The sequence below is a fragment of the Lepeophtheirus salmonis genome, chromosome 5 (assembly GCF_016086655.4).
Source record: "Lepeophtheirus salmonis chromosome 5, UVic_Lsal_1.4, whole genome shotgun sequence".
Classification (NCBI taxonomy): Eukaryota; Metazoa; Arthropoda; class Copepoda; order Siphonostomatoida; family Caligidae; genus Lepeophtheirus; species Lepeophtheirus salmonis.
Genome location: NC_052135.2, coordinates 55,731,286 through 55,875,464, shown reverse-complemented (window position 1 = coordinate 55,875,464; position 144,179 = coordinate 55,731,286). Strand labels below are relative to the sequence as shown.

Sequence of the window (144,179 nt, the reverse complement as noted above, 5' to 3'; positions counted from 1 at the left end):
CATCAATCATTCAATACTTGAAAAAATAGGGTTTTACCATATTTTATAGATCTTGCATGTATGTATGTAACGATAAGATATTCTTATGCATATATTTTTATCATTCAATTCTCGTTCGAATTTATGTCTTTAAAAAAAAAAGAGAGAGGGAATATACGTAAGTATAAACATATTAGTATGTAAGTACTACCTAGAAAGGCAGTGATGGTAATCGTTAGCATTTTTTAGCTTGCCCATTTTTTCAGAGTTGGGAAACTGAATAGAATATTATAAGTATAATTTTATACCTAAAGAGTGAACTTACTTTTCAAATACATACAATTATATAAAAAACGGATTGGGCGTGTGTGTATCCTCAATACAGATAGAAAGTAAACTTGAGGATATGTTGCCGAGTTATAATTGCAAGACCTTGTTGGACATTGCTTTAATTCTTCCTTATCTCTTTTTTTATTTATTTCTCCCCTTTGGCAAAGCTGTTTGTGACTGATCTAATAAAACGATATTACAGCTGAGCTACTCCACTCCAAAATATTGTTCTAATTGTCAGGGTAGCCATGTTGATTTTCAGCTGTGTTTTTTTAACATCCCCAAAATGCCACTGATTATCACCACTGGCAATAAACGTTAGCCTTGACAAAGGGTAGAAACAAAGATGACGTAATACCTAGAGATAAAACCGCAAGAACCTTCGATTTTTACTAAGATAGGAGCTGGTCAAGAGTTACTGACGGAACAGGAGAGCTGCTTCAAATTAAATTTCTCTCTCTTGGAATAAATTGCTTTGAATTGTGAGCTCCGTCAAGGATCGAATCAAACTCGTTTAATAATTTCAACGTCCATTAAAGAAATAAATTAATTCATTCATTTTTATTGCATCGTCAGAGCCAATCAAAGTGGAAGATAATTTCTTGAGTTGGAATTGAAAAGTGAATAAAAAAATCAACTATAAAAGAACCCAACATCGTATGTTTCATTTGTGAAACATAAAAACATCAAGGGTTAAGAAGGAATTGAAAAAAAAAAAAAAAAATAGGTCTTGGATCGTGTCTCAACACAAATATATATATATATATTTATACTAAATTTGGGAAATTAAAAAATATATTCGACTATTTTTAATTTTCTATTTTAATTGGAGTAAAGTAAATAAAGATTAATATCATTTCCTTAGTAGAATCATTTAAAAAAATACTTTTCTCTTTAACTTCTCAAAGATAATTTCTGTAAGATTTATCTCCTTTAAGTTATATTCATTAATTTAATAAAAGAAATAAAGAAATGGAATTGACTCCATACATATATATTTTTAGATTGAAATTGAAAATTACAAAAAGATTTTACGCAGTATTGAATAAATATCTTTATATATAAACATACATATGTCAATATGTCATTATGTGTTTGAAAAGGAAACGAAGTATTGGTAATCAATATAAGAGAAAAAAACATAGAATATGTTTTAGCTTTTCAAAATACATATTACAGATTTTTTTTAAAGAACTCATTAGATCAATGCTTCTCCATCTTTTTTAACGATGAGAGAATTGATTAGATAACCCGGACTCAGGCTGTTTGTTTTTCGTCTTTTTTACTTATATATAAAATTAAAATTAATTTTTGCAATACACATTACTTTTCTCTTAGGCGCACTGTTAGAGAAACATTGTATCAGGCGAAAGTGTATCTACAAATATCCGAAACTTACAAATCGTTGTACAAAATATACATTCGTTACATTTTTCAGGACCATGATGATATCTTTCAAATATCAACAACAACTCCGTTGTACTTTGTTCGTCTGTAGATTTTTTTGCTTTCTGTGCCCAAAATTTGTGCTCTGAAAGTTGATTAAAAGATGTAGAATATGGGCAAATAGGTAGCTCAATAAATCCCCAGTCTGGCACATATCCTGATGTTACATCGCAAATACCAAAATTCCCAGTCTATTTAGCTGTCAGCGTTCGATCCCCTCGTCTGACTTCAAACGTCATGGCTATTACATAGTTTATTCTTTTTGATAAATAAACAAAGTAATAAGTTAAACGATATTTAGGATCCATCTCCAATAGTATAGGAATACAAGTCCTTGTTAATCCCTTGTCGTGTATACAAATATATTTATTGGGCATCTTATTTTAATATAGAAATAAAATTGTGTAGCTACGCTTTCAATAAAATATTACTAAGCAATATCATTATAAAGTGTCGAATAAAATACTATGTAGGACTTTCAAATTTAGAAATATATATACCTATATGTAATTCCTTTTAAAAATTGTAAATAAATAATATGACAATGATAATTTGGGACTACCTATAAAATAAATAGCAGTTGGTCTGACTGACTTATTTGGAAAACTACCAGATGATTTTTGGCCTTTACCTATTCCTTTTTGAAGGAAAGGTTGCGGGATAAAATAAAGGTAACGACGTGATATATGATAATATTGATGAAAAATCTACGTAATTTCCGGTTAGTACTAACCTTCAAACAGTAAGTCTAAAAATTGCATTGCATTCATATTGTTCATTTAGTAGCTACAGTGTTGCAGTGAGCTCGGTATTGCAAACGACATTCTCCGACTGCAGTGCATCCATATTTTATTAATTTTCTAATAAGGACACCAATTTTTTTAATTTTTTTTGTTTAAACAGCTTTTTATCACGATCCGTTGTTGTTTCTGGTACGGTGTGAGGAAACGCAGCACCCACTTTGAAATCAACTTGTACTTGACCAAATTTTCATTGTATACTTATGTTATGACATCTTCAAAGTACAGCTATCTTGTGCGCTAACTAAAAACTGATTTTGACCCATTGTTATTTTTGAAGAAAGGTTGATGAAGATGACATAATAAATAATAGGAGTCAACTTCAAAACAAAAATAATGGGTGGCATAGAATATGTATTTTAGGATATTTATGTTTGATGTGTCAAGGGACAAGGATTTAAATATTCTAGCAGGAAAGTTCATTTCAATTATTTTTGTTTAAATAGCGAAAATAATAATAGGCTATTAGAGACAATATATATTTCGTTGTGTCAACATAAAAAAAATCATAAACAAAAATAAAGAAAAAGAAAAAATTTTTTTTTTATTTTTTACTTAATTTGTACATACAAACTCTATATTTTATTTGATTAAAGGCTTTCAATTTAAATTTATGGAATAAGTTAAGGTATACAAGAATTTTACTTATACTTTAGAATTTTGTTCTATTTACAAGACTTATTGCCCCTTTCAAATATGTCTCTTTCTATTTTCTTTAAATTATGAAGATCAATTTAGACTACTTACAGTGGAATTTGGGACCCTCAAAAGGTTTATTAACTATTATTTGTAGGTAGAATTCGATGATAATTCGTATGTAAAGAATAAAAATGTAATCAATACTCAATTTTGATAAAATTCATTCTAGCTTGCTTCTGTATTGACAAGACACACCTCCAGACATTCATCGATTTTATTTAAATAAATACCAATAATTATTTATTTATGTACGAAGTACAAATAATGAAAGAGTGAAAGTTGTTAGAAAAAAGACCATATGTTGGTATCATGGTAGTATACCAAATGATTTATAGTAGTGTCATCTACAATGTTCCCTTGAGAACTCTTTCTTTCCGTTTTTTTTCGTTTTGTGTCTAAATGTACAATACTTCACATATGTCTAAAAACAGTTGTTTTGATGCGGGAAAACTTTTTCATTTATACATTGTGTACATTTAAAAAAAAAAAAAAAAAAATTTTAAAGTTGTTACCAGGCATAGAATTAAACGGAGAAACGAAAGGCATTCTTGTTTTCTGTTCAATTTTAGACTAATAAAAGATGGAATGGTGGAAAAAATAAACGGTGTTAGTTTTGGAGGTTATTTTCTTATTGTCTCTAAAGACAGGTTACCACATCTATCGAGCGTGTACCCGTCTAACAGTATTTATAGGTATATACAGGTTGTGTAAGCTATCTGTTCCGTGAAAAGCATTTTTTTTCCAAAAGTATATTATTTTCCAACAAGTTACATAATTAAAAAAATAAAACCGGATTCTGAAAGCTGCTGAATGTATTCTGATTTATTTCTTGAATAAAATCAAGTCATCCTTGATTGTATTCTCAATATAGCCGAAAGTGAAAGCAGGCCTTCACCACTTGGTCCCTTGGGAAATCCTGGAATTCCTTCATGATCCGACTGATAAGTGTTTTTTTTTTTTTTTTTTTTTGTGTTACTTTAGGTTCAGTTGGTTTGTTGTTTGATTGCACCACACACAAAAAATCCATGGGATTCAGATCCAGCTAGTTTGGAGGCCAACACTGGTAGCATTGATTAAAAAGTAGTTTATTTTTAGATAATAATATATACACATATATTTAGGGATGAATATTGTATGTATAATGGGTATTTTTTTTTAAATATCCGAAAAACCACAGGGTAACCCCGACATTCTGAAAAATGTTTAAGAGGAGATAAACTGCAATCAGCTGTGACAAGGGAGGAGGTAGAGACGGAAATAAACATGGACAATGGCAAGAATTATTTTGATGCCGATCCCCAATTCTACTCTGAGTCCAACAAGCACTTACAATTATAACTCAGCAACAAATATAACTCTTCGTCTCAATGAGCTCACTCAGGAATACCCACTTAGCGAAAATTGTTTCAAACTTGGTTATTGCAAACATACTTTATTATATATTTACTTTTGATTAAAGGTATATAATTAACATTATCTAGCAAATTCACGTCTGCGAACGAAATAATAGTTGTATGAAAAATGTTCCCATGCTAAATTTATTTGTGTCGACTATTTGACTATTTAAAGTAACCAATTAATATTGAGTTTAGATATGCTTTATATCCAATATATTTGATTAATAATTATTACCCATTTATTAATTTCATTTCATTTAATCATTTTATGTGGTTGGGCAAAATGTTGTTCTATAGTATAATTGGTATATAATATTATTTATTTTTTGTTATTTGTGTTATTATTTTGGGAACTATTAGGTTATGTTGAAAATTTTAATATTTTAAATGCATCATTCTTACTAAGAATGATAATTTTTATATTTTATTAACACTAAATATAAGTTAAACTTAATAGGCTTTGATAATCACGCTGGTCCAAAATAAATCTGTTTAAATGAGGCCAAAATAATAAATTGCCTTACACGAGCAAGCTGAAAGGATCTGTTCTGAAAATAGCCCTGCTGTAAAGATATATGCCAAAAAAGTACACCGGATATATATACGGATATACCGTTATGCGTATAAGTATTAGCACCCGTCATTTTTACTTAGACACAATATTATTTTAACAAAAAAGAGAAAAAAATACGATAGGAAAAATGGCAATAATAAGATATTTTTTTTGATAGTTAATGATTTAAACTTTATATGTTTTATTTTAAAGGCAATAATTTAAAAAAAATTCATAGCAAAAGTATTGGCACTTCTTTAATAAATAGTCAATTGTGTAAGCTTTATTTCTTATAACTTCAACTTATCTTTTATTATAATTTACAATTAAGTTAAAACAAGTTGTAACTGAATATTTTGCCAATCCTCATTAATACAGTACCATACTTTACTGTAGGTATCGTGTTACGAAGAAAGAAGGCCTCTCCAGATTTCCTACAAACGAAGTGGGAAGAAATGTTACCAAAAAGACTAGATTTTTGTTTAGTCTGATCACAATGATGTTGACCAGAAGGGCATATCCTTCTCCATGTACTCTTTGACAAACTTTAATCTTGATTTAAAGTGTCAAAGTTTAAACAATGGTGTATTTTTTGAACGTTTCCCATGATAGCCTTCTTTGTGAAGCTTTTAGAAATCGTTTTTCCTTTTAAAATAAAAATCCCATTCTTCTCCAATTATCTTGTTCTGGGATTAGTTTTGACTTCCTTGACCACTTTTCTTTGCAAGTGGAAATATATTTTGATGGCCGACCAATTATTTCACGATTACAAACTTCTCCATATTCTCTATATTTCTTGATTATATTGCAAACAGTTGATTTAAGAACTTCAATTTCTTCCAAATCGATTTTTATCTTCTGTCATGCCTTAAAAAATGAACAATGTTTTCTCTGACTAGAACAAAATGTTCTTTGGGGTTTTCCCCCTCCTAGACAATACTGAGGTAGTTCATCCCATCGAAAAAGATTATAAAAGATTTAAAGTACTCAGATTAAAGAAGCTCTCGACTCTCTTGATGTTTTTATTTGAGTAAAAACATATTAAAAGTGAAATACATGTATGAAGATCTGACCATGAAAATAGCCGAAACATTTGAGAGTGCCAATACTTATCCACATACTAGGATAATAATAAGCTAATAAATCTTGACAAAAGCTATCTCAAAAACATAATCTAGTATTTTTAATAAGCATTAATTATTTCAGTAATTATTAAAATATCATAGGAAAAACAAAAAAATATATATTGGGGCCAATAAATATGCGTATGACTGTATATCTGAATTTTTTGTTCTGAATTTTGATTTTGTAGAACTCAAACTATTTCTCAGTTATCTGTGAATCTCCCGTTATTAAACTTTTAAACCAGCAGTTGAATATACATATATAATAACATATTAAGCATAAACCATATATATTCGGGGTTATTCCTCTATATTTTTTTATAAGAAAGATTTAATTAATGTAATGATGATCAATAGATTCTCTTGACTTACTAATCATTACTAGTGTAATAGTATCAACTAATTAAAATATGGAATGAATTATAATAATTATAATTTTCCATATTTCTAACAATAATAGAATAAAGTTTATTTTTTTAGATTATAATTTCTCTAAATAGCTAAAGGGAGAAAATACAACAATATTGTTTCACCAAGAATTTTACTTTTCTTATGTGTCTTTAACAAATTTAACCATAAAAAGCACAAAAAAATGTCCCCACAATAATTTTAAATATTATAAATACTCAACATTGAAACAAAACATTTGGTTTTACTTAATGTGTGGTTCGTCAACACTAAAGCAAGTTATGAGGATCTTTCTAAAAATTGTGCTTGAATTAAATTTTTATTGTTCTACGAATAATTGCCAATATCTATGAACACATTATTTTTACCAAATCTTTGAGTGTGTTGAAAATTGTACTTTAACTATCCGAAATTTATTGTCACAATAAAAGAATAGAGAGATTGATCCGTTTTATATAAAGATAATATCGGGGTCACTATAATTGTTTTAAATCAAATAAAGGCTTGTAACTATAGATCACATTCGTGGGTATTTTAACTCATTCCACAAACTTGACTAAAGGATATATTTTACTCAAATATGTCTGTGAAATATTGAACTGTATGTAAATAAAAGATTGGTATAATAAATTTGGTACTACTGCTGTTTTTGCATTTTGTTAATTTTTTTTTATGTTGAAGAACCATATGTATCGTAATTAAGGGGTTTCTCCTGAGTGTCGAATTTTTTTGGGAATTTACACCTACGATCCGTTGCAGATAAAAAATAGTCCCCAGGAAATCTTACGTGGAAATCTTTCTTTATTTCTGTAACTTATTCGGTAAAAAGTTGAAGATTTATCAACAATAAAGTTTTTTAGTAACTTATACAACACTGCAAAGGATGTAAATTGACAAAAATGATGTCCAAAAAGCGCGTATAACAAGTAACAAATACAGATTATTATAACTTCACCTTCTAAAATAGAAAACATGAATTTATTTAGAATCTTCTACGAATTTATGAGTGAGACTAGCTTAAAGTACATTTTTTCTTCTAAAACTCTAAGATAAACTAACGTTTTACAGTTTTGAATATATTCAATCTAACCACGTAATTTCCAGATAATAGGAAACTTAATTAATAATATTAACTTAGTTAATGTAAAAAATGTCTTGTTTTGAATTTATTTCTTATTATTTCATCAAATTAAATTTAACTTCTTTATTCATGTCCTATATAAATTAATCATCATTAAATTTTCAAAACAAACCTAGAGTTTCATTAATTTTATAACAAAATTTTGTTCTTTATTTATATAAATGTGATTAATTTCACCGAGAATTATTATCTCGGATAGCCTCTTTTCAAGGACTATTTCTCATGATAAAATATGTGGGCCGTAATACAAAAAAGTTGGAACTGTTTTTCTTAAAATGGGGGCTGTATTAACTTTTTATTCTTTGGTGAACAGTCGTCAATTTCCATCAGTAAATCATTCTTATTAAAATTTTGAAAGTATGCGAAAAGGGTCGTCACAGTAAAATAATGAGAAATTATTTGATTCTATTTGAACTACAATATGAAAATAGTAGACAAAATTAATGATCATGGATTTGCCCTCTTTCTAACATTGGATGAAAATAATGTTCCAAAGCCTTCATTTAAATGTTTTCTTTTTATGGACAAACAATAGCATTTAATACTTTATCAGAGTACAATATAAATGCTTCATTGATAATTCTAGAATAAATTTCATGGATAAGAAAACATTCATGTAAGATAAAAGTTTAAAACGACATAGGTAATGAATTAAATATCAAGATTAAAATACTGAAAGACTCACAAATACGGAGTTTGCATGGTTTAGGACGTAAGTTTTAATCCAATTTTTATAAAATATTTAGTGATATCCAATAACGAGGTTTAAATTTTATCTTTTAACCCTTGTTGTCTGACAATGTAGCTAATATGAGACATGCTAAAAATAAAATGTCAGGCCCCCAAACACAAAAGCAAGCTAAAATGATACTTTTAAAAAATTGAGTATGGATTGCCCTAATATTATTTAATGAATTATCGTCAATTTGTGTCTTTCCATTTTTCTTTTTCATCTTTTTAATGGCACCGTCAATTGTACAACTTAAAGTTGCAAAAATTGATTGTCACCATAATATTAAAATCAATTGACTGATTCTAATTGAAAGGCCATATCAGGATGAATATAATCTCTTAGATTAAATAAAGGTCCAAAACTATAGCAAAAATTCTTGGGTATCTTAACTCATACCACAAATTTGAATAAAACATCTAAAATGTATATAGGAGTTAAAAATTAATTAGGGTTTTCTCATTTTTTCATTATTTTACTTCAAAAGTGTTTTTATGTTGACGCACCATATATTTAGTTGAACTTAATGGTAAATCAATTTATTCAAAACGCTTCATAGCTAGTTCAAGTCATATTTTTACAATAAAAATTCCAAAATCTCTAGTAGCCCGAATTGAGCCTTATGAACATTAGACCGGTTTGATTTTCAACTGTTTTCCAATATCAATTTTGGGAAGTGTGGAAAAGCTCTGATATGTAAAAATAAGCTTTGTCCCATATTATTTTTCTAGGATGTCTTTTTAGGTAGAAAATCTTGTTCAAAGTTTGAAAGGAGACAAAATCTTTTAATTTCGCCTCAAAGGATTAATACAGCATTAATACTTATTTTACATTAATTAATTATGCTCAACATTATTCACACCCATAAAAAATATTAATAAAGTTTTTTGTTAAGCTACCTTATTAAGCAAAATAGTAGTATAACATAATACATTTTTGATATCTCATGTCCAAAAATGTAAAAATTGTGTGAGTGCTAAACGCGAATCCTCAAATTTTCCATAACTTTTTTGTTGCAATGGACAATTTAAAAAAACACACACATTTTTTAAACTGTTTATAGGTTTAAAAAAAGTATATTAACATTATTTCATACAATGTTACTAAAAATGTATTTTTTTAAATCTATATTGACTAAGTAAAGAGTTTTTACCTTTTTTCATAATTTGATCAAGATAAGCCACGTAAAGATGACTACAAAGGACAGCATAACTTTGCAGAGGTCCTTTTCAAATCATAAGACATCTTTTCAGCTCTAGCCGCAATCGAAATTCCAAAAAAATGAAAATCAAACCTGTCTAGTGAACATGCCGCGGGCTCATGTATGTGTAGGACGTGTGAGAAAGCTTAAGGAAGATCAAGAGAGATAGTGAGCAAGAAGAAGATTGAGCGAGTGATTCACTGCACACTCAATACACAAAATGATTAGCAGCCAAGATATAATGAATATTTTTGACGACCTTATTTGTAAGGGAGGGTAAAATTTTGTTATCCGAGGGAAAAAGTAACTTAAATTAGGATGTCTGAGTCTTAATTTTATCAATTGTAGTTTTTACCAAATTATTATCATTTTCCCATATTTTCCACATCAATCAGACTTCTAACGATAAACAAACATACACATAAATTTATATACGATGACAACAAAGTAAATATTGAATCAAGAATATTATATGTACACCACGAAAAAAGTCTAAAGAAATGTCAACGACGTTTTAGGAAGTTCTATTCATCCTAATTTATTTTGATTGTCATTTCCATTTTGTACACCACATTACAAATAGAACCCCTTAATTTCCTTGGGAAGCCTGATAATTGGACTTGGCAGAGAGCCATAATTTTAAATCTAAGAATTGCGCCAAAATATGCAAAATATTTATGAATATGTGCAAAAAAAAAAAAAAATAGAGAATTATTTATAATTTAATATGACATTTTTCCCTTGGAATATATATTATAGTATAGAAATATGAGTAACCATACTACAAATTACTGCCATTTGTTGTAGACGTAAAAAAATTCATCACAATTTTTTCAAATGCAATATCTTATGTCATAACGACAATACAGTAATGGTCTTTATTTTTGGATTTAAAATTTGGTGCTGTTCTCATAGTATTTTTGTTCTTTGAAAAGGTCGGGAATTTTAAGCACCCTCTATCTGGTATCATAATCACAAATATTAAAGTAAAGTATATTTATTCAAATGTACACTTTCTAACTTGTATAAGAACATTGTACAAGTAGCAATTTCTTCATTTTAATATGCATCATTTAATAATAACCTTGATCGTTCTAATAACCAACCATTAACGAATACAATAATTTCATTTCGATCAATTAAAATTACAGAGTTATTATGTTTTTATGGTAGATATAACTCTGGTCATTTGAATTTAACAATTTACAATGGAATACTTATATTTTAGTAGTTTTTATTCAAATAACCAAAAGTCACATCATTCATATATTGATCATCCATCGGAGTATTCAATCATTGCATTATTTTCATCCCAAGTAATGTAAATCCTTCATTTAAGATTATTTATCTCATTTTTGGTTGCAACTTGTACAATTTGCTTTTACTAGTTGAAACTTATTCACAACATATACATACATCCCTAGGTTAATAGTAATACAAACAAGGTTAGACCATCATGTAATGGGGATTGCTAGAATTTTCAATTTTATGTATTGTACCGACTGGTGGGCAAGTGAGGGAGATTTTGACGTCATAGAGAATAAAAAGGGTACCAAATACAAATTCACAAAAGGCCAAAATTAAGAACTGGGACTACTTTGTGGGCAAAGAGAGAGAGAAGTTTGGTTTTCTTGGAGTAGGATATTATATCTTATTTACATTTTACAATATATATATTATTACTAATTGATTATTATTATTACGATAGTAATACCTATTCGTTTTTCCGAACAAGTATAAGTTATTCGCGCAAATAAACTGTCACTTGTGCAGTTGCCATTTGTGATTCTCATAACAATATAATTTACCATCATCTTCCAAAGGATCCCTCAGTGGGGAAAAAATGGGAAAGTGCTTGTCATCGAAAGGACCCGTTTGGAAAATACTCTAGAATTTGTGGGAATCATTTTGAGGAAAATGCTTAAAAAAGGGATTTAAAAGCTGAAATGCTGGGACTACTTTTAAAAAGAAAATTAAAAGAGGATACTATCCCTTCCAGACGTATCATACCTAGAGAAGGATTTGAGCAAGCTCGAAGGAAAACGAAATGAATTAAGATAGTGGACCATTTTGAAGAAGATTCTAATTAAATATATTTGGAGACATTAGACAAATCATCCCAAGCCAATGTAAAATAAACGAAAACACTTGTGTTAGGAAAGATTAAGGCATCTAATCAAGCATGTGTATCCCGGATTATACAAATTAGTAGGGCTTTTAATACCAGAAAAGGTCCCTAGAACTCGACTCACTAAGAAAGCAGATTTATACAAAAATTGAAAATCCTTCAATCGGAAAATAGATTATTAAAATCCAAATCCATATGGGAACTGTATGAATGTGGATTAATCAGTTCTATTTCAATAAATTATTTGTTTTAAGATACTTAAGTTTAATTAAATCATTACACATTTTTTTTTAAATTCATGATCCCGAGTATATGCAATTATGTTGCGCTTTATCACAATGCCCTATTCTTTAACACCGGGAGTGACGAAATAACACGATCTTTAATTAGATTGAACTCCACTCATTCTCCAAGGAGTCTTCATCTAGTATCTCCTATTTGATAAAGAATACCTATGATAATTTATAGCAATCCTAACAAATGACAGTCAATACAAATAACTTATAAGTAATTACAATATATATGGATTGAATATATTGTTCTTGGATTGAATGATATAATTGATGATGACAAGGCTGAAGAGTTAACACAGTATAGCTAATAAGCCTTCAATTTAATTTTCCTAATGGATTTGAGTGAAATCTGACAGTCTTCTTCGTTCTTCACTGTAGTCCACTATGGCAAAGTGATCCTCTATAGAAACTGAGACTTAGCTTCATTTGATTCACTACGACGTGGTAGATCCTCAATGGGGTTGAATGTCTTCTTAATAAAATGAAAAATAAACATATTATGGTTCGTTATCTTATTATGTTTTTATATTATCGGTTCGAACTTAAATATTGTATCTTGATCAGATTAGTTGATATTTTTCACAACAACAGGGGGTGTTATTCGAGCTTATGTTCCTTGACTATTCCTATATTATTATTATTTATTAAATCACTATTTTCCTTCTTTCTTCTTCTCCTAGCTATATAAGTAATCTGACCGAGATACAATAATATAATCAAAGAGCCAATGATATAAAGAGGCGGCGAATATGTTAATATGTCCTGTCTCAAAAAGTTCGTCGTGGTAAAATTACCAGGAGCAATTTTTTTGTAGAAAATTACCAGTCACGCTTACAGTCAATGATAGGCTGTGTATTCAAATTTGTGATTTAATATACTCGCGGCTTTTAGCTATGGATTGATTGCTGAAGATGAGATTTGTGCAAGAGTTAAAGGAAAAGGAGGGAGCGAAACAAAAATATTAGTTAATTAAGACCCTGGTAAACATCAGCTGTTTTTATATGATTTTGGATGGAGAAAAATTACTTATTGCTCTAAAGAGGAGAACTTTCTTTATTTAAAATAGCATTAGTCCGGAGAAAATATTGTAATTATATTTAAATTTAAATATATTTATTACATTATCCATTTTTAAATAAATTTACAATCAAGATAAACGCTAATTTTTCTTCCCGAGAGAGATATTATCACCCCCACGACATATTAATTAATAGACAAAAAGATAAAAGAGCGCACGCATTATCAAGCGGTGGTAGAAGGTCTGGCACCCAGTCCTATGTCATGGGGTCCCAGTCCTGTCTGACAGGGTCTTTGAGGACCTCAGTGTTTTGATGAAGGGCACTGCAGGTCTGACCCTTGAAATTGAAAAGGTGTAGTTAAAGAGGCTCTAGGAGGGCTGAATGTGTCAAAAAAAGATCAAATGACTAATTCAAAAGAGGCTTGCAACGGAAGAGATGTGTTTATTTCGTTGTTGTTGTCAAAATTGGCCTCTCCACACTCACCAGGCTGTTCCCATACACTTTTTTAATAGTTCTATGGACAGTATACTGCGAAACATATTGCATGAGCCCCCATGGACAACGAATTAACCTGGTATGTTTTCCTTAAATCATCTGTGTCCAGTTCAGCCTTTTGACAGAGCCCATCTTCCTCTCCAACGTTTTGGATTTTCTGACAGCTTAGACGATGGTCCTGGAGACGTCAAACGTCAAGGAGTGTGCAAATGGAAATTCGTCAATCATTTATTTTGTTTTGTAACTTATTTTTTTTGCTTTAATATATCGAAATATGAATTAATTTTAATAACTGAACCTTAATTAATACGTGTTTCGATTTCAATGGGCATCCCCCTTGTTGTGTTTTCTTTACTCTGATCCTTTGTTTAGGTAACCACAATCCTCCTTTGTAGAATTTTGATATTAAATATAATCCCACCCAAGGTTAATGGAAATACAAGGTTAGACCATCATGTAATAGGGCTTGCTAAAATTTTCAATCTGATGTATTATACCGACTGCTGGCCAAGACAGGCGGATTTTGACAAAACATGCAACCACTCATAGTCTAGGACGTCACTACTGCAAGAATTTTCAATTTAAAAAATTGTACCGACTGCTGGGATAGAAAAACAGATTTTGAGACAAAATACGTAACCACTCATTTACTATGACGTCAATATTAAAAGCGTGGTGGAAGTCAAACATCACTTGTACACGAGTTATGGAATAACCTTGTATTTCTATTAATATTGATCTTACCAACTTCTAAGCAATTCTAAACTAGTGAGTTTTATAAATTTTTGTCGATTTATCGATTGTAATACAACAAGGTGTAATGAATTCTAGAATATGCATTCATAAGGCAAATACAGAGGATTGAGACTCAGGCAGGAATAACCTATTCATAAAAATTCAAACATTTTTTTAATTCAAATTTTTTATAGTAATAGTAAACGTTCGTGGTGCGTTTATCAGAGGAATTATCCTTTTTTCAACTTTTATATACATCTAATAATACTCAAGTATGATGAAATCCCCAGAGGAGTAAAAAAAGAAGACATAGAAGAGTATGTGTAAAACTGAGGAGTAAAATTATTATAATTTTTTTTGTATTTTTTTTTCTGCATGAGATAAGTTTCTTCTAAGTTTACAAAGTTCATTTGCATTTTGTTCCTACATCTATCCATTACATTTTCTTATACTTATTTTCTTTTCTTTTTTAAATATGGTACATAGAAGTATATTCGTAAAAATAGTGGTAGGTTTCAGTCCAAACCCGTTGAGAATTTTAGTAGAGCAAATTAAGTTGGTCTTTTTCAGAAGTTTAGTCTATATAGACCGGTTTCTCAGAAAATTCGGTCTGGATCATGTCATTACTTTTATTAAATCATGCAATCTCATTTAAAAAAAAAAAAAAGACACAAAATCAGTTGGTAGTAGCCCCATAACTCTTCCCAACTATGGAGCTATTATTCAATAACAGTGGTAAATGGTTCACAGCCTAAGGAGAGCTAATTTTAATTCCAACAATCATCAGTTAAGAAACTGCTTAAGAGAAAATAATATATCTGTGACTTTTGGTATCTCCATCTGGACACCCTACACCATCAAGAAGTCGCTTAGAGTCAAGAAGAACCAAAAATTCTTCAGCAACAATATGTCTACCGTCTACCTGTTTCCATGCGGCTTTCCTCCAACCCCGACCTCAACCTCCTGGACTTTGAAGAAGTTTGGGTTGTCTTGGAGAATAATGTATGCCACCCCTCTCTCACAAATTTGGATTATCCCTCAGTTCCCATCATGACAGCCTGTTACTCCATAGAAACGGCTTTTATCGGCAAAACCTGCTAATATATTCGCCGGGTGTCATGGCTGCAATTGATTGTGAAGGAGGACATATTGTCTAAAAAGTATAGCTAAATACGGTATTTAAACATATCACAGATTGGTTTTGAGTTGTTTTTTAATTCTACCATAAAAAACACTACAAGTTTTAAGTATCCAATCAGTAGATGAATTGTTGATGGGGTCAAAATTATGAACATCAACACAACAACGTCATATCAGGTATATGTGATAAAAAAAAGGATAATTGTATAGCTAATAAATCAGGATAGGAGAGACAATCCGTCTTCAATTTAAAACTGATTAATCTTCGGTTTACGGTCGGGGATCCTGTTCTTAATTTAAAAATCGGTCTCTAAATATCAATTAAGATCGAACCGAAAAAATAGTCACAACACTAATAAAAAGGAAGAAATAATATTCCTTCCCATTTCCATGTTGTATCAGTACGGAAATATATATAAAATATAAAATTGTAAAGAATTCTCGCTATATTTAACAGTTATTCAGCTTCATTTATATAGTCCATAAATAAAGGGGCCCAAGAAGTACAACCATATACACACATTTTGTAGGATATATTGAATAACAAAATCTACGTGGTTTTTATGGATCAAAGATTTCTTTCATGGCTCATTAGATGAATAAATTGAGCATTTCATGGATTAATTTAATGTACCTACATATTATTTTAGTTATTACTTAATAGACAGTATATTAAAGAACATATATATTTTACTCACTCATATTACATATTACTTGAGGTCCTTCCATAAAAGACACCAGTTTCAAACACCGTGGGTTTCGCACAACGCAAGTATTTGTAATAATTCTGACTCCCCGTATAGTGAAGTATATTCCCCTGATATTGTGTTTATTTATTTCATCATAATAAATTATAAAAAAACTAAATATTGAGGTAAACAAGAATTTTTGTAGTTTTGATGAGTTCCTTCATAATAGGCCTATATTTTTATATACTATAAGCGTATCATTTTGCATAGGGTAAGGTGTGAGTCCCCTGTAAATATTGGATTTGATACCAAGACTTGAATCATTTTTTTATTACTTATTATAAAAAGGCTGCTGAATAAATATTGGTAAATTGACAATTTTTTAATTCAATTAAAAAACCCGATTAAGATTACATTTTAGAATAGTTATACAAATGCATTGTCTTGCATACATTATTTGAATAATTTATTATTAATATAATGTTTTATTTTTCTTACCATCATAAAAAACAAAAAAAAAATAGTAAAAAGTGGAATTTGAAAAATAATTTATCCCAATTTATGAGTTCGAGTACTAAAAAAGTCCCTGTACAACACGGATTTTGCTTGGTCCCAAAAACCATGATTAGCAGGTACTTTTTGTATGGTATCCGTTTACATAAAAGCAAGCTAGAAAAATTGAGTGTGGATAATATTTGCATTTTTTGACGAAAAATTATCATCAAATGACTCTTGTTAACCCTTTTGGATGTGTTACAAATTCCACTTAGAGTAGCCAAAATTAATATTCACAGATGGACATATTTTATTTAAAAGAAACCATGTGGGAGACAATATAAGACTCTTAAATCAAGTAATGGTTCTAAACTATGGCCAAAATTAATTAGTATCTTAACTCATCTTATAAGTTGAAATATAAAGCCAATAATTCACTCGAATATTTAAATGAAATATTTACCTGGATGTTTATGTATATGAAGTAAAATAATAAATTGGAATTTAACCTTTTTTTGTTTTTTGTTCAAAATTGTTTTTATGTTGACGGTCCACATATCATGTTATCCTTCAACACAAAAGTAAATTATAACTTTTTCCGAGGCTCAATTTTCTTACGACATAGTGGCGTTAAATTTCCCAATTAAAATACCTATTTAGTATTAGTGATGTTAAACTTTTTGAAATGATTGTCTTCACAATCAAGGAGCACTATAGTTTTTATAGTCATCGCTCTCAGCAAATAGGCAATCTTTTAATATTGTCAACATAAGATTTTCCTTTTGATTCACAAATAATATAATTTAGACAATTTTCACTCTTTTAGATATAGTAGCATTATAATGATTCAGTACCCGGAAAAAATAAAGTGCCGGTATATTAAACAGCACTACAATACATAAACTAACAATTATAATGTCATGATTTTTTTTTATAAATACTAAAACAAAAATATCACAATATGATATCTATTAGAGCAAAATAAGTCAATAAAAAAATTATGAGCCCACTCGTTTTCAACAAATTGGCTGTAAAGAGAAAACTAGTAATATTTTCAACAATTAAAACTTAAGTTATCCATTTTTTTTGTATAATTACTTAAGGATAAAAGAATGCTTGCATAAAAAATTGTAAATTGTTGAAAATGACACTGTGATTGATCATATTTGAAAGATCCTATCGGGGCAATCATAAATCAAACAAGGAAATAAGTAAATAAACAAGGACATTGTGAAAAATTACTCTGATGTCGATCTTCAATCCTACTTTGTGTTCAATAAGAGCCAGGAGCGTCCGAAAGATTATAATAATATTTTTTGAAAGAAAATTTGAAAAATAAATTTTTTTGAAAAAATTTCAAAAATCCCCAAAAAATTAATTTAAAAAAAAAATACAATTTAAAAATCCATAGTTCTTCTTAAAAATTCAATTTTTGGAAAGAAAATTCTAAATGTGAAATTTTAGGAAACAAATTTTAAAAATTAAATTTTTTGAAAACAAAAATCCCTAGCTATTCACAAAAAGTTACGTTTCTTGGAAAAAATTTATATATAAAATGTTTTTAAAAAAAAATCAAATAAATATTTTTCGGAGAAAAATTTCAAAAATTTCAAGCTATTTACAGACGATTAATTTCTTTAAAAAAAAATAAAAAATTAAATAAAATTTCAAATATTCAATTTTATAGCAAGAATAAAAATAATTGCCTAATTTGGGGTACAGCCCCTTCAGCCTCCCCTGAGGACTTACAATTATAACTCTGCAACAAATCCTCAAAGTTACTCCTTGTCTTTTATGGGCACAAAAGAATGTTAAATCAGGTTTTGAATATAATTAAATTTAGTAGAAAATTTAGTTTACTACTCTTGAGTTAAATAATAATAACAAACATTTACGTATTAGAACAATTACTCTTCAGATTTTCAATTCCAAAATTAAGGGCGAGCTAAGAAATATACCTGATTTTCATCATTATTCAAGAAGTAGTAAGTGCAAAAATAAGTTAGAATTTTATTTTTTGCTTGATATTCATTCGAGATTGATTTTATGATGATAAATGACAATTTATGAAATCAAATTTAATTATATTCAGTTACAAATAATCCATTGTCACGAATAAAAATTTCATATTTGTGGATATACAATTTATTAAACGGAATAAAAATGTTTGTATATACTCACAAAACCTTTCTTGTTCTCCAAAAAAATTCTTATTTATGTTCATAGTAAGTTATAAGAATAGTATGGAAATGACAACTTATAACTATAATATTTAGACAATTTTTTCTTTTAGAAAAATAATATTTTCTTTGAAATTAATTTTAAAAGATCATTTTCATTTAACGTTGATAACAACATAACTTAATTTTAATTAAGTCTTATAGTGGCAATTTTTCATTAATCAAAATAATTTTTTTATGTAATCTTAATATTATATAAATCCAACAACACTGAAAGGAAAATAGAAGGTGATGTAAAAAAACATGAAAATACAAAAGAATTTTCTATTTTTTAATAAAGTCAATTGAAAGTTTAAAAGCCATTATATTACCCATTTTTCTAATAATTTTAAATTTTTTATTTAGAAAGTTTAATAATGTAACAATAATCTAAAACTAGTTTAGAATATGTATTATTTATTTATAATTTAACACAATTGTATAATTAAGAACATACACAAGGTGTTACGATTAAATAAATGATTTTTTCAAAAATCTATAAATTGTCACTGAGGCCGCATTTTTCGGCAGATTTCTTTAAAAATTGGGATGAATTTTACATATGAATGTAAGAAAACTCATTTGATGTATCCACCTCCAGTCCAATTCTATTTATTTTTTGTGTTCCATGAATAAATAATTCAATATAAAATATAAAGGTTGATTATGTTACGAATATAAGGAATGTTCCGTTTTTATACTTAATTTTTTTTTACCATAGTATTTTTCAAATTAACGCGTTGTCAATAACTTTACACCTTTTAAACTGTATGTTTGAGAAGCCAAGAGAGTTTCCATCAATAATAATTAGAAAATGTGGTGTTTTAACATAAAAAAATCTTGAACAAAATGAAAATCCTTACTATATTTTTACTTGATATATACATACAGCCCAATATTTCATGAAAATATTTGATTCGAATTTACGTTTGCAAGAAAGGAAGGTCATTGGGTGTATTTTTGTAGAGAAAACAAAGTTTACAGATTAGAAAGAAAAACGGTTAAAAAAATAACCATGATCAGTTATACGTTGGATACTTATTTAATAGTATAGAGGGTTTATAAGAAGTGTTATAATCATCTGATTTATCCAAGCATGCTTCGTTCTGTTTGATAACTTGTTACCAACGAGAATCAAAATTCATAATGCCATTTCTAGTAGAAGCCCTTGTCCCTATTCACAAAAAACTCGGACAACCAATTTCCACAGTTCTTTATTGAGGCCAGAAATGTTCCCCCTGCCGTATTGGCCATATCAAGGAAATGTTAACAGTCACTTGGTTCCAGGTCCGAACTGTAGAGTGGATGCATAAGAACTTCCTATCCCAGCTCCCAGAGCTTCTGCCCCGTCATCAAAGATGTGTGCGGCCTAGCATTGTCTTGTTGTCTCCTATTCACTAATACTGGCCGCTTTTGTTCGGTAACCAGCTTCAAACGGTCGAGTTTTCCATAAAACAGGACTTAATTGAGCGAGAAAAAAAAAATCGAAAGGAATCATTACACAAAGTTTCAAAACATGTAAGCCTTTGTTTATGGTGAAACTTTAAAAAATTGATGTTCTTCCAATCTTAATGTACCGATCTGAAATCCTTCCAGAATAAGCTTTTAAATAAGTCTCTGAAAATTTAAGGAAAAGAAAGCTACCTCAAATGATTACTAGTTCATTCTTTTTTTATTAATACACTGATATGTAGTCATGGGGTCCGGATGAATTGAGAAAATCTTAAAAGGTTTATAACGAAAAAATGAGAGGGGTAGAATAAAAAAAAATATATTGGAGGGGCGGGGGACCTTGTGCATATCCAGCTTTGCCATTATACTGGTTCTGATTTTGCACCTTTAATTTACATTCCGTTAATGCACAAAGTAGCTCAAAGAAGAAATTACACTTTCTGACAAAACAGTGCACCTGCCCACATCCCCAAAAAAGGACAGGATGTCTTTACCACAAAATGTTCTAACATTTAGAGCCAGATTTTTGGCCTGCAAACAGCCCTGATCTAAATCCATTCGAATTTATCTCTGAAAGAGGGTTGAGCATGAGGCCTTTGCCAATTTTCATTCGACAGAGAATGCCCTGAAGAAGTCAATTATCCGTAAAATTACAAAGATTGATCTACACAATAATATATAAGACGTTATTATGTTAATAAACTTTTCTATGACATAAAATCCAATTTTATATCAATCTATGACAAATTTATTTCTACTTACTTATATTCTATATTTTGTTGATAAAATGATTTATAAATAAACAATTTTTTTGTGAATATTTTATAACTTTTAATATCAAACCAAAAAAGGAAATGAGTTATTTTTATTCTTTACTTAATAATATGTTTATTTAGCTACATATATTACATTGTTTTTGATATTAGTAACCCCTGTTCCCTAGAACTGTTGAATATGATTATTCATTATTATAACTATAATGAGAAACTATATTGGTTAGCGGCTAAATATGATTAATAAATCCGTTAACCCACGATTTACAACAATGTTTTTTAACTAGTATTATAATTTTGTACCAGTAAAGAGAAGTATTTAATTTGTAACTCCGAATACACTCATTTTTCCATCTCTAATATGTTAAAACAAGATTTTTAAGAATACTCTGCAATGTTTAACCAGCTAGAATAAAAGATTTCTACTTTGTGCTTACGTGCAACATCAAATATCAAGGGCGCCCAGAGGAGGTTGGATGGAGAGTCTGTAGCCCCAATCGACCAAATAAAAACTTTTCCTCTTAGCATGAAAATTTAATCGATCAAAAATTTAATTATTTCAAATTTTTTTAAAATTTTTATTTCGAAGCGTATACCCAAAATTTAAATTTCAATTTTCAAAAATAATTTTCCTTAAAATCAAAAAATTTAATTTTCCTTGACTAAATAACGGAAGACTCCTAGCCTTTATATGACATTTTTTTCCAAAAATTTATTTTTCTGTAAACAACTGTAGATTTTTGAAATTGTTTGGAAAATCTTTAATTACAGCTGTAGGTTTTTGAATCTTTTTTCCGAAAACTTTTAATTTATGAGAAAAGTGAATGTTTTTTGAAATTTTTTTCCAAAAAAAAATAAATTTTGATACTTCTCATCTTTCTAAAATAATTGTTAAAAATAACCAAGTTCCCTTTACATCTCTTAAGTAAAGTTCTCCACCAGTTGGAAAAAATGGAATCAATTGACGAATTCATTATCCCAAATATTTTGAAAAGTCACGGAGCCTTCTTTGGAATACACGACGGGAACGACAACTTGGGCATAGTAGAGACCGAGATGAAGCCCTGGATCGACATGGTGGCTAATAGCCGGCTTTATATGTGACAGCAGGATTCGGATCCCTGCCGAAAAATAGTGTCGAATGGCTCCAAAACAATTTTGAAGACTTCATCTCACTGGCATTCAAATTCGCCCAATCTTAATCTTATGGATTTTTTTGTGTGGAGGGCGATCGAACGACAAACCAACCGAACCTTTTGCAACAACTAATACGAACTTATCAGTCGGATCAAGAATGAATTCCAGATTTACTTCTTTTATAAACTGTAATTAACGCTGGAGGTGATTTTATATATTAAAAAATAATATCCATCAAGCTTTTAGAATCTGGTTTTATTTTTTTTACTCTGATAACGAGTTCCAGAGTAATTGTTTTTGAAAAAAAAAAAAAACCACAACATTTTTTGCTTGCACACCTTGTATATAATGATTTGTCTACTGATATATCCTATCTAAAAATCTGTGGATTGTGTAACATTTGCAGGAAACACATTGAACATAGATTGCAGCTGTCCAATCTTCCATTTTAGAAAATTATTGGAAAATTAGTAAGGGTTATTTATGGTTGGTGAAGCAGCAGATGGTTTTTTTTTATTTGCTTAGAGGCTTCAAGTTTATTCAACACAACCTGGTGACCTGGATCAAAGCGGACTCTATACAAGATTCCGTGAAGTGTCTGAAATGCTTTTTAACCTGCCTCATGTCAAGATTCCACGGTTATACCACACAAATAATGTATAACTGGGGTGTAATTTGTTTTATGGTTTTATTAAAACTTTAAATTTGTCAAGGCGATCTGTTGCTGGGACAGATGGGTAGATGAATCACTATAAATGTAGAAAAACTACTGGCAATTTTCTGCAATCGGGAATTTTCCGAAAGACAATTTCCCGTGGGTCAATTATATAATGAATACATACACAAAAAGTTTTTCATGGATAACTACAGGATAGGATAAGAATAAATATTTTTTTAAAATTCATTTAAAAAACCATAAATTTTACATATGTTCAATTTCCAAAATATTTATGCTTTCTTTCATAAAAGTTTCACAAATAGATATGTATATTTGTTGTAAGTGCTTCGTTAGACATCACTTTTGTCAATGCCCATCATTTGGACACCAATGATTGTTAAATACGTTATCTCAAGTGAATCTTCAATATGTATTCAACTTTTTTATTTGATGAATTGCATTAAGAAAGCTCGAAATTTAGATTTATAATGTAAAAATTTTCTGTGGATGATTCGCTTTAAAAAATGAGCGGTTGAAGCTAAAGCTCAGCATGTCATATTAAAAATAAAATAAAAGAGGACTACTTATCTTCTTTATTCATGAAAAAAAGTATGTCTGTTGTCAGCACATAATAACTGCTAAAAATGCCATGTACTCCTTCTAATATAAATTAATCAAATACGAAATTTCTCAAGTAATTTCTTGCACCTGTAAAAATCGAAAAAACTATTAAACACATCTATATGTATGAAATCACTTTGAACTGAACTGAATATAGAAAATTTATGAAATTTTTATTATATTCTTAACACATCCAATATTTGCTGTTGTTCCCATAACAATATCAAAATATGGTACAAACCTTAATTATAGTTATTACATATAACCATTTTTTTAATTTTTTTTTTTTTAAGAATATGTTATGTGATTTATAATTTTCTAGCAGTTGAGAGTGTACTTGAAATGGGAAACAAGGAAAAACATAAGAAAGAGAGATAATATTTCAATAAAATCTATAATTAAATCACCCTGAGCTCTATCAATTCACATTTGGAAAACATCATAACAATTCATTTCTATTTCACTAATTCATTCCATTGACCATATATCAAAAAAAAAAGTTCCATAACAAATGAAACAAACGAAAAAATCAATTTTTCTCTTTTTGATTTGTGTTACAATTATATATTTTGAACAATATATAAAAGTCAAAGTTGAATGAACGCCCTGTATAATTTTTTTATTTAATGAACTGTAATTAAAACTATGTATTTGACACAGCATACCTTTTTATGCTTTCTGAAGCTTATTTGAAAGTTCCAGAGTTTTTTATCAGTTAGAATCAACTTATTATTGTGGTTGCTTAAGAGTTTTTTTTTTTTTTCTTTTGTAGAAAGAGAGATCTTATTCATAGTTATTGATAATGTCCCGAGAACAAAGAAAGGCGCGGAGTCTAAAAGGAAGCGGAGAGGGTAGTGTGGTTCTTTGGCAGGTGAAGAACAAATAAATATTAAAACGCGTTTAGTTTATTTCACAACGTATGCATTAGTGATACCTTTTTCCTCTTTAATTCAATTTACCTGTTAGCATGTAAGTATCCCCCAATAAATTTGTATCTTATATAAAAGTAGAATAATATTTTTGTGAAATCATCAAGCTCATTACAAATAAAATAATATAAACATGGTCAGTCAACACAAACGAAAGCTTTAATGATTTTACTGAAGAATAAATGTGAATTATATGTGTATTTTTGGACAAATTGTCGTTAATTTATATGAACAAATTATTCTATTTAACCTTTTGGGTGTGTCACAAATTGCACTGAAAGTAGCAAAAATTGATGGTCCCAATAAAAATATGAGAAACAGATATATTTTATTGAAAAGAATATATCAAAGACAACATAAAGTCTTTTAAATAAATAAAAAATTCTTAACTATATTTAAAATTCTTGGGTATCTTAACTCATTCCAGAAATTTAATTAAAAAACCTATAAATAACTCAAATATGTCTATGAAATATTGGGTTGTTTGTATATATGAATATTAAAAAATTAATTTTTTTCTTGATTTTTATTTAAGGTCGTCTTAATAGTGACGAAAAAAAACAACTTTATGATCAATTGATTTAATGGCATTCCATTTCCTTGATTTTGTAGTCTTACTTAGACCAATTTTTAACATAGAAACTCATTTATTTACTCCAAATTATATTTTAGTACGATTGAAGATTTTTCATTACATCAAATATTAAAGTTATGTTATTTATTGATGTAATAAATACGAAAATCGAAAGAAAAAGGACAATAGAATAATTCCGTTTGACAAATAGTTTAACACTTTAAAAAAATTAACAAATTACATTGGTCTTATTAAACAATGATTCACAATAAAAATAAAATTATTGCAAAACTTTCCCAAATTATTTAATAGGTTCAAAATATTTAAATTGTCTTGTAAGGATATTTACAGGAGAGAGATTCCACTCAAAAAAAATTAAAAACTTTCTAAATTATTAACAATTATATTATATTCTCGATAAATAACATAACTAAGATGTATGCGGCAAGTTCTTAATCGTAAGGATAATTCCTAATTAAACTTCAAAGCTGTCTGATAGAAAACATTTTGTTTAATGACATCATTGTCATAGTTCACAGCCATTATCATTGACTTCACTATCAATATCCCTCAACCATCTAGGAGGAGTCAACAATCAATGTACACATATAATATTATTTAGACTTGTATATAATATGATCTTACGGAAAAAAAAAAAAAAAAAAAGGAAAAGTTAACGTGGTAATTCGGACAAATATATACATTTTTTAGGGGAGTTCAGCTTAGCTGCCCTTACATTTTATTAGACTAGCCGGGAGTCAGAAAATAAACACGTTTCCCAATCCGAATGAGCAAAAATATTAATAGGAAGTATATACTCTGAATCGAAAAAGAGCTTACATTTACAATTCAGCTGAAAAAAAACTCCGTGTTATTCTCCATCATTCAATAGAACACACACACTTGGTTACACTGAATGCATAGATGCTCTCTCTTCCAGAAAAAAAAATATATTAATAAAAGCTTTAGAAACTTAAAACTCACTCTCTTGTTGCGACTACAAAAAGTTTTACTCGTATTATAAACCATATTAATAAAACTTCAAATATGTATAGCAATGGAAAATACTTAGAATTTTATTAAACAAGTTCAATAACGTAAGGGCAAACTTATAATATGGTATCATCCAGAAGATGACGTCACTGTACATTGTATTGTATTATTAAATAAGTATTTTGTTCTTATAAATAAAAACAACCCATGGTATGTTTTTTGCTTCAATCACTTAGACACATGATAGTGCCACTTAGTGATGAACATCTTGCGCATTTTGGGGATGTTATAAAAAAGAAACCAAAAATTAACATGGTAACCCTGACAATTTTAATAACAATATGGAGAAAAACAGCTTAGCTGTCACTATGTTTTATTAGATCAGCTATAATCAGCTGTGACAAGGGATGAGGAGGAAAAGCAAAGAAAAAGGATATTGGAAAGAATTACACCCATGTCCAACAAAGACTTACAATTAATACTCTGCAACTCTCTTTTATGAGAACACATGAATGTTCAATTTGGTTTTGTATGTAATAGATAGGCATAGTTACTCCAGAGGGATTTAAAAGAAATGACAACAGCTCAGTATAAGAAAATTGACTTATCAGAATACGAACTCCAAATAAAAGAGCGATCAAAAACAATACGACTTATTTTCATGACTAGCCATAGTGCTGTTGTTTTAGTGTTAAAAAAGCTATGAATCATAAAAATATCAAGAAACTGAAATGTCTTTGTTTGAAGAAATATGAGTCTGATAGGGAAAGACAATGGGCAAATTTGGAATTAGGGGTTTATATTCTTTTAACATTAGGCTATTTATGTAAATATTATGTCCTTTTTGCTTTTCAACAGTGTAATTAGTACTTTTGTACAATATATAAGCTAAACTGCAAAAATATCCATAAAAAAAAATGTAAATTCTACGTTTCAAGTGTCATTATCGAACTAAATATCTATGAGGAATTCAGTCTTTTGTCTTTGCTTTATTGCAAAATATCATTTTATACTTCTATGCACATAAACTTATTTTATTACTATTAAAACCCCCAAAAAAGCTGTATGAGTACATTCAAGAACTTTTTCATATATTATTCATTAAAAAATTAATATACTGTTTCTTTTTACCTCATTAAAAATTTATACAATCAAAATACGCTAAGAAAAGTTTATTCAAAATTAACGTACTTTTTTAATGACATATTTTATATATTTTAAATTACATTTTTATTCTATACTCATGTTTTATAAAAAAAGGTAAGGGGCAACAAGTGAATTAATGGCCCATATATTTATATTTAGGGAAAATGTATCACAATTGAGGGCTTATTGATTTTGGCTTAATTACCCCTAGTAGTTTTGAGTAAGACTCGACAAATTTTATCATAGCATACCTACACATCTCTTAAAGTGCACAAAACATCATATCGGATAAAGTAATGAAGAAAGTGAAACAACATTAGTTATCACGCGGCTTGACATGTATACGCCAAAAATAATTGCTATTAAAAATAAATATAAATTCTTCTTAAGATCATGATTAAATGGTTTATCTTCTTTGGATGTTATGTACAATCACTTCTTTCTTGCCCTAGTCCTAAAAATGGTTTTACGATAAAAGTCTAAAATGATAAATAAAATAGTCCCTGTTGTTCTCATAAAAACAAATTCTATTGTTCCTACATACAGTTGAATCAGAGGAAACATATGGGGTTATTAAAGCTCTTTAATCAAATAGTTACAACGATAATGCTATGAATTATATCTATCTATGTCAATTTAATGAAAAGCTGAAAACATATTCAAAAACTATAAACGACCAGAAAAACTATTTACTTGAATAATTGAACCAAAAAATTTGTTTTTTTCTAACTCAATCTCAAAGATAATAGTATAATATGTTATTATGAATTAAAAATTATTATATATTAATTAGGATTTCTTTTCACAATCAGTCGAAAATCTCAACGACAATATTATGACATACAATTATGTTGTAACATGGTTTTGGCCCTTGTTAACTGGTAGTACGTTGTCTTGTATATCTTCCTATCAAGTCTGAACACATCTTTACTACAATATTATTCCATTCTTCATTGGGAATTTCAAATGAATCCTCTTTATTACAGGGATTTCTGTGATTGACAAGTGAGTTTAACTCACGCTAGATCTTCTTTATCGGATTAAAATATAATTTTTTCACTATTTATTGATGGAAAGGGTACGATATATCATGATGATGTTTTTGCATTATTATTCTGTTTCAGATATGCTGAGGTTTTTATGATTGGATTGTTTGGATTTGAGTTATATTATAATTTCCAATCGCAAAAAAAACTCTGGAAACTTTCTTGGATTGCTTAAGATTAGCTTTGAATATCGTAATGTAATATGTTGCTGTCATTATGTTTTATGTATGGACTGAGGTACTAATTCATATGGATGAAAAAATATATATAAGCTTTGATATTTCATCCATCATTTTTCACAGTTAGAAGGATATTTTATTGATTGTATTCCTCATTTTTCGTTCAAATTTATTAAAGTTGATGATTAGTACCAAAAATTAGTTTTTGTCTCATCAGGGCACAAAATGAAGTCCTAATAGGAGGGATATTAATTGGGATAATATCTGGGAAACTTCAAATGATTTAAGAGATGTTTGTTCTTGTAATAACGATTTTTTTTTTTCCACAATATAAAGCTTTAATTTCATTTGCCTTTGAAAAATAGACATTTATCTTCTCCAAATCGTCAAACATGTCATTTTTTGTAACATGGGTTAACAGTGACCTATTTAATTATAATTCAATCCGATACGGGTAAAATTTTAGCTTTTCTCTTGCTTTGGAATTGAAATTTGTGCGGTGGCTTTCAAATAGCAAAGTTGCTTATCAATATGAGAGAACATTCTTTTAAAGCTTCAAAACGTTATCCCTAACTTTAACAGTATGAGTTGGCATGGTTGAATGCTGCTATAATAGTGATATAAATATTAAAATATTTTATACATATTTCAGGAAAACACATTTCAATTTTCTAAAATATGCCTTTAATATTAATTTATTTCTAGAACCAATCCAGTAGTTCTTGGAAGGTTCTAGTAACTATTTTTATACCCAAGCAACTTAATAATATTAAATAAAGTACTCCAGACGACAGATAAGCAAAAAAATAATGAATAAATGTTCCATGTAAATGGAAACATTAATACTTATATGTAGTTGTAAATGAATAAAGAACTAACGCCTGGAATTGTTTAAAGATAAAGACAGATTAATATTATACTGTTGAGTCAAATAAAATATAGAGAATGAAATTCAGTGCAAAAATTTCAAAGACTATTAATTATTATTTCAAAAGTTCATTTTATACAATGAAAGATTATGTCAAACCCCATTAATTTCATTTTTGCATAAAATCAATAAATGTAGCACAAATAATTCAATAACTTAAAGCCATGCCCAGTTTTTTTTTGCCGCGAACACTTGGTTATTTAAGTGCATGACATATTCCCCGTCTTTTTATTTGTATTTTATTATAGGCTGGAACTTAATCTATATTAAGTCTATACTTTTGAGGTATCTCAGCTATAGATTATAAGAAAAAATTAAGATATTAAGAAAATATATAACTAATAGAATTTATAAAGACTAGGGCATTGCAGATTCAGGAGTATGAACCTATTTCACAAGTACCGATTGACTAGCGGGACTTTATTGATAGTCATTATCCTAGTTAAAGCTATAAGAAATGTAAGAAACTCCATCGATAGAAAGAAAAGAACTTTTGTTTTTCACAGTCTTAAAAATCATATCAGAGAGGTGACGTCCTCATTGCATGTGCCGCATAAAGCATTTATTTTTGTATTTTTTCCCAAAACTCAAATGTATATTGATCAGAAAAAGAGGATTCACTACGGTGCTACCAACAATATACAGCAAGACTCTTTAACGATATTAATTAATAATTGATTGAATACGCAACCAGTGAGAGAGAGAAAAAACAGTTATAAATATATGTATTGCTTGAATGTCAAACAAAGAATATATATTTGAGGACTCTATTATCTTCATTAATTATTTATTAAAATGTAGCAATAAAAACACAAGGTCAATAAACTCAAAGAGGGAATACTAGATATTATAAGAAGCATTGACTCTGTTTTTTTTCCCTTCAAAAAAATAATACTTATTGGATTTAAAAAGAATAAATTACACAATTAAAATGTATATATAATTTGTAGGTTGTGTACAAGTCACAAAATAAAATTGAATGTCTTGTTATGTCATATATAATAATAAAAACAGTCCTTCTAGTTAACAACTATTAATTGATTATATCATTTCCTTTTTATCTATTTTGTTAAACCTAGAACAATTATGGTATCCTTTTTGATGCCGGTTTTGTAAAATATTCTCTAATTTTAAAAAAAGTATACATTTTTTTTTCAAATTTTGCCTTTTCTTTTGTCGTTTTGGTATTGTTTTTTTTATCTTATGCTTTTTTCATATCATATACACATGTAGATATATACAAGGTATACAATATTATAATATGAAATTGCTAGGAGGAATTGCATTGTATTAAGATAAATAAGCATTTTAGCTTAAAATTAGTACTCCTTGCCAAGATCTATACCTAAAAACAGGTTAACATTCCGACAATCAAAAAGTCATAAAAAACAATCCCACACTAAATAGTATAAAACATAAAAATCAATCCATTGGTCTCCTTCGATGAAAGCGTTCATACCTCTGAACAATTGTTTTTAAAATAGAACTATATCTTGTTGAAGCTGACAATTTATATTTGGCAATGTCAATAGTATGGTCCGAGGAACCACCACCCAATCTTGCTATTTTCAATGCAAAATCACCCTATCATGCTCCAAATGACAAAACTATTGCTCTCAGGTTTTCTCTGAGAATGGGTTCTCCACTTATCAATCTATTGCCAAAAAGGACTTTGGCACTCAAAAGAACGATATGCATTGCTTGATTTTCTTCACTTTTTTGTCTTTGCATTGTAGGCAAGCCGAACATCATTTTTGTCTTTAAGGTATTCATGTTTTCCCCCAACAATATTTAGAGAAACAAATTCAATTAAAAAAAACACTAAAGGGCACTCGACAAACGCATGCAAAGTAGTATAAAAACTTTGGATCGTAGTAAACAATACAGTCTATGAAAATCGGGAATTGAGACATAATATTTTTGGTTTGACAACTATATGAGTAAAATGCTTTAATACACATTTTGGCATGCGCAAATCTAACTTTAGTACAAAAAAAACATTTGTGAGATACATTTCGAGGTATATATTTTTATTAATTATAATAAGGAATGATGCATTAAGATTTGATAAATATAATTATGATAAAAAATAGATATATATGCAAATACATGAATAAATATAGATCTTAAAAATATCAACAATAATTAACCTAAAACAAAAAAAGAAACGGAAGAAAATTCGGGGTCACGCAACCTAGGCTCCATCTCCTTGGATCCGATTGAAACAAAAAGAAATGGTTCTCCCTTTTTTATATAAAAATAGTGAAAGTCGAAGAAAGTGGTATTCTACTTTATGATAACATAGACTTAGTACAATTTACTCCTTCCTTTATATTTACAAAAATAATTTTTTTTTTTCAAAGGCTTTCATGTATTGTTTGCTTGTAGAAAAAAAAATTCTAAGAGAATCAACAATGTGTATTTCTCTATTTTTTGAAAAATTGTAAGCAAATATTTCCCTTGATATACACATTAAATAATATGTGTGTTGATATCTTTTTTGATTTATATATATAGAGTCTTAAGTTTTATATACTTATCTTTTCCCTCAGTTAGTGAACTGGAATATTATACAACCCGAGATTTATATTAATGCTACTTATTCCTTTGGATCTGCATTTCATCTTCAATACATTTGAGTATGCTCCTGAAACATTACACCTGACTATATGCAATTCTATTTTATCTTGATAATGTCTTGTTTAGGATTGATTCGTATATTTAGTAATTTATAATCGAGGTTTGGTGAATTTAATTAACTTTTTTGATTCAAAGTAATTCTTATGTTTTTCATGGATTCTTTTTTTTTTTCAAACTGAGGACTGACTTATACTACAGTGGTTACAAAAATAATATTGTATGTATATAGGCGCAAACTCTTCAAAACTGACGGCTACTAATTTGATTCTCAAAGTTTGCAAAAAAAGGTTACAAGTTTAAATGAAATAATTATTATAGCTCCTTAACTATGTATCATGTAATGAAATACGTTACCCAATTCACTAGCCACGTTATAAAAACGATACTCACTAAATGAGGGTTAATATTATTAAAGGTTACAATAATTTAAAACAATACAATTAATCTTTTGAATTTAATTGACAAATAGATTCATGTAGGTTGTTGAATACGAGTAATTCATCGTACTGACAGCCCGCTCAAGGGAAAAAAATTGTATCGTTGTAAATATTGACAAAAATTTACCTTGTAGTCTTTTTTCAGCCACTTGGGTTTTATAGATTAGCTTAAGAGTGAAGCAGGGTGGGCTGTTTAAGAAAAGTAGATTTGATATACCAATCTGGACGAGTATAGACAAAAAGTTCCCTTCCAATAACTAAATGGTTCACCTTTTCAAACCCTTTAGGAATGTATATGTATTTTTTTGAAAAATGTTGATATATTTTGATACCAGTGGTACATTGATTATGCATCACAAATCATGCTAACAGTATTCAAATAAATAAAACATTTAAGATCTTTACGTTTACTACTAAAATAATCTATTCGATTATGTCTTTTGATGAATTCGAATTATATTATTTCATATTATATTTGACAAAAATATAATTTTAATCGTTATCCTTCACAAAAACTTTATTTAACACTTAACCATCGATTGCAACAAATTGCATAGATAGCTTAAAAATATTTTATTTCACTAAGTTGAATAAAGATAAATTACATAGTTTAGTATCACTTCCTTTAGACGATTGTTTCGAATTGTAAGGACTTTTTATTTAATATTTGTAAAATACATTTTGAACTTTTACAACATTTTAACTTTTATAAAAATTATATTATATGTTTTTTTCCCTCGGTATGAATTTGTCATAGGATGAACTTTCCTTGCGATGAGCTTGCTTTGGAATAAACTTTCCTTGTTATAAAGTTGCTTCGGAATTAACTTGTTTTCTGGGATTAACTTGCCTGAAGATTAAATAAGGGAGTTGAACTTTCCAGGGGTAAAAAGAGTATGGTTAACTTTCCTGTAACCATACATTAGAACAAAACCTTATTTTAAAAATAGATGTTTCATCATAAAAACAAAAATATATTTCATAAACAGATCATTTTCTGAATATATATATATATATTGGGGTAAAGATGATTCTTTCACATCTAAAAAAAAAAAAAAAAAATGATGATAATCAGTAGCTCACTTTTGATGAATCATTATGAAGTATCATCTTAGTTATAAATAAACACATTACTTACAAAATACAAGTACAAATATTATATATATAAAACATTGGTGTCAAAAATGTCCTGAAAAAAGAATTTGAACAGTTTTCATTTATAAAAATTGGAAAATATGTTATTTGTTTCCTCAAAAAATGAACAAAAAATATGTTGTTTGAAAAAAAATCCTAAAATATGTAAAAATATGTCGCAAACATATGATCAACATATTTTTTCATGCTCTAGATTTAATATTCCTAAGAGAGTTCATTGTATTAAATAATAATATAAATTTCTCCAAAGTTGTAGAACCAAGAAGAAAAATAAAATAAAAATATACTTATTTTTTATATCTTTTTTGATAGAAGAAACGTTATATAATAGTTTATTCTTATACACATTCATGTTTTTTTTGACTGTTTATTGGCCCTCTAGTTATATTATCATCTCATCTCCCACATCAGTGAAAGCAATAAATCTGACCAAAAACTGCTCAATCATCAAAATAAGACTTTTTTATTTTTCTTCTTTTTTATACTTTGGAATAATGATGTACATACCCTAAAAAGTTATATAAAAGTTCTCTCAAACTAAATAAATTGTTATATCTACTAGGCCTTAACTACTGTTTACAGTTATATACTAGAACGACGATGGTGTTGCATCTTCTTATACAGGGTGATTATTTTAAATCATGCAAATTTAAGGACAATGTATATTTCAATTTATTTCCCTCAATTTATTCAGTAATTCACAAATATTTTGTTTTTAGATGTAGGGGTCCATAGTAAAGTCAATCATTTAAACTAACCACCGTCAGCTTCAACCACAGCATCCAATTTTGCCCTGGACCTGGCACAGGCCTTGATGAGGAACTCCTTGTCCATGTTGGCCACTGTCTCGAGAATATAAGTCTCCAAGGAGTAAAAAAAGTTATTTGTACGTTTATTGGAATATCTCTCCAACTTACACAACACATAGTAGTCAAATGAGTTCAGATTCAGCGAGTTGCGAGACCATATTTTCGTTGACCAAAACACAAAGGTCTTAAACATGTTCATTTTTCCAGAATACATCATGTTCTAATTACCCAATATGGACAAACTGCATCAATTTAGAATTCTAGCATGACATCAGATCTGTTAACATCAATTAAGTCCCCCCCAAATGATGAAAGCTAGCAATGGCCTTGATTAAGATTATTTTACATTTATTTTCCTATAATAATTCAATATATTACAAACACATTATATTTATACTTATTTATATGATATATTATATTATATAACTGAATAATTTAAAAGAAAGAAAACGCTCCCAATGAAGTCACAAGGAATCAATTTTACCTACTTTTAAGGCCGACAAGTGAGATTGTACTACAATCATTACTCCTAAACCGACTACTTTTGGTATAGCACTTCTCTTTGGAGACTCTTGGTGCAAAAAATAATTCCATAAAAGTTTCAAAACTATGTTGGCCAATAAAATAGAGATTTTTGAGTTTGTTCTGACTAATATATAATTAGAATACAAGGATTTACTTGCTGAAAAACATCAAAAATAAATTCTTCACATATTTGAACAAGTAAACTCCGGTGAATGCAAAAATCATTTCATTGTTTGCAATTATAGCATCATGAAAAAAAACTACGCCTCCGATACTTTATCTAAAGGTAATATTCATATGCTTCATAAAATATTTTTTTTTTTTGTCAAAGTTGTGTTGAAAGAATAAATAATACTTGAATATAAGTACAAAATAAAGTCCCAAAATAATAAAATAGTCTTCTAGTGCTACCCCAGTCTTTTTCAAACTTTTTGCTGAAGTACAATATTACGTCTTGAAGAATAATTTGCTGCATGTTGGGATTTTTATCTTCTTGGAACCTCTACTGACAAAAAGGAGAGGCAAAATTTGGAAAAATATATAGTAGCTAACTTTCTGTATTTTTCTTGTTAATTATTGAAGGCAGATTTATGACTTAGATGTCACAGTAGTGACACAATTATTTAATAATTTATACATATGGTGTACAATATACATTAAACTTTAGACCTTGATTTTTATAAATTATTATCAAAATCCCATGTATTACCATTTTTAGTTCATGGTATATAGATTCAGCTGTTTCATATCATACAAGAGTCAACTCATGAAATCAACTGATTTTATATCTTTGTTTATTTGAAAAGGGTAATCGTCATTACCAACAAAATTTGCATTTTCTTTTTTAAATCAATAGTGTTTGATTCGCTTGCAAATTGTTTGAGTTTCGTAGAGTTGAAGTTTTCTAATTATGTGACAAGCAGAATTTGTATAAGAACACGATATACTAATTTTCGAATTCGAGTTTTAGATAATTTCCACATCATTTGGCTTCTCATTTTTTTTAAATATGTTCATCAACTCTACTGTTAATAAAAGAGGTGCGTTTGGAGTTTTAAGGCAGTTTAGAGTGATACCACTTGAAATTGATTAATCATTTTTTTCTCGAGTAAAGTCAAATTTCTATCAGACAAGAAGTGATCCACCCTCATGAACAGGAATTGGGGTCGACACCAGGACTTTGAGGTATTTTATTTTGTTAGTGATATACAGAAAAAAAAATGATATTGAGGCGTTTCTGTATAAAAGAGGAAATATATAAATTTATCCGTTTTCGTCTTGGTTCTTAAAAAAAGTATAAGAATCACCAATATAAATTTTGTTTAATTTTATTTACAACCATAGGCAAACAGATTAGGTATCTAGATTTTGGCACATTTTATGGTTTAAATCCTATGAATACTTTAAATACTAAATCTTGTTGTATACAAAATATTCTGATTATTATTTTATATTGATGAAATAATTTTCAAAACATACTCTGACTAAAACTGAATGTGAGGATGAAACAGATTAAAGCATTTTTGCCTTATGGCTGAAATCCACATTTACATTAATAGTTAAATCGTAGAAGACAAGGTGAACAAAAACCTTCAACCGAAACGACATAAGTTTGGTATTAGAGCCAAAAATGTTAATCTGAATTTAAATACTTACCTAATCTATTAGATAAGTATTGATGACAGAATAATTAATCTCATCTCCTTATTTATATTACATTTCAGAACTTTTTCACACAAACTAGTTTTGTTTATTTATATTTATTTTAAAGTTAAGCTTAAAAAATCATTGAAAAGCAACTTTTTTCAGTAAATATTTTTATGTAGCTATAAACTGTAATTCTTTAGTTTATTATATAATATTTAAAAAACACTAATAAAAATGATGACGCAAATATATTACTTCATTTTACTAAACTTTTACATGATTAGACACATGATTTAGGAATTTTAATCATGATAAAACAATTAATATTCAATCCTAAAATCTTTTTATCTATTGATTTTTTTTTATTATTCTTTAACGTTGAAGTAAAGCTCTGAAACGAAAGTTTGAAATCTAGACCCGTTATTTAAAATAAAGGCTCTAAAGACCAAACTTATGTCAGTTGAAGTTTTTATAGGATTTTTTTGTTCTCTGACAAGATAACAATACTATGCATGGGTTTTAGATTTTTGTACTTTTTGGATCCCTTTTTTAGACTGTGTCAATATTACTAAGTTTAATATCGTGGTTTTTTTTTCTTTTTTAAGTTCCTTTTTCTGGATTAAGGTATATTATTTTTTTTAATAAACACATATGTGCTTTTTCTAAAGTTGCTGTCAAAAATTCTGAGTGGCATCCAATTTTTCCCAACTCTGATACTGCATGGGGTTGTCAAACGCAGGACTCAACTCAGGACAAGATCGGACGGGACATCAATTTTTTGGGATCAATGGATCTCTACTAGTGTGGCAATAATTGTGTACTTATAAATTAAATGCCCGTATTTTTGTTCTGCTACCCATTAGATATGTTCTAATACTAAAAATATATTTTTAAAGCAAAAATTGTAATATTTATGGGTAAAATACAAAATTATCATTTAAATACTAAAGAAATTGAATATTAAAACTTCCAAAATATAAAAAAATCATTAAAAGCAATGGTATATATCGTTATGCATTATTTTATTAATTAATTTATTAAATTCCAAAATTATTTTGCTGAGTAAATTTGTTTATGAAGGGAATAAAATGGGAGGATGAGACCATCATTAACCCATTACATGCGATAGCTTAATTAATTTATTATGCATATAATTATGAATATTGCAATCTACATGTAAGGGAAATTCATAGTTTAAAAAAAAAAAATATCAACTATTTATTGATACGCCGCAATACTTAAGATTCTAACTCGAATTGAGAGTGTTGTTCAAATGAAAATTATGGCCTCCACGAAAATTTGTATATCTCGTTAAGGATAAGGACTACATATTAAATTTCGATTATAAATGTCAGATTTATTTACCAAAAGCTGGAGTACCTGACATTGCTCCGAGTAATTAGGCGTCAAAAAACAGACAAAAAGACAAAACAATATTTATTTAATAATAGAAATGTGTACTTTTTTAATGAAGCGATGAACTTTAGCTACATACGCACCTTGCTAAATCTCATCTAAAGTCACATACATTATTTCATATACCTAGAACGATTTTTTGTTTTTTTATAAGGCGCGCTAAGCTTTTGCTACACACGCTCGTTGTTACAAATGAGTCTTCCACAGACTCGCAAATTTTGATTTATTAGTATAGATAATATTTTTATAAAAATATCTCCAATAGCGTCATGGTCCAAAAACTTTAAAGATTAGTGTTTTGTTTGAACAGTAGATGATTAATACCACAATAAGAAATATTTAGTTTGAAATGCTGATATTTTTAGCTGTATTGTACCTCATTGAAAGTCAACGCATTAAAGAATGAATTGGTAAGAACTAGAAACTCTCCAAAGGGAATTGAAAATATTAATTTGCTTATATAAAATCATCATTTATTTATTTATTTCATATTTCCTTTATGCCATGAAATAACAATCAGGATAAAAAGAGGGGGGGAATATTGTATAGACAATGCTGTAAAATGAGTCTGCATTTGATTTTATCATATAGTGAAAAAACAAAAGATTTTATATTAATTTATATACAGACTTATAAATGTCTTTATCAAGCAGCTTTCTCCTATTTGGGAAAGTAATAAGAACTTTGATAAAAAAATAAAAAGGGTTGCAACGTTTTCTGAGAGAAAATCCTACTTATTTTATTTTACAATCAATGATATGCAAATTTACTGATTGCGTACGCAAAAATGCTCATTCAATTGTTTCATATTCTCTAACCAAAAAATTAGTAATAGGCTTAGAGCGGCGTAGGTCAGCAGAAAACAACAAACTCTGGATAAATCATTTTCTTGAACTCAATGTGCGTAGGTTCGATCCACGGTCACTTTTAGACCAAGAAATAAATACATTATTTTTAAGGAAGTCAAAAATAATTCCAAAGTCAGATGGAGTAAATGTAAAAGTTAAGGTTGTAAATTTTAAGCATGAAAGTATTTATAAAAATAAGAAATCGGAAATTAACATGGTAACAATGAAAATTTGAAAAGTGTTACAGAGGAGAACACTAAACACTTCACTATGGTTTATTAAATTAGCAATAATCAGCTGTTGAGAGTAATGATATAAACACAGATTCAACTCCGAATCAAGCAACGAAATATACTGGAATTATTGTGTCTTCAATCTTCAGTTCTATTTTGAGTCCCAGGAGCACTTTAATTCTTAAACAAATACTCACCCGAAATTCACAAGATCACTCACTCTTGGTTGCACTCTATACTTCCTCAAATTAAATTATAAAAATGACAGCTTTTCATAATTAAAAAAAAAACAATGTTTCAGTTGCCAACAACAACAACAGCAATACGCCAACGTATAAATCCATAAGATTTTAGCCCTAGTAACCCTATAATGTTTACTTAACACATCGGTCAATAAGTCTCGGGTCTAACTACCAGATGGTGCTACTAACAAACTAACAAATATTTTTTGGAAGTAAAAACATTCAATAGATTACTATCAAAATTTCATGAGGTTTGCTTTATTATTAATCGAGTTACAATCGTTTATGTGATGCTACTTTGGTGATTCTTAAAAACGATGGATTCAAAACAATTTTGTTTTTTGAGGTATGTGGTGAGGCAAATAAGGTAGTTATTCTGGAAAGCATTGAAAAAACCAAAAAATCATCGTGGGCAATCGCAAAGTGTGGTTGCGATTGATAGCTGATTCTCTGAAGTTATCAAGAAGTAGTATTCACACCATCATACACGAACATTTGGGTATGAAAAAGCTATTTTCCAAATGGGTGGCGCATTTGCTCACACCAGAGCAAAAGCAACAACCAGAAAATGATTTAAGAGCTGTTTGGAGATATTCACGCAAGGAAGGAGTTTTAGTGTAGGTACATCACAATAGATGAAACATGGATTCACTACTTCACTCCAGAATAAAAAAGGCAGTCTGCAGAATGGTGTGCAGATGGCCTCTGTATTTTGGGATTCGAATGGAATTTTATTCATTGACTACTTGGAACATGGAAGAAGAATCTACAATGACTATTATATTGGTTTATTGGATCGTTTGAAGACCAAATTACCCAGAAAATGCCTTATTTGAACAAGAAAAGGGTTATCCTTCACTAAGACAATGTACCGTGTCACAAGTCAATAAAAACAGCCACGAAATTGGTCAAATTGTGTTCTGAATTGCTACCACACTCACTGTATTCCCCAGATCTGGCCCCCAACGACTACTGCTCTTCGCAGAACTCAAAAGATGCTCCATGGAAAGAGATTTGGCTCAGGTGAGGAAGTGATTGTCGAAACTGAAGCATATTTTGAAGGTCTCGATAAATCGAAAAGCTAGATAAACGTTGGAATGGTTGTATCGTTCTAAAAGGAGATTATATTGATGTTTAAAAAATATTTTGTCAAAAAAAAATTGTTTTCCTATCTAGCCCCAGGACTTATTGACCAATGTGACATACTTAATTTGTGTAACTCCGTCCAACCAATTAAAATGAACATTTAAAAAAGGTAAAATATCCCTTTTGATAGCAAAATATCAGCAGAGATTTAAGACGTCTTCAAATCTAAACATCCAGATGAAATAATGGTCCTCAATGTTTTTATACTTATATGTAGTTATATTTTAAGAAAATGCTCCTTTCAAGCAAAGGGAGAAAATTAGGACTGATGCTTACAAGAAGGGGCTGAGTTATAGTAGAGCATTGTCAAGTTCTGGCCAAGGACTTCAGTCAACCTTTATAATCACAAAAAAAAAAACTACTAGGGTTATTTTTGATGGATCGCCATTGAGAAAAAAAAAAAGTGCTATACCTCATACACATGTCGAATACTTAAAGGCCGTCATTAACAAGGAATTGATAAAATTTTGTCCAGATGCTCTGATGCTCTCATTAAGGCTTCTGCGAGGTTGAGTCACAGAGTCGAGAAAGTGATCAAGAGTTATAGAGGATAGAGTGGAATATGTATTTTTTTAAATATGCATCAATTTCATTGCCATATTGGTCACAAATTTTTTAGCCCAGCGTCAAAGGACTATTTACTTTTTTAGTCAAGCTAATAAAATCTTACACTCCATTCCATGGCTAGATAAAAAGCCTACCCAATATCTAAAAATGCCCTAAATAAAACATGTGACAATTTATTTGATTACAGGCTACTAAGGATTTTGAAATATTGCAGGCCTAGTTTAGCATTTACGATTTATCAGCCCTGATAATTTTGCAAGTGTACCATTTATCCATCAATCCGCTGAATTTTGGTTATGGAATATAGCATTATTTATTTGAATTTTGGATTTTACTTATTTCAAAATAAATTACACAACAACACATTTTCAAATGAAAACAAATAAAGACGTCATATATAAAAGTAATATCACGTAGAAAAACAATAAGGAACATAAGACTTTGCTTTTAAATATTAGATACATTGAATCTATAAAAATCTAGGGCGAAACAGAGTAGTTATCTATAATATATTTTCAATGTATAACTAAGCTTCCTAGAACAAGATTTTTCATGGATTTTAGAGAAATAAAAAAATTCAATCTAAAGTAGTGATGTTCCATTTACTTGTATAATAATGATACTGAGATATTAACAAATTTAACTCTTTTTTGTTTAACAGTTCAAATTTATCTGTTTTCAACTTACAAAAAATACCTCTTATACTTATACATTTTTCTAACTTGAAATCTTAGACTTTTCTTTAATATATCTCAACATTAGAAAAAGTAAAAAAATAATTATGTTTTATCATTTCATTTTTGCTGAAAATTACTTGGGTACAATGATTTTCTTACAGTTTCTTTTCACCTGGTTATTATAAATAATAATTGATTGTATTAATAGTTTTTTTTAAATCATATGAATATGTAAGAAACCCCAAAGGAAGATGGATATATTCTTGTTGAGTCCAAATATGATCATTTTGGACAGAGAGTAAGAGTACTCTCATTGTAAAATAAGTAGACTTTGAGCAACAAAGATTTTTGAATTGCGATACGTATGTACATGAATGGTACCCAAAGTAACTTATAACAAGATCCTTGATGAGGTAGAATTGTAAGATCCGGAGTTTGAAGAGGATCTATCTACTTGTGAATAAATAGTAAAATTGAATTGTAGGATAGGAAAAATAATCATAAAAATGACTTTTGGGCCTTGCCATCCGAAGGTCATCCTTGCAACATTTGGTATATTCCTGACCCCAAATATTGAAGGAATCAATTTGAACATGACGAATTTCAAAGATTTTACTAGTTATGGCGAAAATTGAAAATCCTTTTGTCTTTTGAACGCAGAGTGTAGTAAGCTTATTTTTAGGCTACATTGCCGTTGAAAAACCTCTGGACAAACTCAATTATATCAATTTTGCATCTCCAAAAACGACTGTAAAACAAGTTCCTTCATGTACAAAATGGAAAAAAAATACATTTGTGAAGCCAAAACTAAGATTGAAATATATTGTCCAACATGTTCAAACATTAATTTTACAAGGGGACGGGCCTTGGATGACAAATTTTAAAATCAAACATGATTTTATACTAACTTTATTAGGTTCTGAGAACGGTTTTTTATCGTCGGGATTGGAAAACGAGAACATTCTGTACTTTGGAAGAAACTTTTATATTGGCCAAAAAGCGCAGGAAGACGATTTACCTATAATTGTGAGGGTGGAGGAGGTTTTGGCAAAGATGAGAGGAAGGGAAGGTGTGGGAGCAGAGGAGAGGCAGCAATTGAAAGGAAGGGGATAATGGAAAGAATCATCAAAGATGAGGATCTTGTTGCCAAATTAAAGTATAATAAGCTCCTACCCTATCAGATATCGAAAAAACTAAATAAGCTGGATATCAATATTTAAAATAAATCGACAACATCTTTTAATATATTCCTACCAAGAGCTGTAGCGAGGGCTGAGAGATTTTTAAAGTTTCAAAGATTTTACGATAAAAAAAAGGCATGTCCATTATTTAGATTGCACTGCACAGGACTGGAAGTGAAAGACGGAAATGAAAACATTTTAAATATTTTTCCATCTTTAAAAAGTATTAAAGACATAGTAGGTAGAAACTTACAAGCTCATATAAACTGCAAAACACTTTTATGCAATAATTTTATTGGAAAAACCAAGGAGGAAAGGCTGTGCTCTTGAAATGTAGTGAAATCGACACGCACTTCTTATTTATACGTCGCATCTTTCCACTCTAGAAAACGATTATTTTTGAACTAGGTGAAGTATTTGCAAAAGTTCTTAAACTTTTGCAAATGCCTGTATCACAAAAATATTTTCTATGTGCTTATGTAATATACTTAAACAATTTCTAGTTGGAAAAAATGATCCTTAGAGTAAAATGTGTATTCATAGTATGACATAATCTTATGCTAAATTTTGAATAAGAGCTTTTTATTAGTGACTTATTTATTGAAAAGTATAACAAAATGGCCTTACTCTACCTGTTTTATGTCATTCACTATTATTCCTTATAAATATTTAATTAATTATAACCTAATTTAATGACCATTCGCATTAAAAAGAATGATTAACTATTCAATAACTATTAACTTGATTTATCCCTTATTGGGAATAGTCTTAATGTTTTTCATCACACTAGAAAATGTGAGGAATACTACTTTAACATAAGAGAAAGCTAGAATTACTTTTTACAAAATTGAGTATAGATTACATTTGTACCCTTCCACGTATTATTGTTAATTCATACCAACAAATTATTCTTATTGACCCTTTTGGTATACTGCAAATAACACTTAAATTCAGCAAATTGCTCGTCACAATAAAGAAATGACATATTTTTTTCGTTCAAAATTGTTATTATTTATAATTGTTTATTCGCTTTATGGAAGAGACTCCCCCTAACACTTTTCAAGTATTTGCTTAGTTTGAACGGTATTTTTTCCCCACCAAAAAAAAAAGCAATGTCTTTACTTCAATTCTCCCGGTAAGGACTGTGGACATAATTTCAAAACAGGTATCATGCATTTGCATTATCTGGTCTTCCCTATTTCTTTGATTTGAATATTGATCTTTTTCATTGTAGTGGCTACGTTCCCCAGTACTCGTTTCCCTACATTTTTTTTTGAATGCCCAAAAAGCAGGAAAAGGTGACCCCAGAAACTATAGCTGTTTGCTTTGCTCTAGTTAGAGCTAAAGCATACATAGCTAGCTGCCTCACTTTTGGGTGTCCAATAAGCTTTTATTCTCTTAGGAAAATTTTCATTGCATCTACAGCAAAATAACGGGGTATGAGGATAGAGAATGGAATTACGTTGCAGACATTCTTCGATTTTTCCCTCAATGGTCATGTAAGTTCTACTCAGCCCTTAAACGTTTAGTAAGAAGATACCTGATGATGAGGAAAACAACATCGAAGACATATTTGTTTTTTGTTTGTCTGTTTTAATTGAATCATTTTCATATTTTATGTACTCATAATTTGTAGTGGTAGACATTAGTACACTTTTATATAAGTATGTAATAAACTTAAATTGTTAATATTGAAGGGTGGGCTTTGATCTAAGAGGTTAATTTTAAGCTATAACGTTTATTTATTATTAATTTTATCATAATCCCTCTTGACTCAATTTTTATTAATTTAATTTTTTTTATACTGTTGTATTAAATTTTAATAAAGGCCCAATTTAAAAAAAAAGTTAAAACATGAAACTATTTATGATCCATTGTTATGGAAATAAAAAAGTAGCGTCAAACTTAGTACAATCACTCAAAAACTAAATAACAGATTGTCAGAAAATTTTGACAGCTGTCTTATGAATGTTAGTACTAAATGAAAATGAAATGGATTTAAAAAAAATGGTTCATCTCAAGATTAATAGGAATATAATGTTATACCATAATTATTTTCCTACAATTGTTTGACTTCCACAACAATTATTAATAGTGACGTATAAGAGTATAAATGTTACCCAGAGTAGCTATAATACTTCTGCTGGTATACTCTATGACGTCATATATTTATGTCTTGCACAGCAGTAGTCGGTACGGTACATCAAATTATAAATTCTAGCTAGACCGATTACATGATGGCATAACCTTGTACTTCTATTAATCTACAAATTTAAATACTAAGTATATTTGTAATTGACTAAAATATTTACAATATGAAATATGGGTCTATAAGTATTTATAAAATAAAATGAATAAATTTAGATAAAGATCAATGAAACTTTGTAAAATAGTAGAACACAAAAGCAAGGTAAGATTATTATTTCTCCAAATTGAGTTTGAATTACATATATTTGTATTATTGGACATATTAGGGTTAATTTCTAATAAAAAATTATACTTATTAACCTATTAAAAGTGCTGCAAATTGTTCTTCAAGTTGCCAAAATTTATCTTAGCATACAAGATTAGTAAATGGATCAATTTTATTTTAAAGAGACATAATGTGGTGAAATTAAGTCTTTTAAATCAAAAGCTATAACTCATATAACAACTTTGAATAGAAAGCCCATAACTGAATCAAATATGTTTATGATATATTAGTCTGTACCTATATATAAAGTAAAAAAACCAAATTGGGATAACTTATTTGCTTAGTTTGATCAAGATTGTGGTAATTTTGCCGCATCACGTATATAGTAAGGCTTAAAACAAAGTCTTTATTTTGCAATTTGATGAACCTTGTTTTATATTTTTTATATGGTATAAAAGTGGAACATATATCTTCTTTAATTGAATATTACATTAGAAAGCATGGGGAAAATCTATAAGGTTCTGACGTTGATAAGGAGAAATTTATTTGTTTGTGTTTGTTATAGAATGATACATATACTCTGGATTCATCACTGTGATCTCCTTTACCGACTTCTCCTGATTTTTTTATTCATCAGGTACATATTTCCAAAGCTGTAAATCTCTATGCAATAAATGAAAGTTTAATTTTTTGTAATTATTACAGATTAATGCCGGAAGCTTACTACAAGGGAGCACCTGACGTCCAATGTCTTTACATGACACCAAAACATGGATTTCAACCACAAATTGAGCCACCATCCATCGAGTTTGTATCTCCAAAAGGATTAAATAAAACAACAGACTCTGAATCCCTTCCCCATATTGATGTAGTACTCAAAAGTTCCACAGGGATGTTTAAAGGATTCTTCATACGAGCGGAGGCATATGGGGTTACCAAAGGTGAAAGAAAAGGTATATACGAGTCAAATCCCTTTTGCACCTACACAGGTATTCTAAAAGTATCTTTATGGGATAGGAATTGGCAAATGGTGGGTAAATGACACAGGAGTACAGTACCTTCACTGCTTCGGAGCAATTCAAAGCTCAATAACTCATACAGGAAATGTTTTTGCACTTAATGAAGTCCGTGCCACATGGAGTCCTCCTCTTGACTATGAAGGCACCATTGTTTTCCGTGCAACAGTTGTACAAGACTTTAAAACCTATTGGAAAGACATTTCATCAGATCTCGTCACTTTTATTAGGATCCCTTCTTCTCCACAGCATAAACTACGAAGCCCGAGGAAAAATATGGAAGAAAATGATGCGCACACTCAACTAAGAGAAACATCAACGACAACTTTAAAATCAACTCCTTCGCTCTCAACACAAAATCAAACAGCCCGTCAAAAGTTGAAAATAAGCGGATACCCGTTCTCTTGGTTGGGTGAAGGAGACTCTGGGTCCCGCTCCACAGATCCAATTGACTTTCTTCTATTTTCATATCTATGTAGTTTCATTATTTTTATTATTATAAGCAATTTATACTAATGATAAATATTTAAGCCAAAAATTATCTTCTGACGACTTTCATTCGGTTTTTATTTCATTATGTGCCCTTATTTGGTTCTCTTACTCTTAATTTTTTTATTTTCTCTCCTATTCTTTTTACTGTTACAGCTCTCTATCTCTCTCTCTCTCTCTTGCATCCTATGGGTGTACATCATCATCATTTGTGCCTAAAGAAGAAGAAGGCCACATTGGTGCGCTCACATCTGAGGAGTTGTATGTATGGTGGAGAAGAGACCTTCTCTCCCCGGCAGGATTTTTGATCCTTCCTTCCTCTCTTCTTCTCTCCCCATATTTCCTCTTTTTCTCGTCATATCTTATTTTCTTACATAGATATTCTCTGCAGTGAGTGTTAGTTTCACATTAATTGATCATCCTTCTCAATCAGCTGTTCCAGCCAATAAATATATACATATATACTTTTATGTATATGTAGAATAGAAACCCTGTGTTTGGATGTGACACCTCAACAATACCTCAAGCCAAAAAAATAATTGGTATACAGAAACACAAAAAAATACAAAAAATCAAATCATCCCTTCTTCATTTCCCTTCCTTTGGTGCTTTTCCCGGGTGTTTCTTCTTCTACTTCTTCTCCCCCTCCCCACAACTACTACTTGTCCTTGAAACTCCATCACTGCCACTTCATTAGTAATTATATTTTTGGAGTGCTTTTTACACCTCCTCCTCAACCCTTTTATAATTGTAGTATTGTGTCCTATTATGCCTCAGAAAAGAACATCTTCAAAGTCTAAGGAGAATTGCATGTTCCATATATGTCGATGGTATTAAATGGCATTCATCCCTCCCCCCCAAAAAAAATTTAACTTTAATGGAACTCTGAGTTTGTGCGAGGAAGGTAAGAGCCTTTATTATTTCATTTTGTAATAGTTGTAAGTTTTTAATGATGAAGTTTTCCACATTTTTTCTCTTTTATGTCTATTTCTTTATTAAGTTTTGCTTCTTCACTCATATATTATGTACATAGTTATTGTACATACAAAGTTAAGTGTTTTTATGTACAACGTGTATATGGTGCAGGACAAAAAATTGGCGGGTCAAGCATTGAAATATATAACATATTAGAAATATTTTCGCAAAGTTGATTATTTATTATATACATTTGTATTTTTCAACAAATTATCGTCAATTTCTAAGAACAAAATGTAATTTTTTCCTCTGTATTTATTCAGAAAAGTTGCATATTTTATATATATAAAAAAAAACTCTTTAGTTTAAAATTACTTTCCAAGAAAAAAGGACAACAAAGTACTGCAATGCACTCAAACAAACGTCTTATAAATAATGACAAATTTAATAACTACCAACAAGTTTATGAAAGTTGAAAAAACAACAATAAAATAACTGAATAAAAACAACAAAGGACATGTTCGATGTAAAAATTAGGAATATTTTAAAATTGTGAATAATCTTATACGGAACCATCAAATAAATTACTGAGGGTGAATGATTAAATTTAATAAGATATCTTCCAAAATTTCAAGGTTACATTGTTATCAAGGAATTTAAATCCAAAAAACATCAAAACAAGCAGCGAAGCAATGGTAATCCCTCTTAATTACCCCCACTTTTATAGGTCTCAACTGCGTCAGTTTCTCTGCTAGACCCTTACAATTTCAAATAGAGTATTATATTGCTTTAATCTTTTCTACTCAATAATCTATAAAACAGTTCAATTTTTCCACTTTTCAGTAAATGCCTTCACATTGAAAAAAATGAACTGTCTCAGTATTTGCAGAGCCTGACAATTTCTAAAAACATACATCACAGTGTAAATAGTTTGCAACTGCCTTTACAAAGAGAATTGGAAAAAATACATGCCCCAATGATTTAAAATTATGATGTGAGCTATGTCATCTGCTATGCTACTACAAATTGTAGTAATTAACCCTTTAGAGGGACCTCAAATTGCACTTAAAGTAGTCAAAATCCATAATCACAATAAAAGAAAGATTCATAGAGGGATTTAATTGGAAAAGTCATATAGGATCTAATATAAGTCCCTTACTTAAAGTAACTATAGCTAAAATCTTAGCTTATCCCACAAATTTGAGTAAAAAAGCCTATAATGGACACAAGACGTCTATGAAATAGTGGGCTGTATACGTATGTATATATATATGAGGAGCAAAAAAATATATTTATCCTTTTGAATGTTTTTAAGCTTACTTAATGCAATAAAAGAAATTTCGAAACCACTACTGTATAATAGTTTTCCTTAAAAAAAAAATAATAAAAAAATTTTATTTTCATGTTATGTATTTATTTTATATAAAACTATTATAAAATGTTACAATTAAAAAGTCTCCGAAGAAGAAGTGAAATAAATTTTTGTATACTGAAAAAATTGTGTTTTTTTCTCCTATGTCCAACTAGGAAAAGTGCTAATTGTCTTAATCTAAAACTAATTTTCTTCAATAAAAGAACCTTAATTATTGATTCCAAACAGACAGTGATCCTATTTGTAGCCGGATATGAGATCCACTCCTTCGTAATAGCTGTCCAAAAAAGAGTCGAGGTATCAGTTATAAAACGATTATTTTGCAATATCTTTGGAGGCATTCGGTTGTCAAAAAGAACTTAATCCTTATTTGTTTGTCATTTTTGGGTATGGCATTTTTGAATAAAATTTCATTAAACAAATACAAAAAGAAACTATATTAACAAGGATTTTTTTAATTTGCATAATTCAACCTCTTAAATCTTAAAATATGAGTTTAAACACACTTTTTGCATCCCTCATTTTTAATCGTATATATAGTATATATGTATATGGATAGATAGAAAAAGAAAAGGACAATTATTTGTTTTGCCTTCTTTGGTTATAGTAGGTAAAAGTTACATTTATAATATATATGACATAAAAGGATGTTTGCATTATGAAGTTCCATGTGATTCAGTTCAATGCTAGAATGTATTAGCAATTAAGTAGATGAATAATATATATACTCAGATCAAAGAACACATATAGAGTATATATTACTTAGATGGTTGATACTTTGTCCAAGACCGATTTCACGCCCGTCCGGTTTAAACCATAGACAAAGTAATATACTACAAAGAAGCAACAAAACATGCAAATGATTAAGTGAAAGTGTTAGCTGACAAAATGGGTATAAATTATCGCCATGCTGGTTTGTTTTTATTACATTAATCATCTGCAATTCCAATTAGTTGAGATATAGAATACAAATCTAGTTGAGTATGACGGTGTAATAAAAAGTAAATATATATACTTATTTATTTTAGGTGAAGTTGAAAACATAATACACCTTTATAATCAGAGATCAAATAATATACAGTAATCCATTGACATAGGAGTTTCATTTGTTCCTGAATTAAAGTTCATAAGACAAAGCAATTTATCCCACAAGAAATTACTAAAAAATATTAAATTTGAAATATTTCGTGGGTTTCAACGCCAAATATTGATCTGCTAGTATCCTGAATTCGTATTAGTAGCACCTGTATCTCTGAACATAACTGTATCGTTATATCTACTATTTGATGTAGCCTACGTTTATTGCTGTAGACAGAAGATTTAAATACCTTTATAATTAGTGATTCAGTTAGCTATCTATATACCCATTATATTGAGAAATCATTTAATAATTCAGATAGGCACTATTATTGGAACTAGGACAAAGCGTTGATATTTAAAATATTATAAGAAAATACGTCGAACGTAAAAATGTAAAACTAAAATTTAAAAAATAGTTTTGGAACAAAATAATTTTTTTTGGGAAATTGAAAAAAAAAAAAGGCTACAGTCCCATCAGACCGGTCCTACTAAATTTTGCCCGTCTTAAGACTGGTCTTTTATTATACAAACAACATTTGAAGCGGCATAGTTACAAACTATATCATTTCAACTGTTGAAGTTTTATCACAACCTCTTTAATGAGGCAGGATTCACCTGAAGTTTAAAGAATGAGGTATGTGGTTAAACGAATAATACTCAAGGAAATTAATTTCTAGGAATCATTTATTATTTTCTTAGTTTTTATTTACCGTATTACATACTTATTGGTTCGGAAGACCATGGAATGGTAAAAAAGATCAAACTTTTAAAAAGAATGAAAGGGGGAGGGAGACCAATTAGGCAATCAGTTGTAGGACCAATTCAACATTCATCGCTGACCATGTCCAACTTTTAACTAAACGTTTTAATGAATTCCCTCATTCAATTACACAAGGATAGTAAATGAAATCAAGATTATATTGCCTGATCCTACGGAAAAATGTATTTTTCAGACATACGAAGTGAATCATAGCCAAGTTCAGAACATAAATGGACGCCAAAGACAAACGTGACGGATCCAAAATACTTTCTGGACAACAAACTTAATCAAAGCTATTGATACCACGGTCGACAACGACAGAAGGCTGACAAAATGGGGTTTGCCTTTGTACCTTTTGTGTAATACACCTAAAAAGGCATTTAAATTTAATTTTGAGGAAAGTTTTCAATATTTTGTACATTCCACATTTTGTCTGAACACTCATTCATTATGAATGAGTTGTATCAGAGTTCATATTTTTGACTATGTATGTAGAAAAAAAAAGTCTGCAGTCATAATTTCTCGCCATTTTAAGACTTGTTGTTAATATATAATTTATATTCATTTCGCATTTATAGCTTACATTCATACTTACATTAAGTCTTTTAAAGTCTATACGGCAGGGCTTTACACTCATTTTGTAATACATTTTTTTTCAACTGTTAATATATTTTATATTTGTAAATAAAATATTTCAAAGAGTGTTTTGGCCATTGATCGATTCTTACTTTTTTACTACTATCGAATTTATTTGATATAATATAGGGCTTCAGATAAAGTATTAAAAGTTTCAACATGACATTTATTTAATGCTTTTTTTTTCTTCTATTATAGCGCAGTGATTAATTGATTTAATTTTGTTTTATTCATGATAATTAATGCTTGTGATTAAGCTTTGTTTCAAAAAGACGAAAAAAATCATTTGCTCAGGTCCCTTTTTTATTATTGATTTATTCTTTACTTGTTCGTTATTCATTTTATCTATAAAAGACCCGTTATAGGTTTTCAATAATTCGTAAAAATATTGAAAAAAATATCATTTTCCCCGTTATGAAATATGTTAAAGGCTTTTTAATATATTATACAAAACTGAGGAGCTATGATTATTAAAACAATCTAATACCAAGAAAGATTCTTTATTCTTCAACACCACGTATCATTTTTATATATAGAATTAGTAATGGGGTTGAGATTAATACTGCCAAACATTGAACATTAAAAAAGTTCTAGGAATAATTGTAATGAATATCTCAAGGGAAATTATATTTGTGTATTTTTTACGGACTTGTACGTACGTTTAAAGTTTTAAGAAGCTTATAGTTGGAATTTGAAAATAGTTGTTTCATCAAGACTTAATATTTTTTACTTCGTCAACCTTTCTTTAAAAAATAGTAAAAAACCAGAATGCTCACTCGGTAGAGAGCATACCTACACTTTCAATCATTAATTATCCCTAAAAAGTAGCATTCATGTCTGGTGTATGTTTATTTGTCAAATGTTTGCAAGGTTGAACATTTTTTGACATTACAGTGGTACTTTTTTTATTTAACATTGACCTCTCAAAATTTAATGGTGTATTACAGTTAACATATATAACCTACATACAATGTTGTGCCAAAATTCTTGCCTCACTTTTTTCATAATCTTGTTTACAAATTAACAAACCGAGGCTAAAAATGTTCCACTATGGAGGTAAAAAAGTCATGAAATCGGTTGGTATTAGTTAGCTAATTATTCCCAACTCCTGGACTATCTTTATGCAATAATAACAGTTCATAACTGTTCATTGCTTAACAACAGTCAATTTGAGCGGAATTAATCAACTTCCCTAATACTAAATGAATAGTGTGTCGAAAATTCGATAGTTGACAAAAACAATCTTTGTTACTTAGATAGCACGTTTGAAATTATTGGAATTTCAAAGAGATTAAAAGTTTCAATACGTTGTTTTATTTACAAATGTATTTACTTTAAAATCAAGTGGAACTATATTTTTGATAATTCAAGTATTTTATAATTGAGGAAACACTGGGTTTTATGATTTATATAACCTCCGACGACCTTGGTCATTATGCCATAGATGTAAATTAGCTGAATACACTTTTTTGCGGCTTAAATATTAGGTGGCACATATACATACTTACAGAGTGTTCAATCTATCTATCTATGCCTATAATTTGCCGTGCTCTCTTTGAAAAAAAAAAACGTTGACGCTTAGGTTATTGATTTTTTATTGTTAGATAGATTGTTAAAACCTGCTCAAGTTCGAAAAAATGGAACCAATTGTCGAATTTGTTGTCCAAAATATGTTGAAAAGGCTCAGAGCTCTCAAGGACTGCCTTGGCTAGAAGTCCTACATCAGGGGAAGGTATCTTCTTTCTTACGACGAACATGAAGGAAATTAAGTTGCAAGGACCCAAAAAACTCCACCAAATTTGTACATCAAATACAAGCATCATAAATCTATTCAATGATGACAATGATACCTTGGACGCTGCCTACAAGCCAAAGGTTGCCATTTGGCTGGCATAATACGGAGTGATGAAGTCTACGTTCGCGTACAAGATAATGTTGTTTGGCTTGATCACCTAAGACAGGAATACCATTCCGGTTTACATTTTTGACAATGGTCTAAAGTTGAGCTCCTCAGTGTATTTGGAGCTTCTAAAGAATATTTTGATGCCATTACTGGAAGCCACATACCCTCCAGATACAAGATTCATGTGGATTAAAGACTCCGCGCCTTGTCATGTTGCCAAAACAGTCATGCACTACTTCAACCACGAGTTCCATATCGTTATCAAAGCTGATGAGTGGTATTCCAAATGCCTTGATCTTAGCATCTGTTATTTCTATTTGTAGTCAGAGCTGAGAAGGAAGGTAAACGAGCATACCCATGGCTCCATGAGATCCATGAACCTCTCTGTGTAGAGAAATATGTCCCCCTTCAATAAGAAAGATGTAATAAAGACCTGCTCTGCCTTTATTTTCCATTAACAGTAATCAATGCCGAAGGTGATCGTATTCATTGATGCAACAGCTAATTGTTTCAATTTAATATATAATATATTTTGTGTTACATATGCCATTTACTATTATCTAAATTTACTTGGAAATATTGTCGGAATAATTCTGCCCACCCTTCTATATTCTAAATATCAACCAGCAAGTTATGTAAGATTTGGTTACTGGTTAGACTCCAATTAATTTGAAAATATCTTTCCTTGACTTTGTTTTACTTCATGGATATTTAACTAAACTGAATGTACGTAAAGTATAGACATAACAAAGGATATTACGGTGAAGGAAACTATAATATACCAATTGATACACTGCCATAAAAACTTCCTTCTCACCTAAAAAGACATCGGTGCCCTAAAGAATTGAAATATAGATAATTTATTATGTAACATATACATTAAAAATGAAAATTATTTTAAACATAGATGTCTCAATACATAAACAAACATATATTTGATTAACAGATAATTTCTTCCAAAAATAAAAAGTTATCCACGTTAAAAGTTTGTTTGTTTTCAAACGTGAAAAAAGAATGATATTCACTAACTGACAAAATACTTTAAATTTTCTTTTGACAAACGATTATAAAATATGAAATATAGATTGATATCCAACCTATGAAAAAAAGAAAAATAGTATCCTTTACATTAAGAACAAGTACGTTAACCAATATTTAATTTATGGGATACTTGTATTCCCTGAGTGCGAAGAGATTAAACCTTTGTTATTCTTTGGACAATTTTATACACCACTATCTTGTTCAAAGGAAATCATCCACTCAAACCCACTTTGCAAAACTTATTTTTAAATCCCTGAATGTATTTTATTTCCTTTATTTTTTGAGTGGACAATAAAAATAAAAACAAACATAAATCTTTTCAAATTCATTTATTTATGTTAGTACGAATAAAAAATATAAATTGTGGCCATAAATTGTACTCTCAGATAAGGAACTGCATTCTGATTCAGATTTATTAAAATAAACGGATGGGGGAGATAGAATATTGTAAATTACAAAGCTATAAAAATATGCATGTGTTTTACAGAATATCCATATCGAACTTTTAATTGGTTTTTATATAAGTATATAAAATAAAAATAAGTATAATTGAATTTAAAATCTGCACAAAGTGTAAGATAAAATTTTTGAGTTGTAAAAAATGTGACCTAAAACAAGTACGATAATTTTTCTAGTTGACAATCTAAAGATCATAATTATTTCCTTTTTGAGGAGGGAACATCAAAGTATACATAATTTTTTTATACTATTGTTAAATGAAAGAGAATAAAACTGACAGTTTGTTATAGAAGTTATAAGTCCTTGTTAGACTCGGGGTAGAATTGAAGATAGACATGGGAATAATTACTATTCACTGGACAAAGAGTGTGATTTGTGTATTTTTTTTAGATTTTATTTTTTTAAGTAATTCCCCTGAACTGCTTACAGCTAATGAAAAGTATCGACAACTAAGCTTCTCTCCGTCTGATCATTCTTCAAGTCGTTATCACGTTAATTTTCGATTTCTTTAGTTTAAATCCTCCCGAATCAAATTTTTACAATTCCACAGAGTGTGAACGCAAAATTGCAGTAGGATTTAATTACCATTTCATCCTACTTATTTTTAATTATGATGCGTCATTACGCAACCAAATGACAGCTAAAACAAACAAAAATGTTTTTATGCCATATCCGTAAGTGCAATCACATTTCTTGTAATTAAATCATGCAACTGCAAGCTTTGGGCCGCCACTCTAAAGGAATATGTAGAATATTTTTAGTGAAAGGCCCATATCACATATAATGAGTTTTCAACTCGGATCATTGACATATATTTTCTCAAATTTTGATGTTACGCTTTTGTCAGTTGAGTTTTCAAGAAGATAAAAAAGCTCAATCAAGACCAAGTCTCCTTCCAGATAGATTTTTCAAGTGTATTACATATAATATATTTGTGTAAAAGTATATTCTTTTGCACTGACTTTGAAGTTTTTGACAAATATTAAGTTTGATGAGTCACTCACATATAAAATAACAATTAGTTCGAACCTATTACCAACATGTTTGTATCGTTTCACTCTACCATAGAGTGTGTTTGCTCAAATCAACATTCGTGCAACATGTAATGTTTTCTTAGAAGGGCTGTGAATTTAACTTACATACTTAGTTATTGATATATTATATACATATACGTATGTTACCAATATAAAACAATATCTAGGTAATTCTTTTTCATATTGACAAATATTTATTTCATTTTGAATTTTTCAACAACTATTTCTTGCGGATATTTAGGATTTCTATGAATCTTTTCTTACGTACCATCTGGATTTGATTGTAATTCAAATCTACATATACTATATACACTAAAAAGCAATAAAAAAATCATTTTTATCTCAACACATTTCAGCCATTATTTTTATGATTCTTACAAAGATTGGTCAATTTTCAGGCGCTTTAGTAGTGATTTAAATAAGCCACCCAGCTCTAACAATACAAGGACAAAGAAACTGTTAATTGTTCCAAAATACTTCTTCCATCTTTTAATGAGAATGAGTAAGAATTATTAAAGAAAATTGACAAATGATGTCAAATCTTTCACATAATGGAACTTCTATTTGAACCCTTAGATCAAAACTAAAATACCTACAGAGAAGCTAGCTAGTATCAATCAACGCCATTAATATTAATTGTTTACGTTACGATGTTATTATTTGCTTTCAGTAGGGACATTACAGAGCCGGGGGGCCCTTGAAAGGCTTGGGCGTCCGCAGATTTTTTTTTTTGGGGGGGCTTCATTTTTTTCTTAAAAGTTTAGTCAAAATTTTTGAAACCCGGCCTGTATTTATCCAAATTATATTTTTAAGAAAAGAAATATCCTTTAACAAATTTCGATTCCTTATTTTTCTATTTTAAAGGTTTCACCTTTTAAGCGATAATTTTGTTTGATAAGCCCACAAAAAAAAAAAAATATTTAGGGGGCTACGGCCAATAGGCTGCAAACACTTCTGCCTTACTATTAAATATTATTACTCAAATTATAACTTCTAAAACAAGCCAGTATTTTGAAGTGTATTTTCCAACCCATCCTTTTGAGTTTACCATACTCAATGTTGCATAGAAATATATGCACGTTGCATAACTTTTATGCTCTATTTCTTTTAGTTGGTAAATAGTTTCAAAATGATTTATGGTCGGTATATACATATATACTCTAATGCAAGAAAACCGTTCTAAAGAATCTAGGACATCATCAAATTAGCAAATTATATGGTCATTTTATCTTCTCTAGATTTATTAATAGTATGAATGTTGGAGTCAGCTAAGTCGACCATTTCTGAAAATTACTTGAACTTGCTCATATTATAGTAAAGTTCTTTTATAAATTTACCTTTTTAGTTGTTTAGCAAAACTTTAAGGATCTTTAAGCAGGATAATAATTTGCCATTATTTTTAATCAGGCTTGATTAAATTAACAAATGGGCTGAAAAGTTTTGGGCTTAACAAAGAAAACACAGGCTGTTTTTTCCGTTCAAAAGTGGATTTTATGAAATTTTTATTATTTTTTTATTTTGGATCACTTTATGGTGTGGAGTCCCCATAACACTTTTCAAGCCATTAGTGAGCGTATATGGTATTTTTTCCCATCAAGAAGGAGAGTAAAATTAAAATACAAAATTGTTTTTTGATCCATAGTTTTAAAAATATCAAAAGTAGTGTCACACTTAGCACAATAACTCACATACTAAAGAACAAATAACCATGAAATTTTTAGAGCTGTCTTTTGAAGGTTGCTACTATCTGAAAATGAGTTGAAAATAGCACCTTCTATGTGTAAAGCTTTGTAATTTTCCACCTTTGTGTGGTTTCTTATAGAGGGTATGCACAACTTCAACCTCTCAAAATATTTTTCACTTTGAGTGACAAAAAAATAAAAATAAACTATTTTTTGGTGCATAGAAAAAATCAAAAAGGGGGGAAAACTACTAAACAATTAGCTGATATGTCTTATTTCTTAAGAAAGTACATCTGAAGTCAAAGACTTAAATAAGTAATTTAATTTAGTTTCCTATTAAAAGCAGAGTTATACTTAAAGTTTAATAATTAATAATTTCTGCTCTTTTTCACTCTGAGATCAGGAGGGATATACTCATAGATGCAAATAATATGATAATGATGCTACCTGAATAAAGGATTTACTTTTACTAAACGTTTATCAATATTATTTTTTTTCCTAAAGTGAGAAAAATATGTATGAACTAATCTTTTTTTGGTGTGAACAACAATAAAAAAGACTAAGGATTTGTTGCAAAGTTATAATTGTAAGTCCTTGCGGGACTCGCAAGTAGAATTGATGAACGATATCCTTATAATTCCTACTTATATCATTGCCGGATATGGAGTGAAATTTAGATTTATTTCCTTTCTCAGTAATATGTCTTATTAACTGTATGCATATTAAATTAGTGATGGAAACTGAAGTTAATTTTTTTTACCATAAATTAATTAATTGCTCGAATGATATACTAAAAATCTAATATGCATTGAATCATCTGAAAATTAAAATTGTCATCAAAACATAATTAGTATTTATTTATTGAGATGCTTCTTACAATTCGTTGATTTTAACTTATACGGTGAAAAATCTTCACTTCACACATCATACAAATAAATATACGTCGTGTACATGTGGACATTTTGCATTATTTGTAGCTTATATAAGCTGTTTGTACAAGTTCTTACAAAAAAAGCATTTGAAGAATTTACAAAAACATGTGGTGAAGATAATGGAAAAATGGAATATTCAATGTATGGTCGATATATTGATGTTGTAATTATAAACAATAACTGAAATCTAAAACATATAAATAACTGAGACTTCAGTAGCGGGCAAATGATGATATTCGGGGTCAAGGGGATCCTAAGCTTAGCATTAATGTCAATTGTCCTTAATTTGTGTTGGTAATCAAAGAAGTCAACTTGATCAGTTCTTCAAAAGAAGACGTGCTCTAAAAAATATGAATCAAGCATATATATCCTCTATACTTCCAAACATTGGTGAAGATTGATGTATCTGGACGTCACTGGCGAATATGTATGAGGATATATACATATTGGGTGGATTTTAAGTTTGATTTAGGCCAACCAAATTTTGGGACCGATGCATCTCTACTGAGAAGTTAAACCACATGGAATTTAGAAAAATCCTCTAAGCGGATAACAAATTAAGCAGGGAAACACTAATTTTGTACAAATGAATTCAAGCCAAAAGAGGAACTTATCTTTGAGCAAAGAATACAAAACAGATCTCAGTCTCTCTTTCAGTCATCTGAATTCTGAAATATCTGGTACTATATTATTTCGGAGCTATTACCGTTCAGAGTCACTTTCTACCTTTAAAATAATCCCCTTATTAAAAGTAGGATTAATAAAACTTATGTAAAAGTATTTATATTGATTCTCTATCTTTTTATGAACTCCATATATTTCCAGTTTTATGTTGAAAAATGATAAAAAACAACACTCTTCTTTAGAAACTTATAATTTATTCCTAATACATAGAAATGAAAAATATTATAGCTTATTTTATAGAAAAATATTCAATGTATAGCTTATTTTATAAAAAAATATTCAATGTATAGCTTATTTTATAGAAAAATATTCAATGTATAGTTTAAAAAAGACTTATATTAAATATATGTTTCTCCAAAAAATATAGCTCCATTTTGTAATTTTTAATTGATCCCATTTTGAAATATTAAAATTCTCTACTCATCGTGAATTTTGAGTATTTGCAAGTATAACCCCATAAAAAATGGCACCGCTACAAAATGGAACAAAAATCCTTGGAGATTCATATTTGTCAATAGATCTTTTTTAAATAATACATTGAATATTTTTCTATAATACTAGTAATTATATTACTCATCATTATGTTTTATAAATATTGAGTTTAGAACAAGATGAGTAATTAATAAAAACACTTTTACATAAGTTTTATATATCCTACTTTTAATTTGGGGATTGGTTTAAGGGTAAAAAAAGACTGAATCGGATTAATATCATACCAAATATTTCAGAGTTCAGATGACAGAGACAAAAACTGAGATCAGTTTTGGGGTTTCAGATCATAGATATATTCAATTATTGTCCACAATTCATTCGTTCAAATTTCTACCTCTCCCCTGTGTTTTATATGTATGTCGTGCATTGTTTTCTTTGTCTCCCATTTTGTAAATTATACTACATATATGATATAAGAGACTAAACAATATGCTATCTGTTTCTTTGTAAAGGAAGAATAGTTTGCTACTAATGCATTTTTATATCTTCTAACGAGTATATGTTGCTCTCTAAATAGTGATGCATTAAACATGTCCTGCTAATATGTAAAAATAAAAGGAAAATGAACGTGGTAATTCTGAAAATTGGAAAATGTTTGGGAGAAGATTAGCTTAGTCATCGTGACATTTTATTTGATAACAAGCAAGCAGTTCTGAGTGGAAGGAAATAAACATAAATCCGGCTTCGTACATATCAAAGTCAAATAGGTTGGAATCACTCATAAGGGGGTCCTCAAGGCTACTCTGAGTCCAACATGGACTTATACTTACTACTCCTAAGCAATCCCTCATTGTTAACTCTGTCTGTATAATCAAACGCAAAAGTTATTACTTTATGCTTAGATATTCTGTCTCACAAATTTGAATACAAAAATTATTATTGAGACCAATATGTCTTGAGCCCTATATTCAGAGATTTAAATAACAAGAAACGCTTGTTTATTTAAAAAAAATAATAATATAAATTTTGTAATCTTGACAATTATAAGAATGTTGAAATAAGAAAGCAGATTCATATTTTATAAATAAAACACTTAAAATATAATAGAAGGCAAGAAATTTTAGATGAGACAAATTATATATTTTTTTCAACATTTTTATGTAAAATGGCTGCCTAGAAATATTTATCATTTGCGGGTATTTTGTTTTGTTTCAGCCAATAGTTCTATTATAAAAACAATGTTAAAAAAAAGTTATTAATCGTGACCGATTGGCTCAAAGTGTCACTGGTGGGCAATCTTGGTCAAATTTCTTTATAGAAAGTATTGTTTCTACTTTTAGGTACGTTATATTTATGAAGTGTTTCATCAATTTTTTTTTAAATGTTCAGATAGATTATTAAATAGGTTTTGTATCAAATATGATACTTATGGCGTAATAATAATAGACAATTATAAGTGTTTCAAAGGTGAACTAATAAATCAAGCTTAATTAAATTGTATAAGAGTGACAAATTTGTTGAACTAAATTATCCTTGAAATGTTATTTTGTGCACAAAAAAATTAAATGTCAAGATTACAACTTATTTCAATCAGTTTTGGTAATAAAATACAAGGTATAGTATACAAAGTGGTGATATAAACTCTAACGTCAATACATGGTCTGTAGATATTTCGTTACAGAAACAATTTATGGAATATTCGAGAGGAGAGCAGCTTAGCTGTCATGACGTTTTATTAGAGCAGCTGCAATCAGTCGCAAGAGGAAGGAAATAGATACACATCCCACTCTTCATTTAGCAAGGATAAAGGCCGGAATGACTGCAATAACGATCCTGAATTATGATTTTATGAACATAGACTTGTACATACAACTCGTCAATGTCACTCTCCCGTATTCATGAATACATGCACTTTATATTAGTCGGACGCAAAATGCCAAAAGTAGTACAACCTTTGATAAAAGACGTGAAGAAAGATATATAAGTTCCTTTCCCAAAAATTAAAGAATATTGATAATAGCTTTGGAAATAATAAACTTTCTTCGGATTGCAGCTACAAAAACTCTCACTAATGCTTAAGATCATATTTTTTACAGCTATAATATAAATGTATACTCCTCCTTGTCTTTTCTTTTTAATATGGCGCGCTGAGCTTTAGCTACACACGCTCGTTTATACATTGTTACTGATATTGTTTCGGTCTTTATTTAAGACTAAAGACTACTTTCTCGTACTGTTCAGACTCAGTCTGGTCCAGTACTAAAAATTTATAAATTTTTGTCCTTTAAAACATCGTTCAACTTTATTTTATTTGGACTAGACTGGACCAATTAAATAAGAAGTGCCACAACAATATTTGTAATTACCTATATTTTAAATCCAGTAGTAACGCAGTTTTTAAAATATTGAGTGCACATCAAAACATGATTCATCTCCAAGGGGAGGTCTCCAAAATATGAAAATTTCAAAAGCATTTTCATTTCTCTATATTTTTATTTTGGACCTTATATATGGCAAACATTTCAAACAAAAGTTGGTAATTCAACCATTTTCAACACTTTTTATTAAATCCCCCTCCCTCCATTCAGAAATATGGCTTCAATACGGGGGACGAAATAAAGTACAACTGGCCTTGATAAAGTCAGAAGACAAGTTGTTCCACTCCTTCAAGATTGCAGCCTTCAGGGTATCTACATTTGGGTGAGAAGTCTTGTTCATCTTGCCCTCCAATACACACCAAACAGCAAAGTCCATGTGATTCATGTCAGATGAGGACGAATTCCCAAAATCTTACAGGGATAAGGCAGCCATATTCTTCTTGCAAAAATGCAGCACGTTATTGGACGTGTGTACAGGGGTATTGCCTTGGGTAAAAGCATAGTTGTCCCTGGGGGACGTGCTCTTCAAAGAACGTCTGTGTGATCTTCTTGTTGGCCTTGAAGAAGTAGTGCCATCGGATGCCAAAAACACTCAGGACTATTACCTGAGCTGGATATTTGGACCTGTAGGTTCCCTCGACATGAGCTCTTGATTCTGCCAAGAAGCAACTTCTTTGAGACAGCGTCCACTGTTAAGATCTTCTTGTCAAAAACAAAATAAACATCGAAAAGTAGCTTTTTGTCAACGTTTTTGAATGGCGCCAAGTAGAAAATTGTCAGACTTATAGAACTGAGGCTATACGGCCTTGAAGGGAATTCTAATTTTACAGCTTCACCCTGTAGATCAATAATATAAAAAGGAAGGAAAACTGTTCAACTTTTAGTAATAATTGTTGCACATCTTTTGTCTTGGTTAAAACGTAATCTATAGCTGTTCAAAAGAGAGTATAAAGTACAGATACTTTTAAATAAATAACCTTGTTTTTAGAATAAAACCAAACCTAAATCATGCCTAAATCACATCAAAGTAGGAAAACATAATGAATTTTTCAATAGCCTTTTTTTTATGTCTGTATCAAAATATATGTGTATATTTTGTTCCTTGGATTTCCCTTTTTATTTTATAAACATACAACGAAGCCTTTCTCTCATAAAATTAAGAAGAAAAGGAGATACTTTAGTCTTAAATGTAAGTATGGGTAAGGCAATATCATTATATTTTTGTTAAAGGAGAGAAGATATTTTTTTAGTGATAAGACTACATAGATATGAGATCGAATTATCCACACATCCATAAATTAGTATTAATTTTATTGAAATTGTAGTGTGTAATACTAAATTATTTCCTGTTGAAGTTTCAAATTTAAAATGTACAGATTTTAATGAACCACTCGTTAAAACGGTCTCAAATTAGTCTAGGACTTTTAGACCAAACCCCAATACAAATAATTATGCATATATATTTATATCAGAGTGGGTCTAATATTTTGCCATGATTTGAGCCAAATATAAAATGATAGTAATAAATTGATGTGTTCCGGATTCTCATAAGTTAATAGGGCCATTCTGTCGGCTTTTAATTTGAGGCTAGAAATCAAAGAATTAACTTTGACACAATTCCAAAATTTACGGAATATTTTAAGGAGCATAGTAGTTTCCAAATAGGTTTTGGAGGAGTCATCGCTATTTCTATCATGTTTCAAAGCTTCTATAGTAAAATCATCAAAGAACTTCAATGATAAACTAACTGACTTTAGTTTTTCCAATAGGTTGAGGAAATAAGACATGGTGAGAGAGTTGATATGCATATTTGATTTCTAGGCTATTCCATTTCTAATACATTTTGGCATCATAGTGATAATGAGCCTCCAAGTGTTCATCAGTGTTTTGAAATGATGGAATAAATCAATGTTTGCTATTTACATGGTTATTGTAGAAATTTTTGAAAATATGAACGGAATCAAATCATAAGAATATCTTTTCTTTCGAGATGGAGAAGGGATTTTCATTAAACAGTGGGGTAAAAAAATTTCTTAATGAAACCGAATGTCCATCAGTCAGGTTGGCGACTCGTCTAAATCCGATGTAAGTAACAAGCTTGAGAACTTTGAAGAACTATTTCTTCATGACTTTTGAATCAATTCTCGATAGACAAACCATTGCAATCGTTATACCTGACTAGGACACTTTTAACTATAAAACAAAAGATTATTTTGGTCGATCCTTTATCCTCATATCAGTAGAGCTTTCCGCCCGAGAATATAAGTCTTTGAGTAGAATACACTTCGTCTATGACGATAGAGACATTTCTGTCCTTAGAATCGACCAAAGCTATTTTACAATCCAAATAATCAAATGTTGAGTTATATATTTCTACTTTCATTGATAAAATACTGGGGAGTCTTTTGATTGTGTTTTTCTTAAGGTAAAACGTTTAAGCCAGACAAAATTATTTGTCGATAAAAAGTCGGAATTGTTGTTTAGCATAAAGTTAAAGAGTTATGATATCCTCTAAAATAAAAAATTGTTCCGTTTCTTCCTTGACTACAAAAATAGGATAAAATATTGGTATCATTTGAAACCAGAGCGATTTTTTCTTCAGGACAAACATTAATAACTTTTTGGGGTTATTTCGACAGTTTCCCAATTTTCAAGAAAAAATACATTTCTTCATTGATTCTCAAATTAAATGAGATTCTGGGATTGTTATCAGTTATCCCTATTTTTACAAATTTTCTTGCACGTCTGTTGGCTTACAAGAACGGTCATATTTTTTGCACAAATCCTTAATACTTTTAACTTTGTCACTCTCAACGGACCTTTTTATTAGATCGTCAAGTTTGATTTATTTGTCTCTTAAACTAAAGTTTAAAATGGGTTTGTATTTAATTTAAAGCAAAAGAACCAAATATCTTACCTTTACTCCGAGGATGAATTCATGGTAAGACTTGGATTATACGGCACTTTCGAATAATAGGAAGGAAGATCCGGATATAAAGTTGGTACAGCTTCACTTTTTAATTTTTATCCGCACCATTTTGGATTTTTTTTGTTTCTATATATATTGGTGTCACATATTTCTTCTATAAAACATGAATTGACAAAATGCTTGATGCATATTCTTGAATGTTGGTTGAGTTTTTAGTATTTTCTTGGAATATGGTTCAAACATTTGGTTGCAAGGTTAGTATCTTGAAAAAGAAAGAGAATAAAAGGACACAAAGGACACATTTTGATCCTCAGTTTCAAGTTCTTGAGCAAGTGATCCTCGCATAACTTTGGTGCTTGAATTGCAAACAGGACAGTAGGAATACATTTTTGCAAGATCTAAAAAGCATAAATTGATGATAATGACTAATATATATCATGAATAATACATTTAGGGTATTGTAGTTGGTATTATTACAAAAAGTGACTAATAGGTCTTTCCCCCCCCATCCGCTGAGGAATTACTGAAAACCTCCAGCATCCTACTCCCCCTTCACTATGGGCACACTGAACGCCGTTAATCCGACCCTGGAGCTAGGAGTTCAACAATTGTCTGATGCAGAAAGAACTTGACATAATAATTAAAATCTTACCTCTCCCATCAAATATAATCGAATTACCTCCAGTGAAAAACTTCAGGATACTTTTAATAACAAAATAAAAAGGAAAAACAACATGGATCTATAAAGGTAGTAAACAAAAACAGTATGTTCTATATCGAGCTATAATTACTCCCTTGATAGAATGAACAACGTTACTCATCCTCACAAAATAAATCAAGTTTATGAAAAAAATTAAACATTTTAAATATGTATTTGGGAACTTCATGAAGCCCATTCCCTTGAGGTCACATTTTGCAAAAATTAAATTTATACACATATCAAACTTTTCCCAACCCCCTGTTTTCAAAATTGAAAAAGTTTACCAAATCCTGTACAAGAATATTGTAAAAGTTGAAATTTCTTTTTTTTTACCCTTCTAATGTTTTGTTTTTTTGACTTGAAATAAATTTTGAAAGTGAATAACTTTACATAAAGGATAAAAATAATATTTTTTGATAAAAAAATATGAAATCTTATATCCAAGGGATTTTGTTTTTGAAGGGCCATAAAAACTTTTAACAATTACAAGAAGATAGAAATATATGCACCTAAATTGTCGAATTAAACAAGAAAATATTTAATAAATTTAAAACGCTATTGTACAAAAAGTGTAGGCCCTTGACTCAATTGTTCATAATATTGAAGCTATTAATTACATATTTTGCTCATACAACATCATACAAATAACTACTCACAATTACGAGCAGATTTGTATCAAATGTAGAACAAGTTGCGGTTTGATGCATTTAAATTAATTATTAAAATAAATAGTTACTTTTTAAGTATGTTTCATATTTGCAGAAAAAACGTTTAAGGGGCTTAACATTTTATTTAACTATGGGACCAAATATTTTGATAATCAACTATCGTTAATCTTATCATTTCATATTTATCTATTAACTACGTAATTTCGAGTGGGCATTTGAAAACTATAACGTAAAGATTTATTGTCATTTAGTAATTTTCATTAAAAAAAAATCAAAATTTTCTTATTTCATATATCAACCATCAATAAAAATCCAATCATTGTATTAACTTTCTCATAAAAGTATGAAAAGCTTAATTTATAATGTTTCATCTTTTTTTGGGCTGGAACTTGTACAATCTACTTGTACAAGTTTCTACAGAGTCACATCCGTAGTATGTAATTGTCTATATGCTAAATACGTCAAAAGTAGAGCCTGCTTTGTACTAAAAATTATTTATATTGGTATTGACGTAAATCTGGTGTAGTTTTTATCTGAGCTGGGTTTTTTTTTTTTTTTTGGAATTAGTAATCTGAAGAAGGATTTTTTTTTCCTAGCTGTTGTCATTATTTTATACTCCTTAGTAATATTTATACTACATTTTAATTGTATTCAAAAGATTGGGCATTCGTGTGTGCTCATAAAATATGGATTTACACTGAGGAGTTATAATTATAAATCCTTGTTGGACTCAGAGTAGATTTGAGGATCCACATTGGAGTAATTCTTACCAATGCCCTAGTTCTTTTTCTTTTCCCCCTCTTCCCTTGTTACAGCTTATTGTAGCTAATCTCCTTGAGTATTTTCTTCACTAGTTATATGTAAACTCCAAACACTTATCTCTGTAGCAAGCTTCAACAATGTTTACCCTTCACCAAAAGTAGCTCAAAAATAGTAGAGATGAGCTATAATAAATCCTATTATCCATATAAGTAGTTATACATAGGTATCGGTAGAATCGGCAGTATTTTAGCTGATTCCAATACTACAAAAATGGCTGATTCTTGCTGATTCCAATATATCTTTACACCCCTAATTTTTCCATTATTATTTGGGTAAGATGTAGGATAATTCCTTCATTAATAGATATGTATTAGGTCGATTTTATGATGGGGCAATAGGGAATAATATAATTATTCCCTATTACCTATGAAGATTTTCCTATTGCACGTATTGTTTTTGTGGATTTTTTCGAGTATTACTTTATAGATCTACGTTGCCTCTTTGCCTGATACTTCATAAAGCCTAAAGTATCAATTAAAAATGATACATGCAATAGGGAAGGGGCCATAGGGCAATGAGGCATATTTCTACTTTGTCTGACCTAATTTGTAGGTATATTCAAAAATGAGAAGGGAAGGAAAACAGTAATAAAAAGCAAACTCAAATTCTCATCTGCCTCATATATTATGTTAATAATTATTTTATTTCATGTTTCCTTCTCAAGTGTTTTTAAACTTATTACAAAAAAATTATCAACCCTTATAATGAACAACTATATATTTACACAAAAAATGTGTTAAAGATAATTTGTCAATTAGTCATTTTCATCAAAAAAGAAAAAAAAATTCTCTAATATATCATCATCTATGAAAATCCAATCATTGTATTATTTTTATTATATATAGGAAAAAAATCTTTGATTAATATCCTTTATTTCATATTGGATTTTAATGTTTACAATCAAATTGTACAAGTTTCTATAAAGTACAAAATCACAACATTTTCTACGTCATTGTTTATTTGGAAAAAACGTCAAATGTAGAGGTTACTTTGAGCTAAAAATTAGTGATATTGCATAATTGGGGGTTAATACGAGAAATGTTACTGACTAACAGATTTAAATGGAATTTAGTATGTGTTGTAACTGGTAGTTGTCCTAGCTATAATTGGAAAAGTCTAACTCCCAAGTTCTGAGGTCTTTAAGATAAATAAATTAGCATTTTGATAATTTTTTGAAAAGTGAAATACCGGGTGGAAACTTGAAACTTACACACATGTACTATATTGATTTAAGAGGCTCTATGTGAGAAATTTAAGACTATCTATAATTGTATAGGTAGCCATGCATCTCAAACCCCTGCTGTTTTTTTTTTATTTTTTTTTTAATCGGACAAGAAATATCATTCAAATCTTAGGGCATCAACTCTTCTTCGGGCGGATAGAACTTCAACAGAGTTGTCCTTGTTAGCTCGTAAGACCATCCAAAAGGTTTAGAAGAGGCTAGACCACAACAACATCATAGAGAGAAAGGAGGACTCCCAAAAAAAAACCATCATAAATAAAAATCCCCTCAAAACCTCCCCTGATCTAGTTCCCGGAGGGATATAGGCTCATGGGAGCTATGTACATCACGTTTTCAAGGTAAAACTGCTTTCCCGGGTACAATCAAATTTGTCCAACGTCTTTCAGGGACAAGAAAATTTGGCCACCATACATTCCGTAATTAAATCCCCTCGACTTTTCTTTCCGGTCACATATCAAGGGAAGGGATTAGCATACGTCAACCGAACGCTGAAGGCATGAAGGCCTCCGTCGACGAGAAGGCTGTCATATACTCGAAACTCATTTGCAATAACTGCAACTCTTTTCGCAAGAGGCTTGTTGCCATCTGTAAGGCAATGTCGGCAGAATAGAATAAATCAACTTGACATTGGCTATGAATTCGAAAAAGATAATAAAGATTTTTATTAAATGTATCTTTAAAGAATGAGAAGTTATATCAGTACTTATTTATTTGGTGAATTCCAGTCTTAAAACTGTTCCTATTAGTTTTTGGGATCGATGTTTTGGACTGTCAGTAATAAAAATGATTAAAAAAAAAGAAATAAAGTAGAGTGATCCAAAATTTATCAATTTAGGACTGAGATGCAGGACTGAAACGAACCAGACCAATAATGAACTAAAAGAGACTGCAGTCTTCAGTCCTAAATAAAAATCGACTCAACACTAGTGATATATGTATAGTAAACCAAAATACTGATAGACAAATATAATACTTGTTTGGAAAGGTATCAAATAGCTACAAAAAACATTATATAATTATTTTTTCTTATATTTGTTATACAATAAATAAGAACTTATTTGTGACCTTAAATTTTTAAAGTTGTAGGTCTTTAATTTTTGTGAGATTTGGACTATCCTAGCATAGAATAATAATAAATCGGTTAAAAGAAAAGCTCAGAGGTTAAAAGTAGTGGAATAAGGCGTAATAGAGTGATGTATAAAAATCATAACTTCAGTTATTTTGTATTTTTGTACAACTTTTATATATTACTATAAAAGGGTATGTTAGATAAAACTTTAATATATTTTTTGATAAAAAAATGAAGTTATTATTTTTTTGTAAAAAATCTTTATCTTTCAATAACCATAAGTAGGTAGTAAATGAAGTTCTCATTTATATTATAATATAATTTTTACTAGATAAATGAAATTATAATTTTATAAATTCCAAAAAAACTCCTAATTTCTACCTCTTACTTCTAGCTCATATGAAAGAGCCTCTACAGAAATATTAAGAATCTCTAAAGATATTATGAATTTAAGTTATGAAGCATATATATTTGAAAAAAAATTTATATAGTTCAATTATTAATGTTACATAACTCACAATTTGACAACATTATTTCAAGGTATATATTGAATAAATATTATTTGATAATATATTTTTTTAATAACAAGTAAATAATTCAGAGTAAGAAATTCAATTTTACTTTTATATTTATTTTAAATCCTAACTTTATATTAAACGTAAGTTTTCCCTTCAAAGTTATTTTTCCTTTGTTTGAGGAAAAAAAGTCTAACATAAACGTTTAAAAAAAGGTGAATTGGCGTGAGTCTATTTTCTTTTGCATGGTATATATATTTGCAATTTCTATAATTGTGAAACTTTTGTTTTGTAAAAAAAGGAAATTTAAAGTTTCAAAAAGTAATCAATATAAGTATCTTTAAGAGTTGAGTTTTGTTCAAGACGTTGAATAACTGTGAGATAGGGCTTTTCAAAAGTCTTCGCGCCTATTTTAAAAAAATTACAATGAGTTTTCCAGTGAACCGATTATAAAGTTCTGCATATTTTTGGAAAATTCTGCATATGAGCTGCCAAATGTTACGCAATAAAAAAAAAAAACTAAGTAAAGTAATTGAACATCAAGAAAGAGAAAAGAGTCAAAGTATTGACTTTACTTAACATTTGTCTTACCATTTCTGAGGTAATCAAATTTACTAATGTGTCTAGGAGGTCAATATTTGAAGATCAAAAATGGTTGAGGGATAGTGAATCCAACAATGACCGACTCTGGTGTTGCAGAGGAGCCAAAATAAGATCCGAATATGTGGAAACAGCCTTTAAAGGACAATCAAGAGGAAGAGGATGACTTTGCCAAGAAGAAGAAGATGTCGGTGTCCACAATGTCCAGGGCGGTGAAAATGGTTGATGGTAAATCTTTCAGACATGGGGAAACGTCTATTCTAACTCCACTTCTGCAAGAAGTTATCTTGAAGTATTATAGGCCACTTTTGAACATCTAAAAGCACAATGAAATACAAATTCACGACGTCTCTAATGAGAAAACATTCATTATCGATCCAGTGATCAATAAGCAGAATGATAGGGTCGATTACTTCAAAAAGGTCAACTATGGCCTCAGGAAGATGATCATATGTGATTATGTTAGGGTCTTGCCATCAACTGGGAACAAAATACCACCAGTTTGATTCTGAAGGAATATAGACTCACTAGTGTGAAATACTTGGCAATTTTTGAGACAAAGGTCAGACCATAAGTCTTGAATATCACCAAGGAGTCTCTATACTTATTCCAACAAGATGGAGTGCCTGTCCATACTGCAAAAAAGTTACAGTCCTGTTGATTGAGAACCCCCCCCCTGAGCCTATACCTTATATCTCCTGATTACAGCAGGCGGTGGCATGTTGAGTCCAATGCCTACAAAAATAGCTGCAAAAATATTGATAACCTCAAAGTATCTGTGAAAAAATTCTGGATGTCAATGAGGAAGAAGTACATCACCAACATGTGCAAATCCTTCACAGCTCTCCTGGAGAGCGTAAGTGAAGACAATTGATTAAATTTCATTGAAATTTGTTTGATTACAAAAAGCATTTTCAATAAACCTTTCAAACTTCATCACGATCTGTATCATAAGCATAATTTCTAAAGTCACAAAAGTCCCAAGACTGTTGAAAAGCCCGCTATACACAACTTGCCCCGCGAGCTAAAATCAATGTGTGTACCATTAATACATAGAACGTATGTACGTATAGCAGACATATTCTTTTTAAATTGCTATTTTTTTTTTTTTTGGTAACTGCACTTGTACGAAATAAAAAGTAAAAAAGGGATTTGATTAAAACATCTGAGTTAAAAATACTTTGTTCTATGAAACTGCATCTGCCTATATTATGTACGTATACTATGATTGAAGTTGATTACAATGTACAATAAAGGTATTCATACATAGTAATTTAATTAAAGTATATTTATATGTATATAATTTTTAAGTAAATCCCTTTTTGAAACCTTCTCAAGACGTTATATGTATTATATATTCAGTAAATGATATTAGTATTTATTGTCAGGTAATTTTTCAGAAGAATAGTTAATTCGAATCCAACCTTTCAGTATGATATACATGATGAAGACTCAAAATTAAAAAAAAAATAACATCTTTTTTTCTTATCCATTTTTTATTTTGTGCCATTTTAATGGCAAACATATAAATCAAAGGTTGTTAATCAATAATTTTCTACACTTTTTATTCAGTATGTCCCCCTCTATTCGGAATGATTGCTTCAATACAGGGACGAACAGAAGCACAGCTAGCCTTGATGAAGTCCAAGGACAAGTTAATCTACTCCTCCCTGATCACAGCCTTCTGAGCATTGACTTTCGGGTGAGAAGTCTATTTCGTCTTGACCTCCACGACGGGCCAAAGAGCGAAGTCCAGGTGGTTCACGTCGGATGAGGACGAAGGCAAGAAGTCTTTGGACCATAAGGTACCCATGTACTCCTTGCAGAAATACTGCACCTTATTGATGACTATGGTTCTGTACGATGCACTTCTGGCCACAGTCTTCGTTGATGACCTTCCTGATGGTCCTGAAGTCGACTTCCATCTCGTTTGCTTGGATTTCGTCGGTTCCTTCTCATTTTTCTCCTTGACCATGTCCACGAACTCGCCAATCCTATTTCTTTTATGGTCTCCGCCTCCAGGGTTTCTGGAGACCATGTCGGAGTTGTTGATCGCCTTCCTGGTGTTGTAGACTGGGATACGTTGACAATGGACTAGATCTTTGAGGGATCTACTTGTGCGTCGAGGAGATTGCACACCCTCTGCCGTTTTACTTGTTGCTTGGATGTTTTTCATTGCACATAGATAAAACAGTAGCTTTTTGTCAACTCTTTTGAATGGTGCCAAGTAAAAAATTGTCAGACTTTTATAACGGAGGTTAGACGGCCTCGAAGAAGATTCCAATTTTTTATTTCTCACCCTGTAGATAGAACTACATTAGTGCATATACTACGAGGTGTTCGAAAAGTCCTGGAATGTTATCGAAATTAAAATTTAAGAGGTTTCTTAGATATTTTTTGAAAATATCCGATTTGAAATTCTTGGCTAGATAGTTTTAGAACCGAGATAGAAACCCATCGTAGGCCCGATCAAATGTTTCTGGTTGCAGTGTCAGAGCATGTTCATGATGATATTCTGACCGCACAGAATAGAAAGGCAAATTCATTTTTTTTTACCTCCCATTTTCTACTATATAGTAGTTCATCTGACGTCACTTCAAAATCTATCTCACCAAAAAGTTCGAATGGGATGCATACAAAACATGTTCAATTTTCATTTTTCGAGACTTTTCTAACAACCAGTGGATAACTCCAGTCTAAAAACCAATCGATATGTCCTTTGGGTAGTCAGTTCTATAACTTTTTTTTTAAAGAGTGACGTCATTAAGGAGTGAACTTTATAAGTGTTAAAAAGTAAACATTCTACATTATATTTAATACAACTCTAAGTCAAATTATACACAAATTTATTTTAGTTAAAGAAATTTCCCTAGAATCCTGTTTTTTACGAAATAAAGATTTTCAAATTTGCTAATGTTTACAAATTATTAATTCTTCTTTAATGTATGTTTTAACATACATTAAAGTTATTTATTTGCTAAAAATAAGTTGTTATTTTTTTACAAAAAAACAACAACATAGTCTGCTCACAAAATTAAATTTTCTATTTTTCCTTACATTTTTTTATGCATCAATCTTGTTTCATTCATTTTAAAATTAACGAATGTACCTTTGTATTGCAAAACTCTTAATAAAATAACATCGTTGGTAGCTGAATAAACATGGGTTTTATATAAATTATAATATTCCACAAATATTACAGCTGGTTTTCGATAAAACAATTTATATGAGCTGCTTAAGCTAAAAATAGGTATAGAGACGACAAGATGCACCAATGGCAATAAAAAAAATTTCAAGTGACAAAATGTATTTGATTTGACGTCACAGTTATTTGTTTTCCTTACAATAATAACTGGCAATTCCAAACAGAGAATTGGAAGTCAACTCTGGTGGATTATGGTGATGTAATAAAAATTTAGTCTATTAACATCCTTACTTTAGCTGATGTTGAAATAATATGTTTTTATACCCAGTGATAAAATAATATACAGTAATATTTTGACGTACGAGTTGAACTGGTTCCTGAACCGGATTTCATAAATCAAAGCAATTTATTCCTAAATAAATAATTTTACAAAAATTGATGTGGTTTTCAAGTTCTATCACCAACTCTGGACCACCTAATTAATAGCGTATTACTATGTTTATACCCTTTGTGATATCTAAGGATTATTGATATAAAATTGATATTTTTTTCTATAAAAGTGAGTTTCCAATGTCAGAAGAATTGATGGTATCATTATTTGAAATATTTTTTTTTTCATTTAACAATGTGCACAAAGCAACTTCCTTGTCTCCAATTCATGATAGCCTTAGTTTATTTGTCAAAAGGAAATTTGAGTTTGAGGTATACCAGGTGTGTTTAAAAATTCAAATGACTTTTCAAATTTTGCGGGAAAAGTACATTTGGTAGACTCGTGATTAACATATATTTACTGTTTGAGCTATATAATTTGTTTAGTTTGTTTGTGAAAGGCATAACAGTTACAAAATTTTCCGCATTTTGTCATTTTTTGCTATTGAACAACATGGACTAAAGTTTTTGCATCAAATTTTGTGTAAAAAATGAAATTAAGTGCTCCGAAACACTTGAAATGTTGAAGGTGAAGAATATTGCTTTTGAAAACTGTCATATCACTATCAGACAATTTGCTAAAGATACTGACATATAGATTAGTCCGTGCCATATTTTTTTTAGGACGTTTTGGGTATGAGACGAGTGTGAGCAATGTTTGTTCCGAAACTGCTTCATTTCGACCAAAAAATTGTTGTAATTTTTGGCAAAATAACACCACAATATTTATTATATTTACCGGATTTGTCCCAATATTATTTTTTCTTGTTCCCAAACCTGAAGAGACCTATGAAATGAAGGAGACTTACAATGATTAAGAAAATAAAGACTGCATCGCTGGTAGACCTCTAGACTATACCGAAAAGTGCCTATGAGAAGGGTTTTGAGGATTGGAAAAAGCGTTGGCACTAGAGTATTGTATCTGAAGGAGTTATTTTGAAGGGGACAGCATAAATATTGATGAATAAATAAATATTTCTTCCTAAAAAACATACAAAGTCCCTTTACTTTTTGAACACACCTCGTATTTATAAAATTTTATATTGTAATGGTATCCTGGCATCTGAATTAAATTCAGTACACTATGGTGGAAAAGGAATTGTAATTTCTCTTATTTCCTATGTTATCTCAGTCCTAAACAGATACTTATTAATGTTGAGGCTTGGCTTGTGGACAAAACATCGACCGCAGAATATAAAATAAAGGGATTCTCCAAATGGTATTGGAATATCACCAATTCAGAAATTTCTCACCTGAAACATATCCCTACTACCACTCCTATATTAACTACAAGTAAGAATCCCTCCAAACCCCTTAAGGCAACCTAAATGTTGGCTTATTTTCGAGTACCGCCGTGTCCCAAAATGGAATGAAAGCCACTGCCACTATTTAACCATTAAAAAGCCCTCACAACCCCTACCCCCATTTACAACCTAAATTTGGGGCTGTTTTTGGGGTGCCATCGGGTATGCAATACATTTAACTTTGTATTACTTGATTGTGCCGATGTTCAAAATTTTAAAACAGACATGATATCATCAACAATTCATACATAGAATCGGTAAAGACCGAATTTTAACTAAGAGCAATCCAGATTCTTTTGTAAAACCGGTCCCAACTGAATTTTTTTTTTAACCAATATGGACCAAATTTTTTTATGAGACCGTTCCAGACTGAATCTGATCAACACATGAATCTGAGTTGTCTAAGATTTTCAAAACCAAAAGCCAACACTAATTCAAATCTTGGACTTTGTTTTTTAAAACAAGCTATCTTTTTCTCTCTTATTTGTGAAATCAACTTCCAGACATTTTTTAAAGTGCCTACTGGTTCTGACGACACGTACAGGGTTCGGAAGCAAAACGTGGACTGTTAATAAATGCTAATTATGTAAATAAAATAGAGAGGTTTTGTGATCTTTTCTTGCGTATTCCAAATCTCCTGTCCTTTCTGCATGGGTAAACAAAAATAAACATTTATCAAATCTTTCAACATGAGTAAGTAAGAAGATTAAGGAGGACCCCACAAAATCCATAAACTCTTACGAGCTTGAATTGGACGAGGGGACAATCAGGAGGGATGTGAAGGAGGACTTGGAGTTGTCCTCTTATACAAGGACCCCATGCCAGCTGTTGACAGACACTCAGAACAAAAGGAAACTGCAGATTTGCAAAAAAGTTCGTGCGTGAATCAAGGCAAATGGATTCACAGTAAAAAAAAATTCTCTCTGAAGAATATTTTAAACGGGTACCAGGTCTACAACCGTCGGAACGACCGTGGCTCGGGGGATCAATAGAGGAGGGCAAGGGGTTGTTCCGTAGAAAACATCCGGCCCATACAATGGTCTTGAGGGCCGTGGTGTCCAACGGCAAGAAGATGTCTCCCTTCTTTTTAAGGCTGGGGAGAAAATCGGCCTAGAGGCCTGCTTCAAGGGTCTAAAGCTCACTGCCATGGCTCTAGTTCACCTTCTCAGAGAACAACTATGCGTGTACCCAAGATGGTGCACCGTCATAGAAATGGGCCAAATGCCAGAAGTTCTGCAGGGACAATATGGATTATTTTTGGCCCAAGGACATGTGGCCATTATTTTTGCCGGATTTGAACCTGATGGACTTTGCTGTGTGGGCCAATTAAGATAGGTTGACTAATTGGGCATATCATCCGAACGTGGACTCCCTGAAGGCCACCATTGTGTAGGGGTGGAACAACTTGTCCGAGAAGTTCATCATCAACTCCTTCAAGGGTTTCTGCCGCCGTGTCGAGACTGTGATTGCTGCTGAGGGCGGTCATACTGAGTGAACATGCTCACAATGGTCGTGTCTCAAAGTTTTGTTTAAAAAATTCAAAATTATTTATAAAAAAACAGCATTATTGTAATTTTCTAAAATCAGATATTCAGTCCACGTTTTGTTTCCGAACCCTGTAGAGTTTGGAAATTAGATTTTCACTTTCTGTTGAATGAAAATAGATAAATCCTCAATAACGACGAAAAATTTGTCTTCGCACCAACAAAAAAAATTACTGCTATATATGAACGGAGCCCGAATCTATGTAAATATTTTTTTATGCCTTTTATCCAGAAAAATAACTAAAATCCTGTCAAATCAGCACATAATTCTCTGAATAATAAAATTACTTTTTTTCAAAAGTAACTTTTTACGTGCTAATTTATTATTTTTTATAAAAAATGCAATGCAATATAATTTATTGGTTTTTAGGTGGATCAAAATTACTCAATTGATTGATATTGTTTTGTATCATTTTTGCGAGGTACTTATAGAAATTACATATATTTAAATATTTTGCTGAAGATTTTATATAATTTATCAAAATTTTATATATACATCTGTTAATAAAAAAGAACAGAAACATTTATTGAAAAAAATAATCATTTTCAAATTTAATAAATAATTGAATTTCGAACAGCATTTTATTTTGAAAACATAACTTGAAAATCAATTATTTTCTATACCTATATACCTGCAACGTATTAGATTGTACTTCATCAAATTGGACTTTAATGAGACATATAAGTACTTTTACTCATATCATGGTTTTGTATAATTTATTATCTGTATTAATAAAGTAAAATTGTTTTTTTCTTTTTGTGAGTAAATGCCTTATTTGTGAATGTTCACTTAATATCTTAAAAGTGTTCGCCTAAAATCTTAGAATTAACAATTTAACAACGATCGTGTGCAACAATAGCCAATCCATCATATTAAAATGAAAAGGGTTGATAATATAGCTTGACTTTTAAAAAAAATAATGAATCTTGTGTTGACAAACAAAAGGGCTCTTTAGCCAGTTTATCAGATTTAGAAAGAAGGAGGGAAGATCCCTGCTTTTATTTACATTAATTTATCTTATATTTGTTTATAAAAGTCTGCCTGTCAACTGCGAGGGTGTGAAGGAATGATAACTGATCAAATTATTCATTTCCCTGTGAAAAGAGATGGTGGGTTGAAGAGAAAAATATTCAGGGTTACCCACAAGTCTGAAGGACAGCGATTTCAACTAAAAGTTTCTCCTATACTGTTGTATATTTTTAAGCTATGTAGATTGCATTTGATTCCCATAATCTCCGTCTTTGTTTGTTGTAAATAAAACTTCTTTCTAAAGCATAGTTTTGAGCCTCTAATGACAATATCATGAACCTAAAGCGCACCATAATTTTGCTTAATTTCTAACCGAAGAGCTGTAGTGCCGTTACCAAAAGGCACTGAAAGACCTCATTGTGTCCAAGTAATTGGTCCACTACACGGTTAAGCGGTACAAGGAGACCAGGAGTGTCGATGACATGCCCAGGAGTATTAGCCCAAGGTCCATGAAGATTCCAGGTAGATCAAGGTCGAAGATCAATTGCAAAAAGAAGCGGTCCATGAAAAATATGGGTAGTGTGTCTCGAGAAACGATGCGTATGGTGATTAGTGAGGACCTGAGGATCAAGCCATGTCGTTTAAAAAATAGCAGCTTCTGAGCGAGGCCACAATCGCCAAGAGGCTGACCTGGCCGAAAGTATTTAAGATGTTACTCAATTTCGTAAGCACGTTTCAATCATTTTGACTGACGAGAACATCTTCACCGTTGATCTGCTTTATAATAGTCACAGTTTTACGGATTACAGATTGTACGGATGTAAGGATTACGCACCATTTTTATGAGCACACACAAATGTTCAATCAGGCTTTAAATATAATGAAATATATTTGGCAAAGGAAGTTCACTACTTTTTGATAACGAATAATTGGGTATGCTTTTGGAAGATTGAAAAGGATTACAATGTTGAGGCTTTATCACATACTTCTATAAATTGATCTTTCTATTTTTCAAAATCATTGAATTTGGCTGCTACCATGGCCCCCAAACCTGGACCTAAAGGCACCTTTATTAATAAAGGCTCAGACATGGGCTTCATTACTGCTTGACTGAGACCTTGAAGTCATCTAAGTTTTGGTTAGTAGTAGCATAGTCTCTCTTTAGTCAAGGAGGAACAGTCTCTGGAGGAGGGAGTCCAGGCCGACCAATTGTACCTTAACCAAGTCAATAATTTCTGGCCTCTCTTGACTTGGTGTTCTTTGGTTACTGTTGAAAGCAGTTAATGATGTCGTCGTACCTAATAGTCCATCTCCAAATCCTTCACATGCCTCATCACAGTCCAACCACTGACATTGAGAGTCTTGACCTCCTGTCTCATCGACTTGGTCGAACTTCTGGTCATGATAGTGTCCATGTCCTCCATGATTCTGATTTTATCAGCGTCTACCACTGCCAAAGGATCTCTCAAGGATCTGACCTTAAGCTACCATTTTTCTAATTTTGTAAACAAGACTCCTGGAGCACCCTACGACCTTTTTGAACCTCATTTGGGCGTGAAGCAAATTAAACAGGCTTTGCCTTTTCGCCTCGAGGATGATAACTGTTGATTTTTGAATGCTTGTTTATTTATTGTTCATTAGCCGGTATAGTCCTTACTTTTAATAACTCAACCTATATTATAAAATATTCACCTGGAAACTATTTATATTGATTTAAAGTCAAGTTTACAATTCTACCTTCCACACTGTAAGTCGTTGAGTTTATCTTACAATCCTTATTAAGGAGTAACATCAAAAAGACTCACTGAAACGAGTGCATGCCATATTAATGTCATCAATTTATAAGTAATTACAGTTACTCTAAACGATACAAATGCTATGTATATTTATATATAATTACATGTTATGGAAAGAAAGACTGGATTATCTCTATGAGTTCCTTGGATACTAATTTTTCCAATGAAAATAAGCCTCCTTTTTCTTCTCTCTCCCTATTATATTTAATTAATTATAGATGAGTTTATGTAACTCTAATACCTGTAACAATTGAATATGATACATTGTAGCTACCTACATTGATATTATTATGTATAACAATCAATACTTATTCATGTGTAAATTATTACATACATATGTATGTTACTAAAGAACATTGTCACATATGTGATGTGTCAACATAAAGCAGGCTGGAATTATTATCGTGAAAATCGATTTGTAAGCTAAAATTATCTTGTTTTTTAAGCTATATCAACAATATTTTTATTTCTCCGGTAGAGGCCGCGAGTTTTTTATAATTACTTTATAACTAGTGTTGTTGAGTACCTTTAAAACCTAAAAACACTGCAATCTTATCAGTCCCGTCCTAATAAATTTAGTTAGTGCTAGGACCGGTCCTAATCAGTCTTTCATGCTAACTATACAGAGGGGTGCACAAGATTATATTTTTAGAGGAGGCTTGGTTTTTTGGTTTACTTAAATCCAAAAATTACATTATTTGGGAGGGAAAAAAATCAAAAATCCATAGCTATTCCCAAAAAATAAAGTTTTGAAATTAATTGGAAAAATAAAGTTTTTTGAAAAAAAACTCAAAAATTAAATTTTAAGTTCTAAGTTTTAAAAAAAAATCTAAAGTCTATAGCTACTCACAAAAAAATTACAAAAATTCATAGCTATTCACAAAAAAGAAAGAATGAAATTACTGTGAAAAAATCAATTTTTTGAAAAAAAAATTCAAATATTAAGTTTTAAAAATAAAAATCTAAAATCTATAGATATTCACAAAACAAAAGTTATTTATAAAAATTAAATTTAAAAAAAAATGAAATATTAAATTTTTTACCCAGCTGCATAATTTACTCAAACGCAAAAAAATAATTATATTAGAAAGCAAAAATTCCTTAATTTTGGGGACGTTTATGTTAGCCTAAGGAGAAATCCTTTGTTACGTGTAAACTTGTACAATATCAATTTATCTTGTGACGAATGCTATTGTCTTTTCCATTTCCTAGAGGCTGCTTATTTATTTATTGAGAAATGTTTAATTACACTCAATGTCTATAGCAGTCAAAAAAGTTGTTACAATAAAAAGAACATATTTTAGAAACAAAGCAATAGACAAAATTTAACAAATATATGACTATATTTTTTTTAAATAAAATAAATTTACCTAATAAATTGTTTATAAAAGACAATTACTTTTTTTATCATTTGACAAAACAAAAAATATATAAGCAAAATCCACAATTTGGTTTAACGAAAATTGTTAATTAGTTGACATTTACTAATTCCACTATATCAATGTCATACTTTGTTAAAAGTGTAGTCTTACATTTGTAATCCAACTCCAGAGGCTTTTACAGATACTTCCTTATATGGTTATGATATTTCATTGTTAGACGACTCCTTTGAACAGGGATGTTTGTCAGAAATTATCAAAATTTACATTCATACTAACAAACATGAAAAACGTGATATTTGATTACACATCATTTGCATGTATTAGTTAATGTTGACAATACAACGGCTCTTTTCCATTTTTTAACCAATTTTTAAATTGTTGTTTCACAAGAACGTGAAAGTTGTTGATGATAAGAAAAATTTGAGCAAATTTTGTTTGGATACCTTCAAAAGAGAACACGTTCAGAAAGCGGACTTTTTTTCTCTTATGTCATTAACTTCATAGTATGGCGCAACTTATCCTCCAAAAAGAAACAGAAAAAAGCCCCGAAATCATCAGATATACCTGATATAAATTTATTATTATTATAATTTTCAAAATGAATTAGAAATATGTATTTCCTTTTATTAAAATCCTACATTGTATTTTATTCGATACTGTAGGTATTATAATATTTTGCTTCGTAATATGTTATTAAAAGCGTAGCTATATATATTTTATGCTATTTAGTAGCCAAAAATTATTCATTTTAACAAAAAGATAGCCAGTAAATATATTTATGTATAAAAGGTTCGGAAGCAAAACGTGGACTGTTAATAAATGCTAATTATATAATTAAAATAGAAAGGTTTTGTGATTGTTTTCCTACAAATTCCGAATCTCCTGTCGTTTCTGCATAAGTAAACAATAATATACATTTTCAAATCTTTCATCATGAGTGAGCAAGAAGCAAAAAGGCAGAGACTCTTCTGGACCTTCTGGATGCCAAAATTGAGGTGGCAGAGATTATGCACATTGTGAAATGCTCCATTTATGAAAAGGGATTGAAGATACCTCTCAAGGAAAGAAGAAAGTGGGGGACACAACTTGAAAAGGGATTCTGACTTTCTGGGGGACCTGAAGAAGAATATCAAGGAGGACACCACAAAATCCATGAATCGTCTCTCTAACGAGTTTGACGTGGACGAGAGGACAATCAGGAGGGCTGTGAAGGAGAACTTAGAATTGTCCTCTTACACAGGATCCCACGCCACCTGTTGAAGAACACTCTGAAGGAAAGGAGACTGTAGAGGTGCAAGAAAGTTCGTGCGTGGATTAAGGCAAATGGATCCACAGTAAAAAATTTCTCCGATGAGAAGATTTTCACCGGGGACCACGTCTACAGCCGCCGGAACGACTGTTGGCTTTGGTAAATCACCAAAGGAGGTCAAGGGGGGTGGGGATTCCGTACAAAACATCGGGCACAAACAATGTTCATTGGGGTCGTGGCGTCCGACGGCAAGAAGATTCCTCCCTTCTTAAATAAGGATAGGGAGAAAATCGGCCAGGCGGCCTACTAAAAGGTGCTGAGGTTCACCATACTGTCATGGCTCAAAGCCACCTACCCAGAGGACAACTATGTGCAGACCCAAGATGGTGCCTTAAGCCAGAAGTTCAGCGCCAAGAACATGGCTGGTTTTTTTTTTTTTTTGGCACAAGGACATGTAGCGGTCATTTTCCCCTGATTTAAACCTGTTGGACTTTGCTGTGTGGGCACTTTGGAGAAGGAGACTAACCGGGCATCTCATCCGAATGCGGACTCCCTAAAGGCCGCCATTTTGAAGGAGTGGAACAACTTCTCCGAGAAGTTCATCATCAACTCCTTCAAGGCTTTCCGCCGTGTCGAGACTGTGATTGCTGCTGAGGGGGCCATATTGAATTATTGACATTTTTCTAAAATCAGTAATTCAGTCCATATTTTGCCTCCGAACTCTCTCTCTCTATATATATATATAAATACGACAAAGGAATATTCCTGTTCTTTTGGAAACGATGGATAAGTATACATACAACCTATTACTTGTATTATTGTTATTATTAATCACAAAGAATCAATTACGAAATAGCCATGACGTATCCAGTAAGACGAGGAAATTGACAGCTAACAGAACACAAAGGGTATTTTTGCGTTCGTGAGGTAACGACGTGCTCTACAGATTGTTTTGTCTACAACAAAAAAATCAGGGACAAAAATCTTTTTCTTTTCTACAGATTTGTCAATGTGGGGGACCACACCCTCCCACTCCTCTAGGCGCGGTTTTGAGCGGAACTACTATTTAGGTGTTTATTTTATATCCTTTGATATAAAAAGAGCTAACTAAAAGTCATTACTCCTTTAGTCATATAATTCTACACCACTGTGTAGAAGTATTTAGTTAACTACTTAGTAATTAGATTATACATCCTTGTAATGTATTTTTTTTTTTTTTTTACAACGTCTTGAATATTTTTCTACTCTTATTTGCATTTCTATTATGATACCATAGAAAGTTCCTTCCCAATCCCAAACTTACATGTACAAGAATAATAATATTATTAAAAGCTAAGTTAATGTTTGTAAGGTGAATGTTTATCATATACTTGTTTACTTACTAAACGTGAAAGTGCTCTTCCTTGGACTCAGTATTTACTTATTTTGGATAGAAAAAGGTGTTGCTTGACAATATGTCGATAAAATTTGTGCTGAAGTTATTAGCAGTTGTGACTAATATACAATTAGTTGTAAATTGCATCAAAGGAGGATGCGTTGGATAAGTTAAAGTAAGAATTTAATTAATTTTTATAAGAACTAAAAAAGATAAGATCATTTTTTACAGAATACTCTATAAAGTTCCATAGGTTTAAATTAATTTACATAATCGTCCCTTGTTAGAGTGCCATTAACTTTCGCCTCATTTAATTAAGTGTATTTTGTATGTAGAGATTTCGTGAGGATGGGGCATCCACGAAGTAAAAATAATTGTGCAAATTCAAATTTGAACACATTTAGAATAACACTTTTAGCCTTCCTCTTCCCTTTATCCTTACAACCTTAACTATGCAATGTAGGGTATGATAGAGGGAATGCAAACCTTCCGAAAGACCTTGTACATACCAACTTCAAGTCAGTGAGTAGTCGTATCCAAATATTAATGTATATTGATCAATAGGGACTGTATAACGTCCGGAACGACTTGTTTACAAAAGTACAGGGCTAGTATCGCAGAAAAACTCAATAGGATTTTAAACAATAATTTTGACTGAGAATATTAGATGTAAAAATCTAAGGTCAAAGCAAAGTTTATATCACAAGAAAACTATGCTACGGATTCATTTGAATTATTTGACAGTTAATCTACTTTATCTTTGTGTTTAAAATTTGAGATTCAGTCAGATTTTTTCAGGCCAGAGGACGTCCTAGTGGCAATTATTATACTTACAACAGACTCATTGGCGCATTTTTTTGTATTGACGTCCGAATTGTTGATACTGGTGATTTTGGAGGCCTAAACGACATAGTTTTATAACAAAGAAACCCCTTTTTTAGTTAAATAAATACATATATTAAGGAAAAAAGGGAACTATTGGATATCAAAATCAGACCAACAAATAAAAGGACGTTACTTTTTATGAAGAATTTATCTCTCTTATTCCTAGATTTATTATAAATCTGACCTTAAAATGTATTAAAAATATCTTATTAAATCTTATTACAATTTTATTTCCATAGTGTAGATAAAAATTAACTATTGTGATTTAAAGAATATGATATGTTCTGTAATATCCTTCTTTTCTCGTGCCAAATCTATTTAACAAATATATATGAATCGAACCGTTATTAAAGAATTTTAGTATATATTACTTTGATTGAATTTAAATATCACTGATAATCTGAAAATTTGTAAGCAAAGTGTCCATTTTATCTAATAAATACATCAATTTTGGTTCCTTTAATTATGATGCAATTGATGACGTCAGTAAAGGCGCTTGATAGTAGGCTGGAGAATATTAAACTTGTAAAAAATAATTATAAAATATTCTAATACTAACCATAATTGTACATCATTTAATTTTTTTAAATGGGACAGTAATTCTGGATCACCCTGTAAATATAAATTACATTTACATATTTTAAAACGATTATATTGATGGAACTTTGTTCGCTTTTTTATATAAGATAAGTATTTCAAATACTCTAAATGATCATTTATTGTGATCTAATAAGAAACATGTTTTTATTTGTTTAAGCATTGTGTACTTGATAAAAACATTTGTGTACACACTTTTTTCCATCAGAGACTGTATACATTGATATTTAACAATGATATTATGAAATCATATTAAATTATGGGAGTTTACCCTTCAATGACAAATTTATTTCTACAAAAAATGTATTTATTTCATAAATATAGGAAATATATAATTTCTTTCTAGACAGTTACCTTATCATAGAGCTCAAAAGAAAGAAACGCAATATCTTAAAAGAACGCAAAAATGCTCTTGTATAATATGTATTATAAAATGATGCAGACAATTAAATAATTTCACATTCATACGTAGAAAAAATATACGTCATCTATTATGAAACACGAATCCTTCGAGTTCTTTCTATGAATGATCAGGAGGCGCCTCTTCTTGAGAATGTTGTTCCCTAGTACATAAACACCTACAAATTGAAACAATCACAGACAAAATGGCAGCTAAGCCGAAAGAAATTAAAAAGAGCATTGCCCACACGTTTCTATAAATATTTTTTACAGGAGGAACGGTATAGTACGATGAGCATCCAGGCTGATCAGCAATTATCTGTTCTAAACATTCGCAATCAAATAATTCAACGATACGAGGAAGATTTTGACATTCTGTGTATCCGATATTCATTTATAAAATAATATAAGAGGTTGCGTTAGTATATAAAACGGAACTTTTATATAATAACTTACGTGATGAAACATAACAAAAGGAGTTGGAGCTTTCATTTCTTACATGACAAATATCCAGGAAGCAAGTCTATGAAAGGAAGTAATATTATTGATGTAGATTTTTAATCGAAGAAGAATTTGTCACTTACTTCTTTTTGTATGCAACTTTGAGGTTGATCAATGGATGAAATATGAACAACGAGTAGGAGAAGGAAAAAGGCAAGGATAACTGCAAGTCCAAGGAACAGAATGGTTTCTTTGTGAGGAGCTCCTCGACGAACAATATGTTTATTTCGAAACATTATACTTTTTAAATCTTATAAATGAAATCCGTGCGGTGTTATGTTTTATTAATGCGCTGTTAAGTGGATGCTGTAGTACTCTGAACGTTTGAGTTATTTCTATTGTAGAGTTTTGATGTAAACTAAACTATAGATCCCAGTTTTTATAAATATAGAGATTTTGTTTTGTTTTGTTTTGTTTCAACAATTATATATAAATAGAAATATTCTATAAAGAAGAATTATTTTCTGTCCTTTAAGTCTTTGTGTGTCATTCGGCTTACTCCATATCAACCTATTCTTACACGCCGGCATTGAAAAGCTCATTGTTTACGATTATCATTATAATTTTTGTAATTATATAGGTAAAAAAAGGTCTAAGGAAAGAAAGAATACTTTGGGGTTTCCCATTTTTTCAACTACGAATAGTCAATTATAAGATATGACCAAAAATAAAGTAAAAAATACAAGTCATAATAATATTCAAGGTAAAATATTTAAATGTAGAAAAAGTAACACTCAAATCTGGGCAAATGAGACGGAAAATACTTTTTTGAAGCTCGTAACTTTCAGCACGTGGTTACAAAGTCTTTAAAAACATCGAATTATATACTGTTGTCAGTAAATATTTCATAGTTTTCATATATTTTTTAAGGAGAAGTGTTTATAAGAATGATAAACTCAGGTGGATTGAATCCGACAAGGTGAAAATAACTAGAAGTCATCTGGTAGTTAGTTAAATAAGTCAGTAACACCACCTGCCATTTATCACTTAGATACTCCGAGACTATAAATGTCATATTATTTCCCAATTTTTAGAATTAATGACGTATACAGGGTTGGACAACAAACTGTGGCCTCCAGAGGTTGCTTTAGAAATGCGTGAATATTTTTTATTGTAAATAACAAAGAAAAATAAACCTTTAAACAGGACTACTGCAAACTTGGTCACTCAATATGGTCACCTTCAGCACTATTCACAGTCTTTACATGTCGCCTGAAAGCCTTGCAGGAGTTGATGACAAACTCCTCAGACAAACTCTTCCATGCAGCCGCTATGGTAGCCTTCAGAGAGTATACAATTGTGTGTAGAATTTAGTTGGTTTTCTTCTACAAAGTGCCCACACAGCAAAGTACAGTGGGTTCAAATCTGGCAAGAAAGGGGGCCATATCTATATGAATCAGAATCCAATCATGTTATGGATGCAGAACTGTTGACACTTGGTGTATGTTTGAGAGGGGGTAATTGGACTTCTGACATGGTAAGAGGTTTGTATTAGGCTACCTGTCCGATTTTGTCCCCGTCCATGAAGAATAACGAATACATATTCTTTCCATCAGAGGCCACGAAGCTGAGGACCATTGTTTGGCCCGGATGTTTGGTAAAGTACATCCCTTGGCCTCTTTTTTTATTTTTTAAGACATGCGGTTGAAAACCATGCTCCTGAAGCACTTAACAATGTTCATAGTCCTTGCCACTAAAAAAACTCTAGACAAATCAATTAAAATACAAATGCATTTTTATAATAACGGGATAACTCAGTGACACAACTCACATAATGGATACGATGGTTTTTAGAACAACTGGTCTATCAGTATATATATTAGATTGTATTATTTTCTTTAGTTCCATTGTTATTTACTTTAATTATGAAACTGCATCTTAATGGAATAAAACTAATATGTAATCTTTTGAAAACAGGTGGTGAAAAATAATAAACATCTACTACTTTTGTAATTGTATATAATAAAAAAATTTAATGGAAGAAGATAACTTAATTTCACGCCTTCTGATCCCTTTTTCCCTTTACTTTGAGATAAACCTATTTAATTGTAGTTTTATATTATTTTTAAATCCGTAACATCTTACTTATATATTAATATTTATAAATTAAACCATTGTCATTTTATTTTCAGATAACGAATGAAAAATCAAGGAATTTTAAGAAAATGGTTCCGGTTCACTCGGGTCTCTTATGCATCCTCGGACTACTTATAAGAATTTCTCAAGGTAACCTAGACAAATAAAATAAAAATAATTGTAAGAATTTACGGTATGTAAAAAAAAATGAAAATCATCTTGGTAATCCAGATAATATGAAATGTTTGGGAGAAGAGGAGCTTAGCTGTCATGACGTTTCTTTAGACTAGTTGCAAGAAGTTGTTGGAAGAAGGCAATTTACCAAAACTCTGGTCTATAGTATTAAGCTCGGGAGTACTCTGTTGTCGATACTCAATTATACTCTGAGTCAAATAGGGACTTTTAACTTATTTAACACATCTTCTGAGATTTCACTCATTAAACATAGACGTTATCAGTTCCAAGGTTTAAAAAAAACAACTAGCATACTTATCAATGTTTAAGATTGATAGCTCTCAGAATACGCAGAGTTGTAAATCCTAAGCATTTTTAGTGTACGAATTTATTTGTTGTTGTCAACCTAGGCATGTGTTTTTTTTATTTTCTAAATCTGTTATTACATTTTTGAAGTATATAGAAATCACTAATACGTGAGCTCATAATCGACGGAGAGTACCACTATGGATTTGTTGCAGAGTTACAAGTGAAATCCATGTTGGACTCAGAGTAGAATTGGGGATCGACATCAAAGTAATTTGTACCTATATCTTTGCTAGATATGGAGTAAAATATGTGTTTATTTTTCCTCCTTGCAGCCACTCTATTAAAAATAATAACTGTCAATTTATCTCCTCTGAACCATTCTTCAAATTGCCAGTTTAATCTATAAGATTCCAGTTTATTTCCTTTTTACATAACGTTAGATCATATTTCATACACCTCTACCTATAGTATATCTGATTATTATTCCCCCAAACTTTAAGCTAATTTGAGCTAGTAGCTTATTGGAACAAATAAAATAGTTTATTATTACACTATCCAACAAAATTTCCCTTTTTTAAAAGTACTATAACAACACATACTCAATTTAGTAGAATTTGATTCCCTGATTCCAATTATACCCTTATTTTTTCTCTGTTAACCTTATGGCCGGAAGAAAAGAGCCATACATATTTTATTTTTGGATATTTATAAGGTTCAAGCTTTTTTTAAGCGCTTGGTATTGAACATAAGGATAAGTTATTTAAAAATATTTCAAGGCTTAATGTTAAAAAATTCGAAAACTAATTTTAAAATGTATCTATCATGTTCAGAACTCAAATTATCTTTGTTTTAAGTTAAAATAGATGCTTTTTATTCAGAGGCTCATAGTTTCAAGACAAATATATTCAGAAAGTTTAAAAGTATATCACTTGATAGCTGAAAGTCCGAACTTTAATTTTAAAAATAAGAGCTTCCCCAAAAACGCTCTATATTGTTGTCAATTTGAGATTAGACCAAGACAATATTACATAGATAAAATTCATTTTTGAATTGATCTCATAAGAAAAGTCCATATCTTTGCAAGCTTTAGCTAGAAAGAGAAGAAAAATGGAAAAATCCTAACACGCGCTTCTTTTAATTTATGATTTAAAATATTTATTGACTTAGTTGGCTCTAAGGCGCAGAACTATAACTATGTACCTATAGGGCTAATTATTTTCCTTTTTTCCTACTAATATAAACATATTACATACCTAACTAATGTCTCATTTTTGTAAATTTGTGGCGTGTCAACATAAAAACAATCTTGGACAAATATCTAGAAAATAAAAAAAATCCAAAACAATATTTTTTTTCTGCATAGAAGCAAAAATTATAATGATTCATCGACATATTTGAGTCAATTATAGTTTGTATTCAAATTTCTGGGATAGATTAAAATACTTTTTTGGTAAAAGACCCTTATATTGGCCCCGATATCATCTTTTGAAGAAAATCTATCCTTTTCTCATATATTTATTGTGACAATCCTTTTTTGCTACTTTAAGCTAATTTTGCAGCGCAGCCTAATGTTTAATAAGAAGAATGTGTTGATAGAAATGAACAAAAATTTGTTGAAAGATCCACTCTCAATTTTGAAAAAAAAAAGCAACATCCTTCTATATTAATTTTAATGTTACTAGAACCAGGTTAGGCAACAAGAAAATGGCTGGACAAGCACAACAGATTTATTAAATCAATCTTCTTTTTATTTCTGGTGACGTAATTAGGACGAGTATTGGTTATTCATACAACATAAATTTAAAAAATAAAAATTTGTGGTTACTCAATATTTCTTAAGCAATATTTTACAAAAAATAATGGCGAAAGTAAGTTTATAAATTTCATAAATTATTAAGACATAGACTTAACACATGTTATTAAATAACATGTTAAAATATTTTTGGTTTCTATTATATTTAATTTCATTAGGTAAATAAAACTAAACGAGTCTGTGCAGTTGCTATTTTTTAAAACCCAAGAGGGGTTTCCCAATATACCTTCGCTGATGGAAGGCTTAGATTTTGGTTTGTCGAAGAAAAACGAATTCAATACTGATGAAGCCAGAATTTCTGCTCATCATTTTGATCCTTAGTGTTTGATAATTTTTAAATTTAAAAACTTTCTTTAGGCATTTTATTTAGTAAAATATCGCTTAAAAAATATAGAGTAATCACTTCTTTGATAACGATATCATTTATTTAAATTTTTACTTTTAAAATTTAAGTTGTATCAATAACCAATACTTGTCCCAATGACGTCACCAGAAATAGAAAGAAAGAGATAAATTTATTTCATAAATCTGCTATGCATGTTCCGCTGTTTTCTTGTTGCATAACCTTGTTCTAGTAACATTGGCATATGCTATGCACGTACACAATTTGATTCTTTATATTTTGTTTAGAAAAAAAAATATAGATGTCACTCTCTGTGTTAAAACTGCTTTCCATGATTGTCAAAAATGATAACAATGTGAAAATACATACATGAATATCTTTATATTTAATTATAATCTGTCAAACGAAGACAAATTATACGTAGAACAACACATATATGGATGGATTTGTATGAAAAGAGCTCTACTTTTTACATCATATTACCATATCATTTATAATAAATGTACATAGGTAGAGAGAGAGGACAAAATGAGAAAAGCAAAGGTTTGGCTAGAAAGGTTAACAACATACTATTTTAGGTTTGCAGTTTGAGATACATTATGTTACTAACATAGCGCATTAAAATTCTTCTTATCGACTGTCGTTATATATAATTTCACTCAACTTCAAACTGATGATACTTTGAACATCGTTTCATTGCCATGTCTGTACAAGATGCAACTTGTATAAGCAAATTGTACAAGTTGCAATATCTTCTTCTTAAAATGCATTATTAAATTGCAACATTCAGCATTCTAATTACCAACCATACATTTTTTTCCTTTATTTGATTGAATAATTACCTAAAAGTGACTATTACTCGTACTTACAAAAATAGATACAAGCATTAGAGTTGTGTAGATATCAATATATAATAAATATAATAGGTTACAATTTTATATAACAATCTATCAGTATCAAATTTTTCTCCTCCCCCCACCCCTAACAACAACCACAACCAGGGGGTGCTTCAGGGAAAAGAATAAACCTGTCATCAGGTTCGGGGTCAAGATAACAAATGAAACACTTCATATTAGAAATAAAACAATCTTAAAAAGAAAAAGAAAAAGGGAGGTGAGATAATAAAATTAAAATCACATTATTTTGATACATTAAATTATATGGTTATTATGTATTTATGAGTAATATAACGGTGGGCATTTGAACTTTATGATGTGCCTTATAATAATTATTATCAATGGAATATTTAATTATTGCATGATCCTCATCCCTGACCCTGATTGTACCATGGTTAGGAAAATAAACCAAAAATTGAAAAAATCACAAACTTTCGATGAATAGGATTCTGACAGCATCAACGTAGCGTCTGGTTCATCGGTCTATTATGTCATCAATGAATACTAAGGGTACCAGAACTATGCACGAGGCAAGAAACAGTTTCTAACTCCGTCAAATAGACAGAAATTTGTCTGCCGAACCAGGGCTTTGATTTAGCTAAAGCATAGATCTTGTCTGTTTCTTCCCAAATGGGACAAATTTATGTCAAACCCAAAAACATAACTTAAAGAACAGTAGATGTTTAGTTAATAGTCTTTACAACGTCCCTAGGATCATGAAGGACAAGTGCCAGCAAATATTTTTGTAAATGTTATACCCAAAAGGTCTAAATCAGTGTTCTATGCACCAAAATCTTTCCCTGATCCACAGTACCACGAAAGACCAACTTTAGATCTAGTTTCAAGACGGGGGACCCAATCACAACAGCAGAAGAACGATCGATTTTATTGATACTAGGAGTGTGATGTACGTGCCACAGAGTTTTAGGACTCCTAACTTACAGAAATTGAACCCTTTATACTATTTTTTCAGGGTAAATGATAAACAGGTTTACAATGAATGTCTCCACAGCATCACAAGATAGCCGGGAGCGAGGATACGAAGGGCATTTCAGACTTTACCCAGTGAGACAGTAATAAAGTCAGAATGACTTTTCCGGAACCGTTGTGAACGTGTGCTCTAATATTATACATTGAATGGGATATATATGATATGATACTGTTGATTTTTGTAAAAATCTTAATAAAATAATTTAAGAAATAAAGTCACAGCAACGTTTTATTTTTTATCTCAGCTTGCAAACGTTTAGATGAAGCACCCTTTATATAGGAGTTGTGTTTAAAAAGTAAGGTGACTATGTATTTTTTAAGAAAAAATATTTTCTTGATTCATCAATACTTAAGTTGTCTCCTTCAAAGTAATCCCCCTCAGATACAATACTCTAGTGCCAACAGTTTTCCAATATTCTCAGCAACTTATCTTCTACTGATTCGAGGGTTTTCAGGAACAAATTATCCTTACTGCTTCTACGTTTTCATCTGTTTTTGAGCGTCCAGAGTGTGGCCTGTTATTGCCATCTTGAAAGATTTTGTATCACTTGTAAATATACTTTATTTTTAATACTCATAATAGTTTAAACGTATGCTACAGTCAGCATTTCAAGTGTTTTGGCCCACTTAATTTCATTTTTTACACAAAATTTGATGTATATTCTTTGATCCATGTTTTTCAATAGCAATAAATCGCTGAACACGCAAAGTACTTCTAAGTGTTATGCCTTTCCCAAAAAAAATAAACCCATAAATTTGAAAAGTCTCCGTACTTTTTGAACACACCTTGTATATTTCCTGTAACTTGTACAAGTTTTAATCTGGGCTAATAATTTAAATAAAGGATTTACAATAACTTAGGAGAAGGGTAACTGAATAGTCGTATATTCCATGGATAACTGATATTTTAAATTGTTCAATGCTTAACTACTTTAATAAAAACTATTCTGTGGCATATTATATTGTTCAAATAGTTAAAGTTAAATTACTCATAAATGCATAACAACCATATAATTTCAAAGATCAAAAGAAAATAATAATATCCATCTATAATTGGTGATAACCACTTTTCTAATTAAATAATACATTTGAGGACAAAGAAATGACAACTTGTACAATTTGATTATACAAATTTTAACATGAACAGAGGTAACTTATATACAACCTAAATGTATATATATATATAATAATAAGTTTAGTATAAATAAATCCTTTATTTTTACAATAGATGATGGCTTACATAATGCATATCACGCGTTGTATAAGTTCGATTAGTTTACACTTGATGCGTTAAAGTGATATAATTTCCTACTAAAAATCTTCTCACTTATCTTGACTTTATTGTCTTTTAGAGGCTGTCAAATACTGAGGCCAGCAACAAGAAAATACCTCATATTTTACAGTTTTTCTTCTAAAAGGAGAAATCGTACGGCAAGTAGCTGAAAATGTGAATAATGTTCGTAATCCGACTATTGTAACAGCCAATTACGCGGTATTTTGGTTACCTCTAATGCGTTTTGGTAATTCTGATGTCAAAGATTGCTCCATACCTTGGAAGGCCAATTATCAAAAATATTGGTGAAACAATAGAAATTATTGGAGTCCGGCCCATAATTAAGCACTGTTCGGCGTGCCATGAAGATAAACATTAATTGATTTTTTTATACAATAAATGAAAAATAATAGATTTATTTTTACTACACATATTATTTAAATATAAACCTGTTCATTTAGGTCATTATTTTACAGCTTCATAACAACATAGCATCGGCTTAGTACTAAATTTTAAACATTATGTTAGAATGAAAATTTTGAATTTCATTTCTTTTAAACTATTTACTTAACAGTTGAAAATAATAGTGATTAACTAGCCACCCATTACTACTGACTTAAGCTCAACAAAATAATAAAATATTTAGTTTCAATTAATTAAGTTATTTTTCTATTGCATGTGAAGGTTAAACACAATGATATTTAATATTTATGGAGTATTATGATTCTAAATGTATATTATAACAAGTATGAGTGATGTAACAAATAATAAAACTAGCGTATCTTTAAAAATACTATTTTTTTATAATCAAATGAAGGCAAAATTAATCCTATTAATTTAGTAAAGCTATGACAGCGACATCTACATCCAAATCATAATTAGAAAGAGTAGAACAAAGAACCCGCTTCTTTTACAAAAAGTGAAAATTTCTCCGTTATTATTTAACAAATCTTTTTTATAATATTATATACAAACTATTAGACAAAATCATCCCAGTCAAATACAATTATTCGGAAGATAAAAACCCTGGTATTTATTATCTAAAACATTATTATGGAATTTTCTTATAGAAGGGCAAAAATGTGTCCATAAGTTTAATTATCTCATCTGTTCTTGTATAAAAATTTCAGTTTTGTATTTCATATAAATCGCTCTCTTTTTCTTAAATGGCGAACTTTCCAACATTACAAAGAAGGTATCAAATGGATAAATTTGTACCTTGTCTGTAAACTACTTTTGAGGTATCAAACTAGTGATTATATTATATATAGTAAATAGAGATCCCTCATTTTCCTTATAGATGGCTTTAGTAATTTGTATCTTGCGTTGCATAAGTGCGATCGGCGTACGCAAGATGGTGTAAGAAAAAAAAGAATTCTGACTTTAAAAAACTTATAAGACAGTCTTCTGATTGTTTGACTCAATATTGTTTATACACACGTCAACAATGGACTCCAGCAAAGAAAAAATACGGGATATTGTACTGTTTGTCTTCAAACAAAGTGGTTGAAAATATGAATAGTGGAGGACTAGACATTATAAGTTTTATGATTGATAGAAATTACTCAAGTAACCCAGACCGAGAATGAACTTGTCAGTCCATCTTAAATAAGGACTGACAGAGCAATAATCATTTGTAAAATATCTTATCGGATATTGGATCAGAGAATATTTTGATTTATGCTCATGTCATTAATGAATGAATGCATCCTTGTACAAAATGTTTGAAAAACACTGCGCAACACTAACCTATTTGATAGTCCACATACTTTCCACATCTTCTTCATACTTTTATTCACCAGCATCCCCCACTGCAATAGATTAAATAAGTAAGAATGGCAGAGGGAACGGTTGGGGTGAGTCGTTTATTTATATATATATATATATATATTTCTAGGCTCTCTGAGAGTGTAATACAAATAATAAAAACAATTGGAAAGCATCTAACTGAAGAGGGAGAGGAAAAAGCATATTTCTCAATGAATAAGGTGTTTCAATCCGTATATATTCCCTTCTTTTTTTCTCCCTTCTAAAGAGGTTGTTTTTTGAAAAATCCCGCCTTAAAGAGCAAAGCAAGTGTGGCTTACTTTCTTTTTCTTAACCATTTTCCCCTACTCTTGTGTGTGTATAGCATCTCCTTCTCTCCTTTATTTTGAATGATATTTTTTAGTTGAATTGTTCATACTGTGGTCTATACACTTATTCTTTCATTTCCCTGTTTCCGAAAAAAAAAAAAAACCCGTGTTTTTTTTGACAACTTTTCATCATTTTTTTTAATATAAATTATATATAAGTGAAATGCATTAACCAATATCATCACTACCACCAACAGAGGGGCACTTCTACGGACAAATACTACAACTACTATTAATAATTCTCTTTAATACCAACACGATATTTTAATAATAAGCCGTAAATTGTATTCCGGTTTTCCAGGTTTTTATCCTTACAAATAGTATTTAGCAAGCATATTTGATGACAACCGTTCAACAACATAAAAGTTATATTTACATATGTGGTGTGTCAAGATAAAAACAATCTTGTACAAAAATCAAGCAAAGTAGAAAATGTATTTGCTATATATATATATATATAATACATATAGACCTATTTAAGTCAATTATAGGGTTTGTAATCAAATGATGGCATGTATAAGACATCTATAGATTGTGGCAATAGTTTCAAATCTTAATTTGATTAAAAATAAGTATATTGGACCCTTACAAATATAATTTGTTAATTTTTTTATTGTGACGATCAATTTTTGCCACTTTCAAGTGCAATTGGCTTTGCTATCAATGGGGTAATAAGAATAAATTGTTAATAAAAATTGAAGATTATTTGCCGAAAAATGTAATGTACTTTCAATTTTGACGTAAATTGTGTCTGGATTGATTTTGTGTGAACTGGCCACATATGCAAAGCAGAGATTGAGGTAAAACGTATAATATTTTTTAAACGATAGTAACAAATGAAATTTTGGGTGAGAAAATCTAATTTATATAACGATTATTTTAATGAGTTCTATTTGAGTGATGAAACATTACATTATACTATTGTTGTTGTTTTGAATGAAGCTTCAGCATATATAAACAATAAAGCTTATAATTTCCGGGAAAGTTGTTTTTATCCAGAACTGGACAACCATTCTTTTATTTTATCAGATCTCTGGAAATTCCAGGATGATTTAGTAAATCATCAATAATTAAAAATGTACGTAATTGATTGTATACTGGAAGAGATTTCCGAACTTGTTCGGATTTTTAAAAGTATATTTGAAGATTCCAACAAAATAAGCCGATTGAACTTAAACTATTCCACCAAAATGTGTATTGCCTTTTTTTGGATTTTATTTTGCAAAAAAAACTTTGATACTTTAATTAATTTGGCTACTATAGACAGATTAAAGTATTTATTTTATACATTTTTAAGCCTTTCAGTACACTCACTGTCTAGTTTAACCGAAGAACAGAACTGTGACTCATACATACTTGGTTTATTAATATAGAGATTTTAAGAAAAATATATTTATTTAAAGCAAGTTGTAATTAATTCATAAATCCTACGCAAGTTAGAAGGTCAAGTTATTATTTCTTCGTTTGATGTAGTCATTTTGACATTAGGCATCATCATTGGGATTTTTCGATTGTTAAAAACTGTATCTCAAAGGAATCTTTCACAATATTTTTTTCAACTGTTCAATAAATAAACTACAAATCAAAAGCTTTTTCAAAGAATTATCAAATAATTGTTTTCCTTGGAATTTCTCATTTGTACCAAACCACAAAAAATGATTTAATCATATCCAAACTTTTCAAATTAAACTATTGATGATAACTCAAATATTCGGAAAGTGATTAATTTCTTCTAAGTCACCGTTAGAATATAGGTATTTATTGTCTTATCTGATTGTCTATTTTGTTCATTTACTTTTTAAGGTAGATACAAACATATATTTAGAAACATGTTAATTAAATATTTGTAGAGTCTAGTATTAACCCTTTAATGATGACATATCACATACCCCGTGGCCATAAATCATATTTAAGTTTACAATGAGGATTGTTTTTTAAACTTCATTAAAAACTAGTTTGTGAATACAGTAAGAATTAAATTAAATTATTTTCCCCTTAATTTTTACCAAAATCGACATAATTTGTTCGAAATGGCCTCTCTCAGCCTCAATGACGGCCTCCACGCTCTTCCAGAAGGCTGCAAAAATCTTACGGATATAGTATTTTGATAAGCCAGTCCATGCGTGGGACCTTGGAACGTCCGAGAAGATAATGACTGGTGGCTTGTGGTTGAGCAGATTCAAAAGGATTGGTCCCCCTCCTGGCTCTTGATCTTGCTCTGTCATCCTCAATGATCCTTTAGAGCATAACCGTACTTACATTCATCTTCTTTACCATACTCCGAATCGTTCTCACTGAATTTCTTGCAAAATTTCTTTGACACGTATAATCATGGTGTGCTCGTTTCCGACCTTGCCCAGACTTTCTGGGGACTGTTTCTTGGACTTAAAATCGCTTGTTAATGTCATACATGGCTGTACAGCTTATCCTAAGGTAATTGGCAATCTTGCTTGGGGTTTTCTGGCACATGAGCTATTCCAACACAAGAATTATTTTGTCTTCAATTTTGTCGTCTTTGAAGATACAGCCAATATTAATAAATAGAAGGAATCGTAAATGATAATTAAGTTATAACATAACCTCCTTTTTGTAACAATTCATATCAAAACTAGAGCTGTGAGCATTTCTTTAAGTATAAATATAAATATGATGCATAAAGTATGTGACTTTTTTTCATAAATATCTTCTAATTTTGGGATACTATACTTTTTGCAAGCTTTTAAAACTAGTTTATATATTCTAAGGAACCTTTTTCCAATTTTTAACGACTTAACTATCTCTTTCCTTTGTTCAATATTCTTACAATCATAAAAGGAAAACTGGAACAGTGTTTTTTGACTATATCAAAGCAAATTTGATTCAATTTTTTTTTTTTTTTTTTTGCAATTTTTCAAATACAGATTTATTCTATTAAAAAGTATAAAATTAGTAATAATCTATTGCCACAACTCTATGTATGCTCTTGCCCAGATTTGGTATTTTAATGGCCCAGCAACATGGAAAAAAAATGTTAAAAAACTGAAGGATTCAAATATTTGACCATACAAAAATTAGTAACATATATTGTTACTGATTGTACAAATAATACCAGAACCAAAAATTCATTTTGATATCTTCATTATTTCCACTTTTTTCGTTAAAGGGTTAAATGAAGTTTTATATTTGATTTTTTTAATGGTCAATAACTTCTGACATATATTTTGATAAAGATAAAGTTTAAAACCTTGCTGAGTAAGGAATGTTTCCGGATGGATGATTAATTAATTAAATATTTATTCTCATTACATGGCATACAATTTACAACTGGAGAATATAACTAATCAGAGCTTTTATAATTTATTTAGAGAGAAGAAAAGAAAGAAACATGTCAAATACATTCATAAGGAAAATATAAGTAATACATATTATGTTTTGTACAAGTTAGGGTACTGTACAAGTTATAATATGTACAATAGGGGAGGTTGTATTGAGGAAATTTGATTAAAAATTTCAAATTTTGAAAAACAAACATGAAGGGAGTGGGTTTAGAAGTTCCTCAAGTTATATACTTTTTTTAATGTTAAACGTTCATAGGATGATTTATTTTGTTTGAATGGCAAACTCATTTTACTCTATTTGAAATACCAAGATACTAAAGGTGGGTTAGCACATCTATCGTGCATGTAATTGTAGTTACATAGTGCTGTGTCGATCCTCATTTAAGACTCAAGACTGGAGTCCCGTACAGTTCACTCCCGTTCCGGTCAAGTTAAGTCCTGCATATCAGTCTGAAAACTGATAAAGTTCGGTTCCTGATGACCTCACTAATTATTGTTTTATTTTTTAAATCAGTTCTAGTACTTGCAGTCTGAAGGACCGATTATCTTTTTCTAAACAGGACTGTGCTGGACAAATAAACCTATATACATATACAGGGCCCTCTGTCAAAAAATACAACACCTTTTTGAATGGTGCACTTTTGTCCTATTTGTTATGATTCGATTTTAAACCCTTATAACTTATTGTAAGCAAAAAATATGCATAGTCAATCTAAAAATAAGAACATCATAGACAAAAACATTGAGCAACGCAGAGCTGCAACTCTGGAGCTATCCACGCGTGGAAAATCACCATCAGAGATGTCTAAATTGCTCAGCTGTAACAGTTGCACTGTGTACCGAGTGACTGTAAGAAGCACACCAAAAGCTTCCACAAGGTCCAGCTCAAAGCCAAAATAATTGGTTGATGAAGTAAAAGGCACAATTGAAGGTAGAAAAGGCAAAGTGGCTGTCAATAGCCTTGCTCGTGATTTTGACAGCATCCAAACAACCATGCACTGCTTGGTGAAGCAAGACGTAAACCTCTTGCCCTCACTACAGCCTCGAATGCTATCCCTTAGACTTAGGTATTTTTAGACATCTCAAAGGGAAGCTTTGGAGAGTCTGATACACGAAAAGGGACTAACTCTTGGCTACCATCATCACTACTTGAGCCAATCTAGAACCGAGCTTTATAAACTTCCGTACAAGACTGGAACTGGTCATTAAATCAAAAATCGGCTAAATTGATTGAGTGTGTAAATAAGGTATCCTTGGATTATATTTACCATTTTAATTTTCTAAATTTGAAGATATTGTTTTTAAATATAACAATTTTTGTAATTTTCAAAAAGTGTTGCATTGAATACTGAGGAGCTTGTATATATTTTAAGTTTTCTTAGTTGATTAAAGGTAATGAGGGTTACCACATCTATCGTGCGTATACAACCAATAATGTATATGTGTATTTAAACTGTTGTTAGTTGATTAAAGGAATTTTCGATGAGAGCAACTCTTCTCTAGATATCATATATTATATTATATTAAATACAGGTATACGCGTACACTTGGTATCTAGAAATTGAGTTAGCTATTCACTCAAAATAAATCAAGAGTATAAATTGGAGAATTTCTTAAAACCCTGTTAACCCGCCTTTAGAGACAATATATTTCCGCCATCATATTTGTTCTCGCGCCATGCAGATTTGACGTATGGGAGTCCTTCTCTTATGAATCTAAGATTGATACTTATTACGTACCAAATTTAGAAGTTTTTATAGATATATTTTTATCATGGAAACAGTGTATCGCTTATACCTTGTCATTATATATCTTGGTAAAGACAAGATTAGCCTATTTATTTTTAAAAGGATTAACTATTTATTAGATATTTATTATATTAGAAAAAATTTAAATATTATTTTTTGACTCTTGATGCATAGAGATAAAAATTATCTCATATTTAAAAGAGAAAAACCAAATTTAACTTATGGGACTTGTAATTTTTCTTTACAAGAACGATATGCATATAAAACTAACAGCAACAAAATAATCTTTTAAAAATAGTCTTTAAAAAATCAAATATGAATATGTAAGCCACATAAATGTTAAAAAGCCAAAATAAAATTGCTTACGTATTTTAAATCTGTTTATCTTTTAAAATCTACCTTCCATAGTCAATAAAACTTGCTTTCAGCGCTTTTGGTTTTTGTCAATCGATAAAAACATACAAATTGTGTGAACATAAAGTCAAAGTAGTCAGGAACGAAATATATTTTTTTTTTGGAGCATATTTCTAAGCCGAAAATTGAAAATTATTTTTTCTAGTGTGATTAAAATACTTTTCGAAAAGTAGGGTCAAAATTGAATATTATTTTAACTCTTCTCTCCCCCATTTTATAAGTAATGGGCACTTGAATTTCGTTATGAGATGCAAAATATGAGAAGTATATTATTATTACTTGTCATATATCCTACCAAGTGTATTTCCCTGGGGTTTTTCGAAACTCTAGCATTAAAATGTATAATTTAGCTGTATAAAACTATATTTTCTTTTAGTAGTTGTTACATATGATACTATAATTATAAATGAATGAATTCATTGAATATTTTTTACACTTATTTTTTATATCTGGAAATTCATAATCCATAAAATACTTGTTGGAGGAAATTATAAAACACATTTTAGACTGTAGAGTATAGATTTTCTAAATTGATAATTTTGTATTAAACAACACATCTTTTATACAGAATCTTCAACCTCTTTTCTTGTTAATTTTTTCATATTCAGGTAGATAATTTATAAGAACGGACAATAAAATGTCTTTAAAACATCAATAATTTATTTTATAATTTGTTAATAACTCAGAAACTATAAGAGTAACATTTAAAAAAAATGGCTACTGGAAGATTGTATAAAAATGTGATACACACAAAACATTATGGGGATATTTTCATTTCAAAGAAGAGACAAAGAGTAAATAGAGGAGGAACAAACTAAAAAAATATTATTATTTCTTCAAGGTGGTGGGACAGTCTGTAACTTTTTGTTTCAATTAATTGTTTAAAAAATGGGGTCTTATTATAAAATATTTAATGAAATTAATATCCGATTTATCCCCATTTTTACTCTGAATTGCTCATTTAAAAAGTTTCATTTTATTTTTTTATTGTAATTGAACAATTTAGAGCTTATCTTTGAAACTTTGATAAAATTTTGTACAGAAATTTTACTGTTAGAAAATAATATATCCTCCACATTCTACCAAATTTAATATTCGTTTCTCCAACAAACAATTTTTAGATAAATAATTCAGAGCTACAAAAAAGATTGCTAAATAAGTAAAAAAGGTAAAACTTGCACATGACATATCAATATAACTACGTTATATTTCTAAGAAAAAAAATTACACTCTTTGAATCCTTTTTTATGTTTAACCTTTTTTCAAAATTTGTTAAATCAATTATGTATGAAGTGAAACTTAATATTTCAATCATTTTGTAACAAAAAATACTTATATATATTTTTTTTTTTGATTTACGAAATAGTATTAGATGTAATATTAGAGTAAATGTATGTACATGCTAAACAACAGCTGTTTTAGAAAATCAAAACAATTATATACATACGTAATAAAACATAAAATAAAAAAAACTGTCAAATTATTTTTCTGTAAAAAATGATAATATTTCTATATTTGCATATTTTTTTCCTATTGTGTAATTTCAAAAGTGGATACAACGTTCATATAACACTTGTGTAAAAACTATCATATATAAAAAATATTAAAAGATTTAAATTGAATTGACAACTTTGAATTGAAAGTAAGGATGTTGTAAAAAATATGCATTATTACCTATGGGTGTTTGCAAATGCAATTTATTTGTACATTTAATATAATAAATTGTTCTTCGAAGATTTTATGGAGGAATATTGTCATCGGAAAGTTGCCGCTAATAGAAACTTGCCCACAATTATACTTCATTAATTATCCGCACCCAAAACTTGCAGTAGAATTTATTTACAATTTTATCCCCCTTATTTTTAATTGCGTGGTAATATTATGTGATCAAGCGACACCTAAAAAAATAAATATTTTTATCACATGTCTCTCGTTGTCGGAGCAACAACTAAAAAGGCAACACGCATGCTATTTCCTTTGCAACAATGTCAGTGTTGTGAAGGTTGCAAATACCCTTGACATCTCTTTCCAGACAGTATACAACATCAAGTAGTTATTATGGATGGGATTAGTGTTGGAGGGCATATACAGCCAAGAAGAACCGAAATGGAACGACGTAGCTCAATGGACAACGCACTTTGGATAATGCTTTCCTTATGAACTCAATGTGTGTAGGTTCACGCCTCCGTAGTTCCTAGAGAAGGAAATATACGTCATGTATATAGACTTCAAAGAAGATTCCCAGGTCATATTAGAGTAAATGTAATACTATAATGTTTACTTATATGTACTTAAGCAATGCAAATCAATCTGACCAATTAAAGGAACATTCAAAAAAAAAAAAAAAAAAGGAGAATCAAAACTTCTGCAGAAAAATATAACTGACTTCTGGCCCGCCTCCATTTGGCCCTCCTTCAGCTCTGATATCAAACCCATGAGCTTTTCAGCTTGAGATGTCTTAGAGAAGAATATCTAACGCACCTCTCATCCAAATTTGGATTTGCTCCGAGCTTTCACCATAATAGCGTGGTCCGTCATGGACACGCCCTTTATCGTCAAGAACTGTCAATTTACTCGCCGGCGTTTCAATGCCTTCATCCCTTGTGAAAGAGGACAAAATGAATATAAAAAAAGCTAAATATAGTATTTAAACATCTACCAAATTGGGTTTAAGTCGTCTGACTTTGATTTCATAAATTCACGTTTTAATTTTACGTATCTAAATATCCATATATAGTTTTCACAACTGGAGAAAAATCGTTGAATATAGATAGCAGCCGTTTAAGATACCATTTAGAAAAAGTATTGTATCACTTTTAGGGTTCTTAAAGTGGTGGGAGATATATATAATCTGCCTTGAGGAACCAAGTTTATACTGTATAACCCGTTGACCTCTAGCATGGACGATTCTTAGGTGTTTCTTTATAGTTATGATGATGGTTTTAAACTAAGCTTAAGATCCCACGGTTATCCTACAAAATAACATGTTCCGGGGGTGCAATTTGGGAAATTAAAAGGGTTTTTTATTGATGGTCATGTGCAGATGTAACAAACATCAAAGGCTATTACGATGAGGCATACCCATCTGTCAATTAGATAATTTAGTATATGAATAATTATAATTGAAGTATAGTTGCAGGCTACTTTCTTCCGATGATAATTTCGCATGGGACCATTTCTGATGAAAGTATTCCAGAGAGCAATCCTCTACCCACCCAAACAAATAGATAGTAGGATTTTGCAAATGATTTTTGTGTTGATAAATTCAGTTTGCTCTGGAAATATTTTTGAAAGAATGACAAAGGAAAAAGACATGAGGCTATAAATGTTTAGGGATTTTTTGATGTTTTTTAGCTGATCTCTTTGATTTTTCTTCTTGATATATCCATATAGTTCCTTCTTGTTCTGTATATATGTTAAATTTAAGATGTAAAGTTTTAGAAAATTAACAAAAGACAAAATTTAGAAATCCCACTTTTTTAAAGAAGAATGAAAATTGAAGGTACAAAAAAAAAATACAATTAAACATTTTTAAGCCAAAAAAATACAATTAAACATTTTTAAACGAAAAAAATACAATTAAACATTTTTAAACGAAAAAAATACAATTAAACATTTTTAAACAAAAAAAATACAATTAAACATTTTTAAACAAAAAAAAACTTTTTTGAATCGACGTACATAATTTCTAATAAAAATATGACCACAATTTTGTAAAATATATTTATAGCTTTGCTCATTTTTTTCTATCACTTTTAATGTAATAATACACTAATTGAAAAATAACAAGTTTTAAAAAAACAAAAACTATCATTTTGAAACCAGAAAATTGTGACAACAATAAATGTTAAATGAAAAAAAACTTGTTGTTTTCGACCAATTTAATAAGTTTATTTTCCAGTAGCGACGACAATAGTGAGGCACACAAAATATCCGTCCAAATATGGGACAAATACTTGTACTTAACATACAGTTAATATTAGCTTTCTATTAGTGGTGGATCAGGCTATGAAATATTAGGCTTCAATATTAAGTCCGACTACAATTTGTCGGGTTTGGTGCTGGCATGCACCCTTTCCGGCCAAAATATGAGAATCTATACAATAAAGATAATTCAATATATATTCTTGAAATAATTTGCTGTTGGCATCATGGCGGTGTTCTGTGAACTAAGTGGAACGTTTATATGTATATTTCACCACAAAATATAAGTATTACACGATTTTATCATCATATTAGGTTGTTCCAAAATGATTGAGACAGGTTCGTTTTAAGGGAAAGAGAAGAGTTAGAAACAAATTTCCACCGTGATCGATTTTCTCATGAAATTTATGGAGGAAAACCATTCCATAATAATTCAGAGACTATTTGCTAATACCAACATACTACATTCCCTCATGTTTCTCCATTTGTTGCAGAAAATTTAGAATCACAATTTTCGTTCGTATTTTTTTATACGCTTCAAACCGGTCAAAACAGTGTTTGAGATCCACACAAACCCCATAATTGCTTACTTTGAGGGCTGCCCTAGTCGTGCAACCCTATTATAGTGGGCTGGGAGATCTACAATGGCACTTTTAAGCTTGAGAAAGGACACCCAATAACATCGACCAAGTCAAGGACCTGGTAAAGAACAAATCCGATTGAGTGTTAGAGAGGTCTCAGTAGAGCTTTTCCTACTATCCACATAAGTTTTTTAGAATCTTAACAGATGATATCCGCTTCAAAAACATCATCAACGTGTTGGTACAACAAACATAGTCAACTACACCAGACAGTTTTTAACATGGAGAAAGGTGAAATCAAATAGACTACCTAGAGCCCAGATCTCAATCTCTGTGACTGATTTCTTTTCTATAAGCTGAAATGCCTGTTTCGAGGGTACATTTTCTTAGCCATGAAGACCTCACACGAGGTGTTGAGTGGGTAATAACGTTAGTGAACGAAGAGGAGCTCTCCAGGCAGTTAAGGATATTGGAAAACCATTGCCTCGACGTTGGAGCAGACTATGTGACATGACAGAGTACTTTTTTAAGACATTTGAATGTAATTTCTTGTCTTACTGCCAGGCAGTTTCAATCCTTTTTGGAACAACCGATAAATCTGAAGCCCAGATATCGTAGTTGCATTTTGTATATCTAAAATAGAGGTGGAAATACTCATGATGTAGATAAATTTATTTAAAACATCAGCATGCAATAACTAATTTATAATGTCAAATACCACACATTCAAATTTCATAGAAAGGAATTATATTTGAATCCTGACATAAAATGATAATTTGAAAAACATATTTAAAGTGTAGGTCTTACAATATTCAATAACGGCATCGTCAGTTTATTTTTCATAATATATTAAATCGAGGATGACGACATTGATTAGTTGTAGAGGAATTATTTTGTACTAGAAATAAATGTCGGCAGGAAGGTTCGGACCACGGGGTTTTTGGCTAAGGGTAATGAGCTTTGGACGACGAGCTCGGGCCAAGACTGAATCCACCTCTATTTACAACCAAATGATTTGTATTAAAATATTTACGTACATTATTAAATATATTAATCATTTTGTCCAAGAATGTAGGCATAAAGAAATATTTAATATATATTTATTTACAACATGAACATATGTGAGAATATCAATAAATTCATTTATTATTTTTGAAATCTTGATGCAATATTTTATTACTTATTGTTATTATTGTGTAAATTGTTTATTTCAATTCAAATTGTGTTTATCAATGAATGAAAAAATATGAATGTATGCATGCATAGGGTCCTGGAAAAGTTAAGCATATAGAGAAAAAGAAATAACTTTTATTTTCATATTAAAATTGTATATATACACGAAGCAAAAATGCATCTTTTTTATATATGACTTAAAGCTTTAAAATGAGAACGGCAATGGTACTGCAGATATCCAAAATATAAATATCTATTTTTAAACAATATAAATTACTTAATTTGCCAAAAAAAACTACTAACATTATAACATATAGTAATAAATACAAGCCATGTTAGAACTACGCACGGTGTTACAGCATCTCCTTTTAGGGACTTCTGCTATATCATATTATTCTACTAAAGTTCCAAAAATATGCTACCTAAAAAAAGAATGATTTGTGAATTTTTTTTAAATAATATAGTATATACAAAAAGTTAATTTGCTGCAAAACATATTAAGTATGGCAGAGCTAAATATGTAAAAATCTTCACATCGCTGAATTAGTATATATTGTTTTAAGGAACATTTAAAAGTAAAATGCTTCAAAACTTCATGAAGCTATATTGTTCAAATGTTTAATACAAATACAATTTTGTATAAAAACAAGGGTATGAACATTTACTATGTCAAAATGGTATCAATAATAATTGCATCATCGTTGTGGTGTTAAAACAAAGTTTTTAAAACGCTCCTATTAGATTGAAAAGATTTCTTGTAGTAATGTTATATTTTCCTCCTTGCAAAAAGTCTCCTTTTATGAATTTTCTCTCATGCTGTATGCAACTTTATTTCAATAAGTAATAATTATCATTATTACTTCTGTGAAAAAGTTTAATTCATTGAGGTTATCTAACGGTTGTAGGGAACAAAAAAGCTTCTAGACTACCACTACCTTACACGGATATTGATGGCGTGGTCTTGGTTTCGCCACTCGATTTATATTTTTGAAATTACTGTGTTGACATGTGAACACTTTTCACTAAAATATAGTATTGTGTCATTTTTTATTAGTATTTTTACATATACACTAATTTTTATTTTATTTTTTATTGGGGTTATTTCTGAAATATTCATTAAAATTAAATTGCAAAAGCGGCCATAACATCACAAAAAACATTGGCAGAAAACACCAATAAAAGACACAGAGTTAAAAAAACAAAACAAGATAAATGTGCAAAATCGGAAAGTACCAGGTTCATAATCACAAAACAAATAACATTTCAACAATGTTAGCAAAAATATAACCAACACAGTTTCGTACTCCCTTGGTTTGCCTTTTCATATCATTTTGACATAATTTATAATTCTTCAATAATTTAATAAAGTGCTACGTAGCTCAAACGATTATTCTGTTGAATACAATATGTGTGTGAGTTTCACTCACGGTAACTCCTAGAGAAAGTAATATGCATTATGTATAGGGACTTCAAAGATCATTCCTAGGTCAGATAGAGTAATGGAGATTGTATGATGTTAACTTAAATTTAAACAGTGCAACTCCATCTGAAAAAAAAAAATACACCAAAAATATGCTTAAGTTATGTCTAAATGATATCTCCGACCATTTTATGTAATAACATATATTATATCGATATTGATACCCAAACTTTACTTTTATTTAATAAAATTAAGGTAAATGGTGAAATAAGACAGCTCTATTGAAAATAAATTATTTATTTATCTATCTCGAATTAAAGAAACGAGTGATGTTAATTCGACATCCCCAGCTGTCCTAGTGTTAATATAGTTTATTGATACAAAAAAATACCAACAATCTATTATTATTCCAATGCTCAGAGAAAAAACTACTAACTATATGCTATCAATTAATTGTCCAACATTGAAAAAAATAACATTGTAAGAATTTGAGTTTTTGTAACGATGTAATATAACATCTTAAATTGCATTTTGAACATGCTAACGCTTAATTGTCGTTTATATATGCCAATAAAATGTTTACTTTGTAGTTGATTAATCACACAAAGTGTTAGGAAGTGGTTGGAGGCTGTTATAATGGCTGAAGGAGGATATTGCCAATAAAAAATGCATTTCAATAGACATATAGTTGATATTTTCTCCCTGAATACATTTTTTATGCAATGAAGTGTCATTTGTGTACCAAGACGTAACGTGTACCCTTTCTGTATATTTACATATATAAGTTAATATCGTTATAACATTGTATGTGTCCATAAATTGCAAATAATTTTTGCACTGATAGGGCTTTTATTCGCTAAGTTATCCCCTCCCTCTTCTTTTTACAAATTGAATAATAGTTTTAAAGCCTTTTTTAAATATACAGGATATCTGTGCCAACAAAAGGTGGATTTTGATGGATTCGGATTAATTCCATTCAATAAAATCACCTTCAGCATCATTTACAGTTTCTATACAAGGGCGAAAGCCCAAGTTAGGCCTTTGCCAATTGGTTTCATGGCATATCCTGGAATTGCTTCGTGACCCAACTGATAAGTTCCTCTTTGTTGTTCCGTTGGTTTTGTCGTTTGATCGCCCCAGACATAAAAAAAAATCCCTTCGATTAAGATTTTGCAAGTTTGGAGGCCAAGTGTCCGGCGAGATGAAGTCGTCAAAATTGTTTTGTTGCCATTTCAGGCTTTTTTTCGAGTATCAGTATGAACCTTGAGGCCTTGGAGGTAACACATGTAGAGGCATGACCTCAACACACATTGTAATGCTTAGAAGCCTCCTTTAAAGCCCTCAAATTCCCTCTTAATATTGTAAATGAACGTTTATTCACTCTTAAGATCGATCAATGGTTCAGTTGTCGCTCCTGACGTGGATTCCATGAAGGGATCCTTGCATTTTCCGAATAATAGGGACAACGAATTGGTCAATATATTTCATTTTTACAACTGGCGTAAGTATACCATCAACAAGATATCTAACACAAATAAATCAACTGCTTAAGTGCCCGCATCTGACCATGAAAGCGGGCTAAAGTGTCTGCAGAAAAAAACTTGGGCACCCTGTATATGTTGTGAGTCGATATAAAATCAATCTGAAACACAAAGGATAAAATTCCATTTAATTTAATACTCAATATGTATATAGATACAATGTGTTTAAAAATAGATGGTGGGTTTTTAAAAGCTTCAAAAAAAGTAATTTTTTTTCAAAAGTAGTTATTTAGTTCCTTTAGAATTGCAACTATAGTTTGAAACCTTTATTTGTTTTAAGAAACTTATGTTGGCCTGAAATATGGCCTTTCCAATTAAAATCTATTATTTTATCATAGTTTTGATGTGAAGATCAATTTATGGTTCTTTGAGTGGTGCGATTTTCAACCCACCCAAATGATAAATAAGAATAATTTGTTAATAGAAATTCGGGACAATTCGTCGAACAAAAATAAATGTCATCTAAGAGAAAATTCATTTTTCATTGTTTTTCTGTCTAGCGGACACATAAATTTCTCATGGTTTAAAAATAATATTTTCCAATTTTATTAACATACATTGTATATGGAGATTAACAATTAAGCAATTTTGAGTTTATTTCATAGCCCTTTATTAATGACTTGTTTTTTTCTTTTGTCTTCCGTGAGATTGATAAATAAGTTTAACAAACTTTTTCCTTTTCAATAAATTATTCATGATTATGAGTAAGATAATATATAAAAGTGTCTGCAATCTATATATGAAAGAACACAAGTGATTTAGGTTGAATCATTTTTCGCTTCCTTAGAAATTAATGTATCATTGTTTTTTATTTTGTAAAATGAATATTTTTTAGGAAAAAGTAGTTAAACTGACCTTTTCATGACTCATACTAAAAAAAGAAAGCTAACACACGATATAAGTGTTTGTAATTGTTGTATGTTTCCTGCATAAAAAGTAGATACTTTATAAATTATATACTTTTATATTGTATTTAGTCATTCTAAATTGACTTTAAAACCATTTCAAAAAGTAAAACGTTACTAAATATCTGTATATCTTCTATAAAAATAAGGTAAAATTTGTTAATTTATTTGTCTGAGGAGAAAGTATTTAAGAATTAAGAAACTTTATGTAAAAAAAAGGAGAAAATGGTTAAGTTTTGTTGCTGTTGTTGAGAATATGAAGATGTTTGATTATTTTTTTTCTCAGAGTGTTATTATTATTATATTATTCTTGAGGAGACAACATCTTAGCATTCAGTGTGCTCAAGAAAAACGGAGAGTTACAATACTGATTTGTAGATAGGTGTCTGTTCATCGATACCCAATAACTCCAAGTACTTCCACTAGAATTACTATTAAGATAATTGTTCGGCCTCCCAGATAATTTTATGTGATATCCTTGATAAATTCAGTTTATTAAATAATTAAACTTAAATTATGTAACAAAATTTAATCCCTTCCGTTTTAACAAAATTTACTATACTCGCTAATAATTTCAAAAGTCTTTAGTATTTACTAATATTTGCATATTTATCTATTTCGATCTTTTGCAGTAAGAGAGCTTAAAGAGAAAGTACGTTCACTATCATGAACATGCTTCTAGAGGTTAAAAAACATACCCTTTCATGTTTTTATAACACATTGAACGAAGTTTATAGTGAACAAGATTAAGATCAAAATTTGTCGAATTAAAATCTATTCAAAAACATTTAGAGTACAAGTAGTTTCTGAAAATTCATTTTCAGAAGTGAGAATATAATCATTTTCCTGTAACTAGAATAGTTATTGTCTATTTAGATTGTATGGTTCAAATTTTAATCTTCTTTTCGACTAGCTGAATGTTGATTAGTTGAATTAGAATTTTTCCTTAATAAACCATGAACGATTCTCAACTATTATTGAATAATAGTTCCTTATTTGGGAAGAATTGGCTTCATAATTAACTGATTTTTGGTCTTTTTTGGGGGGAGGGGGGACGGGGACGATTGCAATATACAATAAAAGTAACAACGAGTCATGACTATTCCTTTTATTTAAAACAATATTCCTAATGTATGCCAATACCAACATCTTTACTGGTTTATTTGTTTTTGTATTAACCATATTTCAATAAACAGTCTTCTTAACATCAGCAATTGTATTCTTTAATATTCGTTTTGATTAAAAAGTACTTTATTTACAAAACGAATCATTATTTGATACACTCTTCTCTTCTCAGTGGTGCATGGAATATATAATAAAGGGCTACTCCAAATGGTGTTGCAATATATCCTATTCAGAGATTTCCCACCTGAAACATAACCCAACATCACAATTTCTATATAAACTACTCAATCCACCTTATAGATTTTGGGGTATTTTCAGTCACTGCCGTGTCTCAAAATAGGATGAAACCCACCGCCACTATTTAAGCAACCACTAAAAAAATATTTGAGATGGTTTTGGGTATGGCCTGGCGCCAAAATGGGATGAAATCAACAGTCAATATTTAAATTTACCCCACCTCCATTTACACCCCGAAAGGCCTACCGAAATTTGAGACTGTTTCGGATTTCCTTTCATTTTGAGGTCTGGCGGTACCCGAAATAACCCCAAATTTCGAAGTATAAGTGGGGATTTATGAGGGTTTATTACTGTTAGCTTATGTAGGGGTGGTGGGGTAAATACAGTAGAAACAGTTTTTCATATTTTCAAATGTAATATTTTCCGGTGGACGTTCTATGGGTCGACGTTTTTTATAGTCTACGTTTTGTCCCTTTGACGTTTTATCAATTGGACATTTTGTCCATTTGACATTTTGTAGATGGATGATTTGACGTACTACCAAAATTTAAGAACCAAGGGCCACCAACCTTTTTTGGCACATTTTTATCTTCACTATTAGAACTGATTGAAAAAGTGGTGAGAGAACGAAAATAAACACTTTTACTTTTTAGTACACAAAAAATGAAAACCCTCATATAGATGTATTTTTTATTTTACAAAAATCAATAAAAGAAACAATATTTTCTACATAACTTTTCCCTTTGCTTTTGTTTAAAAACGATAGCGACATTACAAATAATTTTGTAGTAACATTCATACATAATGTTTTGAAAATATACATAAGGCTGTAAAGCCTAAATATTTTTTACCATGCAAGTTGTTTTTTTTTGTTGTTGTTGGCAATAAAAAGATTTTTGTTTTTATTTTGTAATACTGTTAATATTATTCTTTCATTATTGAGCCCATTGGGGAGCGTACTTGGGACGATTCCTTGCATAGGAGCGCTGCTATCTCAATCTTCGTCTCGTACTGTGTGGGCATGGTGGCTCAATCGATAGTTAATTATGTGTTCTACAACATTGTTCATTAAAAAAAATGAGTGTTAACCTCTCAAAATTTGTATAATAGAGATGAGTAGAATATAGTTGGGCCAAGTTTGTGACATTGACTTAAAATGCATCTAATTTATTTCCAGTAAGTCTTAAAAATTCTGAGTCCTATTCTATAAATTCTGGTGAATCTTTTTTCAAACTTTAAAAGTTTTCACTATGTTTTTCTTATTTTGAGCGTGCTTTCTATTATATACAAACTCTGGAACGGATATTTTTGAATTTTTCATTCTAAATTTTTTTCACTTATTTTGAAGGATATTTCCAATTTAAATATATTCTATGTAAATGTATACGCATGACTATAATTTAGAGTCATAATAATATTTTCTTCAACCAGATGTTAAATCCAGGTCCAGTCATTTCAATAACTGAATGTCTGGAATAGAAAATGAATATTTTGCAAATAAATTTCTATAAAATGTATTTATCTTGACTATAGAAAGAAAATCTATGCAATAAATCATCTTGATATCTTTATTGTTTCCACCTTAGTTATTCATGAGTTAAAATCATTATTATTGGTCCTTCAAAAATTCTATATTTAATATTTCTCACATGGTGTATTCGTCACAAACACTTTAATGACGTCACAAGAGATAGAATCCCCCCTTTTTTAAGGACTACAATGTGAGACAGGACTATACTGGACTGTACTTGACTGGAGTGTAATTCTCGGTTCTAAATAAGGACCGACACAACACTAATTGTGCATATAACATTGAAGGAGGAAAAAATATGCTTCATAACATACGCCCCAAATATACAAGTGATACTGAATTAGGAGGAAAATCATAGGTATAATAAAATATTGATTCCTTTCTCTATGGAATAACTCTTACTTTTCTCATTTACAACTTTTATTTGTATTATTTATTTCCCACAAACTAATCTATGTGTTCATTATCAATGTGACAAACTTATCATTCTATAAAAAATTGAAGCTCTTTGATAGTTTCTTTGTAAAAAAAAATAATCAATAAACTAAGATAGTAGTAGATTATGTATAAAACATTTTAAATGGGAAATTGTACAAATACACAGATATATGTGTTCCTGTGTAAAGACTTAATTTATTTTCTCTTCATCTTTTTCTTATTTTTGATTAGTTTCTTGCATTTTGGTTGGGAGATTATTGGTGTGAGAAAGCAAACTTAGGGGAAAGGGTTCTTTGTGTGTGTTTTTGTTGTTGTTGTCGTTCTTGCTGCATTTGTAAGGATAAAAAAACTAACAAGGATCAACAAAATTCATTGATCCATTTTTTCCCCCTCTCCAATTGATGAAATATTTAGGGTTATATAATTGAAGAAAAAAAAGACTGTATCCAATCATAGCTTTTACAAATATAAAATATAATCGTTCTAGAGGAAGACTTTATTGAATCCTGGTCAAAGTGGGAGACGACAAGATGATGGGTGTGATTATAGCATTTCTTCTTCTCATCGTTATTACTTTCATCATTCTGATCATTACTTTTGGTGACTCAACTCCTAGTACATCTAATTAATCGACCTTCATGATCTCTTTATTCCTCCTTCTCTACGAGGAAAATTATCATCCGGGCAAGAATACACTTTCTATAACACTCTTAACTATTGGTGCCATAGGAGCCAATGACTTTTCACTTTAGAGTAATTTGTACCGTTATCGTTACATATAATCAAAACCTTGTTTCAATATTTAAATGTAAAAATTTTATATATATATTTTCTACAAATTTAATAATTTTTAACAAATTCAATCTCCAAAAAATTTCAAAATAGTTTTTTGTCTTCTATAAAAAAAATGATTTTCAAATTTCCCGTTTACTTATATCAAAAGTGCATTCTGTCAAACAATGATGTGGCTCGAGTCTTCCCCCCCCCCCAATAAAAAAAAATATCATAAGTTGTGTACAAGTTGCTATTTGTATAAGCATATTGTACAAATTCTAATTTCTTCATCTTAATAAATTCTATTTAATTACAACATTGGCCATTCTAATTCCCAACAATTAATTGATACACTCATTTTATTTAGATCTATTACAATTTTATGATAATTAAGTATTTATGAGTATCATAACTGTGGGCATTTGAACTTCATAACGTGCTATAATATAAATATATTTTAGTAATTTGTATTAAAATAGTCGAAAATGACACTATTAGTTTATCGATCGTCCATGAAATATTCAATTTTTGCATTATCCACATCTCAAGTACTGTCTATCTTTCATTTAAAATCATGCATCTCATTTTTTGGTTGCAATTTGTACAAAATCGCAACTTGTACAAAATATAGATTCATAATAAATAAATTTTAAAAAGCAATTGTATTACGTACGGTATTGATAATTTTTAGGACTAAGCCCCTTTCCCCAGGAATAAATTTAATCTAATATTGTCCCTACTTTCATCGTTGAGAAAAATGCATAAACTGTACCCTCCCCGCCCCGAAACACGCACAGAAAAATCATTCAGCTGCCCTTGTTGACGTCACCTACTAATATATACATTCTAGCACTGCTGCTCTAAACAATATCATTGATCTTACTCGTGCACTGGTTATGCACGATTCTTTTTTTTTCTTTAAGTTTGTAATCATTTTGCTTTTAAACTCTATCAAGCAGAATATTATCTTTGAAATCATGTAATTCCATTGATGTTGGACTTGTGTATGACTGGATTTAAAAAAATCAACCTTACAATTGAAGCTCAGAATTATCTGAAAATTACTCAACCTCATCTGAGATATCTTTTAGAAGGTTCAATTTTATTTAAACTCTAATAATTAAAACAAATCGAAAGATTCGAATAATTATTTGTCAATATTCAGAATCACTCAAGGAGTCAGTGAAAAAATAACTGAGACGCTAATCTTTTCTTATTAAAGGGAAGAGTTAGTGTATTCAAAAGGAGAAAATTCTTCAGAACTAGAAATCAATCAAACGCATAAATGAGTATATTGGCCAAACATATACTCTAACGACTCGAAGTTGAACATTTTTACTCAATATAAAATTGCACAAACAAGACGGGGTTCAGCGTGAATGAGGCCAACTGCAAATTTAAATGTGTGGACCATTTCATTTTATTATTATTTAATAATAATACTTAAAAAAAAATAATATGTGGTCTTTCCTTTTTTCCAATTTCAGTAGCTTTTTTGTACTTTGAGTATAAAATTTTGCACATACTTCATTGAATGACATAATTGTTTTTATAAAAATAAAAGTTATTTATTTTTTTAAGTGAACTTTCTTGTTTTTAAAGATCGTTACTATCTCCAGTGCGAGATCCAAATCAGGAGTGGGACTGGTGTTACCACAAGGCCCGCTTAAAAATGTCTCTTGACAGACCAGTTAACAAACTTTGATTAAGGATCGATAAATTTATGTATCTCTTTTTTATAATAATGATATCTTAAGCCCAAACCTAATTTTTTTATGTAATTTGTTTCTTTTTACAGGTTGTGATATCAAAGTGGTTTCTACGTCAAGCCCTGGCTCAAAAAACGGCACATTTCGAGCTCCAAATTTTCTTAATCCCGAAGAACATGTGACACAGTGTACCTATACCTTCCAAGCAGCGGAAAATGAAAGAGTGGAAATAGAGTTTGATGAGTTTGATCTGGATGGAACTCCTCCGGAGTAAGTTAAAGGATTGTGTATACTTTTAAAAACATTCACATGAATCTTAAGTAAAATTAGTCGCTGTACTATGTGTCTTTCACAAATATTGTAAAATAATTATGTATATAAAAAAATGGGATCACATTCAAAAAGAGTAAGGAAAAACACTTGGGAACTATATTTGTATCGGGCGTCGAGGATTTCTTGCAGCAAAATTGCACTCCAGAATATTGCCATTGAAAAATTTCCTTATATTTGTGGCTGGTACAGGTCGGTAGATTCATCACTTCATAACCCATTGGCGCTATTTTTTTAAACTCATTTCATTTACAGTTAGTATGAACCTTCAAAAGAAAGCTGTTAAATTTTATGACAATCAGTAATTTAGTTTGTATGTTATTTTGCTAAGTGTGACGCTATTTTTGTTATTTTCAAATCAATGGATCAAAAACAATTCCCTGTTTTCACTTTACACTGCTTCTTGATTGGGAAAAGTACCGTCAAAACTAAGCAAAGGCTTGAAAATGTTAGGGGACTCTGCTCCATAAAGCAATAAAAATTATATTAATAATAGTTATGATATTTAAAAAATAATAATAATTTGGAGCGAAACATTAAACATATTTTCTTTGTTAAGCCCGGTACTTTTCAGTCCACGTGTTTTATAGTATAATGGCTGACAATTTTCCTTTAGATAATTTGTTACAGATGACAATTTTCCTGAGGACAATTTTTCAATGGCAATATTCCTGTTGGCAATCATCCTGGATCCCAAATATACATAACTACTCAAGGATACGTCTTTACGAGGCAATCAGACACAACAAGTGGACAAAAGAGTATTTCCTTTTTATCATTCTCTTTTTTTTTCCAATTATGTATATACACATTTTCTTTGATTAATTCTTTATGAAAGCGTTATTTGTATAGTCCTCCTCCTTTAAATGAGAGAAGACTAATTGATATAAGAAGTGCGGCATTTAGATTATCTCTACTCTTTATAGTCCATACTATCATAAATGAATAGAGGGTTCGTTCATAATAAATACGTAATTGATTAATCAGATCTTTATTTAATGAAATGTCAAGACATTTAAAGTGAAATATTTGTTGTTATTTTTATAAATACTGGGTATACAATTAATACATTAGGTTATACATTTTATTTATGAAAATATGCATGCACTTTTTAATTTTTTTAAATAAAGGAGCTTTGCATCAAAATATGCTTGTTATAAAAAAAACCGCTATATACTTAAAACAATAAGAATTTTTGAATAAATAGTTCATTTTATATACAGTGAACATGCACTCGTTTTTTTTTCCCCCTTTTCTTTTTTGACCAAATACGAGCCAGCTTTCTATTAGTAGAATAGCAATGAAATGAAAGAGATAATTAAATTAATTAAAATCGTGTAATGAATTCCTCAAGGAATCAAAATGACTTTTTTAATAATGAATATTTTATTTACATAAAATAAATATAAAAACCATTAACACTATAACAATGATGGTACCATTTTTATTTTATTTTTAAATAGTATTTAATATTTAAATCCGAGCCTTCCCAAAAAATATTTTTTTAAATTAAGCATGTGAACGGAACATCTATAATTTTTTTTGAAAGAATAGTCTATATAATTATCATAACAAAGTTTATGCTAACGTCAGTTAGCGGTCGACTCATTTTTGTACCCATCGATTTTACTTGTTCAAAAATGTACCGCCAAATACAGATTAGGTATTCAAAACTTGCAGTAGCATTTCATTACGATTTTATTGCTGTTATTTTAAGTACACAATCAAACAACCGCTAAAATAACAATAAGCAAGTTTTGTTTTCCTCCCATAACGTTAAGTGTGAACAACAAAAAAAAGGCAACACGTGGTAATGTTAAGAAAGCTAGTTGGCAACTCCATTCAGATTGCTTACAAAATCAAGAATTCAATAGAGGAGTACCCCTCTCATACAGACAAGAAGAACCGAAACTTCTGAAGACACAATATCCCTCACTTCTGCCATACCTCCACGTGGCTCTCTTCCAGCCTGATCTTAACCCTTGGACATTGCAGTTTAAGGCGACTTAGAAAAGAATGTATTTTTCACCCAATGTTTCTGGAACAAGGTTAGGCAACAAGAAAATGGCTCAGCTAGCACACAAATTTATTAAATCTCTTTTTCTATTTCTGGTGACGTCATTGGGACGAGTCTTGGTTATTAATACTACATAAATTTAAAATGTAAAATTTTACTCGATAATTCTTAACTGATATTTTACTAAACATAATGCTAAAAGTAAGTTTTTTTAATAAATAACATGATATAATATTTTTGATCTTTCATATATTTGATTTCATTAGCTAAATATAATTACAATAATCTGTGCAGTGGCTATTTGTAAAAACAAAGATGCGTTTCATACCACCGCTTCCTGAAAGAATTCGAGAGGGAAGGCTTGGATTTTGGCTGGTCGAACAAAAGACGAAATCAATCATGATGAAGGCAGAATTTGTGCTCATCATTTTTATCCTTAGTGTTTGATGATTTGTTAAATTTAAAAACTTACTTAAGGCATTATATTTTGTAAAATATCGCTTTAGAAAATATAGAGTAACCACTTTTGTCATAATTATATCATTTATTTAGATTTTTACTTTTTAAATTAATACGTTATCAATAACCAAGACTCATCCCAATGACGTCACCAGAAAGAGATATATTTATTTAATAAATTTGCTGTGCATGCCCAGCCATTTTCTTGTTTCCTAACCTTGTTCTAATCAAATTGGTCTCACCTCTCATCTATACTTGGGTTCGCTCCGAGTTGTCATCATGAAAGTATGGTACGCCATTGTCACAGCCTTCATCATCAAGATCCGTCAATATGTTCACAGTCGTTTCGAGTCTGTTATTGCTTTTGACTGAAGATATAATGAATTCATAATGTAGCTAAAAATATTATTTTAAAAAATCACAAATTGTGTTTGAGTTGTATTTTCTTGATTTCTAAGAATCCCTTTTTTCTTAAATTAACTCATGCTAAAGCAAGTATTTGATGCCTACACTGTTCATTGGAATTCATACTCTCCATTTATAGTGTGAAGTTAATACTGGTTGCAATTGTTACTTACACTTATACTGAAATACAAATTAATGTTAGGGAAAGAGATATAGTGACCGGCCCTGAAAACCTTGTTCAGGGTTGAATATATATATATATATATAGCCTTTGCATATTTTTTTTATATATATTATCTGAATATTTAGATAAACATGCCTCCAAGAAGGGAAGGCTTGTCCCAAAAGACAAAGGGTTCATCAAACATTTACTGCCTTCCTATCTGTAATGAACAAAACAAGGTGAAAAAAGGAAGAAATAAAAAAGAGTGCCTGTTCCATGATCAGTATATATCAAAGTCTATTTTGAGGTAAAATATCATTTAAAAAAAGGGGGACTTTTTGACATCAAATCACAAATTTATATTTACCACAAATTAGGATGCGTTTGTCATTTGTTTCTTTCGTTTTGTTTTTTTCCTTGTTTCTACACAAAGTGGTGCACAACCAGGTTCATTGGCATCGTGAGTACTCAGAATCTAACCCCCAAAAACAAATATATATATATATATATATCTCGTTCTTTTTTTCTCTCTAAATCAACTTAATAAACCCTTTAATTCCTATCTCTCTTTCTATCTCTTAACCTTTTTTTAAAACTTTTATCCCATTATATTAATTATAATTTTTTAACTCATTCATAAATTACTATTTCAATAATTTTATCTATCTATACATATAAGTACTGATTTATTTATAAACTAATCAACTCATCTTTATAACATTATCATCAGCAACAAGTTTATAATCAACACATACAATTCTAGATACAAGGAAGTTGAAGGGTCGTATTTTTTTCCACTTGAGTCATACAGCATTTTTCTTTTATACCATTTGTAGACTTGTAGTGCTTACTGCATACTTTGTAGATTTTTTGTTGGCAATAAACACATTTGATTATTTTTGTGGTAAGTAATGAATGTTATGTATAATGTAAAAAAAAATGTCAGAAAGGACAATCCTTTCATAAAGTTGTGTATTGCAATTTTAAAAATGTTGAACAAAATAAATTGAGCCTTTTTTTACTCTTATTAAATTGTTGTACACAAAAAAGAAAGAATGATTCATTCAGGGAAATAAAAAATGGGGTCTTTATTCTAGATATTAAGAGTTCCATGCCTCACACAATCACAATAGCATTACTAAAGATTTTTTTTTAAATTGGTATTGAACTCAGGAAGGGAAATTCATTAGACTGAGGTTAGTACCATCAAACTCTTCAATGTTTTGACAGATAATCTTCTATCTTATTTTTGGTACTCTGTATAAATACATTAATAGAATTTCATTGAAGGATATTATTTTTTACTTTGAACACAGGGTAGATTAAATTTTGAAATAATGACAAAAACTTTAAAAATCTTATTTTTGGAATTTTGAATGTGTTTAATAGTCGAGGGAGGGGGGGGGTTAATTTATGAAAATTAGAAAAATAAGTTACAGCCCAAGATCTTTTAAGGATCCTAGAAGAAAAAAATAGGCGCTAAAAACCCTAACCCTACCCCGAAAATTACTTTTTTACAAATGAATGCTTATTTTATATTTTTTTTTTTTTTTTCAAATTAAGAAGAAGAAACTTGGGAATGTCGTGATTTTTAAAGCATTTTTATGCTTAAATTTGACGTTTATAAAGTATAATTTTAAAATAATATTGGTTCAACTCATAAATCAAGCCGATAGGGCATAAAATCGGGATAGATTCAGACGAAAAAATCGCTCCACGGGTTGAAAACCATCAAATTTCAATTTATAGTCTGAAATCGGGGTCTGGACCGAAATAACAGTCCAAATTGTTCTAGAAAAGATGGAACAGAAAAAATAATTAAGCCTTAGATTGAGTCTTAAGACTAACAACATCCGTTAAAAAAACTACTGGACGAGTTCAAAAACTCGAAAATGTAATTTACGTAGTTTGGTTAATTTTTTCACACATTCATTGGCTTTGTTCTCAAACCAAATGTAATTAAGCTGTACATTTGTATTTTATTAGGTCCATACATAATATTAAAAATAGGTTAAGGTGGGATACATTTGTAACAAAACTGCCTTACTGCTTTGTCCTCTACTTTTTTATACATATTTAGATCAACTCCGATTTATACATAACAATGTTGCTGTTTGTCAGTTTAATATCAAGTAAACTTACTTTATTGTTAGTATACATACATCTTTCTTTCAATCAGTACAGTTCCTTTATTTAAAAGGAAAATACGTCATAATACATCCATCCAAAAGTTATTACTCATCAAATTGACATTTGGAAATGTGTACAGGGTGTATTGTATGCAGAGATGTGAAAGGAGTCGAAATTTTTGTGAGCATAAAAACCATGCGTACGTTAGTATGTTAAAAACTACAGTAAATTTAATTGTTCTGCTAATAGTAACCACTTTAAACTAAAGTGGTTCTTTCTCCCTGATACCTTATAATTTCAAAATAGGGAATAATATTTACTTAAAAAAACTAATATTCTACAGGTTACAAGCAAACACTTTTGCTTACAAATTATACCTGCCAAGATTTGTACACTTTTTTCATATCTTGTCATAGAATACAAAGGATCACTAATAACTCCTTGGTCGTGTTAGATCGGACTAAAAAAACTAAAATTTGTCAGTCCTAAGAACGGTCCCTATCAGTCTTTTATGGAGATTACAACGGCTGAAATTGAATAGATACTACTTACTACGTAATTTGTGTAGCGGAAGTTTCATCATAATTCCTAACCTCTTTCAAGGAGGCAAGATACCTGAAATTAAGAATAGGAGGTGGTGTGTGACAAGAACGTATCATTAAAAGGTTTCAGCTATCATTAATGTTTTTTTTTGGGTATTATATTCATCAATCCTTGGTAGGAGGAAGACAATAGCTAATACCGTAGGACTGAACGATAATGATCAAAATCCCCTTGCATATGTCATACAAACTAAAAGAAAAAGGAGCTATTACAGTAAAGAGATAAAAATATAGTTTATTTTTTTCAAACTATAAACTACAAACTCAAGTTGTCCTGAATTTTTAAGTATAAACAATCAAAACCCTTTAAAAAAGTTAACAATAAAAAAACCTCAAATTATATAAACTAACACAAAGTAACAACGAGTTTTATGAAGCACTCGTAACCTCTTCTTCTTCTAAAATAAAAGGAAAATTAGACAAAAGATTATTGTAATTATGTGAAGTTTTAGCTCTTTAAAGTATATTCGGATTAGCGAAGATGTATTTACAGTCTTTATATTTATTTTTTTCGACCAGCGGCGATAAACAAAGCCTATAAAGGTTGTCTTATTTTATGAAATATAAAAAATATTGTTCGTAATAATAGTCATGTATTTATAATACAAATATTAAAATATAAAACACAAAAACATTTAAAAACGTGACTGTGCAAAGGAAAAAAAGAAAACAAAGTGTCATGCAAAAAAGAATTTACTAAAAATCGCTTGAGGTCAGCCTCACTTCCCTTGCAAAAGCAAAAAGGTATTTTGTTTCAAAAATAATAGATCTGTAATATAAACTATCCTTAAAAATGTCAATCTTTGGTTTTGGTAGGTAGATGTTGTTTTGAGTGGAGAGTCTCTTTTTGTAGAAGAGATGGCCTTTATTTAGTACCCAGGTTGGGGGAGATAGGTTAATCTTTTTGCTTAAAATTCGGTGTAGTGTAATCATATTTTTAATTACACGTCTATGAAACAAAGTGATAAGGCCCAGTCTTTTGATTTTGCATTCGTAGTTCTCGTTATCTCCCAATGAAGGAAAAAACGACATAAACCTGAGTTGCACCTTTTCTAAGGAATCAATCAAGTACTTTCTTGAAGTATTCCAGATCTCAGATTCGTACATGAAAATCGGAAGGACATAAAGTTTTACCATAAGCAAAGGGTCACGAGTTTTGAAACTTCTTTTGATAATTCCCAGATTACAATTGCCCTTCTTTATAATGTATTGAATATGCCTCTTAAATTTCAAATCACGAGAGATGTAGATTTTTAAGTCCAAGTAATAATATACCACCTTAATCCATAAGTACACAGAGTCAACTCTGTTTTATATCAGAAAGAGTCATCAGCGATAAAGCGAGTCGTTTGCAGAAAATTTAAAAGCATGCTGTGGTACTGATTTTTGATTACTTAACAATTAATAGAATGTTAATAAAAAATTAAGTAGTTATAATTTTACCCATTTTTTATTTAATACATCAAGCATAGAGAAAAAATACATAGGGTGCAAAAATCCGTCGAGGTATTCTAGTTGCTATAGATAGATTTGTAAAAATTATGACCCTAGAAGAGTGCCAGAATTTTTGTAGTTGTCATTTTCCGTTTTCTTTTTTTTGTTTGTTTTTTTGGGAGAGAAACATTAAGCATAAAATACATTTTGACGTCATTGATTATTTCCAAGTGTTAGGCTTACAAATATATTTTTTAGATCGTATTTCTATGATTAATACGTTAAACACCTATAATGTCTAATTTTGAAAATTAGTGTGTTTTTAAGATCAAAAAGTCATAAACATATAAGTTTACTCATATGTTAAGGTTCAAAATTGATGGTTTTTTATTCAATTGAACCGGATTTGATTGTGTGATATTTGACTTCTTTAATTAGTTATTACATTCTAATGTTTCAAATATATTTAGGCCTCATGAGTATATATTGGATTACTTTTATTGTATAGATTCTCATATTTTTGACCTGTCTCGAAACCTGACATCTCGTATCCCGAAAATTTTGATTTTTCAATCTTAATCCACCTTTAGCTTCAACAGTTGTTTTGAACCGCTATTGGAACCGTTCTACGAATGAAAAAAAAGTAAAACAATCTCACAATAAATAACAGCATTACCTCATTAACACACACAAAAAAAAAATCAACTGTCAATGTTTTGATTTCTTGGGTGAATATTTTTGCATTTCTTTTTCTTTGGAATTATGCTCCTCGAGTAATATAAGGTTATCCTTCAATGACAAAAACATCTTGAAAATTATAGAGAATGAGACTATAATTAATTAATGAAAAATTAATCATTGCAATAGTTACATAGAATCATCATTAAATATATTTATAATTTATTTTGGCAAAGTGTCAGAGTACAATACATAAGTAAACCATTTTGTATCCTTTTTTTTACTAATGAAAACAACTTTTCTCGTGTAGAAATCAAATGAATATCAATTTACATGCCCTCGTTTGATTAAATATATTTATATACCAAAATTAGTTTAAATACACAAATATTATTATAAATCACATAGATGTGATTTATAAAATATATTCTCAAATAGTAGAAATATAAAATCAAAAATTAAGGTAGAAATGGTGGTAAATTAATCAGTAATATTTTTGTCTGAATACCTTGTAATAAGCAACTATTCTTATTGAAAAATGAATATGCTATATCTGAACTAGGAATCAATCGACATGTATTTTGGTGGCCAATAATCGAGTGGTCCACTAAAGTCTGAACACTTTGAATTTTAAACTTGAACAAAATACAATTTATTAATTAACTATATAATTTCAACAAAATCAGTACTATAAATGGAACTGAGCTCTCTTAATCATTAATGTAGCCGCCCTAGGGGAATTATGAGTTCCAGGCGTCAGTGGAACGTCTGGCACTATTCATCTTTCATGGCATACCAGTACTGAGTGACAGTGGCTTTGAGGGGCCCGGTGTTTGTATGTCATTAATTGCAGTCCTTCCCATCAATGTGCAAAGAAAAGTTGCTGTCGAGGGGGTTGGCATGGGGTTGTAGGGGGCCAAAATTGTCAAAAAGAGTTCAAAAGAACTCGAAAGACACATTCAAAAAGAGTCTTGCATCGGAGGGAATGATTTTCTTTCATTGCTGGTGTCAAAAGTGGCCTTTCCACCATAACAAGGCTCTTTGCATCCTTTTTTTTATAGTTCTCTAGACGGTTTGGTGTGAAACCTCAAGACCTCTTGCATAGACCTTCATGTACTAGAGGTATTGGCCTGGGCTATTTTCCATGTCCTTTTTGATAGAGCCTTTCGTTTTCTCCAACGTTTTGCACTTTGTGACAGCGTAGACGGTGGTCTTGGAGACACCCATCTTCTAAGATTGTGCGAATAAAAATTTGTTGATAATGTTCAAGTGTCATTTTCTCGATATGTATTTCAGCTAAAGAGCTCAGATTTTTTTTTTTACTATTTGCTTATAATTTAATATATCAAAATATGAATTTATTTCAATTACTCAACCATAATTGATATTGAATTTGTAGGTGTTCAGATTTCAATGTTTCACCCGGTACTCAGAGAAAAATATGATTAATGGCCAGAATTATGTTTGTTTGTTTTTCAAATTAAATACTATGTCCATTAAAAATAATATCACAAAAGTATTTACCTTTTCCACTCCCACTTGACGGTACTTAAAAGAGGTAAAATGGATTCGTAATGACGTAATTTTTTTAAATTATTCAACTATAAAATAGAATAAATTATATAACCACTAAAATATATATTAACAATAAAAAAAGAAACATTTTTTGCAAGATATCTGCAATGCTCTAAATATGTCTGATATATCTTATTTGATTTAATAAACCAACAGCATTTGTAGGAACGATTCAAGGACTGATTGGACCAGTCCTAAAAGAATATGTACTCTACTGAATAAATAAGACCGAAACAAGACTGCACAAAAGCTGAAGCATTACCCCAAAGACCAGTTTATATGAAATTTTCCTCAAATCACAATGGCAAAGTATTTCATCCGTTACTATTTAAGAAAAAGTCACGTTAAAAATTTATTACTCAAAATTTTGACATTATATGTATTTTCATTGTTGTACAGAAACAAAAGTCAAATATTTGGCGGGTGTAGCTAAAATTGGGATTTAAACATTTATTAACTTTTTTTTTTGAAGAAAAACGTTTGATACAATATTTTTACAAAAATAAATAAAAGTATAATATTAGTGTAATATTATCTATTGATGGCACATACCCTAAATTAAATAAATTGATTTTCAGGATTAAAAATAAATAGTGGGTTTTTTTCTGAAGCTGTTCTCATGATTATTTTATTATTGAGAAGAGAATATCTTAATAAGAAGGGTTTGCTTTTGTATTTTAATCATAAAGCAAAAAAAAAAGTGATTTAGCGGCAATAAGTTGATAATGTATTGATCTAGATTTTATCTCTTGATAAACATGGTGTAGTAAAGACAATATAGCATAAAAGGAAGGGATAGGAAAGAGAAAACAGTCACAGGATACGGGATAATCATTCTAACAGGGAGTTACTTTTTGTCATCCTTTTGGCATATTGTTTTTGGCCAATCATTTAATCATTACTCAGCGGATTTTAAAAGACAAACAAGTTCAGTTAAAGTTGAATATTCTTAATTTGTTCTTTAAACCAAGTACATGCTTATCTTATCCTCCTTACAAAATTCTTCTATCACAGCTTCATATTCATAAAGACACCTTCCTCACAATACTAATCTGACATCTAAAATAAGTTGTCGCCTCTATATATTTACTTTTCTATGGTTTCTTTTCATGAATGTCAAAGAATAAGAGTGGGTGGGGAGTTATAATTGTAAGTCCTTTTTGGACTCAGAGTAGAATTTTGGATCGATATCGGAGAAATTTATACCCGTGGCCTTACTTGATACTGAGTAAGACGTGTATTTATTTATTTCTCCTTCGTAACGAATTGCAGTTACTTGAAGGAAAAGTAATCACAGCTTAGTTCTTCCCTTCTGTAACATTTATCCAATTGTAAGGGTTACCACGTTCATTTTCGATTTCGTTTCTAAAATAACGAACAATGCTTAGGATTTATAACCCTACGCATAGTGCTCAATTATTATAAACTAAGATTTAGTTAGAGTGACTAGACAGAGAAATTTTGATTAAACTTTAGACTTTCTCTTTTTTCCTCAATTCCTTCTTTATACAATCAACAAAACCTATCTTTCTGTTTCTTTCTTTTGTAATTATATTTATTCACCCTTTTAACTCTATCTTACGTAAACAGTTATATAGAAGTACTACATCGTTTCCACTTGTAAACCTCCTTATGTTTAAATAAAACAGTATTTAATATATACAAACACACTTACAATATTAACTGTAGAATGGGGCTTGAAGAGCACAAGAAAAATCACCAACACCTCTCTCCCTCTCTTCTACCCCTTATTGTAGTGCCCAAAATTATTACATTCTTACGTTGATCATATTATCAAAATTCATCTTTCCTTAACTTAATATTAGGTGTTCTTCTAATAATTATTATTATCCAACCATATTTTAACGGGAAAAATAACAATTTTCTCTCTTATGGACCTTTTATATATATAGAATCATTCCAAACAAACTTTTTTCAACCTTTTTAAACATAACATCCCCAATCGAAAACACTTTTTTCTTCTTTTATCATTATTTGTAGATACAAAAAAAAAAATACATGTTGTGGAATCTTGAGAATAATCAATTTCTTTTTTATTTTTCCTTTAACCCTTTAACGACGAAGGTGAAAGATATCAAAATTATTTTTGGTATTCTTTGTATTGTCGAAAAAATAAATCTATTATTACACTTTTTTTCCAAATTTGTGCATCCTTGATTTTCAGACGTGTTACATTTCAGGCATTAAAATCTGACTGAAAACATATACGGTCGGCTATAAATCATGCAAAAATTCATAGTTTTTTATAAAATATAACACTTGGGATGATAAGCCCCGGGCTTACAAAAAAAAAATTGGTTTTTTTTCAAAGTTTTGTAGAGGAGAGTCCCCCTAACACTTTTTAAGCCGTTGCTTACTTTGAACAGTAATTTTTCCTCATCAAGGACCAGTGTAAAATTTAAACTCAAAATTGTTTTTGATTCATTGTTTTGGAAATAACTCACAAACTAAAAAACACTTAGATATACAATTTTGACCGCTGTCTTTTGAAGATTGGTACGAAAGGAAAAAGAGGTGAATAAAAAAATAGTGTTACTATTTTGAAAAACCCCGGGACTATTCAGCCCATGTATTATATAAGTTGGAAATAAAACACATATAATATTTTGAATTATATCCACACAGCTACATTATAACATGTTTATGAATTTTTAATAGGGTAAGTCTTTGAAATTTGGGAGAAAGGTTCACTAGAATATATAGAGTACCCATAAATTTTAAAATCCTACACAAAATACAATATGCAAAAGTATATATTATTTACGACGATATTACAAATGTGTGCCATGTTGCGTCCTCGTTAAAGGGTTAACTTCTTATTTTTCCTCCAAGATTCTTCATCATTGACAAAATATATTTCTTTCTTTTTTAATATATATTATTTTACCATTACAATAGACACTTTCTTACGTGACATGGAATATTAAATTTCATAAAATAAAACAAAGGAAATTCATATAGTTTTTTTTTTCTTCTTATTAAACTTTATTCATTGGGTGGTGGAGTATTGCACATAAATAGCCCGAAACATGTCCCAAGATGTTTGAGGTCCGTCAAGTTAGAAGAAGTCTATTGTAAATCTTTTTTTTTTTACTCTTACTTATTTTTGCTATTTTTTTCTTATTCAAACTATTTGCAATTTTTGTATTTATATTTTAAGGCTTTAACTAAGTGAAAAAAAACCAACTCATTATGGCTATTATTCGACGGAACCTTCAAGAAAGAAAAAAAAATTGTACACAACAATATTCTGAATTTTGAGACATGTTTTGGTTCTATTTGTGTTTATTTTTAGAGATGATATTTGAGAGATGGCCTTAAGATATAATAATAAGACTTGAAACCTATTTCTCCAGAATGTATGTGACGTGTCAATATAAAAGTAGGATAGGATAATAAAATAAAAAAAATTGAGAAAAATGAATTAAATACTTTTTATAGCTATTTTACTTCATAAGAATGAATCAAAGGGTCTTGTCCTCCATTTGTACCTTGTATATATAAAAAAATATCATGTCAGTATACATATTATGCTCGTTATCTAAAATTTAAGAACTTTTGATTTACAGTTTTTATAATTTAAAAAAATATTTTTTTATTTAACATTGTAAATATATATTTGAACTGTTACCTTCAGCCAACATTTAAATAAAATTTGAGCACAAAATTCTAAGAATTTTAATCGATTATTTAAGAATACCGATTGATTTTCACACAAAACAATTTCGGACTTCTTTTATGTTGACACGTCCCATATTCCTATTATATTAAAGCTATTATTTACATAATATACTTATATATTTATTTTAATCCATCCACTAATTTTAATTATTTTTTTATTCTATACCTTGTTTCTACACATTAAATTAAAAACTTTAGTATCTGAAAAAAAAAAAAACCTTGTCATACGAATAAAGCAGCAACAAATTACTACTCCTTTACAAAAATATATTTTTATCATGAGTTTATCGTTAATCACTTTACTTTTTATACATAGATGTTATCATGAACATTTGGATTTATTCACTGAGGCACTCCATTTAAATGTTTCCCTTATTGAAACTCCATTTGGCGGGCGATATTGTGGGAAAATACCTCCGAGGACACGGATATCCTTGTATCGTTATCTCTCTTTTGTCTTTTTATCAGATCGGGATAACGTAACGGATGCAAGATTCTCAGGATACTATCGATTTATCCCTGATGGTACGTCCCTCACTTTATAAAATATTGATAGAATCTACATATTATGTAGGGGTGGATTCAATGCACTATGTAGACTTGACCGGCTCTTAGCTATTATTTTTTTTCGAAATGAGGGGCAATATACACAGTCTTACAAATGTATTTTTGGTAAAAAACAAAAAGTATAATATACGAGCCATATTGATCAATGTTTATAGCCTGCGGAACACAAAACTGCAATTTAAGGGGCAGAATGAAGACTACATAACCGATATTTGTACAAAGTAATTATATTTTTGTCCACTCGTGGACGTTGACTCTACCTGAATAGTACTTTATAATTAACTACACAGCCTCGATGAATGCATATTTTTTTGGGTAGTGAACTGGGAATTTCTATACTCCAAACTTCATAAAATTATGTTTAATTCCTACAAATAACAATTTAAGACCCTGCAACACTTATTAATATGTCTCTGAGATGTCTAGTCAGTAATATAGAAAATTCAATTTTGTTGTCATTGTGACAATGGTTTTTCTTATGATGATAACATTGATCAATAAGGAAAAACTTTATATTACTTCATTTGTCACCAAAAGGAACACTTTAAGGCCAATATGGAATATACTGGCTTAAATCTCATATGACCAATGTTCCTCATATTTTCAGATAAGTACAATATTGGCACACCGATTCCAAATGTAATTAGTCAGAAGGGAGAAACTTGTTCATTTCTTATTTATGCCAAACATAAGAAACGTGGAGAAATCATGACTCCAACGTATCCAGGAACATATCCTAAAAATACTCATTGCACTTTTAAATTCATTGGAGAGCCAAATCAGCGGTTGCGATTGGAATTTCGAGATTTTGATCTTTTCTACGGTGGAGCTCAGTAAGTTTTTTTCAAGTCATTCAAATGAAATTAATCAATTACAGATTATGGTAAATGTACTCAATATACATCATATCAGCTTTGTATAACTATTATTGATTGTCCAATTATTTTATTTTTTCCAGCTGTCCATTTGATTACGTCACAATTTACGACGGTCCTGATAAAGAAGCTGAAAAAATAGGCACTTATTGTGGTCAAATGAGGAATCTCGTAATTTACTCGACGAAAAACATGATGTATGTGACATTTACAACATTAAGACGGACCGCTCCAGTCCAAAATCGAGGTTTTTATGGGCTATTTGAATTCTCTGAAAATTTTGTTAAACTGAGTAATTATAGATTTTTTGTTGTATATATCTTATTACTACTTGTAATTTTTCCCTAGATTTCATTCAAAGTGATGCTACACATATCAGAGGAACAGAGTGTGATCAAACTATTTTGAGCAAAAAAGAAAGCTCTGGAACCGTTTTTTTCTCCAAACTATCCCTTTCCTTACCAAACCAACGTTGTTTGTCGTTATTTCATATATGGAATGCAGGATGAACAAAACTTAGAGAGGGTTATTCTCAAATTTGAAAAGTTCAACATTCCAATGTCTGGAAAGAGTTGTAACGACGGATATTTGAAGGTCTATATTCGAGGGCAGGAAGAGGATCACCGTTATAATGAACACGATTTTGAATTTTGTGGGAAACAGGATCCAGAAGCAGTTCGAACTCCAGGTCCTCGTCTTGTTCTTCTTTTTTAACGCAGGTTCTAAACCAGGTTCAGGTTTTAAGGCATTGTTTAAATTTGAAACCGAGTATTTGATTCCCATTGGAACCCCTTCCCCCGAAGGACATTGTGAATTTACGTACAAAAGTTTGTCGAGGAAGGAAGGAAGGTTCAACTCACCTCGACATCCATCCAATTATCCTTCTTCCACGAATTGCACATATTTGTTTTATGCTGAGCCAAATGAACAAGTTCAAATCGTATTTGATACGTTTAAAGTGAGAACAGATAATTTACAATCCAATACTTCTCTTGGTGCATGGAAAGCATATGGACGTAATCAATGTGTTGAGGACTGGTTGGAGATTTTTCAAGTGTATCGTGATAAAACTGAAGAATTAGTTGGTCGCTATTGTGCAAGCTCAAGTCCAGGACCTGTGGTGTCTCTTCGTGAAGTTGCTGTTGGCTTAAAAGTGTTTCTTTTAACGGATGACAAGGATGTATTTTCTGGCTTCATGGGTCGTTATTTGTTTTTCAAGGAGAAGTCCATCTTTGGAGACGGTAGTGACTCTAAACATTATTTTTGTAAAATCAAATGATAATATTTGAATTTTTTCAATTTATATCGACAGGTTGTGGAGGCAACATCACGGATTTGGACAATGGTGTAATTACAAGTCCCAATTATCCTGAGAAATATAGTTCCAGTAAAATTAGTGGGAATCAGCAGTGTCACTGGTTTATCCATGTCAAACCTCGTCATAAAATCCTTTTGTATTTTGAAGAATTTGAAGTTGAAGGCACACCTAATGGTAACAAAAATACATTTATATAAGGGATATAACCAATAATCTTAAATTTTTGAGAAAAATAAGTATAAAAGGAGTTTTGTTAAATATACGTGGAAATTTTAAATTCGAATTTGAACTCAAACACTAGCAAACTGTTTATTCTAACATTTAATCATTTATTGGAGATTACATAGAATAGTTATTTGGCACGCGTCAAATCTTTTGAAAGCATAATTAATATTTATATACAATATATGTGAAATAAATTCTAAAAAATTTATTAGTCTATACTTTTCACAACATTTTTTCCTTCACAAAACTTTCTTGCCTCACTTTTAGTCATCTCTTAGACCCACAAATATTGTCCCTTTATATGTTTGGCTAAAAAAAGTTACAACATTTATTTATATTTGATAAAAGCAACTGCGACTACTGGCACAAATTTGGATTTCACCATCTCACTTGTCAAGATTTGTTAAACATTTAAAGAATTTGTTTGAACAACATGAATTTACAAAAAACCACAAATTGATAAAAAATTTGGTTATATTCCTTATCATTTGAAGGCTCTCATTTATACAATATAGCACATCACTAAATAAGTCTCTGATCAAACTAAGAAAAAATATTTTTTATAGTGAAACTCTTTTATTCGTTTTAAGAGGGATACATTAACTCAAACACTACTCTGACTTTTTAATAGATTTTATTTCCTTGGTCCAGAGTATCCATATTCCTTATCAAGCCACTGTTTGGCATATACTGTATTTTTGCCCATAAAAAATTTCGTTATGAACAAAAAAACTCCTATCAATGTATTGTCCTGAAAAATACATAACTGGGCTCACTAAAACCAATGTAACGTCTAAACTAACTAGCAAAATTTAATGAAATTTTAAGACAACTCTTTGAAGTTCTAATCAGATATCAATGTCGTCATACAAGGGGATGATTGATTGGTGTGTGAAATATAATTATAATTCGTAAAAATTTTTTAGTGATAAAGTTTTTTTATTACTGGTAACCTGAATACATACTGTTGTTTTTTTTGTTTTTTTTTTAATTTTCCAAAAATGTTATCCTTATTATCTAATTTTGATGGAGGGAACATTTAGATATGAAGTGATTCTGCTCATAAATGACTGAAAGTAGTGTTGTTCCAATCTATATTTATACGATCTAGCCCAGTCTTGCCTTAGGAATGCTCCTATCAGTCCTTGGGAGAGATTATTAAGACCGTCAGTCTTCAGACTGTCAGTATTATAACTGATTAAAAATAGAATACATAACGTTAATTGAAGCCCTCAAGGATCAAACTTTATAAGTTTAGAAATGATATTCTAGACTGAACTCGACTAGGCTGAGACTGAACTGGACAGAATGCAGTCTCCATCCCCAAATAAGGACCGTTACACCACTAATTGAGAGTGATATGAAGGATTTATTAGGGAGTAATAATTATTATTTCCTATTTGGATTCAGAGTAGAATGAAGGAACGAAATTGGATTTCTTAATAAAGTTCCTTGTTGGACTTACTTCATAAAGCTTTTATCATTTTTTTTTCTTTTCTTGAAGAGATATCTTCTAAGTATAAATTGTAACCCCAAGCCTGTGGGCTCATGAATGATTGAGACTAATATTAAGGATTTTGGGAGTGTTATAAGAGTGAGTCCATGTTAGACTCAAAGTAAAATTGAAGGTCGATATTGGAGTAATTTCCGCCTATATAATTACCAGATATGGAGCAGAGTTTGATCAGGATTATTGATTTATGGCTTCTTTTTATTTAGCCAAAATGCTTAAAATTTACAACTCTTAATAACATACATAAACAGGTACTTTACATTATATATACAATTTAGCATAAATTGCAATTTTCCAGTTGTATAATATATTACCTCAATTCAAGCAAATGTTCGTTCAAATGACTTATAATGATACTAATATTATAAAACATATATACATAAATATATATTTGCGTGCTTAAGAAAAATATGCATCATAACCTTATAAAATACAATGTTTATTTTATATAATAGTATATCATTCAATTAGCAAGAATGAGTCATGGAGTATAATATGTTTTATATTATACATAGTTATCCTTTATGTGTATATAAATATCAAAAAAAAAGAAAAAAAAGGAGAGAAGGTATAGCTGGAATTGTAGAAAATATTACCTTGAACGCATGTTTTATTACTCATAGTTGACAATCGAACGTTTTTTTCCATTGTCTACGAAGTTATCAGATTAATCATAAGTTTGTGTGTTCATGAATGAAGGATAGCAATATTGAAGATTAGTTGGGGAGAAAAAAGTCGTGTTGTAAATTGCAAGCATTTTTGTTATGTAAAAAAAGAAAACAAATTTTGACATGTTAACCCTGGCAATTTGATAAATGCTTAGGAAGTTCACAGCTTAGCTTTCTTCACGTTCCATTAAATTATCTTTGAGTAGTCATTTTTTTTAAATTTAACATAGTTTAACAGAATATTATTGAAGAAAAAAACCCATGTCACTCATTTTCATACCACTTACATTGATTTGCTTCATTTAAATACTCTTAGTCCATAATATCAGCAATTTATAATTTATTAAGCTCAGTTTTTAATTTTTGCTTCGCGTTCTTAAAAGGTGTTGTTTCGAAAGGACTTTTTATATCAGAGCCATAGATCGAGATTTATTTTAATCCAATCTATAATTTACATTACAAGTAGTAAAAATATTTAAAAATAAAACAATTTTGAATTATTCTCCATTTAAGGGACATGACTTCAGTCTCGTTTAACTTGAATGGTGCTTCGCCGTTTTGTTAATTACACCACGCAACAGCATTTTGGCCGGGAGGCTTAAATCCACATTAATTTTTGTTATTAGTTAGAAACCCATAATCATTTTGTTGCATAGTGTTATATTTTCTGTTACTAAATAATTACCCTTTTCAGATCGTGGATGTCCTGCAGCAACTCTTCGTGTTTGGCCTTGGAATCAACGTAACAAGACTCCTCTTGAACTATGTGGGGATTCTCTGGAGCACAATACTCAAATATTGTCAGAAACCAATATGTTGAGAATTTCGTGAGTTTTTTTTTTATCGAAAATATGATTAACAATATTGAAATATGTACATTATAGATTTTTTTATCGCGGACAAAGCAGTAGGAGCGAAGGGATTCAAAGCCATTTGGACAGAAATAAAGGATGGCCCCTCATGTGATGAGTTTCATTGTTTCTCTTCGTCTTTTTGTATTTCTAGTAAGCTCAAATGTAATGGTGTCAAAAACTGTGGACACAATGACGAGTCCGATGAAATTGATTGTGCGTATCAAGAAATGGTTTTTGGCCATAAAGTATATAAATTACATTTATATTGTTGATTAGGTGTGATCGAGACTGAAGTCAATGAATACATGGTAATCGGTTTAGGAATTGGAGCTGTTAGCGTTGTTATGATCGCCGTCCTCCTATATTGTCATAGAAAAAGAAAACGGAGGCGTTTGGACCATCCCATGCTACCTAGTCATGCTCATTTTCACACGTGTGAGTCTATTGGAGAGAGATTTGCGACAAGTTCGTCCATGGACTCTGTGAGTAAAGTAAAGTATAGGTAATTGTGTGTACAGGGTCGTGCAATACAGCTAGAACTAACTTTGACCTTATTCAGATACCAAATGATTACATCGCAGTCAAATTTTTCTTGCTCATACAAAAGGTTATGTAACTAATAAAATAAATTTTGATTTGATTTCACTTTTAATCATTTGTCGAGATAAAGAAACACAATCACTCATCAAGTAGTGTTTTGGATAATTGAAAAATTCCAAAATTATTTGAACGCAAAAAACTCCAAATTAATTCGACTAGAGTTCTATAGTTGGTGGCATCTGGCCTCTTTTGTAATTTCAAAGATTCTTAATTGCTACGAATGTTCAAGATCAGCTAGGTGAAACCAACTCTAGAACCGTTCATGAAAGATGATAATGTTTCTGATAGAAGTAAAATGGTTACGCTCGTTTTTACTTCATAAATTCATATAAATGAAAATTTTGACATTTAAGAGTTTAAATAAGATAAAATGTCAGAAATATCAAAGGTTTCGAATGATACTGCATGGCATTTACAGTTTTGAAATTCTGAGACTATCCCATTTAAATGTTTTATTCCTCATAAAACTGCAACATGTGAAAAAACTGGAAAGATAAGCCAGATAATAATATTTTTTTCTGCACAAACTATGTATGTATATTCAAAAGATCTACAAACACTAAAATCATAATTTGACTGTCAAACAATTTTACCAATTTTATAACCGTTCATACTACATTAAAATTTTCTTTATGAAGTACAATTTGTGGGAGAATTCATGGGAGGTCAAAATAATTAATTTGCTATTAACATCTGAGCAATTAAAACTAAAAGTTTTATATTTGTTCATGATCTAGATGAAGTCAAAATTTGTTACCATTGCAATGCACGATCTTGTATATATAAGGCATGCATGTTAAACAACTCATTAAAATGTATTTGACGAGTTTGATTTACAATAATATTTTTATGTAACCATTGTCATTAACGAGATGATTACTTAAAGGGATTTATATCGGATTTAAAAATGGAACGGAAGTTTCACATATTTAACGAAAACGGAAATCCTGGAACATTAGTGTAATCAACTTTTTCCTTCTTCTTTCTTTTCTTCTCTTATATCTTTTCACGCATTCCATTCACTCATCCGTCCATGATCACACAAGGTATGACTATCAAGGGACGAGCTTCTCGTCGCCGTACCGGGAAAGGAATCCGGAGAACCTTCTTCCTCCTCCTCAGCAAACCTCCCAATTCAGGCACAAGAAACTCGTCCCCTATCGAGAGCCTCGGCAGCCGGCCATTTAATGGCTGCCTCCAATCCTAATCTTGCCTCTGGTATATCTCAACAAAAATTAATGAGTAGTAACTATGAGGCTAAACTGGATCCACAAATCTCATCGGACGAAGGAGGATTTGAAGATCATTCTATCTATGATCCTTGGACTCGTAATAATTCGAATAAAACTCCAACGACTGCTACTTCTAGTCTACATCGGATTGGATCCGGATCTCGCACAAGCAAGATTTGTGATGACTTCTATAATGATGAAAGTGGCGTAATGTAGAGGAGTGTGCCAAAATAATAGAAAAATATAATTATGCCAGTCACACCAACATACCTACTACACATAAGAGTTATCCACTACCTTGTTTTAGGAAATAAAACATATGTGAACTGAATTTACATACTATATACATTAACATATATTATTTATAGAAACTATACAACCCTGGTGCTTGTTACAAAAGTATCAAATCAAACTTCTTCATTTTGAGTTCTCTCCTTGAACGGAGACAAACTTAATGATACTTACAAGGATATAATTTACAAATTTATTTTTTCCGCATGATTTTTGTTCTGTCTTTGTAGATTTATTTACTATGTTCTGCATCTTTTCATTACATAATATTCAAAGCAAATGATATAAGAAAGAAAAGTATAGCTTAAAAATTTAATCCAAGGCATAAATTTATACATGACTCGACATTTTTTCAGTATTTTGAAAAAGACAAAGAAATTATTAATCTATTCAATATGGGATTTGATTGTCCTTTCCTTCTACAAATAAATGATTATTGTTTTGCATGATTTTATTAATTGTGGCAACAAAATTAGTACTTTTTATATGCAAATAGAGATTCTATTTGCAAACAAAATATTTGTTCTTAGTTTTTATGATTCTTCGTTAAACCTCTCATTTCAAAATAATACCACAACATTTTAAATGATTATAATTATTTATATTGCTAAACATGATGTTTAATAGTCAAAGAAGGCTTTGCATTGAACTATAATAAATTAATAAATGGAGTTATACGTAACATTTTAAATCCTTGTATTTTTATTTCTTTGGAAGTAGTTTTTAAATCATACCCATATTTAAGCGTCCGAATTTTCTTATTGTTGACAAAGTGAACAGTTTTTTTATTATTATAATTATTCTGCTATAAATATTCCTTAACTCTTGAAGAGAGAACATCTATGTATAAAGTAACCACCAGTACAAGCCCTCATGAAAACGGAGAGTAACACAGGGGCTTTAAAAGTAAGTTCTCCTAGGACTCAGAGTAGAATTGCAGAAGTGTCCGCAGGATTATATTTGGGGGGGACTGGGTTTTGGATTTTTTTGAAAAAAAATTCAAAATCTGTAGCTATTCACACAAAATTAAATTTATTGGATTTTTTTTTTAAATTTAGATTTCGTATAAAAAGTAAAATTTGGGGTCTCTATGGGATTTGTGTTTATTTCCATTCTTTCATTGGTGCTTCCAGCTAATCTAATAGTAATCATGAAAGCCAAACTGCTCTCTTCTCAAACATTCTTTAAAATATCAAAGTCATCTTGTTATTTTGTTGTTTCTTTTTTCTTTTTTAGCACACCAGTAAGTCATATTTTATCCAACTCTACTGATTTACATAGAAAAAAGCTATTGATAAATTTAGCAGGGATTGGGAATGGTACAAATTAAAGATTTGGGATCTCCACATGGTCAAAAAAGTTGGCTTGAATTGATTGATAAGCTACTTTTGAGTGTGAATATGTATATATTTAGTTATAAAAAATAAGCTATTGCTTATAAAATAGGAACTTTTAAATTAAATTTGGATACTTTGCGACATTCTTGATTTGTTGTAAGATTAACTTGACTTCATACGATCATTTTAAAACGTAGCGTGCATTTTTTTCTTTACTCACTCCCAACGCTTATAAATTTGAATGCTCATATAGTCGTAAGGATTGTTTTTTTCTTTGCAATCAATTTATAACCTTTATGCGTTAATGGATCAGTTTCTTCAAGGACTCTCTTGATGTGACGTTGTAGGAAAAATCTTGTGATGGAGTTTTGGAGAAAGATAAAGGATATAAATAGGCCCACATCTATATTTCAATCCAACTTTTCCAAACTTAAGCCAAGTCCACGTTCTCCTGGTTCTGAGTCCTCATGGTATCGAGTTTGCGTCCTCCGGGTATTATGTACTCATGGTATCGAGTTTGTGTCCTTTTGGTTCCGAATCATTATGGTATTGAGACTTCGTCCTCCTGGTTTTGACTACCCATTGCATCGAGTACAAACGATTTCCTAAACAATGACTCTAGTCCAGTGTCTGTTACAAGACCTCTGGTTGGATCTCTCATGATCCGCGAAGGAACTTTCGTTTTTGATTCCTTGGTATATGGATGGAAAATACAAGAACGTAGTACTGTGTAGTCCTTATTTATTCAGCCTACTCCTGTCTTCAGACCGGTTTTATCAGATTTGGGACAAGTACTTAAGACGATCGATCCTTCGGACTGTCATTTTTAGAACTGATCAAACACAGAAGAAATAAAGATGAGTTACGTCATTCAGGACTGAAGTTTATATAATGCAGGACTGAAATGGACGGGACTGCAGAATTGACACAACCCTACGAATAGGGAATACAAAATGATTTTGCCTTGATTTTCGCTGGAGAATAAGAAATAAGTTCGAAAACACTGAAATGAATATGAAATGTGCTCTTTTTTGTTTTGTTTTACAAGACTGTAAATAATAAATGTAAAAATCATTTTTTATATATTCATTCCAAATGATTATTCTGGTTTTTGTGTAATTAGGTACAATTCGTTGTTAAATATTTGAAAGTACTTTTGTTTTCAACAATTGTTAATTGTTATATATCTACTTTTTTTTTTTGGTAATTATCAATTTTTATAATAATATACAAACAGTGTGTCATTTTAGGGACCTTAATATATATAAAATATATGTAAGTCTATCACATATATGTATTACATTTTCACAGGAATTATTTAATGAATTTATTAACAATTTCATCCAATAAATTTATATTTTGCATTTATTATTTTAAACAGAATGATTTGCTGTTGTCTAGGATATAAGACTGGTTATCCTAAGAAAAAACTCATCAAAATCATAGTGATGAAGAAATTGTTGAAGAGAAACATTCTCTTCATAAGTTTCCAAAAGATCCAGATCTTATTAAAGTAATGGTCAATTCCATCAGAAGAACAAACTAGGAGTCAAATCAAGATTAAAGAATCTGTAGCAGCCATTTTCTTATATCAGCTTTTATTCATGAAAGAACGGATACAAATTCAACTCGACAAATATATGTATAGTTCCCTTAAACGATATAAATTTAAATATGATGCTGTTCCAATAGTATTTTTGGATATTCCAAAGAAAAACTGAGAAAATAATCTTTTCCTGAAAGGACAACAATTTTATCTACTTCTACTAAAAAGTTATACTTTAGAAAAGGTATTTTAACGTTTCAATGTAGTTTAATGTGCATTATTATTTTTTCAGATTGGAGAAAGATAGACTGTGACTTAATGCTCAAATTGAACGAAGATGAGATACAAATTTAACAGATAAAAATAGCCGGATAAATCGTGTTTACCCAAAGGCATGAAGATTTTGCAATGTTTTTGTCCTTTCATCACAAGATCCTGTTTTTTGCAATTTTGTTTGGTATAAAAGTAAATAATGACGTTTTTCTCAATTTTTTTCAAAAGGGCTTTCTATACCTATTGTTGAAATGAATCATACATGTTCATCAAAGAGTCTGTGCCGTTATTCGGATATCAATAACATTTTATCATATTTAAAAATAAACAGAATGAACCCAAAATAGCTTCAAGCATAGAGTATGCCATTGAGATATTGGCTGAAGCAGTACATCATCAAGACTTTAATTCGAAAAATTACATCAGCTTTATTATAGAACAACTTCACCCTTACTCTGTAAGTGCAACAGAACGAAGATACTCTCTTGATTTTTTAGGAATTGAAATGCTTAGCTACAATAAAATCCCAGCTTTATATAATCAAATTAGAGAATCTGGAATTATTTACTTACCATCTGAATCGCGTAATAGAAGAATAACAACTGTGTTCTCAGTTCAAGGAGGAGTGCCAGTCTCAAAAATTGATTATTTAAAATCTAGAGTTAAATTATTAGATGAAAAGACAAGTATGTTTCTATAATAATTGACCAAGTCTAGTACTCACAGATATTTGAATTTAGTGGTCTCAATTTTTTTGGATGTGATAGGGATGGACACTATTTTTAAAACCTATGGTACTAATCACAAATATTAAATCTTCCATATTATATAAAAGTTCTTAAAGTAGTTAAATATATTGATTATATTTCTATTTTTGGATAGTATTTACTTGTAAAGCCGGTGGTACATTGAAGGAAGAGAAAATAAAAAAGATATGGCACTCGTATTGTTCTTTTTATTTTTGTTACCTTGTAAATGTTAATATTTATTTGATATAACTATATACTTGTAGATATGAAAGTTCTTGAAGTAGTTACCAAAATTGCCCTAGAGCCCGTTGTAACCATTACGGATGTGCATGCCTCAAACAGAAAATTCTATGTGGATGAACAAGGAAATGAAATTTTTCCTAGATATATACTGAATCCTTTTTCCACTTCCAAAAAAAAAAATATTTATGTTATTCGATTTGTATCATATCTTCAAACAAATTTATAACAACTTTATTATCAAAAAAAAATTTCATGTCCATCTTTTGAAAATGAGGATATTATTCTTGAAGCCGAATTTGGGCATGTGAGCCAAATCAAGGACTCCTGTAAGCAGGACGGGATACTTCGCTCACGCGTTTCCAATATGTGTCTTTGCTTATACTATATCATATATGGAAGGCCTTCTTTAAGTGTTTTGCTACAAAATAAAGAGTTTTTAAAAGTATTTTCAAATCATCAAAATAATAAAAATGAGGCAATATATTTCTAATAGAAGTGGTATTTTATTAGTACTTTAATCAAAATAAACATTAAAAATATATAAAAAAGAAAAGGCACAATCAAAAAGTACAAAGTTGGTCCAAGTCTACAAGTCAGATGATTTTGATTGAAATTTAGCTTTTTTTCTATAAGCTTCTGAATTTTTAGCTGCCATTTTCTTTTTTGTTAAAAATTGGATGTCATCATTCAGTTTAGCACTGAAATTGTTACCCATGACATTAAACAAAGCGAATGAAATTCTTTGAAGAAAAGCTTTACCGGAGTGTCCTTCTTCACACTTTACTCCCACAACGGCGATAATGTCAGAGTTTAAACTGTCCTGCGTCCTGTCAAGGAATGTGGCAACAAATTAAGCTCTAGGATTTGGGGTGCTAAGTAAAATGTGTCTTTCTCTTCAGGAGTAGCTGTGATGTAAGAGAACAATCAGTAAGCATAAAGACAGGAGAGGTAGAAAAGGTCGACTGGAATCAAGAATCGATGATGTCGAAGAAGTCTTTCTTTCAGGTCTACATGCTGATTGGTTGGGCTATCGAAGGTTATTGAGTCCGGAGGTGTGTCTCTGATGACCATTAACTCTTGGCATGATGTACAGCTGATCTTTTTCTTCAAAGAAAAACCAAAAAAACCAAATATTCTTCTAATACTTAAAAAATTTCAAAGCTAAAATCAGATAGAATAGTGAATTAGCTCCTTTTTTTCTGCAATGCCAATTGTATAC

The 144,179-nt window shown here is 30.1% G+C and overlaps 3 protein-coding genes across 3 annotated transcripts; 2 read left to right on the top strand and 1 right to left on the bottom strand.

Annotated features, from left to right (window-relative positions):
• Positions 1-45,962: 45,962 nt before the first annotated feature.
• On the top strand, positions 45,963-46,950 carry LOC121118454 (putative defense protein 3). The gene is made up of 3 exons (XM_040713037.2): positions 45,963-46,030; positions 46,099-46,346; positions 46,411-46,950. Exons 2-3 carry the CDS (start codon positions 46,103-46,105, stop codon positions 46,923-46,925), a joined length of 759 nt encoding a protein of 252 aa, XP_040568971.1. The 5' UTR covers positions 45,963-46,030; positions 46,099-46,102; the 3' UTR covers positions 46,926-46,950.
• Positions 46,951-47,267: 317 nt separating this feature from the next.
• Positions 47,268-138,399, top strand: LOC121117652 (cubilin). The gene is given in 15 exon segments (XM_071888811.1): positions 47,268-47,802; positions 88,461-88,554; positions 117,264-117,444; positions 120,982-121,008; positions 130,986-131,194; positions 131,844-132,069; positions 132,195-132,403; positions 132,460-132,545; positions 132,547-132,819; positions 132,821-133,352; positions 133,424-133,603; positions 136,530-136,662; positions 136,721-136,902; positions 136,966-137,171; positions 138,176-138,399. Coding segments are annotated over 14 exon segments (2,583 nt in total). The 5' UTR covers positions 47,268-47,802; positions 88,461-88,493; the 3' UTR covers positions 138,254-138,399.
• LOC121117651 (uncharacterized) lies at positions 85,714-86,709 on the bottom strand. The gene is made up of 3 exons (XM_040712098.2): positions 86,412-86,709; positions 86,284-86,350; positions 85,714-86,202 (listed from the first exon to the last, which is right to left on the bottom strand). The coding sequence occupies exons 1-3, from the start codon at positions 86,562-86,564 to the stop codon at positions 85,949-85,951; spliced, it is 474 nt and encodes a 157-aa protein (XP_040568032.1). The 5' UTR covers positions 86,565-86,709; the 3' UTR covers positions 85,714-85,948.
• Positions 138,400-144,179: the final 5,780 nt, after the last annotated feature.

Excerpts from the sequence above, each read along its gene's own strand:
- LOC121118454 (XM_040713037.2), top strand. The coding sequence starts at position 46,103 with ATGCCGGAAGCTTACTACAAGGGAGCACCTGACGTCCAATGTCTTTAC. Across the intron at positions 46,347-46,410 it reads TACCAAAGGTGAAAGAAAAG|GAATTGGCAAATGGTGGGTA; the intron begins GTATATACGAGT and ends TTTATGGGATAG.
- LOC121117651 (XM_040712098.2), bottom strand. The coding sequence starts at position 86,564 with ATGTTTCGAAATAAACATATTGTTCGTCGAGGAGCTCCTCACAAAGAA. Across the intron at positions 86,351-86,411 it reads AAAGTTGCATACAAAAAGAA|ACTTGCTTCCTGGATATTTG; the intron begins GTAAGTGACAAA and ends TTCCTTTCATAG. Across the intron at positions 86,203-86,283 it reads CTTTTGTTATGTTTCATCAC|AATGTCAAAATCTTCCTCGT; the intron begins GTAAGTTATTAT and ends TCGGATACACAG.